The sequence below is a fragment of the Perca fluviatilis genome, chromosome 11 (assembly GCF_010015445.1).
Source record: "Perca fluviatilis chromosome 11, GENO_Pfluv_1.0, whole genome shotgun sequence".
NCBI lineage: Eukaryota > Metazoa > Chordata > Actinopteri > Perciformes > Percidae > Perca > Perca fluviatilis.
Genome location: NC_053122.1, coordinates 19835312 through 19978981, shown reverse-complemented (window position 1 = coordinate 19978981; position 143670 = coordinate 19835312). Strand labels below are relative to the sequence as shown.

The 143670-nt window shown below is 38.6% G+C and overlaps 8 protein-coding genes and 1 long non-coding RNA gene across 33 annotated transcripts in view; 6 read left to right on the top strand and 3 right to left on the bottom strand.

The window, feature by feature from the left end:
• Positions 1-7492, top strand: part of LOC120567772 — a 22232-nt gene extending 14740 nt beyond the window's left edge. For all 6 annotated transcript variants that reach the window (XM_039814786.1, XM_039814782.1, XM_039814787.1 and 3 more), the window contains 16 exons: positions 306-441; positions 1135-1285; positions 1370-1512; positions 2061-2172; positions 2683-2746; positions 2872-3075; positions 3230-3375; positions 3542-3660; positions 4233-4354; positions 4731-4828; positions 5211-5344; positions 5538-5662; positions 5790-5935; positions 6145-6247; positions 6356-6492; positions 6661-7492. In XM_039814786.1, the coding sequence (XP_039670720.1) occupies positions 306-441; positions 1135-1285; positions 1370-1512; positions 2061-2172; positions 2683-2746; positions 2872-3075; positions 3230-3375; positions 3542-3660; positions 4233-4354; positions 4731-4828; positions 5211-5344; positions 5538-5662; positions 5790-5935; positions 6145-6247; positions 6356-6492; positions 6661-6793 (2073 nt within the window). In that variant the 3' untranslated portion in view covers positions 6794-7492. The remainder of the gene's footprint in view (positions 1-305; positions 442-1134; positions 1286-1369; positions 1513-2060; positions 2173-2682; positions 2747-2871; positions 3076-3229; positions 3376-3541; positions 3661-4232; positions 4355-4730; positions 4829-5210; positions 5345-5537; positions 5663-5789; positions 5936-6144; positions 6248-6355; positions 6493-6660) is intronic.
• Positions 7493-8089: 597 nt separating this feature from the next.
• On the top strand, positions 8090-10566 carry LOC120567783 (protein THEM6-like). Its single transcript, XM_039814824.1, has 3 exons — positions 8090-8249; positions 9596-10103; positions 10181-10566. Exons 2-3 carry the CDS (start codon positions 9600-9602, stop codon positions 10286-10288), a joined length of 612 nt encoding a protein of 203 aa, XP_039670758.1. The 5' UTR covers positions 8090-8249; positions 9596-9599; the 3' UTR covers positions 10289-10566.
• An 857-nt stretch (positions 10567-11423) lies between these two features.
• On the top strand, positions 11424-15156 carry LOC120567785 (protein THEM6-like). The gene is made up of 3 exons (XM_039814825.1): positions 11424-11542; positions 12813-13317; positions 13863-15156. Exons 2-3 carry the CDS (start codon positions 12817-12819, stop codon positions 13968-13970), a joined length of 609 nt encoding a protein of 202 aa, XP_039670759.1. The 5' UTR covers positions 11424-11542; positions 12813-12816; the 3' UTR covers positions 13971-15156.
• A 1062-nt stretch (positions 15157-16218) lies between these two features.
• Positions 16219-22202, top strand: ftr67 (finTRIM family, member 67). The gene is made up of 7 exons (XM_039814816.1): positions 16219-16920; positions 17671-17766; positions 17930-18163; positions 19250-19409; positions 19509-19622; positions 20236-20334; positions 21637-22202. The coding sequence occupies exons 1-7, from the start codon at positions 16321-16323 to the stop codon at positions 21702-21704; spliced, it is 1371 nt and encodes a 456-aa protein (XP_039670750.1). The 5' UTR covers positions 16219-16320; the 3' UTR covers positions 21705-22202.
• Positions 22203-22649: 447 nt separating this feature from the next.
• Positions 22650-31742, top strand: LOC120567774 (E3 ubiquitin/ISG15 ligase TRIM25-like). Of its 2 annotated transcripts, XM_039814792.1 has the most exons (8): positions 22654-24082; positions 26696-26782; positions 26870-27103; positions 29136-29295; positions 29380-29430; positions 30412-30462; positions 30725-30784; positions 30883-31742. In XM_039814792.1, exons 1-8 carry the CDS (start codon positions 23498-23500, stop codon positions 31407-31409), a joined length of 1755 nt encoding a protein of 584 aa, XP_039670726.1. In that variant the 5' UTR covers positions 22654-23497; the 3' UTR covers positions 31410-31742. The 2 variants fall into 2 exon arrangements, with proteins under 2 accessions (XP_039670727.1, XP_039670726.1); XM_039814793.1 differs by lacking the exon at positions 30412-30462 and having other exon boundaries at positions 22650-24082.
• eef1da (eukaryotic translation elongation factor 1 delta a (guanine nucleotide exchange protein)) lies at positions 31512-57667 on the bottom strand. Of its 16 annotated transcripts, XM_039814801.1 has the most exons (11): positions 57537-57610; positions 57045-57066; positions 54110-54772; positions 52516-52630; positions 51525-51596; positions 44265-44343; positions 43213-43301; positions 42497-42697; positions 41636-41830; positions 39139-39225; positions 31512-31621 (listed from the first exon to the last, which is right to left on the bottom strand). In XM_039814801.1, exons 3-10 carry the CDS (start codon positions 54739-54741, stop codon positions 39187-39189), a joined length of 1422 nt encoding a protein of 473 aa, XP_039670735.1. In that variant the 5' UTR covers positions 54742-54772; positions 57045-57066; positions 57537-57610; the 3' UTR covers positions 31512-31621; positions 39139-39186. The 16 variants fall into 16 exon arrangements, with proteins under 16 accessions (XP_039670735.1, XP_039670742.1, XP_039670745.1 ...); XM_039814808.1 differs by lacking the exons at positions 31512-31621; positions 54110-54772 and adding an exon at positions 56034-56069 and having other exon boundaries at positions 39107-39225; positions 57537-57629; XM_039814811.1 differs by lacking the exons at positions 31512-31621; positions 51525-51596; positions 54110-54772 and adding exons at positions 46019-46075; positions 56034-56069 and having other exon boundaries at positions 39107-39225; positions 57537-57629.
• A 4451-nt stretch (positions 57668-62118) lies between these two features.
• On the top strand, positions 62119-96080 carry LOC120567779 (vasoactive intestinal polypeptide receptor 1-like). Its single transcript, XM_039814817.1, has 13 exons — positions 62119-62403; positions 63140-63248; positions 81653-81760; positions 83719-83819; positions 84864-84961; positions 85265-85397; positions 86255-86408; positions 89120-89180; positions 89330-89399; positions 90033-90127; positions 94160-94289; positions 95102-95143; positions 95410-96080. Exons 1-13 carry the CDS (start codon positions 62287-62289, stop codon positions 95554-95556), a joined length of 1365 nt encoding a protein of 454 aa, XP_039670751.1. The 5' UTR covers positions 62119-62286; the 3' UTR covers positions 95557-96080.
• A 473-nt stretch (positions 96081-96553) lies between these two features.
• LOC120567775 (pituitary adenylate cyclase-activating polypeptide type I receptor-like) lies at positions 96554-123994 on the bottom strand. Of its 4 annotated transcripts, none has more exons than XM_039814794.1 (15): positions 123480-123994; positions 120495-120644; positions 116594-116690; positions 112350-112460; positions 112135-112235; positions 111949-112046; positions 111597-111729; positions 110198-110351; positions 109183-109243; positions 108439-108508; positions 108230-108321; positions 107942-108025; positions 105477-105606; positions 104447-104488; positions 96554-101436 (listed from the first exon to the last, which is right to left on the bottom strand). In XM_039814794.1, the coding sequence occupies exons 2-15, from the start codon at positions 120534-120536 to the stop codon at positions 101212-101214; spliced, it is 1440 nt and encodes a 479-aa protein (XP_039670728.1). In that variant the 5' UTR covers positions 120537-120644; positions 123480-123994; the 3' UTR covers positions 96554-101211. The 4 variants fall into 4 exon arrangements, with proteins under 4 accessions (XP_039670728.1, XP_039670729.1, XP_039670730.1 ...); XM_039814795.1 differs by having other exon boundaries at positions 96554-101423; positions 123480-123992; XM_039814796.1 differs by lacking the exon at positions 107942-108025.
• Positions 123995-138177: 14183 nt separating this feature from the next.
• On the bottom strand, positions 138178-142168 carry LOC120567786. Its single transcript, XR_005640610.1, has 2 exons — positions 140613-142168; positions 138178-138551 (listed from the first exon to the last, which is right to left on the bottom strand). It is a non-coding gene; the product is annotated as an uncharacterized LOC120567786 (long non-coding RNA).
• Positions 142169-143670: the final 1502 nt, after the last annotated feature.

Here is a 143670-nt window from a genome sequence, read left to right as displayed (position 1 = left end):
GAGAGGGATACCGGGTTTATCTCACGAGACATCCAAAGTAGGCTAAGTTACCGTATGCAACACTTGAAATGCAACAATGCATCTGTAACTTATTCTTTTATTGTAATGAATGATATTTTTGTTGAGCAAAACCTTCATTGCGACGCTAACTCGGTAATACAGCATTGTAAAGATAAGACCTTTTACGACAGCAGATGTGTAAAAAACACTACGACTTGTGTCCAAAGCGGCCGCTAGAATCAACACAAACTGAATGTTACATATAGCCACTTTAAGTAATGATCACTTTTTCCTTATTTTGACAGAAACTGGCATCAGATCAGGAGATCTACGCACCAATCACTCTTATGTCTGAAGATGGCAGCCGCTTCTCTGAACCAGTCAGAGTACCTGGAGTGCCTGGAGCCTTTGAACGAGCATATGTTCGGCAGAAAATCAAAGGTAAAACTAAAACACCGTGACTTTTCTACACATTTTTACGTATGATGAGCTGATCGTAAAATATGTCAATAAAGAAGTAGAGGTCTTTTTTACTTTTATTGGGAAGCAGCTACAGAAAGTTCATTGGTGCTAGCTTCACATGAAAACTTTAAAAGGGTCCATGCCGCAAGGTGTGGACATCTTTCTGCCCTTTTGATGAACTGATCCATTTAGAATACTGTGAGGAACCGTAAAAAGAAGCAGCCTTGAATATAGCATAGAAGATCCCCTGCCCGTTCTCCAAAGTAGACTCCAAGTTTACTTTTGCAGGGCGATAGCTGAAGAAAAAAGCTGCCTGTAAAACCCAGCATTAGAACGTTAGAGTACCGCCTCTCCTAATTTGTGTTTTAGAACATAATCAATGTGAAACAGTAGTAAAGTAAGCTTTATTTCTCTCTGTCTACTGTACAATGACAATTCAAGAAAAACAAAACATTTGGTTTCAACGGTCTCAACTTTATTAAGTTTCTTCAGTCTTATTTCTTCATTGAAGTTTTCTCTAAAATAGTGTTAAAATCTCGTCTCGGTCTCATGAGCTGGCTGTCTCGTCAAACTGACATTTACAAAACATAAATTTTTCTTTCAGAACTGTCCTTGTTTTATTCAATTATCTGGTATTATCAGCTTCACTTCATTTTCTATCCTTTGTTTTAGATGGAGAGAAAATTCCAAATTGCACTGAAGACGTTTTGCGAGAAACATCAATACAGAGAGCCAACGACATTGAAAAGGTCTTGCTCAGCTTGCCTCCATTCATCAGAAATTATGCTCTTTGGATTCACTGTGACAGCACGGCTGGTCAGAGGTATGTATTGTCAATGTTTTACTTTTCTTAAACAAGTTTTATTTTTGGCTTTGAATTTCACTAAACTGTACAATTAAATGGCAGCTTCCAGGTAAACATGGAGAAGACCTTTGGAAGTATGGTGGAAGAATTAAAATCTCCTGACAATCAATACATCAATGTGACCCCCCCTCTACATCTGAAGGAGCTAGGACAGTGCGGGTCACGCCTTGTTCTACTGAGTGAAGGTAATCGCAACCTGGATGGGTCATTTCTGACTCTGCACATCTAGGTTTCAAATGGTGTTGTTACTTTTTTAAAGGGTAAGACTCACTGGCGGTGTATGATGCACATTAAAACATTGTGCAGCGGTTGTTTCCTATATAAGCCTGTACCCTAAGAAACAAGGATCAACCAGTGGTGGAAATGAACATTAAGTCAAGTACTGTATTACACTTTTGAAGTACTTCACTTCTGAACTCTCAACTTATGCAACTTTATACTTCTACTGAACTACATTCAGAGGGAGATATTGTACTTTTTACACCAACACATTTATTTGACAACTTTAGTTACATTTATTCTAGGTACAAAAAATACACTTATCACATATGATGCATTATTTATAGATTAAGGCCCTGCAGACTTTTTTTTTTTTTATTATGCGCTAAATTCTAAACCAGTCTGAAAGGAACTTCTCACTGGTTTCCATATTGCCTCTGATATTTAGTACCATGTTTGTGGTAAGCTTTGTAATGTAAATTATTTAATTGTGTTATTGTTTTTTTTTTGTCAGACAACATTGGCGTATGTTTGAATAAAGAAAAAGGATCCCCTGATATGATCGTAGTGCATGATTGTTTGGATGGCCAAAACAAAACCGTGGATGTGAATGAGTTGGCAGCCAGGTAAGTACCTGTTTTACAGTATCTTGTATCCACCTTGTGTTTCCCAGCATCATGCGCTCTGATGAAATATTTTTTTCTCTTAAATTCCTGTCTATTGAGGAATTGAGACTGTGAATTATTGTATCATTTACATGTTTTATAAAATAAAGGAGCAACTGTGGAAAACTTTACAAAAACAGTACAAGTTTTTGTAAGCGCTTATGTGGGTGTCTTCTATTGTTTCTGTATACACATCCTATAGTTTTTATTTTTCTTCTAGTTTCTATAGCCGTTTGAATTTTGCCTGCACAAATTGGAAAGAGAAAGTGTCACTCAACCGTTGTTGTTGTTTCAATACAGTTGCACACAATGCTTTAAGAACAAATTTAGCAGCAGTAAACTATGAATCGTGGTATGTGCAGCAAACTAATGGCCAGAGCCACAATGTTGCTGCTGATTCATTTTCTTCTATTTACTGTAACAGTCACAATACCCTTTTTCTGACTTGACGGTTTTTGACATTTAACACAGGACTGGAGACCTTAGCGATGACCGAACATTTGTCACAACCAGGACCCCAAAAGAGGCTATACTGGTAACCCTTGTCTCTCTTTTGTTTTGATAATTGAATGTAGGACTGACAAGGGAACACAGGACACACTTGGCAGCTATACTATGATTATTATTGACCTAAATTCATAAAGTGTACATTTTCATTAGGTGTTGATAGACACAAGCTCCTCCATGGAAGAAGAGTGCTATGCAAGTGCAGAAATCAAGAAGATCAATGCTGTGAAGGAGCTCTTTGACAACTTTGCAACAAGGACCATGGCTTATGATTTTTATCATGTTATCGGCCTTGTGAAGTTCGACTCCCTGGTGAAAATTCTCCACACGTTTACCGAAAATCTGGAAAGGTTCAAGGTAAAGTCAGTAAATCAGAGCTGTCTTGGATCTGTCCTTTTAGTAAAATGTGCATCTGATTGTAAAGCAATGATAAACTTAAATGTAAAGTGATTTTTTTTTTTTTTTTCCTTTTCTTTTATTATTATTTTTTTTATTTTCTTTACATTTGTAGGAACACGTACGCAACATTGAGGCCAGTGGATGTACTCTGCTGTATGACGCCCTTCGACGTGGGGCATGTGAGCTGGAAAAGGTCAAGACGAGGTTCCCAGATTGTAGACTTCGCATCATTTGTCTCACTGATGGAAATGATTCTGGGTAAATCTGTTCTAAGCAGTTTTGGTACCTTGTTCATACTTAACTGGTTAGTACATATATTGATACTGTGAGCAGTAAGAAAATGTCATGAGTAACCATGACTTTAAACTGTCAACATATTGTGATATTTTTAAGTGAGTTGACATAATCTCAATTCTTCCCATAGATCCTCAATAGAGCCAGATGTTGTTACAGCCAAACTGCTCAAATCTAACATCATTGTGGACTCTGTACTTCTTGGAAATGTGGAGAACAATATGCTTCATGGAATCAGCAATGCAACAGGTATGGCATCTTTGAAAAACTGCATCCTTATGCCCCTTTCCACCAAAATTTGCGTGTATGCTGTTTTTTTAAAACCGACAGATCTGCGTGGGAAAGGGCCCAAAATTAGCGCATCTACCGGGTGTCCTGCTCAATCACTGCCGATCACCACTGGAGCTGTTAAATACCTGTGCCTACTGCAGATCCATTTGACCCGGCAGTGAATACAGATTGTAAAAAGCCAGATGTTAGTGGGTGTACTGGAGATGGGGTTTTGGCCAGTAGGAAAGGGGTATATTCACTGTAATCATGCATCAAAATGTGTAAAAAAAATAATACTATGTACAGTATATGCCATCAAACTTTCTGCAAATTCAAGAGATCTCCTCCAACTCACTGTCTTTAGTGTTGTTGACTGTTAACTTCACCTTATCATTGTTGCACTCTTATGACCAGGTTCAAGGTATTTGACAGCAGATGGCTCAAGCATAGATCTATTGTTGTTGGTATATTTGTTTATTTATACGTTAATATGTACTCTGCAGACCATTATTCAGAAAATTGTTAATCTCTCCACCTCACATTGCTTTCAGGTGGTTGTTGTTTCAAACCACAGACAATCAAAGAGGGTCTGAAGCTCTTTGAGATTGAGACAGTTCTGTCTTTGGAGCAGAGGAAACTCAAGGAAAAACTTGACCCGTCTTCCATCAGTCAGGTTAGTTTTATAGGTAATCGTCCACCATTCTGTTGGAAGTGATATGGAGATGAGCACATTACAAAAAAGGATCAACTTTATTCTTAATTGTCACATACACATAGTACAACGTGTGTATAAAATATGACATAAAAAGTAACCGAACAACAACTGCATTTAACCCATCCACAAGTATTAGGAGCAGTGGACAGCTATACATACAGCATCCGGGGAGCAACTTGGGGTTCAGTGTCTTGCTCAGGGACACTTTGACATGTGGCCGGAGGAGCCTGGGATTGATCTGCCAACCTTGTGGTTGAGGGGCAACCACTCTACCTCCTTTTACATGTTGTGTTGATGTGCAAATTCAAATAAATTTGTTCCTGTCATTTTATAGCATAGTTTGTCCAACATCTTCATTACTCATGGGTATGACGAATGTCCAGAGACATCTTTGCCAAGCCAGTTAAACAGCAAAGTGACCGTGACGGAGAGGTGAGTGATGGAAGCAACCGTTGCATAGGAGCTGATAAGAAACTTGTTCAAGTAATGTTATTAGGACCATATCCATCTGCTGATGACCACTTCTGAATTGTAGAACGACGAACAAGTTGACAATGTAAAGGTGTCGCACATAAAAAGAGGCATTTGTTAAATTGACCTGATTACTCTATGACAATGCTTATAAAAATATTTGTTGATCAGTGTAAACTACTATGTCTACAGCCAAGCTAGCAGCTCTTAGTCTTATGATTTCAAACTGTAATAATAATTATAGTGTATTTTTTACCATACTATAATGACAAACATGTTACTTATATGTACTGCCTTAAAGTGTTTGCATTACATTTGAAGCATTAATAATCATTCTAAATAGTGCCCTGAAAAAGAAGCTTAAGGAGTCAAAGGGGTGGTTCCTGGAGAAGGACAAACGTGTCCTGGATGAGCTAAAGAGTCTGCATTGTAACCCACATCCTTTCTTCAGAGTCTTTCCATCGGAGTCAGACTTTAGTAAGTGGCACGTTTGCTCATTTTTAAAAAAGCCACATTCTTTATTGTATAGTTCTATGTACAAGATGTGTACAAGTTGTGTTTAAACACAGTATACCTTGTTTTCAGATACTTGTTTTTTTTTTTTAATTCATGCAAATGTATGTATTTTTTTAATAGCGACATGGTTTAAGTTTCTTTCTAATCTTTTCAGCATTCTGGAGGATTCTCATGCAAGGCCCTCCTGACACACCGTACAAGAAAGGAGTGTTTGAGCTGTACTGCCACTTTGGTCCTGACTACCCAGCGAAGCCTCCACTCATTCGCTTTGTCACACAAGTATCCTGCCAAAATACAAATAACTGAGAAGTTATTTAGTATATATGTAGACGCACATTGCAATTGTTAACATTATTAAGTAATGTTATCTGTTAGAGATGTATGCGTTTTCTTAACACGATGACAGGTGTACCACTGCAATGTTAACAGTGTGGGTCGCATCTGCCACAACATATTTGACCGCAACTACAATGCCCACATCACCATGAGAGAGATCCTAGAAGCTGTGTATGGACTGCTCATCATCCCTGAGCCTGCTGATCCACTGGACAGGTAAGGTGCGTGAGTGTGTGTGTGCGTTTTAAGTATTTAAAAGTACTCACATTTATTTTCTTTTTGAAGCATTGTGTGTCTCATTTTTACCAAGAGATATTTGTTATGCTGAGAATGTTTTTGACCAATTTCCGAAGTTCAGACTCTATTTTTAGACAACTTGTGTTGAAAAAATATTAAGTATTTGACTCACATTTTTCTTTTTGAAGCATTTTGGCTGAGGAATTCCTGACGAGCCGTGAGACGTATGAACTAGAAGCTGAGAAACATACAGAGGCAACTGCAGAAAAGTCCCTAGATGACATGGAGAAAGTAAATGAGCTATATATAGTGGTGGATATCATTTGTCTTGCATATAAAAATGTATTTCACGTTTTGCAATAACATACGGTTTTGTTTCTTTTCTTTCTTTATTTAAAGCAATTTGTGGAGTCTGTGCAACAGTTTATACCCCAACATCTGATCTGTCCACTCACCAAGAAGATGTTTGTTGATCCTGTAAAAACGGTGTATGGCACCGTGTATGAACGCAAGGCCATTGAGGAACATCTAAAGCAGTGAGTTTGTTTATAATAATGAGTAATCTGTATGGTTACCTAAATGACTGATACCAGTTTAGAAATCACATGGTTGCATATGAACCCTTCTTCTCATGTCTCTCAAGCACAAAAGGACTTATCAGTTCATTGCCATGTATTTTCAGTTGACCGTACACTCTTTTGCAGACACCAGTACGATCCGATGGCTGGCCCCGAACACGTGCTTGAAATGAGTAACATCAGAGCGGACCAGGACATGAAGAAAATGGTGACGGATCATCGTTCTCGTCAGATTCAGTTTGACGTTGCAGCTGAGTAGTTTTTTTTTTTTTTTTTTTAAATCAGGTTCCTGTGAAAAAGGAGATTGACCATCTACTCATAATTTTTATCGATAGAAGTTGTTCTTATTTAATTTATATTGGAACATTATTTGTTCAGTCAGTTGGGAAGTGTTAGTGCAGGTTATTTTCATTAATTTGACTCTTTTCCTGACATCACTTCTACTTTCATATGAACAGTGATGGACAATTTTTTTTTCTGTTTCGTTTGGAGTTGATTGTGCTTCTAACTTTTGAGTGTTCAATGTTCTTTTAAATGCTATCCTAGTTCCTTATTTACAGTTTTATCACTCAAATATGTTGTACATCTGTATTATGGAGTATACAGTAGTAAATAATTTCAGTTAATTACATTTGTCTTGTTAGTGATGGCAGAACAGTAAAGGATGAGCATTTTTTCTATCGTCAATTTTAAATATACGGACATGCTTATTTTCAAATAATCAATGTTGACGCTGATGTATATTGATGTGTTATAAGTCACACGCACACAAGTGGGATTTTTATGCAAGCATGCCATAGCCTGATCTTTATGTGAAAGGAGCAATTCATATTTTTCACTTTGAAGCAAGGAATGTTAAAGACCAAATATTATATTATATACCAAATAAATTGTTGATGTTAACTTTCAAATGGTTCAATTTCTCTTTACATTGTAATTAAAATTTGTATATACAATATAACGTTTGAATTGCAAAGTTTGTAAAGTATGACAATTAAAATTGTTCAGGTGGCAATATTATGTGACCCAGTCCTGGCTTATAATCAACATAGTCAAGGATAAAAACACAAAGTAAAAATTCTAAGATATTAATTTGATTTCCAAATAGGACAGATGATAGCTTACCAAGACTGAGTCTGCAGTTACTTTAGTTACTAAGATAAGCTTCAACTTTTACACACGGTTATCTCCCGTATCCACATGTGACTTTGAGTTATTATCGTTTGTTGGTAGTATCAGAGACTGTTTAAGGGAATCTTTGGTAGTATTCTTCATGGATGTATTGGTATTCTTATGTTAGCAGTCTAAAGGTATTAAAATACCTTATTACGTCCATTATATGGGACCAATAACCGTCGCCCATTCTGCCCCTACGTAAGAGAGGAAGTGAATCACGCTGGTCTTCAAATTAAATTTCCTTGAATTAAGAAAACGATATTTAATGCAGTATATGCATACACGCGATATTAGTGGGACATTTCACAACATTAAAACGGATTTCTTAAAACCGTTTCGTGTTTATACGCTTTGTTCCCGATTGATTTTCGAAAACGCCTGCGTCAGTTATGCTTTTATTTTGAAGGCTGTAGCCGAAGTATATTAAAAGGGTATCAAAACTATCTTGTTGTACAGCACGCGTTGCGTAGAGAGCTGGTGCTGGTATGCTGTCGACTCCGCAGATCTGAGTGGAATCAGGAGGAATCAGGAATCAGCAGGTGAGTTTTTCTAGATTTCTCCTAAAAGTGTAAATCATTAACGTTGGTATATTTACTGTCTACGGTTGTTTACTTTCGCCGAAAAGTTAAACTAAAAACTGTCAATACTAACGTTATACGTCTGACCTGCCAATACGACTTAACGTTTAAAATCACAAAATGTTACGGCATTATTTTTAACTCTTGTGAATGATATTTCAAGACAAAGCATTACTCTGACTGTAGCTAGTACTAACCATACTAAATGCAGTAGTTTCGTGTAATCTAGTTCTGCAGTCATGTCACTGATTTCCTTATCGTTTATTTGAATTACCATTGTATACATACAATGGTATGTTAGCTAGCAATACTCTCGGTTCGCATAGCCTTGGCAACAACTCCTTTAGTGGTTGGGGTTGTCTAGTCTTCAACCGATCACGCACTGAGAGGTTGAGTCAGCCTTGCTATCCTGCCTTTCCTGTAGAACCGGTTTACATTCACGTTTAGTTAAATCACTTCACTGGTATCCTGAAAAGTGGAAACCCTGAAACTCGATTTGAAACAGTCACGTTGAATCTCAGTTGGTCTGCTGCCTGTAGTGTAATCATAGACTGTTAATACATTCTGAGTGTAATGCAAAAAAAAGAAAAATGGAATAATTACATCCATACTGGGCCACAATTTTCATGTCAACATTACGGGGAACTCATCCTGGATTAAACCCATTTAATCACGCCAACATACTTTTTTTTTTTTTTTTTTTATTAACGTTACACTTTCCTCTCGCTTTTGTGAGAAATGTAAATAAATAATGAGAATTATTCATCATTGGCCACTATAAAACATTAAATCACTGTAGTCTAATTCACTGTCACCGTTTTACGGCATTCAAGTGAGTCTCAAGCAGATCCAGAGCCCCTGTTTGCCATTTGTGTTTTTGAGCCAATCAGAGTATTATTGAATATAACACAAATAAGTAAAAATGGAGAATCATTTAAAAAAAAAAATTGAATCTCTCATAAATACCTGCTTACTAAAAAAATCTTCCTTACCAGTCAAAACAACACATCAGTAACTGATAAACGCTACAAACATGCAGATATGTAAATTTAACATTAATAGTAGCTGATATTAAGATTGTTAGTTTGTTATATTCTTTTATGGAAGCTAGCAATATGATGAGTACAAACTATTAAAATAACATTCAAGTTCTCTTGTAAAAAAAAATTTTGTTTGTTAAATAACGAATCGAACACCATAACTATCATACATCTACCTCAGCTTGGCTGATTTAATTACATCCTGTCTACACATCACAGTAACCCCACTGCCTTCCTCTGCTTGTGTGGCATGTTTCCTTTCTCCAGAGAGATGTGGTGGGTCCTGTGGGTGCTCGCCGCCTTGCTGGTTCTCTTCTGCAGTCTGGATGTGTGGTACTTCCTCCGGGTAGCTGCTGTGATTCTCCGGGCTTGGTTCCAGCCTCCAATCTGGGATGTCACAGCAGAGCAGATCCAAACAGGCCGGGTCACTCCCCATGACATTGACATGTGCCACATGAACAATGCTCGTTACCTCCGGGAGTGTGACTTTGCCCGCTTCTCTCTCTACATACGTAATGGTGTGTTCAAGGCGTTGCGAGCACTCAAAGCTTCAATGGTAGTGGGGGCCACCACCATCCGTTACCGCAGGGCTCTGTGTATAGGTGAGGGGTACGAGCTGCGGAGTCGTATCGTCACTTGGGATGACAAAGCCTTTTTCCTGGAGCAGAGATTTGTGTCAACAAAAGATGGGTTGGTGTGTGCTGTCATGTACTGCAAGCAGAGCATCATACGCAGCAGCCCAGACAAGATCATGCAGCACCTGTGTAAGCGGAAGGTAAGGACCGAATGATTAAATACATATGCAAATTTAGATAGTTAAAGAACATTGAGTCTATGGTGTGCTCCCTGCAGGTTGAGTGCCCTGAGTTTCCAGAGGACCTTCAGCACTGGGTCAACTTCATCTCGGCCAGCAGCCAGGCCCTCCGAGCCGAGAGTGGACTAGACGAGAAGAACAAATAAGACATTGCATGGGCAGCTTTAAGACTGGCTTTTTGTAAGACCATCTCAGGATTAAAAAGGCATTGGTTTTCTGTTCACATTACTTGACTTAAACACAGTCGTGCCTACGCATCTGAAATGAGCGTTACTTAGACCCCAATACTTACCTATGTCAACACTGGAAGAACTAGCACAGCAGGCTAAAAAACCAATTACTCTTCAGTAATAATAAAGTAATATGATTGTACAAAGTCTATCTTCGTGTACTATGGCAGCAATAAAAACAAACTGATTTTGAAGTCCTGTTGATGTACTTTTATGCCCTCACTATGCATATAGGGCCTCACACACTATACACAATAAGAGTCCAAGGCAGAAGTTTTTACTGTAAGCAAATCAATCATATTGGTCACAAATCAGAAAAAAAGATGTAACGCAACTAGGCATGGGCCGGTTTGAGAGTCGGGCGGTATAACCTTCAGCAAAAAATTCCCGGTATTACAGTATTGCAGTTACAGCTATAAATGTATTATGTTTAAAATGTCTGGGTAAAGAAACGGCTTTTTTTTTTTTTTTCATTGAACACGTGTATTTTATTTTTAAACACACTGCACGCTGGCAGGGAGAGGGATTTCTAAACTTCACTTTCTGTCCTTGAAGACTCATTGAACGGTGTGACAGAAAATTGTAGTGGTTTTGCGGTATACCTTGAAACCGGTAAGCGGCCCATGCCTAACCCTTGTGTAGACTTCGGGTCACATTGAAAATATGGGACGTAGAAATACATGCTGAAAATGTGTAGAAGAAAAATGTAACAATTTAAAACGTTGGAAAAAGCAAAAACAAACTGAATAAAAGGCGTCAAAAACGTATTTTTTTTCAAGGTTGACGGGAAGACAACACAAGGGTTAAACACAATGAACAAGAATTTGACCAAGGTATTTTAACAACGAAGAAATGAAAATTTGACAAACTGTCGCATAAGTTATATTGTCTCTGACTAAAGGGGTGTGTCCAGTGTAGTGATACATATGGTATTAAATGTAAAATAAAGTAATTACACATTGGTAATTTTCCAATCGGTAAGACTTGACTAAATCCAGAAGATGGCAGTAATGCGCCACTATTAGGATACCAAGTGCCGTCAATCCTCAAAGCAGAAGAAGAGTAACGTTTCGTCACATACCAGGAAGTCATGTTCATTCATTCTACCGGTTTCTTCTTCAAGTTGTGGTCGTATCGCATCCCATGGTAACACTCTCTTTTGGACGCACGGTAAGTTGTACAGCCATAAAAAATAAGTCTGCTGGATTTGTGGTTATTTTTTTAAATTTCTACAGTGAGAAAAATTAAAACAGCGACTTTCACACGTCAAGAGAATGGTCTCTATTCTACAAGGCCATCTGCAGGTAGCTAGCAGCTAGCTAGGCTAACAGATTTGGCTGTCAGCAGGTTGCGCCCCGATCATTTGCATTGAGCTTTCAAGGTTGAAGTGAGTGATTATAGGGATATGATGCTTCCGTATTGTTTTACTGTAATATAAAGCCAATGAATGGAGAGAAAAAAATGCACTAACACCCTTTTCTACACGTCTGCACTGACATTGATGAGGTCAAAGAAGCATGTGATTAAATACTGAGTTATTTGTTAGAATTTAGAAAACAAGCATTTTTTTAAACGGAAATTGCTATCATTAACTTGTAATATGTGTCATATAATTTTCCTTTAAATTAGTTTTTTGTTTCTTGTCATTAATGTTTTATAATATATTACTATACTGTTTTAAAAAATATATTTGATATTCTATTGCATTATATCCTTTGTTATATTGCTGTAACGTCCTATATATATATTATTATTACTACCTTTCACCTTATACTATATCTCATATCCCATACTATCATAATTTATCATATACTAGAGCTGGGCAATATATTGATATATCAATATCATGTTATGAGACTAGATATCGTCTTAGATTTTGGATATTGTAATATCGTGATATTATATAAGTGTAGTCTTTTCCTGGTTTTAAAGGCTGCGTTACAGTAAAGTGATGTACTTTTCTGAACTCACCAGACTGATGTAACTGTTCTATTATTTGCCTTTACCCACTTAGTCATTATATCCACATTACTGATGATTATTTATCAAAAATCTCATTGTGTAACTATTTTGTGAAAGCACCAATAGTCAACACTACGATATCGTTGCGGTATCGATATCGAGGTATTTGGTCAAAAATATTGTGATATTTGATTTTCTCCATATCGCCCAGCCCTATATTATACTATATTATGTTAATATGTTAGATTTTGCAAACTCTAAATACCATTACTTAATCATATGTCTGCTGTCACTTTAACCACACCATGTCACTTTACCTTGCAATTTTGTCTCCAAATTCTCTTGTATAGTTTTCTATTTTAATTAGATCTGTACTATTGCTGTCCTTGTGCTGCTGCAACAACAACAACAACAACTGCATTTTCTTGCTGGGGATCAATAAAATATTTATCTTATCTTATTTGGACTGTTGTTCCAGAGAGATGTTGCTGCTGGTGCTGGGTGCCCTTCTCCTGCTCTTCTGCAGTCTGGATGTATGGTACTTCCTGCGGGGGGTCCAGGTGTTCTTCCAGGCATGGTTCCAACCCAGAATATGGGACTTGCTGGCTGAACAAACCATTGATGGCATGGTCCTTCCCCATGATTTGGACTACATGGGCCACATGAACAACTCCCGATATCTAAGGGAGTGTGACTTTGCCCGTTTCCACCATTATATGCGAAACGGGCTGTTAATGGCCTCACGGAAACTGGGAGCCAGAATGGTGGTAGGGGCCTCCACCATCCGATACCGGCGCTCCCTGGCCTTCTGTGAGGCTTTTGAGATTCGGACCAAAATAGTGGGATGGGATGAGAAGGCGTTTTACTTGGAGCAGCGGTTTGTGTCCAAGAAAGATGGTTTTGTCTCTGCTATCATGCTTTGCAGACAGAACGTGGTGCACTGCAGCCCAGAGAGCATTATCGAGTTTGTCTGCAAAAGAAAGGTGAGGAATAGCTGGAGATGAAGAAAAGTATTGGTATGACTCTTGTAGGGTTGCAAATGAAAATGATTTTATCATCAATTTATCTGCTTTAATCTGCTTTGGGTTTCCCCCAAACAACACTCAAAAACATAAAATATTATGTTTACTATTAAATAAGACAGGAAAAAAATGCATATCTGCAAGGTGGAGAAGCTGGACCTCGAAAATATTTTGCATTTTTGATTGAGAAATGACTTAAAGATACTGACCATCAAACTACAGTAGTTACTAGATTTTCTGTTGATCGACTGATTGATTGATTGATCAACTAATAATTTATATTGGTTATGTTATGTTATTTGCGACCAACAGTCCAAAATCCAAAAGATATGGAGTTTTCTTTCTCATCAAATCCTCACATTTTGGAAACTGCAGCATGGAAGTGTTTTGCCTTTTTCTATAAAACATTTGTTTTTAAATGATCAAACTTGACAATTGTCTGTCAATAGTTTCAGCTCTATACTGTGGCATTATTCTTCTTTGGCTAATTTTGTGTTTGTGTGTAGATTGAGTGCCCCGAGTTTCCTGAAGACCTCAAACACTGGATCAGCTTCATCTCAGCCAGCAGCCAGGCACTGAGAGCCGAGAGCGGACTGGAAGAGAAGAACAAGTGAAGCCCCACACCATGTATCATGAGTGTAGGCCCACATATAATTTGCATTGCACGCACATACTGTATACAGTAAACATACATGCACACAAACAGTTAAACATCGTAGAGAGTTTTTAGTTTACTTACAACATTCAATTGATCTCCGTTTTCGGTCTGCTCCTTCCTGCTGTGTATTTTTGTATGATTTGAACAGAAATACTGAACTTATTACAAAACTTGAACTGTAAGATATTCCATGTTTTAAAATGCACTATATGCATTGGGATCATATTGAAAGTTCTCTTGGAATAAAGTGACGCAAGAATGTAGCTTTATTCTTGCAGCTTATAGACTGGCGTTAGACATCTTCATCTCATTTTAGCAAAATCCTCTAAATTCAGATAAGCATGCAGACTAAAAGTTAATCTTCCACTGACATCAATGCATGTTTTTAAACAGATCCAGTCTTTTTTGTGCCTGTTTCTCTTGATTAGCCGTAGTTTACAGTTATAACTTCAGAGAATTATAACTTTTTACAAAAAAGGGTAAGTTTGATAAAATACTTGAATGGACATCATGAACATGTACTGAAAACTGTTTTAATATTCCCATCAGCATTTTGCACAACACAAACTAACCCAAGTGAGTAGACAAACTGATTTCCTGTTAACAATCTGAAAGGGAATATTTGATTTTGAGGGATCCTTTTAATCAGTACGGTATTGTTCTGTTACTCACTGTATAACACATGCTTTTAGAGGGTATGCTTCTAGATTGGAATTGCATGTCATTTTAAGAGAAAGTGCTCAAATCCAAATTAACAGGCACATTAAGCAAATTGTTAGTATGAGGTTGCTGGCAACTTTTTGAAACCCGCAATGCACGATAAACAGTGATGTTAGGATGATGCTCGGTCTTTTGAAATCTGGAACCTTCCCTTTAATGCTTCAAAGCTTTATTTTGTGACCAAAGTAATGTATTGTTCTGTATGAAGAGGAAACAAAATCAATATTTAAAGATGTATAACCTGTTATTTATGTTGTTGATACACTGAAAATCCTGCTTGATTAATTTAAGTTTGAAGAAATTCACTGTCCTTTTATTTTCCACATATATTATTTATGATGTATTTAAATGGGTTAATTACCTACTGTTATTTGTTGTGTTTAAGTATTTAAAGGCATTTTAAATAAATGCATTGGAAACCATGTTTCTGTGACTGAGCTTGCCTTTTAAGTGCTTGTTATTCAGCAATAACCTGACCTACTAATGTACTGTGGTTTGCAGTTCTATATTTATGACCTATATTTGTACCTCACTTTTTACTGCACAACATATATCTGACAGCTATAGTTACCATTTGCATATTAAGATTTGACATTAAAAATGTGATTGTTATAACTGGCCAAAATATATATAACGTACATATAACCTTAGCTGGACCTCAATCAGCTCCATTACAAATGATTCCTACGTTAATGCATCAATAATAATACAGTAAAATACATTATTAGTATCTGCTACATAATGTAAAAGTACATTTAGCTTATACGTTTGTACTTTTCCACGCAGTACTTTTAACTTGTAATGGAATACTATGTATTAAAAGAATGAGTACCACTGGCTTGGACACCAACGTTTGGTTGCCAGCAGCAACAGCAGCAATTCGACATCCGCATCCTTCAAAATAAAAGCGCCATCTCTACAAAAAGCACAAATTATAGGTCCTTATACGATCTGCACTTCATTACACTGTGTGTATATATATATATATATATATATATATATATATATATATATATATATATATATATATATATATATAGAGAGAGAGAGAGAGAGAGAGAGAGAGAGAAGAAAAAAAAAAAAAGAGAGAGAGAGAGACAGGTTGCTTGTGGATTTCACCAAGGGATCAATAAGTCTTACCCATAATTATATATATAAATGATAATGTATTTGTTTATTGTATTTTGTACTATCTAAATTTGCGAAATGTAGTGCAGTAAAAAGTGCAATATTTGCCACTGAACTGTAGTGGAGTAATGTTAGAAGTATGGGAAATTATACTCAAGTATAGTAGCCTACTTCAAAATTGTACTTAAGTACTTACAAAAACACAGATTCACAACATAGAGAGACATAAAATAAAAACTTTCATCACTTCGTTTCCATTTTTTAATTGAGTGATTACGATTGAATATTACTGTGAAATTAAGTGTTTTTTTTAAAGATTAAATTCCCTATAGCCGTTTCCGGTGACGCCTCTCTGGCCACGCCCGCTTTTTGTCACTTCCTGTAAACAAAGCAGCAGCTGTCTGTCAGATTCCTGTGTTTTCGCTCATTTTCTACGCCAACTTCAGCGTTTTTCGACGATGGCTCAAGGCGGAGTGGTCCTGGACAAGGACCAGTTCAACTGCTCGATATGTCTGGACGTGCTGAGGGACCCTGTGACCATCCCCTGCGGACACAGCTACTGCTCGGAGTGTATCCAGAACTACTGGGACCAGGACGACTACCTGGGGATCTTCGTCTGCCCGCAGTGCAGGCACAACTTCAACCCGAGGCCAGTTCTCGCCAGAAACACCATGTTAGCCGACGTGGTGGAGAAATTCAAAAAGACTGGACTCCAAGATGCAACAACGACGACTGGAAGTCAAAGTTTCGCTGAGGCCGACGACGTGGAGTGCGACGTGTGCGCCGGGAGGAAAAACAAAGCGGTGAAGTCTTGTCTGGTGTGTCTGGCCTCCTACTGCGACGTCCACCTCCAGCCTCACTACGAATCGGCTGCTTTCAAGAAGCACAGGCTGGTGTCGGCCTCCAAAAAACTCCAAGAGACGATCTGTGGTCGACACGACAAGCTACTGGAGGTGTACTGCCGCACCGACAAACAGTGCATCTGTTACCTGTGTCTGACAGATGAACACAAAGGCCACGACACGGTGCTGGCTGAGGCAGAGATACAACAGAAGCAGGTAATCAATTCAATCAAAGCATCTGATTGATTGAAGATAAGGCTGTTGATATGAGACAGTACGATCATTCCCCCCCCCCCCCCCCATATCGACCAGGGTCTGATGTGATCTACATGGTGTAAAAGCAGTGAAACTGTCCATTACGTACTTCTTTTACATATTTTATTCATGTATTTAAACAGCTATTCTCATTGAGATTAAGGTCTCTTTTTAGGAAAAGAATGAACATACCGATATAAGTATCGACAAACAGGAATCCACAACAGCACAATTTACAAGCAAAATATACATCTGTTCCACATTAAAGAAAACAAGTACAAGTGGCTAATGAAATGAAAGCTATAATGTTTTGAAAAGAATTTTTGTTTTTAATTTAAAACCATTTTTGTAATGTTTACAGTTCTCTTGTCTAATGTGCTCTGGATGGTGAAAAAATGCAGTGAAATCACTCTTTTCTTCAGTTTTACAAGTACAATAAAGTAGTCACAAATCTTAAAGGATTTAAAAAGGAGGATTTTAGAGTCTCAATGTTAATCTAGTCCTGGTTTGATAAATGTAAGTACAGTAGTTTTTTTTTTATCTAGATCTGATCTGCTGGAGAAAAAGCTATTATATGGCTTTTTCTATTTTCACAAATAATAGAAAGGTTCCACAGATCTGAAATGGGGTTTTAAACAGCATGAACATGGACACATAACACGGTGTCATATAACTATGAAGACCAGAAGTTTTCTCACTATTTTCCCACAGAGGCAGCTTGGTGACATGAAGCAGAGCTCTCAGCTGAGAATTCATCAAAGGGAAAAGGGTGTCCAGGAGATCAGACAAGCCATTTTCTCTCTCACTGTAAGTGCCAACATCCCTTTTGGTCTGATATACAAATACAGTAGATCACAACATAGGTGCTAAAATAGGTCTCACCTCATTCAGATTTCTTTAAACAGTTCCTAATTTGACAGTTGACACACAATGCCTTCTATATGTTACGTCTATATGTTTCTCCCTCCAGCGTTCTGCTCGGGCAGCAGCAGAGGAGAGCGACGCCGTCTTTACTGAACTGATTCGGTCGATCGAGCTGAAGCGTTTCGAGGTGAGAGAGCTGATTAAAGCCCAGGAAAAGAAGACGGTCAGTCAGGCCGAGCAACTGCTGGAGAAGATCCAGAAGGAGATCACTGAGCTGAAGAAGAACGAGGCTGAACTGGACAAACTTTCCCATGCTGAGGACCACGTCCATTTCCTTCAGGTAACAATGTTCAGATTGATACCACCGGTGGTGGAAGTAACTAAGTACATTTACATAAATACTGTAAAGTACAAATACCTCAATATTGTACTTGAGTATTTCTGTTGTCTGCTACTTCATACTTCTACTCCGCTACATTTCAGAGGAAATATTGCAATTTGTACTTCACTACATAAATACATGACCTCTGAAGTTATTTTCCAAAATAAGATTTTATATTCTAAACATATGATCAATTTTTAAAATATGTTGCCTTATTCGGTGCACATTTGCATATTGAGTAATTTTAGTCCTATGTCTGTTTTTTGTCAAGTAAAATATATAAAAATTTTTAAGATGTACTATTCCAAACTGTTTGAATGCAAATTAACCTGTTATTGTAAGTATTTTCTAAATAATTATAAAATATAATGTTTTGCATAATGACTACTTTGAATATTTTAAGTGTATTTTGCTAACAATACATCAGTACTGTTACTTAAATAGGATTTTGAATGCAGAACTTTTACTTGCAATGAAGTATCTTTTATAGTGTGGTATTACTACTTTTACTTTAGTAAAGGATCTGAATACTTCGTTGGGTCTGGGAACTCCCCATTGGCAGGGCTCAATCCGAGGGGCGGGATAAACGGTTGTCTTTCAAATTCCCTCTGCACGTAATAGGACAGTGCTACAGCCAGGCAGAGCAACGAAGAAGGTAGCGGAGCTAGTTGATAGATTAAACTTTTGCCGTATCCGGTCGGCAAAACTCCGAACACTTCTTCCTTTTTTTAAGAATGATTTCTGTGTCGTTCTTTGTTCTTTTCTAAAAGTAAAGCTTAACTCCAAGTCTTCCAGAAGACCGCTGTTCCCAGCAGCAGCAGCCATAAGCCCGCCCACCGACTCTATACATGATGCGATTGGCCCGGCCAGAGTTTGGTTTTTCCAGCTCGCAAGCCAACGGAGAGTGCATAGACCCCCCTGGCTGCAAAATACATTTGCTGCCGCTAGGGTGCGTCTTTCTAGGCTACCAAAAAGGGTGATTTGTTCAGATTTCCGGCACAGTAACACATCTCAAACGCTCGGTCTCTTTGTTTGTCTTTCCAGAGTTTTGAGTCTTTCCATGCTCCACCTGTGCTGTCAGCGTTGCCTACGGTCACCATTGACCCCAACCTCACCTTTGGCCCCGTGATGACAGCTGTGTCCGATTTCAAAGGACTGTTGCTGGAGGTCTGCCAGGGAGGATTTGTCAGCATCTATGAGAGAGGTAGATAGACAAAGGGTTATATCAAGTCTGTGTTTTTATCTGATACAAATGATTCGGTCAACTCTGTTTATGTGATATTCTCTTCTTCTTTTTTTTTAGTGAGAGATGTAGTGATTGTAGGTACTCCAAATCCTGCTGTACAGCTGGACACAACACAGCCCATGGGCCAGTCCAGTGATGGTGAATCAGCTGTACAAATGGAAGCAGCACTAGGTGAGAGTATAAACATTTTCATGCTCTTTAGAATATGATTTGCATTAGTCAGTCACACACTTGCAGATTTAAATACAAGTGGTAAAACACCACACAACTTTTGGTTGTCAGGGATGTGGGTGGTGATGGCGCAGTGGATATGACACATGCCTTTGGTGTGGGAGACCCAGGTTTGATTCCCACTGCGATACGTCAACCAATGTGTCCCTGAGCTAGTTGCTCCAGAGGCATGCGACCTCTGACATATATAGCAATTGTAAGTCGCTTTGGATAAAAGCATCAGCTAAATGACATGTAATGTAATCTATCAACTATTACTGGCAAAAAATGTGATATGAACACCATACATTCACGCACTTGGTAAATAAATATCATCTGTGCTTCTTTACATTGATAGTTTCCATTTAGTCTGTGATATTTAAAATGTCTTAACCCTGTTTGTGCATCCCATCCTAACCACATTATCATGCACACAAACACCTTACTCAACATGTTTGTTTATAGTAGAGTTAGCTGAATCTGCCCAAGTGGAAGGATGACAGTGCTGCAGACTCTGACAGTTTGGACAGCTGAGACTGTGCAGTCACAGTGTTTGTTCTCTTTGTGCTTTCAGTGATCCCTCCACCTGGCCTAGACCAAAGTCCTGTGAACCCTCTCAACCCTTTCCTCCCTCCTGGATCTGCTGTGCCCACCTTTGCCTTCTCACCATTTGGTAAATAGAGCTACCGTATTATCAAAAAAAAGAAATGTATATCAGCATTAAACAGCGTGCAGAGCCTATTTTACACAAGAAAACCAAATGTAAAACATATCACAAATGTTATCATTTTAGTGACAGACAGAAAGAGAGAAACACATTCAGTATAATATATAACAAAAATCCTGCAGTGGTGGAAGAAGTATTGAGATCTTTGGCTGAAATTAAAGTAACAATACCACAACATATACCACACATAAAGGTCCTGTATTTATAATTTTACCTAAATAGAAGTGCACTTAATATTTAAAGTATTAGAGTGCTATTATATTACTGGACTATAATTACGGATTACTAAGAAAGCAGCATTTTAATATTATTGCTGGTTGAGGTGGAGGTAATATTAGCGTATGCTATTGGGTGGTTTAATCTATAACAATCCATCATATTGTATAAGTCGATCATATGTATGTAAAATCTATAGCTTGCAACTATATCAGAAAAATGAAAATAAGTACAGTACTTGAGTCAATGTACTTCGTTACAATCCAACTATAATTGCCTGTAGATGATAGCTTTTTGTAGAAGTCACCTTTTAATGTCACATTTACCTTTTAGACATTTTAGTCTAGCTCTAGGAAGACCGCCTGAAGATCTCAGGCTATGGTCACGGGTGTGTGTTTAATGAATCAAAACCTCTGAGTTGAGTGTACTCTACATGGATCTGGGACTTTACAGAAACACCTGCAGATTGAGGGATTGCATCTGTCTTACCTTGTCAAAACAGCTGTCACTCAGCTGCCTCCTCTTTGCTTTCTTTTGTGTACCTGTCACATTTTTCATTGTTAATTGTACGTTCTGGATCACTTTGATCCATGCATATTGGGATTTTGTGTCAAATTATGAAAATGTGCATAGATTTATTATGACACAACAGGTAACTAACAGGTGAGTTGTAGATATTTAAATATTTGAAAATAAAATATATTTGAAATAAGTGGTAAAGGAAACTTTGTACTGTAGATTTTTTTTCATCTGAGGTAATTTAGTGTTTTTTAAAATGCAATCTTACATTGACATCTTAAGTGTATGGGGGTTTATTTGTAATAATATAATTACTGAAATTAAAATGATTTCATTGCATTGCATCTTGCTGGATAAATGGTTCTGTATGCTCGGTCGTTACTACCCACTACAGATCATGTCCAGGAATATATTATATATTTGTAAGCTCTTTCTCGAACATATCCTTCTTGTCCTAACGTTTTTGTCACCGCTGGGTGCTGTAGACTAATAATTCCTGTTCTGTCTGCTCAGGCTCTAAACTCTCCTCAGGATCCAGACAGAGGAACCTTCAGCGCCGCGCTCACCCCAGGAGGAAATAGACTTGTAGTGGACATCAAAATCAACATTTAACATGCACCCACACGGGCTGAATGTCATTATACCTCAGTGCTCTTCTCTCACAAATCTGTACCGACACTTGTAAATTGTACATTTAATAATTAATCTTTTAGTATTATTTAATTGCTGTGTTTTGACCCATCAGCTATACTTGCATCTTGCACTATACTGCAGGTGGGAAAGAGAAAAGGAAAGTATTTAGTGCCACATTAGATCACATTGACAATGCATTTACTTGAGTTATAAGCAGCCTAAAACATGACTGACTCACTACATCTTATTTCAGTATTTGAAAGGAAATGTCATTGACATTTAATGAAGTTTAAGTTCATTTTAACAATGTAATGCTTTTATAAAGATTTTTCCTTTTTTAACCAAAACAACATAACAATACGTTTGCTTTACAGACACATGTAATGATATATTGTGATTTGTGACATGCTGACATTAAAAAAAAAGCTAACACACTTGTAAAACTAGTCTTTCTCAAGTGTGCTGTTTATTTGCATGGTGTATGGTTTACATTGCATTGTACAAATATGGGCACTAGGTGTGTGATGTAAAAGTTTAATAGCAGGTTGACGGCGCACACAAACACACTGCAGTGCTTTTGTGTAAAAGGCTATGTGTCCTATAACATTCATAGGCCAGTGCATGTAATATGAACTCCCCTTATATATTGGAGAGGTGCTTCAATATGAGGTTGTTCATTGCACAGTTTGCTTTATCTGGGAGGGACATCCTATTTGCTGGTTTAGCCGGCTGTGATTGGAGGCTTCAGGGTGCAGCAGGTGAAACTAGGCCGGATCCTTTTAAGGATTCGGGTTATTCTGAGTCACTCACTAAACTGAACCGGGTTGTGCGAGTCACTTGAATCACTTGAGTCAGTATTGCTAAATCGCCAAGGAAACTCTCAGTCCTACTGCGCACACCCACTCGCCACCTCATGCAGCTGCTCACAGGAGAGCCATTAATTAGTCACGGAAAAGAAAGCATTTTGAGCCAGACTGTTTCAACGTAGATATAGAAACAGGAACGGAGAAATGCCCGTAGTGAATACATTATTATTCTTTTTTAAGGTCTGCTCGACCTAATTGCATTTCAACATAATACATTTACACCAAACCTACAGTAGGCCTAGGCCTAGCTAGGCCACGCGCAGAACATTCATTGTATGTTATTTCATAAGTGAAAGAATGGCTTTTGTTGTGGATTTGCTTTACTCTGAGCTCGAAGAGAGACTTGACTCGCTCGTCTCTGAATGAATCCGATCCACTCATGGTGACCACGTAGCCGGCTGATAAGCGGGACTGACTGACTCGCGCGAGCATCGACAACTCACGAGTCATCGAGTGGACCGCGAGCTTCCGACTCTGAGTGTGCGGGTTCTCTTCTTCCATGGTCGGATAACCTGTCTCGGACTGTCTCTCTGCTCACTCAGGCGCTTGTGGATTTGTTACCCTGTTGCCTACGAAATTGTAAGTTATAAAGCCTTTTGCAGCTAAGATGGCTAGGACTAGTAGTAGCTAATGTTGCAAGAGGTTTGTGTGTGGCGCTGTTATCATTTTAGATTGAATTGTAGGAGGACTCACCTGAACAGGGTTAAAGATACTAGAGACTCGCGTTTCGTGATTCAATTTAAAAACTCTGGTTAAAGAGCCGAGTTTATCACGACTCAAACAGGTGTAGGTGAAACCTGAGAAGCTGTAATCAGCACACCTGTTCGCTACGCCCATCTTTGTCCCTTCCCGTTTCTGTTCGGAGTGTATAGGAAATGGCTGCAGCAACTATTTCTATTGAACAAGACCAGTTTTGTTGTTCAGTGTGCCTGGAGGTTTTAAGAGACCCGGTGACGATTCCCTGTGGACACAGCTACTGCTTGGACTGCATTGAAGATTACTGGACAAAGGTCAAGCAGAAAGGCCAGTACAGCTGCCCACAGTGCAGGCAGGTGTTTAATCCCAGGCCTCTGCTGAGTAGAAACACAGTTCTGGGCGAAGTGGTGGAAAAGTTTCAGAGATCTGGATTTCAAGACGCAGCTCGACACTTGGCCAAACCCGAGGAAGCGAAATGCAGTGTTTGCACATTGAGAAAAAGCAAAGCTGTAAAATCCTGCCTTGTGTGCTCCGAGTCTTACTGTGCTGTTCACTTGAGAGTCCACGAAGAACGCTTTCATGGGAAGGTCCATAAATTGGTCCCAGCCGTGGATCAGCTGAGGGAGAAGCTGTGCCCACATCATGATAAATCCCTGAGGCTGTACTGTCGCACTGACCAGCAGTGTGTGTGTTCCCAGTGTGTCAAAGAGAAACACAAGGGCCATGATGCAGTCTCAGTGGTGGATGAGAGAGCAACACAACAGGTGAGTCAGACAGGATTTATCTGAGTGTGTATTTGATGTTTAGAGGCTACTTCTCAGCCTGTGATCCCACTGTTTTCTGTGGTTCTGGGAGAGCGTTACTACTATGACATCATCAGGGTTATTTTTAGCTGGGGTCTGTGCGGTGCTATGTGGGATTGACCGTGGTGGAAGAAGTATTCAGATATTTTACTCAAGTAATATTAGAAATATTTTTTTTAATTGAATGAATCCATTTTTGTAAAAAACTGTTACAAGTAAAAGTACAAAAGTATTAGCATCATAATTTCCTAAAGTATCCCTTAGACAGACTGGCCCGTTTTATAACGAAATATAGCCAAATTATTGTGTAAACATCGCTTTTAATGTTGCTGCTGGTAGAAGTGGAGCAATTTATTTTAATAAATACTGCTGGTTAGCTTGTAAATTCCCCCTGGGATCAATAAAGTGTTAGCTTAACTGATAAGACATCATATTTACACTTTGTATTATTAATTTGAATCTGTAAAGTAGCTAGCAACTTAAGTTATCAAATAAATGTGGTGAAATAAAAAGTACAATGTTTCCCTCTGAGATGTTGTGTAGTTGAAGTTTAAAGTAGCAGACAATGGAAATAGTCAAGTGTAGTATCTGCACAAGTATCTCAAAATTGTACTTTCCAACAATGTTTTATTAATGTTATGTTCCCATAATGCTCTGGGAGATGTTGACCGGAAGTATTGGTTGCATTAAGTTAGCTGTGGGTTATAAAAATATTATATATAATATTATTATAATTGGCACCATTAACAGTATGCCGAATTATCTTTTAGCAGTTTCAGTTTGCAATGCACCCATTGATGTAAAGACAACTATCACTGGATTACTGCGATACTGAAAACATAAAAATGTGATGAGGCAAGTTCTGGAGTTATAAGGAGCGACATTTGTTCTATGATTTCATGGACGTTTATTCGCGATGGCCACTGGACATAATGATATACCCGGAAAGATTAGGGCCTGACTCTATTGAATGCCGTTTTATTCAATATTAAATAAATGAATAAATATGCCTTTGAAATACATCATGAAATAAATAAATGAGGAAATAAAATACATAAATAATTAAATAAATGTAAATATTCATATACAAATTAATCAATTGGTTAAATATATTAAAAGGTTTTACTTTTAATTATTTCATGGTACTTTTATTTCATAAGTCCACGTTTATTTATTTCAAGAGACTTTTATTTCATAAATCCACATTTATTTATTTCCGTGGACTTTTATTTCCTAATGCCACGTTTATTGATTTCCCTCTCTATTCTTATATGCAAACCAGGGGGCGTGGCTATCTATCACATTCACAACAGAACTGTGGGCAAAAAAAGGCTGAAGTGAGAGTGCACCACGACCAGCAGCTCGCGGTGCTCTGTACCCAGCCCACAGTCACCTATTCTGGGGTAACTGAACCACCAACTACCGCTGACCTGACGTTTCTGTATTTATTGTTTATTTTATATAAAATCGTGTTTACAGGTGTGTCAACTGCGCGGCTTCGCAAGAAGGAAACGAGATGAATGAGGACCCAAACGTCCACATAAATAGTCCCAAAGATGTCCCATTCAACAATCAATGGAAATGTTCAGTTTAATGTGAATTAGAGCAGTCGTTTAGTTGGTGGTTCTGTTACCCCAGAACAGGTGACTGTGGGCTGGGTACGGAGTACAGCTCTGTTGTGAATGTGGGCTGGGTACGGAGCACGGCTCTGTTGTGAATGTGAGAGAGCCACACCCCCTGATTTGCATATAAGAACTGGAAGTAAATAGAGAGGGAAATCACTAAATGTGGCAGTAGGAAATAAAAATCCACCGAATTAAATAAATGTGGATTTATGAAATAAAAAGTCTCTTGAAATAAATAAACGTGGACTTCTGAAATAAAAGTACCATGAAATAATTAAAAGTTAAACCTTTTAATATATTTAACTAATTGATTCATTTTCTGTGAATATTTACATTTATTTAATTATTTATGTATTTATTGCCTCATTTATATATTTCATGATGCATTTTAAATGCTTATTTATTTATTCATGTATTAATTTATTAATGTATTTATTCATTTATTTAATATTGAATAAAACTGCATTCCATATGAATCTAAAAAATTTTTTTTTCTATCATGTCTGTGTGTTCAGATTTGAACACACAGGAACCGGCCTAGTAACTGAATCCGTGACCGAAACCACCATTTGACTATTTGGAAATGCTTTTAAAATTTGCTGCATATAAAAGACAGTAGTAGGGTGACTAATTGTGATTCTGTTTGCGGTTAAGAAACCTTGAGATACCTTTTTAAGAATATGTCTTTTATAGCCTGGTGTAATGGCTTCAACATTTCAAATATTAAATGGGGTTGTGAAATGTGCCTAGCTGGTCCTGCAGCAAAATCTTGGGCTCTGATCTTACTGTGTCAAAAGTTTAGGTTGATAGACCAAAGGTCTTCCATGCAATCCGACCCTTTGATTGTAAAATCAAAACTTTCCATCATGAAAGTCAACCGTGGAAAGAAAATATTTGACTGAGCAGCCCGAGGGTCTGCGCTGTGTGATACTCTTATGTATTCTCTCAGAAAAAACTCCAAGAAGCCTCTTTGAAGTCTGTGCAGAAATTGAAGGACACGGAGAAGGAACTTAGATACGTTGTCCGATACATTAAGGTGAGTGCATTTTCAATATAGGAGCTTTAAATATGCTGTTGACATGCTGCTTACACTAAAAAGTGAAAACGTTTAAATCCTCCACAGCACTCGACGGAAGCAGCAGTGGAGGAGAGCGAGAGGGTTTTCTCCAAGTTGATCCGCTCCATAGAGAAACAAAGCAGTGAGGTGAAGGAGGTGATGAGAGTCCAGGAGAGAGCAGCTGTCAGTCAGGCCGAGGAGCTGCTGGAGAAGATCCAGAGGGACGTAACCGAGCTCAGGAGGACCGGTGCTGAGCTGGAGAAGCTTTCTGGCACTGAGAACCACATCCACTTTCTTCAGGTATGGAACAAAACAAAACTCGGCCAGTGATGTCCAACCACAGCGACGGCAAGTACATTTACTCTGTAAGTACTATACTTAAGTACAATTTTGAGGTAGGCCTACATGTACCTTACCTGAGTATTTCCATTTTTTTTTTTTGCTTTTTTATACCTCTACTCCACTGCAATTCAGAGGTAAATACTGTACTTTTTACTCCACTACATTAATTTTAGAAATGAAATTACTTGTTACTTTTAAGATTCAAATGAATGATAAAAATATCATCAACAAATAAATTATACTATTACTGTATATTATTTGACTTTATCGAAACCCCAGGAAAATTCACAAGCTACCCAGCTGTGTATTGAGTATTGATGTGTATTTAAACTCAGCAAAAAAAAGAAATGCCCCTTCTCCAGGACACTGTATTTTAAAGATACTTTTGTAAAAATCAAAGTAACTTTAGAGATCTTCATTGTAAAGGGCTTAAAGTGATGGTTCGGAGTAATTCACCCTAGGGTCCTTTGCACCATGACCTCGAGCCAAACACCCCCCCCCCAGAAGCTTTTTTCACCTGGGTCTAACATTGGGAGAGTTAGCTAGAGTAGCGTTATCAGCTGAATAGCTTAGCGGAGGGGCTAATGGACCCACGTTTGTATCTTGTAAGTTACCCCACTAATAATGCCCGAAATGATACCAAACGTCTACAAGTAGTACAAATAGGTTATGCTCTCATAAAACGATGGATTGGAAAGTTTGTAAGTACACCAGAAGTTTATGAAAACTTGCCTGCTCTCTTCAGCTCTCTGTTGCTGCTGCTGCTGCTACCTGCAGTTAGACGAGTGCTTAGGGCTGTCTACAAATTACTACACCGAAAAGAGTTACAACAAAAATATTTATTAATTCAATGATTAAATAAGGTAATGTCTCCAAACTTACCTCAATTATTACTTGTCTCCTGCTAGTTATACTACAGCACTTACTTAAAAAAAAGAATTTAATTAATAAATATTTTTGTTGCATCTCTTTTCGGTGTTGTAATTTGTAGACGGCCCTAAGCACTCGTCTTACAGCAGCAACAACAACAGCAGAGAGCAGAAGCCAGCAGGCAAGTGTTATTTACATAAACTTCTGGTGTACTTACAAACTTTCCAATCCATCGTTTTATGAGAGCATAACCTATTTGTACTACTTGTAGACGTTTGGTATCATTTCGGGCATTATTAGTATTATTATTTTATTTTTATTACCTTTCAGGCTCCTTACTGTATTTCTGTATTTATCTAAAAAAAGAATAACACTTAAGAATGCTCATCATTAGTCAATTTATGAGTACTTTGCAGAATATGATCAATAAGACACCTTTATCATTTTTTAGGTGACTTACTTACAGTAAAGTGTTAAGAAAGTGATCACATGATGAAACGCACATTACGAGGATTTACCACCCATTTTTCTTTAAAAAAAAAGAAATCCTCACATTTACAGTTATTCTGCAACAATATGTGATTTTTTTAATTTTTTTTAAATTTTTTTTTAATTTTTTAAGTTAATTTTGTTTCAGTTAAATCTCCATGTTAAAAGGTCAATCTAACAACAATCAGAATTGTAATATGAATGTATTTATAAATCGGGAATATTAAATCAAATACAATAACAATCATTTATTTAACAAAGTTATGTAGTTCTTCAGAAAACTTGTCTATTGTCAAGGTGTAACATTATCAAATACCTTATCCCAAATGTCAATCGCTCTGGAGCATTATTATAGTCCACTTCATTTAATTTACCTTTTTTAAGCTTATACATTTTGATTTATTTGTTTTTAATTCTATTGCCTTGTGTGAAGCACTCTGTTTATCAAGGTTAAGATGAGTGACTAACGTTGGCTCAAGGCAAACATGCTTCCTGACAGTAAATATGATTTTTAAGTGCAGTGTGAGCTTGGTGAACATGACTCCCAGTGATTCACGCCTGTTATGTCAAGGTTTTTGCATTATCATTCAAATACGGTCCTCTAATTTGGTTGTGTTGCATGTCACCACAGAAGTGCAAGTCTCTTCATTTCCCTACAAAGACTGTGGAGATGCCCAGCACTGATGCACTTCAATATTTGATGTATAAAACCATGAGAGGAGCCCTAGCTGATCTCAAAGACAGTCTGGATGAAACACTTGAAAGAGAATTCAACAGGATCTCTGATAAAGGTATGATGTCTCTTTTACACCTGATTACCACAAACATGATTATTTTGTGAACAGTAAATACCGACTGTTTGTTTGCATTTCTAGTCATTTCACTGAAGGAGACCAGCAATCAAAGTACCTCTGAAAAGACTAAAGGTATGGAAGTTTCAGTAACCCTTTACTTGAAGGTAGCTACATAAGTGACATGACCCTGTCATGAACACATGACACAGTCATGACATATGAACCCTAACTCTAACCCTTGCGTTTTAACCCAAACCTAACCCTAACTTGTCATGACAAAAACCGAATGACACTTACTAAAAGAAGCATTATGTCATAAACGTTTGACTTGTTTATGTTTATGACACGTTCATGACAGTGTCACGTCACTCTTAATGTAGATACCTTTCAAGTAAAGTGTAACCAAAGTTTCTTTAGTGGTTAAAGCCCCTTCCAAGAACAGCAATTTTCCAATCACATTTTAGCAGGGTTGGATTATTTTAGCACAATATGTAGATATAAAGTGCACATTTAGGATCCTGTGAACAAAATTCATGTTAAATGTGGACATTTTAACTGCATGTGTGCGGTGCCAGATAGAAAAATGGCAACAGTAAAGAAGGGGGTAACTGTTTAGTGTCCGTCAATAAATGAGTTGTGAAGTTGGAGGGTCACTTGTCCAGTGCACACAGAAAATAGAGAGCTGGGTGACAGTGAGGAGATATTTCCTGAATTTGACAAAAAGTATATTGGATTAACATAATTTACTAAACCTTTAACACAGTTCTTAATCTCTTGTACTGATGATTTGACTGGGAGAGTTCAGTGCTGTTCCAAGCAGTAGGAGAGCTCCAACTGTGAGTCACGTAACAATTGTCTATGGGTAAAATGAATGGGAAATTTGACTTCCAGAATCAGGTGGCGTCCAAATTAACTCTATGGTGACACTTTACTTGAAGGTATCTATATAAGAGTGACATGACACTGTCTTGAACACATGACACTGTCATGACACATGAACCCTTACCATAACCATAACCATAACTTGTCATGACAAAAACCGAATGACACTTACTAAAAGATGATTATTTTGTGAACAGTAAATACCGACTGTTTGTTTGTTTGCATTTCTAGTCATTTCACTGAAGGAGACCAGCAATCAAAGTACCTCTGAAAAGACTAAAGGTATGGAAGTTTCGGTAACCCTTTACTTGAAGATATCTACATAAGAGTGTCATGACACATTAACCCTAACCCTAACTTGTCATGACAAAAACCGAATGACACTTACTAAAAGAAGCATTATGTCATAAACGTGTATGGCTTGTTTATAATGTTTATGACATGTTCATGACAGTGTCATGTCACTCTTATGTAGATACCTTCAAGTAAAGTGTTACCAACTCTTGTTTTGTTTATGTGGTTATCTCCTGCATCTGTCTAACAGTAAAAGACACTGAGGTACCATACAACTCAGAACCGAAGACAAGAGCTGATTATCTACAATGTGAGTACAATCATTTGATAAACCCTAACGAACATCCATCTTTATGAAATCCACTAACTAGTAGTTGGAGTCTGACAATGTGTATCTATTGTGTCCAGATTACAACGATATAACCCTGGACCTGAACACAGCCAACCCTTATCTAAGCTTCTCTGACGGTCAAAGAGAGGTGACCACACGTTCGGAGCCACAGCCATACCCGGACCATCCGCATCGCTTCACCAGCTGGGCCCAGGTGCTGTGCAGAGCTGGGATGGCTGGACGCTGCTACTGGGAGGTAGAGTGGGCTGGTAAAGGAGGGGTTTCCATCGGCGTCTGCTACAAAACCATGGGCAGGAGTGGAGCAGGGAGCGACTGTAAGCTTGGACACAACTCCAAATCCTGGAGCCTGGACTGCTCTTACTCAGTCTGTTCATTTCAGCACAATAAGGAGGGTTTGACCATCGCTGCTCCGTGCTGCAGCAGGATAGGCGTGTATCTGGACTTCAGGGGTGGGACTTTGTCTTTCTATAATGTTTCTGATACAAGGGTTTTACTCCATAAAGTCAAGACTACATTCACCCAGCCTGTATACCCAGGATTTTGGGTGGGTTTGAGCTCTACTTTGAGGCTGTGCTCTCTTTAAATGAAATGACTGCACTCCATCAACGGTTCTCAAGTAACTTTGTAAATATGGGGTTCAAAATATTAATGTTGACTGAGAATAATAATGAAACTGAGACCGAGGTTTGTGTTTAAAATGTTTATTTTAATAACCGTGCAACTTGGGAACAGCAGCAACACTTTGGTGCGGTAGGTAACAAGCTTATTGAAGGCAGCATCATCCACATCCTGGATCTGCAAAGGAAGACATTTTCATAAACTCAACGATCTATATTTGTTTGAGCACATTTATGTAATAATATAGGGATTTGTTGTGCATCAAATCCAATTGTAAATAAACAATTTGTTCATTCTGTCTCTTGTGCACTGTTTTACAGGGGTTATGTGCAATGACTCTCGGCCAAGAAATAGTCAGACACATAACTACTAGTGCTTTTTTTATCACTTTTTTTCGACATACTACACTATGACTTTATAATTTTTTTTGACATATTGCAACTTTTTACTATGACTTTTCGATATACCATACTACGACTTTTTTATCATGTTTAAGTTTTTATCTGTTTTGATAGTATTGTCTATATTGTCCTTTTATTTCCCTTGCCCAGGGACCACAGATGTAAATTAGCTGTATAGCTAACTCTGGTACAGGGCCTGAACTGTGCATGGTCCCTGACAAATAAACTAATAAAATACAAAATACTTTTTTTTTGACATGCTATACTATGACTTTTTATCACCTTTTTATATACTATACCATGAGTTTTTTTGGTTGTTATTCTTTGACACAGTATACTATGACTTTTCTTTCATGAATTTCCATTCTTTGACATAGTATACTATGGTGTTTTTGAGACATTTTTTTTGACATACTATACTATGACTTTTTCCTCGACATACTATACTGTCACTTTTTTTCGGACGTGCTATTCTATGACTTATGATTTTTTTAAGACCTACTATACTGTAACTTTTTACTATGACGTTTTTGAGACTTTTTTTTTTTCCTCGACATACTATACTGTCACTTTTTTTCGACGTGCTATTCTATGACTTATGATTTTTTTAAGACCTACTATACTGTAACTTTTTACTATGACGTTTTTGAGACTTTTTTTTTTTCTCGACATACTATACTTTCACTTTTTCAGACAAACCGCATGACTTTTTCATGATTTTTTTCAACATGCTATGCTATGACTTTTTATGACCCTTTTGTATACTAAGCTATACAATTTTTGAGCTTTTTGAGTAATGTAAATGATAAATGACATACTATACTGTGACTTTTTTTTTACATACTATACGACTTTTTTTCAACATAATATACTATGACTTTTTTGTAATTTTTTAATATGACATTTTTAAGACTTTTTGTCGCATACTATACTATGACTTTTTCGACGTACTATAATGTAACTTTTTGTATTTTGAGTAATGTTAACAATAAATACAACTCCGGACCGATGGCTTTGTGCTTCACATATAGCTCAGTGAGATAAGTTGCTAGAAATGAAAGAAGAAGGATGGAGGTTAAATTCTTACACATACTATGATTTTTTTATGATTTTTTACCATGACATGTTTAAATAAACGATAAATACAACTCCGGACAATACATTTACGTTACATGGATGGCTCAGTGAGATAAGCTGCTAGAGATGATAGATGGAGTGATTGGAGGTTAAGGGTTCAATTCTCAGATGTGCTGTCCTGTTTTTGACATAATATACTATGACTTTTTTGTGATTTTTTAATATGACGTTTTTAAGACATTTTTTTTCACACATACTATACTATGACTCTTTTTGACATACTATAGTATGACTTTTTTATGACTTTTTCTGACCTACTATACTGTGAATTTTTATGACTTTTTACACTTGGACTTTACCTATAGCTCAGTGAGATAAACTGATGGATGGAAATAAAAACTAAATAAAAGGTTGAGGGTTCAACTCTCAGACATACTATAGCTTTTTTTGACTTTCTGTGCTATGGCTGTTTTCTACATACTATACTGTGACTTTTTTTTTTTCCCCAACATGCTATACTATAACTTTTTCTCAACATAATATACTTTCACTTTTTTAGACAAACTATAGCATGACTTTTTCATGATTTTTTTCGACAAACTACACTATGACTTTTTTAATTACTTTTTTCAACATGCTATACTATGACTTTTTATGACCCTTTTGTATACTAAACTATACTTTTTTTTTGAGTAATGTAAATGATAAATACAACTCCGGACAAGTAGTTTTATGCTTCACATATAACACAGTGATAGCCTAGAAATCTAGACGTACCCTGTGGCAGCAAATTTATTTTGCAGTGTCTGGCTTGTCAGGCTAGCTCAGTTCGCCATACTATACTGTGACTTTTATTCAATGTACTATACTGTGACTTTTATCACTTTTTTTGACATACTATACTATGCTTTTTTTCGACATACGATTAAATTACTTTTTTATGACTGTTTTCGACATACTATACAGTGACTTTTTTTCGCCATACTATACTATGAGGTTTTTCCAAATATTATACTATTCTAAAAAGTCATAGTATATATGCCTTTTTCTCACATACTATACTATGAATTTTCATCACATACTATGCTATGACTTTTTTTCGACATACTATACTATTGCTTTTTTATGACTTTTTATTACATACTATACTATGACTTTTTAATGATTTTTTTGACATATTATAGTATGACTTTTTCATGACTTTTTTTTCGACATGTTATGGTAACTTTTTTTTAATTACTTTTATGACTTTTTTATTACATACTATACTATGACTTTTATGACTTTTTTCGACATACTATACTATGACGTTTGTTATGATTTTTTAAGACATACTATACTGTAACTTTTTACTATGACGTTTTTGAGACTTATTTCTGACATACTATACTATGACTTTTTCTCGACATATTATACTTTCACTTTTTTAGACAAACAGCATGACTTTTTCATGATTTTTTTCGACATACTATACTATGACTTTTTCGTGACTTTTTCAACATGCTATACTATGACTTTTTATGAACCTTTTGTATACTAAACTATAAAAAATGTTTGACTAATGTAAATGATAAATACAACTCCGGACAAGTAGTTTATGCTTCAAATATAGCACAGTGAGATAAGCTGCTGGAAATAAAAATAAAAAAAATGATTAGAGGTTGAGGGTTCAACTCTCAGACATACTATGTCTTTTTTGACTTTCTGTACTATGACTGTTTTCGACATACTATACTGTGACTTTTTTATGAATTTTTCAACATGCTATGCTATGACTTTTTATGACCTAAGTATACTAAGCTATACAATTTTTGAGCTTTTTGAGTAATGTAAATGATAAATGACATACTATACTGTGACTTTTTTTTTACATACTATACTATGACTTTTTTCGACATAATATACTATGACTTTTTTTGTAATTTTTTAATATGACATTTTTAAGACTTTTTGTTGCATACTATACTATGACTTTTTCGACATACTATAATGTAACTTTTTGTATTTTGAGTAATGTTAACAATAAATACAACTCCGGACCAATGGATTTGTGCTTCACATATAGCTCAGTGAGATAAGTTGATAAGTTGCTAGAAATGAAAGAAGAAGGATGGAGGTTAAATTCTTACACATACTATGATTTTTTAATGATTTTTTACCATGACATGTTTAAATAAACGATAAATACAACTCCGGACAATAGATTTGTGTTACATGGATGGCTCAGTGAGATAAGCTGCTAGAGATGATAGATGGAGTGATTGGAGGTTAAGGGTTCAATTCTCAGATGTGTTGTCCTGTTTTTGACATAATATACTATGACTTTTTTGTGATTTTTTAATATGACGTTTTTAAGAAAAAAAATTTCACACATACTATACTATGACTCTTTTTGACATACTATAGTATGACTTTTTTATGACTTTTTCTGACATACTATACTGACATTTTTATGACTGTTTTTGACCTACTATACTGTGAATTTTTATGACTTTTTACACTTGGACTTTACCTATAGCTCAGTGAGATAAACTGATGGATGGAAATAAAAACTAAATAAAAGGTTGAGGGTTCAACTCTCAGACATACTATAGCTTTTTTTTGACTTTCTGTGCTATGGCTGTTTTCTACATACTATACTGTGACTTTTTTTTTCCCCAACATGCTATACTATAACTTTTTCTCAACATACTATACTTTCACTTTTTTAGACAAACTATAGCATGACTTTTTCATGATTGTTTTCGACATACTACACTATGACTTTTTTAATTACTTTTTTCAAAGGTTTTTTTTTTTTTCATGCTATACTATGACTTTTTATGACCCTTTTGTATACTAAACTATACTTTTTTTTTGAGTAATGTAAATGATAAATACAACTCCGGACAAGTAGTTTTATGCTTCACATATAACACAGTGATAGCCTAGAAATCTAGACGTACCCTGTGGCAGCAAATTTATTTTGCAGTGGCTGGCTTGTCAGGCTAGCTCAGTTCGCCATACTATACTGTGACTTTTATTCAATGTACTATACTGTGACTTTTATCACTTTTTTTGACATACTATACAGTGACTTTTTTTCGCCATACTATACTATGAGGTTTTTCCAAATATTATACTATTATACTAAAAAGTCATAGTATACTATGACTTTTTCTCACATACTTTACTATGAATTTTCATCACATACTATGCTATGACTTTTTTTCGACATACTATACTATGGCTTTTTTATGACTTTTTATTACAAACTATACTACTTTTTTTCGACATGTTATGGTAACTTTTTTTTAATTACTTTTATGACTTTTTTATTACATACTATACTATGACTTTTAACGACATACTATATTATGACTTTATTACATACTATACTATGACTTTTATGATTTTTTTCAACATACTATACAATGACTTTTTCAACATGCTATACTATGACTTTTTATGACCCTTTAGTATACTAAACTATAAAAAATGTTTGAGTAATGTAAATGATTAATACAACTCTGGACAAGTAGTTTATGCTTCACATATAGCACAGGGAGATAAGCTGCTGGAAATAAAAATAAAAAAAAATTAGAGGTTGAGGGTTCAACTGTCAGACATACTATCCCTTTTTCACATAATATACTATGACTTTTTGTGATTTGTTGAGATGACATTTTTAAGACTTTTGTTTAAAAAACACTATGACCTTGTGTTTTATAGCTAATGTAAAATATAAATACACCTCTGAACTAGTGTACTTGGGTTTCCCTTATAGCTCAGTAAGCTGATGGAAATAAAAACAAGATAGGAGGTTGAGGGTTCAACTCTCAGACATACTATGTCTCTTTTGACTTTCTGTATTATGACTGTTTGACACTGATACTGTGACTTTTTTTCCCCGACATGCTATACTATGACTTTTTTTCCGACATACTATACTATGACTTTTATCCCTTTTTTTGACATACTATTCTATGACTTTTTTTTCGACATACGATTATATGACTTTTTTATGACTGTTTTTGACATACTATACAGTGACTTTTTTTCCACAAACTATACTATGACTTTTTTCAACACACTATACTAAGACTTTATTATTACTTTTTTTCGGCATACTATAGTATGACTTTCCATGACTATTCAACATGACTTACATTCGACATTCTATACTGCCTTTTTTTCCCCAACATACTATGACATTTTTTGGACATACTATTATACGACTTTTTTCAACATACTACACCATGACTTTTTTTAACATACTATACCATGACTTTGATTTCTTTGACATACTATAGTATGACTTTTTTCAACATGCTATGGTGACTATTACTTTCGACATGACTTTTTTCGACTTACTATTGTATGACAAACTATACTGTCTTTTATGACTTTTTTCAACATATATGACTTATGAGTTTTTCAACATTCTATACCGTGACCTTTTCTGACATACTATACCATGACTTTGTATGACCTTGTGACGGGGCGCATAGCTGCCGTCACGGTAGCGATGCGCTACCTGTTTTGATCTCAAAGATGGAGTGAAGAAGTTGCTTGTAGAGGTTTGTTTGACTGTCTATGTTCGGTTTGTATACTGGTTTTATATAATCTGTCATTCATCGTATTCTCCATATTAATCCCGTAGTTGTGTGCACATTTTTAACATCTAATACTGCGGTGATTTGTTATCTAGGCCTAGTTATATTCCTCTATACATTGTTTATTGTTTAAGACCGTACGGATTGTCACAAACTACACTTGTCATAATAATCAAGCGACCATGTATTTATTAACTATGTATATTTATTGAGTTTAGAAGTCTTGTGATGTATTTATGAGGACGTAAGTCTGCTGTCAAATGTTTAGCTTTATGTATTTTTGCTGTATTAAGCCATTACGGCCTACTCACCTAAGCCACCCTTGTGTTTTATAGGTTGGTATGTTCCAATTTGAGGGGTGGCGTCAGGCTATTTAGAGAGGCCGTAATATTTGCTCGGGAGAGAGCTGAAGCGCGCACTGAGGAAGTAAGACCTACGTCTGTGGTATATCCTCATTGCTGAGACTTGAATTAAGGTCCATTTTTATACAATTGTTTATCTGATTGTTTGCCCGTTATGACTTGTAAGTCAAGTTTAATTTGTTTTTCTTGAAAGTGTTAGTTACTTTCCTTAATTTTGTTAATTGTTTCCATTATCATTTTTTTTTGCCTGTGAGCCTTAATTGGGTCTTTTATAATAAAAACCCATCATTTTTCATATCACCTTTGCCTCAACCGGAGTGATTAATACCTGCTCAAGGCTACTCACCGCATCTACCTTCAACAGACCTACTATACTACGACTTTTTTTCGACATACTATATTGTGACTTTTTTTCGACATACTATACGGTGACTTTTCATGACTTTTTTCCGGCATCCAATAATAGGACTTTTTTCATACTATGACTTATTTTTGACATACTATTATATGACTTTTTTTCGACATACTATACTGCGACTTTGCCCCCCGACATACCGGTACTATACTTTGACTTTCTATGACTTTTTTCGGCATACTATAGTATGACTTTTTCCAGACATGCTATGGTGACTTTTATTACTTTTATGACTTTTTATGAAATTTTTCGACATACTATACTATGACTCATGACATACTATGACTTTTTTAAAACATTTTTATGATATACTATGACTATATTTTTGATGACTATACTATGACTTTTTAATGAAATTTTTTGGCACACTGACATTTATGAAAATGTCATGACATACTACACTGACTTTCTTAATGACATACTTCACTATACCGTGACTCAACATTTTTCATTACTTACTAAATCATTAATTGTTTTACACAATGCTACCAGGGGTTTTAAAAGTTTTGATGACAGAGTGCCAATTTTGGGCACCACCATATTATTAAAGTCCTATTAAAACAGTAGAGTTGTGCACTGCAATCGCTTACTTTAGCTAAAAGGCACCAGTATTGATGACTAGTATTAATTTCCGTGACACTCGCAAGGTGCCACTAGTTGCCAGACTACAGTACATTCACCCAGACTTTATCACCCAAGATTTTGGGTGGGTTAAGCTCTACTTTGAGACAGTGTTCCCCTAAAATGTAAAGATGACTGCACTCCATGTAAAATATTTGTTTTACAAAGAATAATAATGAAACTGAGAGAGGTTTGTGCTCAAAAATTTAATAACCGTGCAAACCGGAGCAGCAGCAACACTTTGGTTGACCAGGTAAACAGCTGATGGAGCTTAGATCTTATTGAAGGCAGCAACATCTACACTCTGGATCTGCAAAGGAAGAAAAGTAAATCAACAATAAACCATTTAAGTGATGGAGATTTAGAAAAGATCGATACCACACTCTTACACATTCTGTTAAGGCTACATCCAGCAGATGGTTAGCTTAGAACAAAGACTCTCCACCAGAAAGTGAAAGAGCATATTTCCTAAGAAGATGTTATAAAAACAAAAACAAAAAAAACTAAGTTTTTTGAACTCCACTATTTATCCCAGAGAGAAATATATGTTCTGGTTTACCCAAATCACAAAAGGCTTGCCTGTAATACTATCCAATAATGCAGATAATTTGATGTTCACTGGTAAGGGTTTAAAGTGGACATATTATACTTTTTTGTGTTTTCTGTCATATGTACAATGTTATGTCAGATTTTCATGTTAAATGTGGCCAAAACTTCAGATATTGAGGTAAATGTATTTTAGAGAAATCCCTGTGAGCTAAAAAGGTTCAGATTTCCAACTGTTCTGAACGCTCCCGTTTCAACTATTGTGGTATGTAACAGCTAAATGCTAATGCCAGTAAAAGACGTAATCTTTGCTGACAATGTTAAATTCTCCCCAGCCATGGCCAGTATGACAAAAATTGTGTTTTTCTAGTGTTTGAGGTCTGTTAAATAAACAGGGTAAAATTCAGCGTGTAAAAGCAATTCAGTGACATGGCTACAGTCGGCTTTCTTAAACATGTAATTTAGAAGTCTTGTTTCCCCATCTAAATTTCGTCTGGAGGATGCCTATTTCTTTGTCATTTATAAGAGTTTATTTTCAGCTTTTTACAATTATGCATGTGCAGGACAAAGACTTTGGACATGGAAAGTAATGTCGTGACAGCGATGAGGCTGGATGGAAACCGATCATAATGTAGCAATTAGGCCTGTCACGATAATCAATAAATCAATTAATCGCACGACAAAAAAAAAATGAGCTCGATAATTTTTCCGGCCGCGATAATTTCCATTTGCATGCTTGTTTGTTTTTCTCGTCTCTCTCTACCAAAGAGACTGGAGGACCACTCTCGGTTCCTTAGCGTTACGAGGAGTGAACCCTCTTGTCAGTCGCATGGTCTTTGTGGGGGCGGGACTCCTGGCGGAGAGAGACACAGAAAACGCTAGTTGAGAGTTGGGGCAGGGTTTCCCGCAGCACTTTGCAGTTAAGGCGCCGTCAAAAAACTAAAAAGTATATGAGCGATATCAACCGTGTTACTGGGCGTCCCGTTTTCTCCCTTTCATTTCAAACCACACAGCTGACAACCTGCAGGTGGAGGCGGTGGAGACAGGCTCGGACATACAAGCGGTTTCAGGAAAGTGGCTGCATGTGTCCGACAATGCACAGAACATTAACGGTACAAGCCTACAGCTGTCCGCGGACATGGAGTGTGGAAAGTATGTCAGAGGTGTGTGTGTGTGTGTGTGTGTGTGTGTGTGTGTGTGTGTGTGTGTGTGTGTGTCGGCGCGGCCCACCGAAGCTCCGACCTGCAGAGGAGCAGAAGCCGCACCTTCGCCAAAATTAAGACTGAAAAACAGAACTATTTTGGTACAAACATTTACTCGCCGTGTGGCAGATAGCCATATAGATAGATTTATTAATTATATATTATTTAAATTTAATATTTAGTGTTAAATAATTGTAAAATGTAATAAAGAGTCTGTAGTCTATCGCACAAACACTCGAGGAATGCAGCAAACTTTTGACAGCCAGTAGGCTATGAATTGCCTGGGAGAACATGCGTGTCACAAACGGCAATTCCACAACTGTACATCAGCGTGAAAGACGACATACTAAAGGAGATCAAAGACATATTGTCGATATTTAAAATCGCTCAACGACAATATCGTTTATCGCAATAATTTCTGGGACAATTTATCGTCCAGCAAAATTTGTTATCGTGACAGGCCTAGTAGCAATGGGCTCTTGTCTTCTAAATAATTCCATCCAAAGTTAGACTTAAACTGAAACGAACACAAAGCACAACATTTTTTTTCCACAATTGAACAAGTCAAGCACAGTCCTCTTACTACTTCTAACTACAATTAAAATAATTAAGCCATGCTTCCAAAATAACCGTAGGATAAATTTAATTACTGACTTGCTGCCTGTATACAACAATTTTACCAGGTTACTGAGGTAGCTAGACATGTTCTTAAATTAAGTCATTTCTTAAATTGACAAATTCTGGAAACCAATTTTGCTGTTAAATCTTGTATTGCAATTTTATTTAATCCTGTGAGCACCAAAAAATAAAATTTCATAACATAGTATCGGGGTGGAGGAAGAGATGTAAAACAGAGGTCTTAAAACCTTAGATGAAATCAAAGCTATCTACATGGCTAGATACAACTCAAGGTAAGAGAAAAACATGTTATTATAAGGGTGAACAAATTACATCAGAGTGGTTGTTACTTACATAGTCCTCAAACTTGGTGATCTCCTCCTCCAGAATGTCAGTGCCAACTTTGTCATCCTCAACCACGCAGTTGATCTGCAGCTTCTTGATGCCGTAGCCAACTGGCACCAGTTTGGATGCTCCCCACAGGAGCCCGTCCATCTGCACCGAGCGCACACACTCCTCCAGTTTCACCATATCAGTCTCATCATCCCACTAAGGGAACATATGGAGGAGGGGGACACACCAAACAATATTTAACCAGACAGTTATAATAAGACAGTTTGCAGCAAAACTTTAAACGTATGTTGAATGACACAGCATACTAATTTTGACTACATGCATGTTTAACTTATTTTGCTGGACAGTTGAGTTAATAAATGCACTGGATGCATTGTTTGCAATGTATTGTTTCATTCTGGCTAAATTATTAAAACATATTTAAGTAGATAAATTAAGTGGAAATTAATTTAAAAAAGGAAACCATTTGTTTTTTCGGTTACACTTCACTTGAAGGTATCTACATAAGAGTGACATGACACTTACATGAACGGGTCATAAACAAGTAATAAATGTTTATGACATAACGCTTCTTTTAGTAAGTGTCATTCGGTTTTTGTCATGACAAGTTAGGGTTAGGGTTCATGTGTCATGACAGTGTCATGTCACTTATGTAGATACCTTCTAGTAAAGGGTTACCATTTTTTTCTTCACCTTTTATACAAAACAAGAAAATCATTCAATCAAGAATCATTGTACAAACTAATCCATGGCCTGGGGAGACAGATTTTCCACAACCGTAGGTTCCCTGTATGAGAACAAAACTACAAAAGGAACTAGCATTTTAATGAGCAACATGATACAGTTTAAGAGGACACGTACGGGTTTGACGTCCAACAAGATAGATGACTTGGCGATGAGGGCAGGTTTCTTGGACTTCTTGGCTGCATAGGCATCCACGCGCTCCTGCTTAAGGCGTGCTGCCTCCTCGTCGTCCTCATCACTGCCGAACAAGTCAATGTCATCGTCATCACCGTTTTCCACCTTTAGCGGCTTTACTGGCGCAGCCTTGACTGGAGCAGACTGGTCACAACAATTGAAAAGGAGAGGACATATCTGTGAAGGTCTGCTCTTGAGAAGGCTTTTTCCAATAAAGTTGTAGCTTTCTTTCTTCATCCATTTGTTCAAACAATTAAAACATGATCCAATAAGGAGGGTCAATCCATATGTGCAGGGGAGGACGGAAGCCAAAGGGCTTATACAAAGTACTCCCCAATACAAAACAATTTAATTGAGTAATATAACAAATAAGACAAAGCAAACAACAAAAGCAGATCATCAAAACATAAGAGGAAACTTTCAATACGAGAAAAGAAAAACAAAAATACTAAACTTTTCTGCAACTGTAAATGAGAGGTTCCTTCAATTGAGTCTGAACACATGTAACATAGTAGAATACATTATATTACTTTTCAAATTGTTCCAGAGACAAGGCTGTCTTGCCTCTTTCAGACAGTAGTTCTATAAATACAGAACATATGTATCTTTAAAAAAAATAAAAAGAACAAAAAAAATTAAAAAAAACTGCAGATATCTACCTTAGCACATGGGACAGCTGTTGGGCTCTTTTCCAGCATAGCCACTCTGGACTCCAGCTTTTGCAGGGCTGCTCTCATCTCCACCACCACTAACAAGCAAACAAAATTATAAAAAAAATTAAGTATGGATACTAGGGCTGGGCGATAAATCGATTAACTCGAATGTGCAGTTAACATTGACTTGTTTAAATGAAAAATCAGCCAACGCTCCCCTCTGGGTTCAGCCCTCCCCATGCGCGTTTGCCATAGAGATACACAAACAACATGGCTGGGACTAATATTTGTTCTTTTCTTAACTAGTCGTTTCATTACTTAAGCGTAATCTCCGCCGAAATGACCGGTAGCTTGCGGTGTACACGGCTCACAGTGACCTATTCTCGGATAGATGAACCACCAACTACCGCTGACCTGACGGAGCACCATGTGGGGCACCGGAGCTGGTGTCGAGGAAATCTGTTGCAGCTCAACACATCTACTAAATGCTGCTGATACGACAGAGCTGTGACGGAGGTCTGTAGCGGCTTAACTCAACTAGCAATCGGCACTTTGTAGCACGTTTTTTTACCGATAGTTACTACGAAGGAGCTTGCTACAGGTATGTTACATTCACGAGACCATGGCACGTTACTCAGCAACAGGTGAAAATGGGGCAAGGTTGCGCGACTAAAGTTAAAATGAATTGAAGTTTCAGGCGAGGAATGAGAAGTGAATTACCTGTGTGTGTGAAAACAGCTTTATCTCACACATCCGTTTTGTTAAATATATAGCATCATTATATAATTTGTTGAATAAATAGCATAAATATTTAATTTTGTCAGGTAGGGAAATCACTCAAACCAATATATATTTCCACAAAATTGGCATGAATGATCATAATGGTATACATGCGCCATGTGTATGTGCGTGTGTGTATGAGTCAAAACAAAATAAAGTGAAAACTTGTTTTAAACAATTTTCTTTTGTCATCTGCAGATTGTGTGTGTGTGTGTGTTTAAACAGCCCTAATGGATACTGTGTAAGACGGGAAGACATGACAAAACTCATACGCATACCTTTGTGCAGAGTTTGGTTCTCCAGTTCCATGCTCTTCATGCGCGAAACCAGCTCCTGGTCTCCTGCATGCGAGGATGACTGTGGAGAGATAAACACAAATTAATTAGCAATTGTCATGTCCAGTCATAGTCTCAAATGGTGACAAAGCAACAGCAGCACTCTTATCCAGGTTGAGAGCCAATCCAAGGCTGAAGAGAAGAAGCAAGCAAAAAAAGGTGGTGAGATTTAAAAAGAAACCCACGCAAGGCTAAAATCTATTACTACGGGTGTGACGAGACGAGACACAAGAATGGGTTCACGAGATGGAGACGAGATTTTAACACTATTTTACAGAAAACTTCAATGAAGAAATAAGACTGGAAAAACAGTCCTTTATTCAACGAAATTCAGAGCACTGAAAGATTTTGCCACAAACTCAAATGACTCACTTCTCTCGTGTATAACTAACAGTTACACCGTTACTTATTCCATATGTATGGTGGAGAGAGTCTCCTCACTCAGAGAACCAAGGTTACAACATAACCAAGTGTTTTCTGGCAGTAGTTGAGACCAGTTGTTTTGTACTTGAATTTGTCATTGTACAGTAGACCGAGAGAAATAAAGCTTATTTTACTATAGTTTCACATTGATTACGTTCTAAAACACAAATTACCATCAAACACTCAACAGATGATTTTTGTGAAGACCAATGCTCTTTTCTCCTCCTCTGCATTTTATTAATTGCAGCACTAAACAAGGAGGCTACTCTAGTATCAATTTACGACTATAATAGGACAAAGAGAACATTTCTCTTTGTTTAATATCATGCCCCCCCCGCTATCGCTCTGCAAAAGTAAACTCAGAGTCAACTTTGGAGAGTGGATGGGGGATTTTCTATGCTAATTTCAAGGCTCGTTACGTCACCTTTAATCTCGTCACACCTCTATCTATTACACAACAATGATTTGGATACACCGCACACACAAACAACGCTGATTTGTTAAAATGAACTCCCTCGATCCCCAATCAAGAGAAGATTTAATGTTTACAACGACAGCATGCAGGTAAACTCTTTCATTTAAAAAGGGAATAGTGTTTCAGGGAACTTATTTGCTTTCCTGCAGAGATGAGAAGGTCCATACCAATCAAAAACAAAACATGCCACTTTAGTATTTCTATGGATTAGAGTAACAAGATAAAATGTTAGAGGACGTGCTGGCAGGTAGGTAATTTTTCTTTATATACATCTTTAGACAGAGCCAGGCTAGCGGTTTAGCTGTTTCCAGTGTTTGTGCTAAGCTAAGCTAGGACAGATAAGTAGTACTGATCTTCTGACTCTTCTAACTCTTGGCAACAATGTGAATAAAGTAATTGTATTCCCCACAATGTCAAACTAGTTTAAGTTTCATCAATTATTGATTACTTGATTCAGAATTTATATGAAAAGGCAACGGTCACTGTATATAAGAATTGAACTTTCAAGATAAAACATTTGATAATAATGATCACAATATTAAACAATCATCCAGATTATTATAATTTCCACCCCCAAATTCTGAATCCATTGTGTGGTAGTGTATGAAGCTTAAAAAAAAGAAAAGAAAAAGATGCAATATGGTAAGATGGTGTTTCAGGATTAGACATCTTAGTGCTGTGATAACAGTAGCACACTCCACACCAGGCAGCAGCAGACACAGCCAGCGCACCAGGCTGTCTGTCTCAGCCATGCAGCATTCCCAGGCCTGAGCAGCAAAACCGGATGCGGAAGACTTACATTTCTGTGCTGCCGTTTCTGCTGGCGCCCCTTGGGCTGCTGCAGAGAAGTTTTCACCTGCACCCGGCAATGTAAAATGGTGAAAGTAAGGGGGGGGGAGAAAAACTGGTTGTAGGAAGAAAATCGGATGCTACACATGCTTCAGAGTCATCAGTAATGGCATAGAAAACTGTCAATTAGGGCTGCAACTAACGATTATTAAAATAATCGATTAATCTGTCGATTATTTTTTCGATGAATCTGATAAAAAAACAAAAAGCATTAATTTACATCAACACAATACATACTTGTTTTAGTTAATAGTTGTGTAAAGGTATGTGACAGACACACCTTATTCATTAAATTATTACCATAAAAGTGCAAGTTAAGTTCATTTATACACACAAATATATTTCTCAACATAACATAAAAAAAAAAAATGAATGGGCCAAAAAAGGCGAGTGAATAAAACCGGTGTCTTTAGTCTTGCAAACTATACCACCCCTGCTTTACTACTGTTATTAACGAGCTAACGCTAGCTTGTCATGCTAATCAGCTGGACAACGAGTAAACTGCACACCAGCACCAGACGAGCTACTGGAGGGACAGTACGTTCCTCACTTCAAAACGGAACAGAAGTAGGATTGTGTAGTGACTTTACCCTGCTGTTGAACTCCCTTCCTCCTCATCAAGGACTCCAACACGTTTACGTTTTAGGTGCTGAATCATCACCGTGGTGCGCCCGTGCCATGCCGTGTCGCTTTTGTTTATCTTGCAATTAACACGTTTGATTTATTTAGTGTGAAATGCCCCCACACCTTGGATGACTTAGGTCATACTGATTTCTCTGCCTCCGCCGTGTGTTTCAGAACAACGTTACGGACCTCTCTTTTTTTTATCTCCGCGACCGAGTGGCGTAATAGTTGCGCGACACAACGAATCGATAATGAAATTAGTTGTCAACTTTTTTAATAATCGAATTTTATCGATTTCATCGATTCGTTGTTGCAGCCCTAATGTCAATATTCTGAGAAATGGGATGAAACATTTTAAAACTGCATCAATCTACTTTTTATATCACAACTAAATCCAATGACTGAGTAAAAAGTCACTAGTAGTGCCAAAATGGGAAATTTAAATCAATCTAGCAGCTCTACAGAACCATTTAAACCATTATAGCACATGTTTAAGTCTGTGAAACCACTGTGTCTTACTCTGGTTTTAGACACTTATTGACCCCTTCAATGCAGCCGTTTCCAGCAAACAAGCTCCAAGTTTGTTGTAAGCAATACAGTAGCTCTTACACTGCAGCTTACACGGGGAACACACCGCCCATGTAAGTGTCGCGTAGCGTAAATAAGTGCCTGATCGTGCACCTGGCCTTTCACACTGGACGCGTATTTCTACGTGCCGGTCACAAAGCGATCCTTCTCTCTCTCTCGCTAACCGACAGAAAGAGACACGATGAGTGGGGAAAACTGTGGTAATTGTAGCCTATATGTGGCTGTGTGTATCACTCTCTCTGTCCGTCCATCAGTCTCTCTGTGTGCCTGATTGCGTGTCTTGCTGTGAGAAGTCAAGACAGCCAAAGTTTTATAATGAAATGTGTTCATTTTGGTAAAATATCCAGCTGCAATGTGGTCTTCCTGTATGTGATTACCTGCCTGGACTGACACATACGCTTGCGTATCGCGTAAAAAATAGTCGCCGAAACTACCACTGCAGCGTGCGGGCATACGAAAATGCTACGCGGCCGGTGTGGCCGGACAGATTGGATAACATGGGCGGCGAAATAAAAATCGCTGCTATACGCGATGCTTACGCCTGCGGTGCGTTTCTTTAGAAGTGATACACTTAGTAAGGTTGACGTTTAAGGATAAGTTCACACTTTTCAAATAAATGCCGTCTTAAAGCAAATTCAATGTAGGTTATGGGGGATAAAATCAAGTGTTTTTCCCAAGTGAAAGTTACCTCTGAAGTTCAGCTGAAGCAAATATGAGTTGGCCAAATTAAGTGAGAGTTGTCCAAATAAGTAGTGATGGCCAAATGAAGCTTTGTGAACCATTTTCTCCTTTTTCTGAGCCTACAAGATGGGGCTCTCTCTTCAACAAAGGGTTGAAAACACAGTGAATTGCCATTCCTTTAACCTTTCTTTGAACAGAGAGAGCCATCTAGTGAGCTCAGAAAATGGTTCACGAAGCTTCATTTGACCATCACTAAAAATAAGTCCTTTTAGTAAAGAACTCCATGCTCGTTTCTGCCATAGAAAGCGTTTGCTTGCTGAGAAAAGGGAGAAGGTAGTAACTCAAAGAGGGAATTTGACTGTATGGACTGGAGGAACAACTACAGCTACCAATAGAGATGCACCGAATATTCACATGCTTGTCTGAAGCAACATGTCTGCAGTGTGGACGTATTTCAGTGTATCTGAGAAAGACCCACGGACAGCGATTTGCAAATCATGTAATGCCGAAATTTCAAGAGGGGGTGCATCTGCAAAGACTTTCTCCACGTCGGGTTTAATTTATCATCTTAAATCCAAACATTCCGATTGCTACGTTCAATATGAGAGGAACGCGGCACAGAAAAGGAAAACGCCAACGAGCACGCCCACTCCGTCTGTGGCGGACGTTTTTGAAAAGGCAAGGAAGTTTCCCAGTGATGGTGTCAAGGCAAAGGGCATTACACAAAAGATTATGGAATTCATTGCCTTAGATCATCAGCCAGTCTGTCGTAGAAGATGTGGGATTTCGTAGGCTGATTGAGCACATTGAGCCCCATTTTGTCATCTCGAGCAGACGATATTTCTCAGATGTGTGTTTACCTGAGCTGTTTAATGTCGTTGCAACTCACGTCCATGAGCATATAGCTGCAGATATTTCAGCAATCAGTTTCACGACAGACCTATGGAGCTCAGACGTCAGCATTACCAGTATGCTCAGTCTAACCGCACAATGGATCGACGCTGATTTCCAGCTGCAAAAGATTCTGCTCCATTCACAAGAGTTTCGAGGGTCACATACAGCAGCAGCCATTTCTGATGCATTCGCCAATATGTTCGACACCTAGCATATCGACCAATCTAAAGTGCATGTCATTGTCAGTGACAATGCAAGAAATATGACAAAAGCGATAGAAGACAGCCATCTGAAGGGAATACGGTGCATGGCCCACACACTACATCTGGCTGTGAATGAGGGAGTGTTGTCTCAACGCAGCGTAAAAGATGTACTGGCTATAGGCAGACGAATTGTTGGCCACTTTAAACATTCTCAGCTGGCCTATTCCCGCTTGCAGTCTATGGAAGATCAGTTTGGAACACCAATAAAGCGGTTCCAGCAAGACGTGAATACGCAGTGGAACAGCACTTTTTACATGTTGCAAAGCCTCTTTGCGCAAAAGCGAGTCTTGGCTGCATATAGTGCAGACCACGAGCTCCCCGCGACATTCACTTCACACCAGTGGGCCTTAATAGAGAACATTATCTCTCTTCTTGGCCCCTTTGAGCAGCTAACTAAAGAGATCAGCTCCTCTGATGCATCTGTAGCGTTATTCTTTAATTGTAGCACTAAAGCGTCTCCTAAGCAAAGAGGTTGAGACGGACCACGGAGTGAAAACAATGAAAAGTACGCTCTTAAGAGTCTGTCAGCACACGTTTCAGTGAGATCTATTCGGATCCTCTGCACTTCATCGCGACTGTACTTGATCCGCGTTATAAAGACCATTACTTGGATGCGGAAATAAAGCAGGGTGCACGAGAAATGATCCAGGCCGCAATGGATGCGGAGAACCCGCATGGAGACGGAGACAGAGCAGCGCACGGAGCAGCGCCCAGCGCAGGAGGAGATCAGAGCACAGAAAAAGACTTGTCTCTCTGCACCAGATGAGGGGCATGCACCCTCGTTGTCTGATATGTTCAGTGAAATCCTGCAAGAAAGTGCCTCAAATAGGTAATCTATTCTGTTCTTAGGCTACTATATACTGTATATGACTATCAGATTGTAGCCATATTTCTGCTAGATCTTTTTTTTATTTGATAAAAATGTGTATTTATGCAATGGCCCTATACACTCTCTCAAATGTCAGGTAGATGAAAAGCTCAACCGCTCAACAGCTGGATGGTTATCTGTCTGAAGTCCCCATCCCCAGAAGTGATAACCCTCTTGCTTACTGGAGAAGTAATCGCGGCCGCTTTCCTCACCTGGAAAAGATGGCACGCAAGTACTTGTCTGCTCCGTGCACAAGCACTGACAGCGAGAGACTGTTCAGTGCAGCAGCACATGTTCTCGATGAGAAGAGGAACAGACTTCACTGTGATAAAGCAGAGAAGCTACTCTTCATCAAGAACAACCTGCCACTTTACCTCAATAAGTATAATGGGCTTGTCTAGTGTTTAAATATTTATTATCCACTTTGCACATCTGAAATTGAGCAATTCTTGGTGCATTTGTTGTTGTTAAAGTTCTACAGTTAACATATGGGCTATGGCAGTCTTTGTTTTGATGCACTATTATGTTGAAGGCCTACAGAGAAAATCTTGTTGCATATTTAAGCAGTTGCACTTGTTCTGAATGCACTTTCTTGTAGTAGTACAGAGAAAAATTTAAAATGCACTTGACCTAAATGCACTTTTTGTTTTTATGATAGAACATTTAATTTTAAAACCTTTCTGCAGGCCAGTAGGCCTGTAGATTATTATTTAATGTACACACGAGTGGGGTCAAGTTAAACATTTAAGTTTGAATTTTATTTTATACTGTGCATTGTTGCAATGTGCAAAATAAATATTTGCATAATTTATAAATGATTTATTCTTTGAAACTTTAATATTAATTTATACAATTGCAATGCCTTGATTTTAGTAAAGTTAGTACACAGTCATAGCCATAAATGCAATGGTACTAATAATTGGCTTAATTTCTTTCGGTTTTTCGGTTTCGGTCTTGGTTTCCTCTTTTTTCGGTTTCGGCCAAGAAATTTCATTTCGGTGCATCACTAGCTACCAATAATGTTTACTATGCATAGGGGCATGCAAATATTGCTTTTTGGACACTTAAAAACATGTGAACTTATCCTTTAAATAAAAAAAAGAAAGAAAAGGTACTGATGAGAAAAAATCCAACTTTTCCTGTGAACACTTAAAAAATAATGTATAGTATAACCACACTTATACACGATAACAATATAGCATTGATGTAAAGAAACATATGCAACTTACTGACAGATTGCAATGGAGATTATAGGAGAAGCAAGCAGAGGAGAGAGGGAGAATGCGTCGAACAGTGTGTCTCTTAACAGAAAATGTAGCATGCATTAAGCACTTTTCTTGTCAAGTGCAGGCCAAATGTTTTCTGGGAAAGAAATACGGCTAAAATGTCCTTAACTTGCCATCTATATTTTAAAAAAATCACAATTTCTAAATTAAACAGATGTTTCCCTGTTTTAGGGCTGGTACACAGACATTAGTGAGTACAGTCCTGCCACTACAGGGGGTGTGCCTGAGGCTCATTTGTAGCACAGTACTCACTCCGTTTAGTGACTGAAGAATATTCTGTCGGGATTTAGCAATGTCCTGCAGGATGGCATTAACTTCTTTCCCCTCCAGGTACATGTGGGTAAAGCAGTGATGAAGCGGGAGCAGTGAAAATGACAGAAAGCAGCATGCAAAACAGACAAAAGCAGGATGGACCATACAGCAAACATTTAGGGTGACTCAATTTAATAAATTTAAGCAAGGAGCAAATAAGTGTGCGCTACATGCTAATGTTGTGCATCATGATAAAATATAAAAAGGTTACACACATTTTGGCAGGAGGCACAAGGGTAACACAAACCCAGGATGGTGCAGCTGTCATTTTCCCATGTGAACCATTTCCATTGAAACTACTTTCCACTCAAGACCCAGCAAAATAAGAACTTGACAGCATGATATGTTGATTATCCTAAGTAAACAGGACATTGTTTCTGTAAAGACATATTTCCCTCTTTGTATTTGGGCAGCAGTAAAGGAGCATCTCTGAAAAACACCGCACATAAAACCCAAACTACCTGCATTGCTTGAAATCACAAAGGGTAAGGAGAAGCCATATGGCATTCTGAGTTTTGGGTGAAACAACCCTTTAAAAAGACACAGGAAGTGGTCATTCATCACTCAAATCTACATCGTTTATGCAGAAACTCTACTGTCCTACACAGACTGGGAGGCAGTGGCAGCTGCCAAACCACGTGACCCCTCTCACAAGGACGAGCCACTTCTAAATCGAGCGACTTAACAGGCTAGTGATTGACAGGGCAGCATGAGCTGAGTATGTTTCAGCCACAAGATGAAGGAACTTCAAAAGATAGCAGCAAGAGAAGGATTGGAAATAAAAGGTGTAAAGAAAAAAAGTCATTTCTAAGAATGATCAGGTTGATGCACATTAAACAAGGTCCTGACTACAAAAAACAGCTTTACTTTTGGGCTGTATAAAAACAGACTTCAAAAAGAAGTTGAAAATTTTTTTTTTTGCTTGTTCTACCTGTGTAGAGGGTCCATTGGCTCCTTCGTAGAAGCACTTCTCCGCCTCATCGTAGCGTTGTTTGTCAAACCAGATGTTCTCTGAGGCGAGGCACTGCAATCCACTCATGTTGGTACTGAGGGGGGAAGTCAGTAAATAATTTATTTAATATAGCACCTTTTACAGAAGAAAGTCACAAGAGTAAAATGTGTTAAAAGACCAAACAATGAATAGAAATAAAAACCGTAAAATAAAAACAAACATGAGACAAAGGCCATTTTGAATAGGTAAGTTTTCAGCTGATTTCAACAGTGCCGAAGCCACCTAGGTTTATAAATAAGATACTGCAAAAAACATTGATCTGCATCCAAGAGTTTATCTACTAACCAACAGCCATGACCAGGCGTTTAGTCGTCACAGCCAACACAATCAGTAACAAGAAATGAGTGAAAGAACATTACTAGACGCTTGACAAGGACACCGTATATTACATGTTACAATATCATGCAGAGCCACAGACTGAGTTGCAGGTGAAATAGGGAGACACAAAACAAAGCGTAACGCAGACAGTTTCAACTATATACACAGTAAATGAATGGCAGAATAACAGTTTCTGTCAAATAAAAAGAAACATTAAAACAAACGTGTAAAAAAACTACTGCATATATGCTTCACCTCCCTTCTCATTCTGCTGACATGTTAGCGCAGCAGACAAGCATCTACACATTCCTCAGTCAGTGAAACACAGTTGCCTGGTCTGCAAAGTCTGGATTATAGAACAAAAGGTTGGTCGCTGACCATTCAACACCCCCCTTAGTGATAGCAGAGGTGCACTTCATTGTGCGATTATCAAAGAGACCCAGTTTACTGTAACATGTCAGTAAACGATGGCATGGTGTACACTAATACTCCGGTGACACAAGGTCAGACTTGTGTTAAAAAATGCAAGGGGCTGCATTGATGCAGGCGTAGATAAGACAAATTAAAGGCTTGTCAGATGCCATGACACTGCAGACCACTTTATAATACTCCACGACAGGACTTTGACACTGGAAAGTTATCACTGTGAAATATTTTTATCTTTAGTCACAATGATCACAAGATAAATAGTAGAAATACAGCAATAACATTACAAACAATCAACTGGCCACTGCAGCGCCTTGCGAGGATGTTTCATTGCGGCAAAAGTTGAGTGAGGTTTTGCTGAAGCCCTGTGTTGGCACCCCTGCTGAGTCAATGAATTGACCTCGTTTAAATGATAAATAAAAGATTGTGCTTTTATTTTCTCGAGTGCTTAAATTTGTCCAAATGTGGCCTAAACAAAAAAACTCCAGAAAGGCTCATCTAAAAACTTGCATTTAAAAAAATATTATACACATTGGCTCATTTACAAGCCCATCAAAGATAACAAAATAAGTGAAAGTTAAATCATTTTCTTTCATAGCTTTTACGTACTACTTTTGACCACATTTTAATAACTGATCAAAAGAAAACAAAATATAGGGGTGTCATTATTAAGCCTGGGCTACATTAGCATAACTGAAAAAGGCCACACAGAATGCATGACGAACAAAATAAACAAAAAACATAAACGTTAAATAAACCAAAAACACACATCACGTCTCTGCCATTCCCTGTGTGAGATGTGCCATACTTCTCCCATCTGGGCTTGCTTTTCGTCTCAGAGAGGCCCCTCTTCCTCTGGGTCGGCCCCTTGCTGCCCTTGCCCCCCTGCTCGGTCTCCGAGGAGGTGCGGTTGCGTCCTCTACTGTATCGACGGTGGGGGGTTCCAGAGGCCTTCACGGTGGTGACAGGGTGCCCCGGATCCTGCTGTTGAGCAAGGCTGCGTCTAGACTGGAAGGTCATGTAGCCTCTGGTGTTTGGACTCCTCGGAGAGGAGGACAGCGGCCCGTTGCCATTAGAGGCGAGCCGCTGTTGGTAGTTGCTCTCGGCCTGCTCATAGGCGCTGCGATTGTACAAGATTCCCTCTGCCTGCATGCCCTGGAGGACGGGGCTTTGACCGTAGGAGCCGCTCGCTTCCCTGGAGGTGCTCAACCACTCCTCTTCAGCCCCAAAGCTGTGGCTCTCCGACAAACGTGTGCGTCGCGGCAGCCTCCCAAATGGGACTTTATCTCCGCTGATAGTGCTTCTCTCTAGAGTGGGATTATTACCCTGCCTGAAGGTCCCCACTGGTACAGCATGCTGAGGGGCTCCTCCTTGTTGACGGTTTGACCAAGACTGATCCATTTCTCTATTAAAGGAGTCTCTTTTCTACTCACTTTAGTGTTCATGAGGAGAGAAAAGAAGCAACAGGTGGAAGCTAGAGCCATTAGTTCAGTGTGAAGTTAGCATCACAAAGAAACTTTGCTGGTTAGAAGCATCAAAGAAATCTCAAACAGCTGATGTGCGATGCCAATGTGGTCTTGCAGGCAAAGAGACTGGATTGATCAAAAAGCTTATATTTACACTATATAGCTATCCCTTTAATGTCAGAGTTCAGATTGTCATTAGCCTGTCTGAGAATAGATAAATCAGCCTGATAATGCACAAGGTTTCATTTGTATGCTTTTAGGATATGACATAATTCCCAAACAAGTAATAACAAAATAATAGTTAATTGATCAATCTCCCACTGGACTTTCAAAAACCAAAAGACAAACCAAACAATGCAAAGTGTAATGTGGCTAACACAAAACATAAAAGTGAGAATGGGCAACATTTAGGTTAGGATGCGTTTGCAGCGTTTCCTCATTATTCATTCCAAAATCAAAAAAAAAAAAAAAACCTATGAAGTACAAATATTTTTGAATTGATTTTATGATTAATAAGATATTTCAACTTAACAGTGTGAATTACATACAGATAATGACAAGTACAGGGCAAAACTAGACCAAGGCTATTCAGGGATGCACCGATTTATCGGTAGAACATCTGTATCAGCCAATATTTGCCTCGTTGAAGGCAGTCACCTATGGCAGTAGAAGATCTTTATTATTATTATGCGTTTTTTATTGCGGACAGACTCTGACAACAGTCCGCTAGCATATGCTGCTACTGCTGATTCGGAGAAGAGGCCACTGACTGGACACGACGCTGACATGACATATGGTGTAAGAGGTCAAAAGGGTTACGTGTGCTTGTGTGGTTTGTTTACAGTGTAAGAAAATGTTGCATTTACATTTAACAAAATGTTTTTGTTGGGCTATGTAGCCTAAGTACTGAAAGATTATTGTCACCGAGTAGGTAACGTTAGTCGTATAGCAGACTAAAAGGGCTTTTGAAGCGGTTATTTTACATGTGAAAGAAGGATATATTAAAAGGTTGTTTCATAAATGTGTATAATCTAATTTATGATTATTTAAAGTTTTAATAAGGTATGAATTATATAGTTGTTATTTTTTATAATGAAGAATTCTTTGTTTCCCTGTCACAAAAGGGAAAAGAAGTAGTATCTGATTAATGAGGAAACACTGTTTATGCATTAAAAACTTATTGTGAAACATCAAAATATCCAACCCGTGCAACAGTGTCTGGCTCACCTTTGTTTTGGCATGCTGGAGGATAATGTACACTACCTATTGTGGAATGGGATATTTAAATATTTCAAAGTAATTACATAAGTTTGAATTATATCTGAAAATCATAGAATACAATCCAAATGTTTCTGATAGAAGCACTACATACATCACAACCAAGACATTTACATTGTCAAGCATAAAATAAAAAAGCTAACCACATAATGAAAAGGAAAAATTAAAAACGTAACTTAAAAACAACATTACAAACATGAGCGATGCATTATTTATTAGTGCAGATATACACTCTTAGGTTGCTAGTTTTGTTAGGTACACCTAGCCTAAACTAATGCAGTAAGAGACCTATAATAAATCCTACCTTTATGTGGAACTGTGCAGTGTTTTAACCAGGTCATTTCAGAGGCAGCAGTTTTTAGCTGTTTAATTATATTGTGTTAATCTGAGAGGAGTTTGTAATATTTTCTTTTTCTTTTTTCATTAGTTGAAACAATTAGTCTATGAATCAACAACATTAATTGTTTGGGTCACTTTTCAAGCAAAAATACTTACACTACCCTATGACCTTTAAATATGTTCTGTTTTTCTCTTTTTATAACGTATAAATGAAATATATTTGGACTTTGGACTGTTGGTTGACATTGGGCTCGAAGAATTGTGAGGAGAAAAAAAAAAAAAAGAATCTACATATGTGTCAAAATAGATACAGCTTGGCCCTTATATCAACTGTAGACGAAAAATGCATAGACTGTAAAAAGATGCAATACAGTTCAACAGCACAACAAACTACACCCTCCAAAATGACCATAAAGTTGAATTAACAGCTCTCTGAAAGTTCAATTAAAACATTTTAACCTTCATAAAAACGTAGGATTTAGTACAGGCCTGCTGTATTAGACTGCATTATTTTTAGCTAGGTTGTACTAACTATCAACTCACTGCAAAATACTTCCACTAAACCATAAAACAGCAATAAACCAGTGCATGTGTTAGCGCATCAGCAACATCAACACTCACCTTTGGTAACTGGAATGGGAAGCTAATGCCCAACAAAGAAATAAGAGACGATACAAAAATGCTCATAAACTACAAACGCAACCACATGACTATTTTTTTGTTAAATGTTTGAAGAAAATGTACATAAATACAAACTATAATTATCTCAAGTCATGGAAATGGGGGGGGGACAAAAATTTTCGCAAGCAATTTGTCACTTGAGAATCATAGAAAGAAGTGAACTCATGTACAATACCGGTCACAAATCAGGCACTGTCAAAGTGATAGTAATACAGGTAGAAATTCGTATTGTACTTTATCTGTTGCTTGCTCACAGCCTCACACTGACACTTGTCTGGCAAAAGTTTTTGACAGTCCCAGCAACTTGTAGCTAGTTCCTTCGACCACGTGGCGCTTGAAAGCTCTAAATTCAAAATACTTTGTGGGTTTTTAACAAACAATACACTGTTTGTTATGTTCCAGGTTATAAAAATACAACTCCTCTGCACTTACTCTTGGCTTTATTCGACGTTTTATAGCTCAGTAACTGTCCCTTAGCGTGCTGCAGCGACTGTATCCGACGGTAGAAGAGGATTTGCATTAGCGGACCGCCTGTATTATTCAGTGACAGAGGGCGGAGGGACGTTAGCTTTTCCACTACTGTATCGATGATTTCCGCTTTTGTTTAATGTTTATGGCAAATATAATAACAAACAGGCACACACACATAAGAACAAGTAATTTTCTATGAATCCTGAAAATAAGAAGACATCCGTGTTTTCGATATAATTTATACCGTACCTTCAGGATGGTATGATCCATTTTGACCAAAACTTAATTTCCCAGAATTCAAAGCGAACCGGTCAACATCGTAGTTATGAGCTACTACGTCCTACAGTCCATGCATAGATCATTGACATATAGAAAGGCTGTTCTCTTAAACATCTATGGGCTGTATACGCAGTTAAGTAGTTATATGCTGCGTTCCGTTGTGGGGCCCAGCCATGAATCTATAATAATAATGGCCCAGTCTCATACATAAACTGTGATTGTATATGTTTAGTTCGAGCAATAACGCAATTCGCTTTTGTCATATTTCCAGTCTGACAAATGGACCTACGACCTCTGTGACGACATCTTTTAAAATAAAACTGGGCTAAATTTTGAAAATGTTAAGTTTAACTAAGATTTAAACTCATTGTGCAGCCAAATACCTTTTCCTTTCTTGTCCTGCAGGGGGCAGACTAGTCGAGCCAATATAAATAGACTATAAATCCTGATTAAAAACTATGCAAGGCTATGAATATTATTGATGATATTTTATATAGACCGGAAGACTAGATTATTTTGGTTTGTAAAGGTTATATAATTAAAATTTTACCAGAATTTGGCTAGTTTTCAGTGTGGCTTTGGTAGATTTGTTTGAGATATTATAATTATTTTCGTTATTATTAGGCTAGTAGTAATATTGCGGTAATATTAAGGCTTTTTAAGGGTGGAGGTAAAGGTATAGAATGACTGATTGAAAGACTGAATTTTACATAATTTGCAACAGGTAGCTATTGTGCCATACAAGAAATGAATGCAAAATAAACATATATGTTCAACAGAACCACTTCATAATTTGTGTAACAAGGACTAAAAAGTTCTTACAAAAAAAAGCTAAAAATACGTAATTAAAATAAATAAGATGCTATCAACTATACATAAGATTTTCCACAGTTCCACAGCATATTGACCACGAGTCAATGCATTGAAAGCAGAAACCAAGCGTGTTTGTCAGGATAGAATGACAGGTGAATTGGATTCACCAGGGGTAAGATAGGGAAGATATATATAATGTATTTTTGACCTTGTCATAGTGTTTTCAGCAATGCACATCACTGAACAGAACAACCCAAACTGAAAAGGTTACGATGATTACAATATTTTACAACTATGTGCAATGTGAAAGATAGTGTCATCAGCTCTTAAATCTCTCCTGTGAATTAGAGCTCAGTTACTTCTGGCAGCTTCAGAAATCTGATAGAAGTCAGAATGCTGGCCTCAGCTAACTTTCTGTTTCAAAGAGTATTATCATCTTGTGCAAAATGATGAGAAGGGTTTGAACCCATGAGGACATCACGTAATCAGACCTACATGTTATCACATTCAATCACTCTGGTTGACCAATAATGTACAACTTTCATCTAATCTTTTCTTTTCAAAAATCAAATAGGGCAAGTAGGAAAAGCAGCAAAAGTTAAATTGCGACAATTTCTTAAGGAGTTATTCTCACTCTTTAAAATTAAAACTGCAGCTTGTGTTTTATTGTTTGTTTATTGTTTATTTTTTTATTGTCCCCGTGGGGAAATTAGGTTGCAGCAGAAATCACATCATAAGGCATTTTAACGACATTAATCCAAAAAAAAAAAAAAAAAAAATAGGAAAGAGACAAAAAGAAAACTGTAACATGTAGATATTATTACTCATAAACCAGGGCACTTGTATGGAAGGGAAGAGGGGGGGGTTGTATGGATTAAGTATGGTTCCAGACCAGCTGGATAACGATACCAAAATAAAGGCAATGGTACACTGCAGTTCAGACAATTTATGATTGATCCTTTACAGCAGATTTATACTCTAGAAGGACAAATCTGCATTGTTAAAATTAGTAAAACATCCTTCTTTGACTTTGTTCAACAACACTTTCACTGATTGGCTGATTCATTCCTGCATCATCCAGCCTTTTCCTGCCCTAGTTTGTTATTAGTAAATACTTGTGATAGCATTTCATTTTGTTGCATTATGTGTGTCCCATTTCTTGGTGTATATGTCTGCTGGGTTCTCAGCAGAGCCACATTTTACACCTCTGACATAAAAATGTAATGGTATGCTCTGTAGCTTCAGGTTTTAGGAAACCATTTACACAAGTATTGCCTGAGCTGTGTCTCAGCCTCAGAAATAATACAGGTGATTTTTGAAATTGGGTGACATTGCTCTTTAGGCAAGGCCTTTCTGTGCGTATTTGTCTTGAAGCACTGACAAGGCCTGTGTAGGCTTCAGGGCTACGGCTAAGAAAAAACAATGGATAACAAAAACAAAAAAAACGTGTTGCAACCTGTGTTCAGGAAGAAGAGTATGAATGGCAGGGCCAACAAATCTAACTTAGTGTGTTTGCATAATGTAGTGGAATAAATGCTATAACAATGATCTTGTTTGCATTCAGAATTTCAACTTGAAGCATTACAGTCTTGATGTCTTGTTTAGGGCTGCAACTAACGATTATTTCCATTATCGATTCATCTGTTGATTGTTTAATCAATTAATCACATAATCACATAATCTATTAAATTGATGACTATACCCAAACGATCAAACTTCAATTTTGATATGCAGTATAATCAGTTGTAGCTTGTGCAAACACAAGCTTGAATAGCATCCATTAGTTCTTGTGGGGATAAAACACTCATCTGTTTTGCCTTTATACAACATCCTTCCTGTTGTTTTCCACAAAAACAAGTGATCAAACAGGCGACGCAAAGCCTTGTTTAAATGCAAAGAACCAATATGTTTGAAAAATAAGCCATTAGCAAACAGCCATTGGTGGTATCACAAAAACCTTTTGTTAACCTTTGTTTGTAAACAGGTCATGATTATCTTAATGGGAAACCCCTATGATTGGAACCTCACCTGATAACATGATATCTTTAATACCAAGAGGTTTGTTTTTAATATTTTTTTAAACTGGTGGGACACCATGTTTTACACTCATGAATCACTAAGTAGTGCCAGAGCAGTAGCTTAAGGTTGAATCCTGTGTTCTTGTTCTTGGGAACCTATTCTGTAGGGAAGGATTTGCTTTTTTAGCACTGGCCTGCTCCACATTCACACCTGCAAACTGCCTTACATGGCCCCATTTTTAAATTACTGTCCATAAACCAGCTCCAGTGAAACAAAATGGAAATATATTCTTTGTTCAAAGATACCAAGGTGGTAAGAGCATTCTAGTTTTTAACCACTGCCCTTCCAGTCATGACCCACCTATCTGCCTTTTAGATACCACATCCTCCGTGTTTTGGGGCCCCTGGGGCAGTTACTGTACCTGCTTTGCTTGGTTGGTAATCCTGTTAACAGACACCATGCATCCTAATAATCAGTAGTGGAAGAAGTATTCAGATTCTTTACTTAAGTAAAAGTACCAATACAACTAAAGTACTCCATTACAAGGGAGTCCCACATCCAAGATCCTATTAAAGTAAGAGTAGAGAAGTAATAAAATACACTTGAAGTATAAAAAGTAAAAGTAGGCTACACATTAGGCATCAGAATGGACCTTTTCAAATGGTGCGGAGCATTTTGAAGGTGTAGCTTCTTTATACACTGTTTGTTAGTTTAACACAACAACACATCCTATTTTATCAGTGGCGGAAAGTAAGTAAGTATTTACTACACTGTACTTAAGTACACATTTTGAGGTATTTCAATTTCATGGTACTTCACCACGTTTCAGAGGGAAATGTTTTTATATTGTTTATTTGATAGCTACAGAGTTAAACTAAACATATGATCAATCTACAGTATAACATATGATACTGTCCTGTAGATGAAGCTATCCAACAGTAAAGTAGTTAAAATGTGCTCCAGCTGTCGCGTGTGAGTATTTCTACAGATCTGTAATGCTACGTTTGTATTAGTAAAATATATTTCTACCACCACTGTATTTTATAAACTGTATATATATATAAATCATAATATGCAAAGTTCAGTTTGCAGAGTGGTAGTATACATACAATGCCTCTGAAATTTGGTGCAGTAGAAGTATAAAGTGGCACGATGTGGAAATACTCAAGTAAAGTAAAATTAAGTAATTTGCATATCAGGCAGTGTACAAATAAAGGTTTTGTTTGATACATAGCCTAAGAGGCATCTGGCAGTTGTAAAATTTGCAAAATACATTTTGTGACTTGAAAGTCATTGTTTTAACAGGAGTCATCACTGCTTTCTCTGGAGATATCCATTCAAGTGATCTTCTCTGAGAGAGAGAGAGAGAGAGAGAGAGAGAGAGAGAGAGAGAGAGAGAGAGAAGGCTAAGCAGATGTGAGACAGCAGCTCTTTACTCCCACAAGTTTGCAGCTTGCAGGGACAATATGGGGATTCATCTATTTTAAGGAGAAGTAGCCTACATTTTCATACCGGGGCTTTAACGAATAAGTCAGTCTTTATAAGAGGCTCCAGAGGAACAAATAACCTGGATTTGCGCTCACATCATCACCATCATCCGATGAGGGATATAAAGAAGACAGATGAGAAAATGGAAGTGTGTTGTAAGGCGCTGCCGGGACGACAGGAGACATTCGTAGTCCTCATCTTTTATCTTCATCTGTGGTACAGGCCAATTGTGAGTGCTTATTCTTTTATAAGTTATAGGCCTATTCTTTCTATCTAGGCCAAAATACTCTCATTCATGAAGTGAAGAAAAGTAACATGCAGCAGAAAGGGACATCTTCTGCTGCATTTTAACCTGCTAATTAAACGATAGCCTACTTAATTACAGCCTGATGGCATCTTTAATGCAACGCTATTACCGTTATTATCCTCTGTACTTCTCCGGCTCCTTAGAGCACACACCACACACTAGGACAGCAAATGTCCTCATTAAGCCGCGGGCACTAATTAGTGCATCCATCACCACCACCTGTCACCACCGGTATCAATCAAAGACAAAAATCAACACGGAAAACACGGATAAGATATTAAAGAAAAGAGGTCCAGATGTTGACAAGGTTTGAGCGTGCAAATACGCAAAATGTCAACGAAAAGAGCTTTAATTAGCAGGGAAATTAAAACATTTATATTTTTTACTTTAAAAAATGTGGGCATCGTCTGAGATGATTTTATAGAACATAAAAACTAATTGCTTGAAAAATAAACCTGCACGAGTGAGAAAAATAAGAAGGTATCTATCCAAAGAGGTGTCTCTACTGATTCTGTTTGTTTAAGCGAATGTTTCCATGTTTTTTCCTCCATCGCTGCACCCACCCGTTCAAGCAACAAGCAAAGAGACTTGCCATGGGGATGCACGTGTCTGCTTTCAGGCTATACTGTAGATAACTGAAGTTGTCTCGTAATTTCAGGCTGAAGCAATTCATCCGGACTGCGCCATCATCTCTCAGCACCTGAGGGCTCGGGAGGTTTGCAGCCAGACGAGGAAGAGCGAAGCGCAAAACAAGACCGACCACAGCGGTGGGTTCACGATGCTGCTCTGTGCTGCGGCTGCTTTGTGTTTCTTTAAAAGACCACTGGGAAAACACTGGCGCACTGCGAGCGGTTGTTAGACAGTAGAGTGGGCTAAACGTAAAAAGCAACAATAGTTTTGAGATGGGCTTAAAAAACACACAATATGAACACACAGGAAGTAAAATGATGTGGGTTAATCTTTCTGTAGGATGTTTTATTTAGGAGTTAATTGTTTTTCTTCTGTGGTATGATTTTTGAATGAGCAAAGTTTGCAGCTCAATTCACGTGATGACCCTCTGATGACGCTCCTGATGGGAGCAAATCCATCACCTATTATCCTTGGTGCCTCTACATCAGTGCTTGACATTTTTTTGTTGCTTTACATTTATTGACTTTACTTAAATTAACATGATGATATTTTTAATAACCTGTACACAGTTTGTACCATTGGTGTTCTTTTGGGTCCCCATGTGACCCCAGGCTGTTTTAGATAAATATTTGACACACATTTGTTTAGTTTTTTTTGTCTGATATTGAGGTCACTATCACATGTAATTGCACAATTACATGCACTTTCTTGCTTTTTTGCCCATCTGGTTAGACGCAAACTGCATTTCGTTGTCTTTGTACTTGTACTCTGCACAATGAAAATAAAGTTGAATCTAATTTAATTTAATCTAATAATCTTTAGAGCCCTTACCTGACATAACCATACATGTAGTAGTGCGAGAGCCCCTAATATTTCCCACACCGTGCAAGTGGAAAGGAAAATATGGTTTATGTGAGAACATTGATAGTTCACACAACGTAGGAGAGGGGAAAACATACCAAAGATTACCATCCAATGTGCATGGACATGGTGTTATTACACCATGTAATCTTCATAATTATGATCTAATACCCACTGACACCTGTTGTTCCTCCTGGTAAGGCTTTACCAGCTTGACGTTCTAATCTGACTTTATTGTATAATAATAAACCTGGCGTCTCCAAAAGTTGCCGCACTGCGTGTCTCATATTGAGCCGAACTCTTCTCCGGCAACTCCCCTCCAAGAGAGTGATGAACTTTAACATTTTTAGACTAATTTGATCGTAATTACCCTTGATGACTGTGAACGCCAAGGTGTCTTCCGCTGCTCATTACGCAGATAAATGTATGCTGATGAATTTGAGTAGGTATGTTTGTGCGTCCATCAGTGTAATGCCGACCATGCAGGTGACATGTAATTGTGACGAGTTGGAGAGTCATGCTGAGTTGAAATTTCACCTTTGTGAAATGATGACAGTCATCATCAGTGATTGACTCCTGGTGGTAATGGGCCCAAGCAGACATCACGTTTTACACTGCTGTGAAATGTGTTGCCATTGACTTAAAATCAGCCACTTACTGGTGTCCTGCTTCATGCATTTGGTTTAATTTAGGTTTCCAACTAACAATTATTTTCCATTGTCAGTTAGCCTGTTGATTCTGTTTTTGATTAATCCCTTGTATAAAAACAGTGAAGAATGCTTTTCAGAAGCTTTGAGAGCCCAGGGTGACAGCTTGTTAAGTCCAAAACCCAAAGATATTGCGTTTATAATGGTATAAAATAGAGAAAGGCAAAAAAGCCTCACATTTGAGGACCTTGAGCACTTTGGTCCAGACCATAGACTGTGTAAAATATAGACGCAGTCTCCGTGACGTCACCTATAGGTTTCTGAAGAGCCAAAACAAATTCTAATCGGCTAATCCAAAAATGGGCAAAGAGGTGGAGCGTGGATGGAGCTGAGGCGGGCTGAATGAAGCCTACAGTCTATGCTTGCTTCTTGTGACAGCAGTCCAACGTCACTCAAAGCGGAATGCTCTTAATTATGCAGAACTTTAAGCCTTTAAGCCTTGGTCCCGACTGGCATAACTCAGCAACTGGAGCCCAGTGAGATGAATCCTTGTGCCTTTAGGGATCCCCTGACTTTTCATCTAGTACCACCCTGAGGTTCAAATTTGTGGTTTTAAGTATCTCAACAACTATTGAATGGATTGTCATCACATTTGGTGCAGACATTCGTGGGTCAGTGTATCTTTTGGTCATTCAGTTTTCCTTTCATAAACAGGTATTAAAAAGCTAAAAACGAATGGTTGTTTGATTTTCATTTTAAAATACAAAATTAGAAAATTGAAATACAAGGCGTTTTTTCCTTTTCATGGTCAAAAGGGGATGAGAGAAATAATATGCTTTGATTTTCATTTTCTATTTCATAAAACAAAAAACAAAATCACTAGAAAACAGAAATGAAAAAGGCCTGTTGTTTTTATTTTGAGACCGGATGTTGTCGTTTCCAAGGCAACAGCGCCAGTATACCCGTGTTGCTTTGTTGCTTTCAGCACAGGCTAAAATGACTTTGGATTTCTACTCTGATGTGATTTTAGACATGGAGAAAAAAAGGTTTGTCATGTGCAGAAATCTCTGTGCGCATATCACAGGGAAGTGGGGGTGGAAGAGGATTTTCTACAGGAAATGTGAGGAGATTTTGCGCTGAAAACATGATGTGACCATGGACTGTATGGATTCATCTGACACCACGCTGAAGTTAGCTTCCGCTTCGCAGCGTCTGATTCTGCAGTTGAGGGAAACTTGTAGCCCAACTTCCTGAGCGACTGATCCTCCGTTTTTTTGCACCTCTTTACATAAATATGGCTATGAAATACATCCTGAAATGAATAAATGAGGCATATATTTATATATGCATGTTAGGGGATGGGCTACACATTATATCAGGTGAAAAACAGTCTGATATTTTGTGTATCCCCTCTGTAACTTGCTAGAAAACAGCAGACATCTCCATATTATCTTATGTTGTTCATTGTGACCTGAAAAACACAGGAAATAACACACATGATGACAGGACAGACCCTTTGCATGTTAGGAGAGGGGATACACAAAATATCAGGTGAAAAAACGGCCTGATATTTTGTGTATCCCCTCTGTAACTTATATGGTAGACAGGTGAACAAAGCGGTTAATTGAAAAGCCATATTAAACTAAATTAAATTAAAACAGGGCAGGGAGAAACGGGTTAGCAAAGATGAGGCATCCTTGTCAGACCACACCCGCAGAGAATGGACAGATGGAGGTAGCCTAGATTAAAGGAAACAATATTGTTCATAAACCTGCATGACTCACATAGATAGCCCCTATCAGTCGGCCTATGTAGCTAAGGTGCTTGGCAATATGGAACTTTAGAAAACACTGTAGATTAATCCACAATATTAAATGACGCATTAAACAATTCACACATTGCCTTAATAACAGACAAATAAACATATTTATGTAGATAAATGAGATCCTTGTTAATATGGAAAACCCTGTCGAGTCTTCCACGTCGCTATTTGTTCCATTTAAGAGGTGAATTCGAAGTCCATCCATACATCCATCTTCGTCCGCTTATCCGGTGTCGGGTCGCGGGGGGAGCAGCTCCAGCAGGGGACCCCAAACTTCCCTTTCCCGAGCAACATTAACCAGCTCCGACTGGGGGATCCCGAGGCGTTCCCAAGCCAGGTTGGAGATATAATCCCTCCACCTAGTCCTGGGTCTTCCCCGAGGCCTCCTCCCAGCTGGACGTGCCTGGAACACCTCCCTAGGGAGGCGCCCAGGGGGAATCCTTACCAGATGCCCGAACCACCTCAACTGGCTCCTTTCAACGCGAAGGAGCAGTGGCTCTACTCCGAACTCCTCACGGATGACTGAGCTTCTCACCCTATCTCTAAGGGAGACGCCAGCCACCCTCCTGAGGAAACCCATTTCGGCCGCTTGTACCCTGGATCTCGTTCTTTCGGTCATGACCCAGCCTTCATAACCATAGGTGAGAGTAGGAACGAAACTGACAGTGACAGATGCGTAGCGCTTTGTCTGGCTCAGCTCTCTTTTCCCACCCCAACAGTGCGATAAATTGAATGTAATACCGCACCCGCTGCGCCGATTCTCCGACCAATCTCCCGCTCCATTGTCCCCTCACTCGCGAACAAAACCCCAAGGTACTTGAACTCCTTCACTTGGGGTAAGGACTCATTCCCTACCTGGAGTAGGCACTCCATCGGTTTCCTGCTGAGAACCATGGCCTCAGATTTAGAGGTGCTGATCCTCATCCCAACCGCTTCACACTCGGCTGCGAACCGGAAGGTCGCAGGCCGATGATGCCATCAGGACCACATCATCTGCAAAGAGCAGCGATGAGATCCCCAGCCCACCGAACTGCAACCCCTCCCCACCCCGACTACGCCTTGATATCCTGTCCATAAATATTACAAACAGGATTGGTGACAAAGCACAGCCCTGGCGGAGGCCAACCCTCACCTGAAACGAGTCCGACTTACTGCCGAGAACCCGGACACAGCTCTCACTTTGGTCGTACAGAGATTGGATGGCCCTGAGAAGAGACCCCCTCACCCCATACTCCCGCAGCAACTCCCACAGTATCTCCCGGGGGACCCAGTCATACGCCTTTTCCAGATCCACAAAACACATGTAGACCGGTTGGGCATACTCCCAGGCTCCCTCCAGGATCCTTGCGAGAGTGAAGAGCTGGTCCGTTGTTCCACGACCAGAACGGAATCCGCATTGTTCCTCTTCAACCCGAGGTTCGACTATCACCCGAACCCTCCTTTCCAGCACCTTGGAGTAGACTTTACCAGGGAGGCTGAGAAGTGTGATACACCTGTAATTGGCACACACCCTCTGGTCCCCCTTTTTAAAAAGGGGAACCACCACCCCGGTCTGCCACTCCTTTGGCACTGTCCCAGACTTCCACGCAATGTTGAAGAGGCATGTCAACCAGGACAGCCCCTCCACACCCAGAGCCTTGAGCATTTCTGGACGGATCTCATCAATCCCAGGGGCTTTGCCACTGTGGAGTTGTTTGACTACATCAGTGATTTCAGCCTGGGAAATTGACAATGATCCCCCATCATCCTCCAGCTCTGCCTCTAACACAGTATTAGTCGGATTCAGGAGTTCCTCAAAGTGCTCCTTCCACCGCCCTATTACCTCCTCAGTTGAGGTCAACAGTGTCCCATCCTTACTGTACACAGCTTGGATGGTTCCCCGCTTCCCCCTCCTGAGGTGGCGAACGGTTTTCCAGAAGCACCTTGGTGCCGACCGAAAGTCCTTCTCCATGTCTTCTCCAAACTTCTCCCACACCCGCTGCTTTGCCTCTTTCACGGCAGAGGCTGCAGCCCTTCGGGCCCTTCGGGCCCTTCGGTACCCTGCAACTGCCTCCGGAGTCCTCTGGGATAACATATCCCGGAAAGACTCCTTCTTCCGTCGGACGGCTTCGAAGTGCAGCAGTTAAACTCCAGTTAAACTCCGCTCTGAATGCACGCGCGCTCCCGTGGCCAGGGGATACAAATCCTGGCGGGGATAAGTACCTTGGCACGACACCGGTACTAAGAGACGAAGAGTCGGAGGAAGGCAGGGAGAGGGAAATAAACAAATGTGACATTTTGAAATAAAAGTCTGCTCAAGCATCATCAGAGTAGTGTTCCAAAGCATAGACTGTGAATATTAATATTTACAGTCTATGTTCCCAAGTCACTTGCGCTGAAAGTAACACTGGTACACTGGTGCTGTTGCATTGGAAATGTCAACATCCGGTCTCTGAATATGAAAAAACAGGCCTTTTTTCGTTTCTATTTTCGAGTGATTTTATTTTAGTAAAAGTAGTATCAAATATCAGTCATATTTGGCCAACACAATGATATTCTTTCTGGCAAAAGCAAAAAACAAATGTACGCTGAAGATCAAATTTTAAATCGCATTAAAACATTAAATTCCACTGAGACGTCAACTGAATGCATCCTGCTTAATAAATGAATTGAGAAATGAAATGAAAGATGTTATCCAGTTCCTCCCTCAGCTGCACTCTGGAAGCACTCACCCTATGTCCGAAGTAATTGTGTGTATGCTGCTTTAGCTAGCTATAACTTACGGCCACAATATTTTCTTGTCATACACAATTTGTACGTCAAAAGTGACAGCGTTTCAGAAAAAAATACAAATATTACACTTTATTTTCATACATTTTTGGTGTTATTTAACATTTCATTGAAAGTTATACTAATTTAAACCATTCCCACTTTTCCAAATATTCTCACTGCTTTACTTTCGTACGCATTAAAGCCAGCAATTTAGTTTAGCTTCAGCAATTTAGCTGTTCAGTATTCACGAGCGTTTTCTGCAGGAAATCCATTTTCTAGTTTCAAATGTCATTGTTAATCCTAAATGAGGTGACAAGTCAAGTGGCTGAATGTATTGCTTTCTCTAGAGCTGTCTTTTGATAAAGGCCCAAGAATAAAGCCCTGCTCAGCGGGAGATAAAACCTTTGGGTCGATCGGAAAGGAAATGTTTGAAATTAGTCATCAACCTCTTGACATGAGTGTTAATTGTGAATTCTGACAGTTAGACACACCAGGGAATTACATTATTATGATTTTCCCCACATAATAGTTCAGAATTCCCTATGTGGTTACATAGAGTTTTACACATAATTTATAGTTTCTTGCACTGTGACAATTATTATGTGGATGATTGAGGACACATATTTCTTTAACATTGATAATTGTGCCTCGTTCTTTGTTTTAATTTTAATCTCAGGCTAAAAATGAAATCTTTTCATAATCAGCACATCACTCAAATCCAGTGATCTGAAGTTAAGTAGGCCTATCTAGAAGCAGGAACTCCCTTATCGGAATATTATTCCACCCACTTGACAGTCAGTAAAACTTTCATTCACACTTGCAAGCAATCTAATCGGTAAATCCAACACAACAAACAGCTTGCAGTAAACAACCTAGATATAACTTTTGGTTTAAACACAATGCAAAAGAGCTGACCTGTACAAAAGGATTGTGTCTGCGGCAATATTTTCCTGAAAAATATGTACACACAGTTTAACACCTTAACAATAAGAAACAAGACAAAGAGTCTACAGCCACGCTAGCAGCTCTGTGATGCTGTTAACATCAGCATGCTAACATGATCACACAATAATAATGCTAAGGGTCGGGTTAAGCTAGAGAAGTAGGTTGTACGACATGCGTATGTTGACTATGTTCGAGGGCAAAGGTGTTATTAGGAACAGCCACACTTGAAGGCAGGGTGAAAGCATCATAAGGATGGAGACACAATGTTATTTAAATAGCCTACAGTATGGGGATAACAATTTCCTGACAATCTCTCTTGGAAGACATTTTAATTGTGTACACATGAAAAATACTTGAGTAACGAATGAAAAATAAATTTAAACCCTGCTTACTTTGTCACCACTGCACTGCTGGCTAATTGAAACTTCAGAAATTGTTGGACACAGCTAACCTTGATCTAAGGTCAAAAAAGTGGAGGGCAGGATGATGTTTAGTAATAATAATGTTTACCATGTTTACCTTCTTAGTTTAGCCTGTTAGCATGCTAATATTTGCCAAATCGCATCAAACACAGTACAAATTAAAGTACAGCTGAGGCTGATGGGAATATCATTAGTTTTGAAGGTATTTAGTCATAAATCAAAGTATAGGACAAGTTAAAGTTTTTACCTGATGGTAGCTCTAGATTAAAAGTTATTACAATTTGTCCTGAGGGCAACATTAATGTTTATAGCAAATTTCATGGCAATCCATCCAATGGTTGATTTATTCTGGACCAAAGTGTTGACTAATCAACAAACCCACAAGCAAATCATATACAGTATCTTCCTCTTCCACGTGCTAAATCAGCATTTTGCTGTCATCCAGCACCAAATTAGAGGAAGTACAATACCTTCCTCATAACATAATTTTAATATCGCTAATGTCAAGTAACAAACTGGGAGTAAACCATTCAAAACTAACGGGCATAGGCTGCACTTACAAAACACCCACATCCATTATTTTCACGTGAACCCACATACGGGTTGCATTTACTGTCATCGTGTCAGGATATGCTGTCAATTACCTAAAAAGCAGCAATTTTGATCACATTTGCTTCCCAGGTTGACATCCTGACCACTTTTCCTGTATGTGTGGAACATGCTGTGTGTGTGTGTGCTACAGGTGTCAAATGATGGCAAGAAATTTTAACATCAGACCTTTTTTAATGAAGCTACAACTTTCAAACTTTTAATGAATTTAACTGCTGCTTTGCTGCTGCTAGTTGATTTTTTTTATAAAGCAACAGCTGAAGTTCAGTATTTAAATCAGGTCAACCTTCAGCTCTCCTGTCATAAAGTGCCATTAACTCTGCAGCTGGGTCTTACAAACGACACTGTTTGGTTGTTTCTTCCAACAACCAAAGTGCCCAGAAATGTGCCAACATCTCTGCCATGAAAACTGAAATACAATTTGGAAGCTGTTTACTCTATTGAATAAACGCCTTGTGTTTTTCTATTAGGATTACCGTAAACCCATCCGTGTAAACCAGAACACAATCCTCCCACATACGATATGCTTAAAAGGATGTTTCCCCTCTCACCAAATCTAAAATTTAGAGGCCAACAATTGGCATTAAGAAACCATAATGTTGGAGAATAAAATCTCTTAAGCAATATTACACGAGAGGCAGTGGTGTAGTCTACGTGATACGCAGATATACGCCATATACCCACTATGAAAGGTCAATAATTTCCATTTACCCACTTACAAAAGCACAAGGATACGTAACGTTTTGGTCATAAATTTACCACGTCTGTGTTGCGAGTCACCTAGGAACAACAACACAGTTGCTTGGTAGGCATTCTCTGTGCAAACATGAAATTAACTAATGTGAATCAAGTGTATATGAAACGAAAGCCAACTCAAACTACACTCTCATTATTTTCGTAAGCCTGCCGCTGAAGCTACTGCAGCTGAAGCTACCTCAGCTTCAGGTGACACTGCAGCAGACGGTTACATTACAGAAACTACAGAAAATAAGCCATATGAGGCTGATGCTATACGCCATAACGTTACAAAAAATGTATGGGGTTGTCGCTCTGGGACACGGGCGAGAATGAGGCTGGGAGGGGAAAAAATCACAGTATACTCACTACAAAAAACTAGACTACACCACTGAGGAGAGGGTATGCTTTAATGTCATTATTGGCAGCATTACTGAAGTTACCAACAAAATAAAGGTATATTTAAACTGTATTCATATTGTGGGGCATTTTGTTTACAAAAAATAAATAACAAACAAGAAAGAGGATTTCTAGTCCCGGCTGAGTCAACCTCAGCCAGCCAAAGTGAGCTAATCCTACGATCTCTTCTTCTCTTCCCAAACCAAAATACCGCACAAAAACAGCTCAACCGTGCTGTAACTAAAATATTTGCTGAAAAACTTATTTTTTCCATGGACAGTGAACTTGAGCAACAGAAACGATTTCTGGTTCCTGTTTGCCAACTTGAGCTAACGTTAGCTTTGGAGGGTTTGCATTTTGTTTGTTTGTATTTTCCAAACTTTTTTTCCAAATGTAGATCGTTAATTATATGTCCGCGAACTTCACAAGCTATTTCTAACATAGCGCCGTGTCACTGACTCACTGGCACAGCTAATGTGATCCAAACATTTCCAATAAATCCATGTATAATAAGATTAACTCATTGCGATGAGCATGGTGTGCTATCATGCCGATTTGAGCATGTTCTCATTAAACGGCTCTGGTTCTATATGTTTAGTTGACCAACCAATCTACTTGTTGTATGATCCTTGATACCAATTACCTCAGCACAGTCATTGTTAAAAACATAGCGCTTCCTCTACTACATCCTTTAATTTCAAGCCTGTACTTCACTGCCAGTCCTAATCGTTTTATCCACAATGGATTTCAACAAGATGCACTTGACAGGGGGGCGGTTTGAAAAGCATTGTTTTTGTGGATGTGATTAATTGTGGCTTAGTGTAGATAAAAGCCCACGAGAAAGAGGAAAAAATGCATCTTTATATTATACACACCAAGAGTTTCAAGTTAGCCCTCAAAAGATGACAGGAATCAACCTTTTCCACAGCAGATATTTTGCAGGAAAAGCATAGGTGTAGTTCAAGTAGCAAGTGAGACTTGTCCACGAACTGATCGATTACGTATGTGCTTTTACTGCTATGTCCAAATGTATTCTGTAAAAATTGTCTATTAGGGTGCAAGCTTTCTAAAGATTTATCTTTACCAAAATGTCTTTTGTGGTCCCCAAATCTGTAAATATTTTATACGTTAATTTCACACTGCTTTGGCCCCCACAGACAAATAATTGATTTACTAAGAGATGATATAGCATACATGTCGTTTTCTGAGACAAAGTGGAACAAGCAGAAATACAATTTCTCAAGTTTTTTTCTTGTGCAGACTGAAGCTAAGTTGTTTACCCCTGGCATATTTTCTGCAGGAGTCTATTAAAAAGTGGAATAGTGTTCCCTGAAGAAAATGTTTGTGAATGTTGTGCACACTGATTGACTGATGATGCTGATTGGCATAAGTTTTGGATGACTTTTCTCATCATATGGTTTTATGTGCAATGTGCTTTGTTATAAATACAATGGGACAGAATGGGCTACGCATTAGGTAATAATTAATAAATTGTACATAATGAGGTTACGTACATTTGATCGGTGAGTAATACTGAGTATTTTGACATATGTGTGGAGTTTGGAACATATACAATGGCGGAAATATAAATACAATCAATGTCTATGGGAGTGCTTTTAAAACGTAATAAGTAAAATAGTTCAATCAATAAGAACAATTAAATGCAGCCATCTGTGCAAATGATTACATTTGACATATGAATTGTCTTGGCAGCATTAAACCTGTGATGATGATATGCGTACCAGAAGTCTTTTAAAAAAAAAAAATCAGGTTTTGCAGGAATTACATCAATTTTATTTAAAAAATGCAGAATAGCATTCACTTATTGATGTGTGAACAGTAAATGTATCATAAATAGTTTTTAAGTTACAGGTGAGCCAAACACAGCACTGTTAAAAGAAGTAGCTAATGCAAGTATAACAATTAATCCTGTAAAAAAGGAGTGTAAAGTAAAATATAAAGTTGTGCCGTGTTTGGTGGTGTAGGGTCTACTTGAGCCACCTGCTGTGTTAAAGCCCCACAATTCATAGCACCACCCCTGAGACAACAATTCATTGAGCTAACACTCACTGAAAAAACAGACCTGAGATCTGAAAGTGCATTTCGACACAATGCCTCTGCCCCTCCTGGTTCCTTTCTACTTCAGGAATATCAGTCTGACTCAGCCTGACAGCAACAAAGGAGACGCTGACGTGAATCATAAAACTCCCAGGTCCTCCGTGAATAATTGCACACTATCGCTTTGTTATGTTGGAGGTGACATCATTTTTGTCCACCTGGTTGGATGCAAGTGGTTGTTTTTTGCGAGATAGGGACACAAGAGAAGGAGTGAATAATGGATTGGATATGTACAAATGACATAAGGAAAATGAAGAAGGATATTTCATCCAGACAGATTGCTGCCTGTAAATCACTGCTCTGTCTCAGATTAATGTCAGGAGCCACGGTGGATGGCTCAAATGACCTTTTAATGTCAATTCTTATGTCTTAGAACCACATTTTGTTCTTACATCTTCTCAGTGTAGCTCTATTGATGTTGCAATGTCTTTGGTTCACAACCTGCTAGTTTGGCTGCGAACTCTAGTTTTGCTATAACAGACATCTTGATGGCTAAACTTTCTTCCAGTAGATGAGTCACAGCATCTCAATTAAATGTACATCAAAAGGGGTTAAAATATGACAGCAAGTTACATTATTGGTTCATTTATGTCCCTAACTGTGCTTTCATAACATTAAACTTTCCTTTTGTTACACTACAATCAAGAAAATGTTAAATGAATAAGAATCTTAATTGTTTATGTTTTAGTCAGAAATCACTCCCGGCCCCTTGAAACACTTTTATGTTCCTTGAAACAGCTCCTGAGGAGTTAGAGATTTCTGACTGAAAATGTATTTGACATTTACTTTGGTCTCACTTCAGCCTTGGGGATAAATGAAAAAACTCCTTGTATTGCATTTTTTATTTATTTTTTAAAATTCGTCACTGCTGTTGACATTTACCCGCTGTGGATGATGACTGCAGATACAGTGCCTTGCGAAAGTATTCGGCCCCCTTGAACTTTTCGACCTTTTGCCACATTTCAGGCCTCAAACATAAAGATATAAAACTGTAATTTTTTGTGAAGAATCAACAACAAGTGGGACACAATCATGAAGTGGAACGAGATTTATTGGATATTTCAAACCTTTTAAACAAATAAAAACTGAAATATTGGGCGTGCAAAATTATTCAGCCCCCTTAAGTTAATACTTTGTAGCGCCACCTTTTGCTGCGATTACAGCTGTAAGTGGCTTGGGGGTATGTCTCTATCAGTTTTGCACATCGAGAGCGACATTTTTGCCCATTCCTCCTTGCAAAACAGCTCGAGCTCAGTGAGGTTGGATGGAGCGTTTGTGAACAGCAGTTTTCAGTTCTTTCCACAGATTCTCGATTGGATTCAGGTCTGGACTTTGACTTGGCCATTCTAACACCTGGATATGTTTATTTGTGAACCATTCCATTGTAGATTTTGCTTTATGTTTTGGATCATTGTCTTGTTGGAAGACAAATCTCCGTCCCAGTCTCAGGTCTTTTGCAGACTCCATCAGGTTTTCTTCAAGAATGGTCCTGTATTTGGCTCCATCCATCTTCCCATCAATTTTAACCATCTTCCCTGTCCCTGCTGAAGAAAAGCAGGCCCAAACCATGATGCTGCCACCACCATGTTTGACAGTGGGGATGGTGTGTTCAGGGTGATGAGCTGTGTTGCTTTTTACGCCAAACATAACGTTTTGCATTGTTGCCAAAAGGTTCGATTTTGGTTTCATCTGACCACAGCACCTTCTTCCACATGTTTGGTGTGTCTCCCAGGTGGCTTTTGGCAAACTTTAAACGACACTTTTTATGGATATCTTTAAGAAATGGCTTTCTTCTTGCCACTCTTCCATAAAGGCCAGATTTGTGCAGTATACGACTGATTGTTGTCCTATGGACAGAGTCTCCCAGCTCAGCTGTAGATCTCTGCAGTTCATCCAGAGTGATCATGGGCCTCTTGGCTGCATCTCTGATCAGTCTTCTCATTGTATGAGCTGAAAGTTTAGAGGACGGCCGGGTCTTCGTAGATTTGTAGTGGTCTGATACTCCTTCCATTTCAATATTATCGCTTGCACAGTGCTCCTTGGGATGTTTAAAGCTTGGGAAATCTTTTTGTATCCAAATCCGGCTTTAAACTTCTCCACAACAGTATCTCGGACCTGCCTGGTGTGTTCCTTGTTCTTCATGATGCTCTCTGCGCTTTACACGGACCTCTGAGACTATCACAGAGCAGGTGCATTTATACGGAGACTTGATTACACACAGCTGGATTCTATTTATCATCATTAGTCATTTAGGTCAACATTGGATCATTCAGAGATCCTCACTGAACTTCTGGAAAGAGTTTGCTGCACTGAAAGTAAAGGGGCTGAATAATTTTGCACGCCCACTTTTTCAATTTTTTATTTGTTAAAAAAGTTTGAAATAGCCAATGAATTTTGTTCCACTTCATAATTGGGACCCACTTGTTGTTGATTCTTCACAAAAAATTACAGTTTTATATCTTTATGTTTGAGGCCTGAAATGTGGCAAAAGGTCGAAACGTTCAAGGGGGCCGAATACTTTCGCAAGGCACTGTATTTGCGGCACCACACACCACATTTATCACAATCATTCATTACAGCAAGGTGTTCTTTCTGCTGGGCTTTTGGCCTGTCGCACCTCCAACGGTGCCTGTGGTGGACTATGCATGGCAGGGGTGTCCTCTTCCATGAGGCAGGCCTAAACCTGACCGCATACCGCAAGGTTTTGCTGCAGGGTCTTCAGCTGGGGACCACCGCTCATTGACGTTTCGCCCCTTAGCCCAGAACATCTCCTGGTGGCGGGGCAGTGAACAGGGACGTCTCCCTGACACCCCCTGCAGCAAAACCTACTTAGATGTTACTCCCCAAGTCTTGTCTCGTTGTTTCAGCCAGAGCCAGTGGCTTGCTTTCTCCGCTTCCTCCGAGAGCTCTTTGGTGGATCTGCTCAGTGTGGCTCCACGTAGTCCCAGGTCCTTGAGCAGACGTGATGTTGATCTGCCCACAAAGCCTCTGGCTCCCACCTCCACCGGGTACAGCCTCACACTCCATCCACTTTCTCTGCACTCCGCGACCAGATCTGCATACTTTGCCTTCTTTCTCTCGTAGGCTGCTTCCAGACCCTCCTCCCATGGCACTGTCAGCTCGATCAGTATTGCTGACTTCCCAGCTGCAGACCACAGCACCACGTCGGGTCTTAAAGTGGTGCTGCATATCTCCTGTGGGAATTGGAGCTGCTTACCCAGATCCACTTCCATCTTCCACACTGCCCCTGATGTTAATAGCTTGGCGGGTGGTCTCTTGCTGGTATGCCTTGCAGGTTCCCCCTGCCTGAGGAAGTGGATCCTGCATCGGCTCTCTGATGGTCTCTGGATGTTTGCTTCCTGCAGTCTTTTCTCCAGCACCTCTGCCAGCTTCCCAAGCACTTGGTCGTGCCGCCATCTGAGCCGACCCTGTGTCAGTGCTGTTTTACAGCCTGACAGAACATGCTGGAGTGAGGCATTGATGGTTCCGCAGAGGTCACAGGATTGCTCTGTTCCAAGCCACTGATGGAGGTTTTTAGGGCTCGGGAGGGTGTCGTACGTTGCCCTAATAAGGAAACTGAGCCGAGCCTGTGGCAGTTTCCAGAACTCTGCCCAGCTGATTGCTCGGCTCGATCCTCCTGCTCAATCCTGGTGACCTCTGCGACAACACGATCCTTCCTCTCCTTCCTGCTTGCCTTTGACCATAGGATGGGTGGATCGTTCCATCCGAGGCCTGCCCGCCCTGTCTGTACCATGCCCACGACTTGTTGATGTTTCAGTCTTCCCATCACTTTCTGCACCTCCTCCTTGGCCCTCCACTTCCTTCCAGTCTCAACTCTGGCGTTTGCATCAACCACAGCCCTGTCGGAGGAGTCCCTTAACTCCATCACCAGCCTTGCCTTCTCTTGCTTGTAGCCCAAGGTAATGGATTTCAGGGGTAGCTGGAGTGAATTCCATCCATACAGGCCAGCAGCTGAGAAGCACCGTGGTAGGCCGAGCCATCTGCGGATGAAGGAGTTGGCTTTTGCCTCCATTCGGCTTACGGGTGATGAGGTGACTTCGCACAGCTTCAGAGGCCACATCACCCTTGGGTACAAGGTGAAGTGATAACACCACACCTTATACTTTCCAGGTAGCTGGCTTGCGTCGATCTTGGACAGGCCTTCCGAAAGCTGTCGGAGGATGATTTTCCCCATATCCTTGTCGGAGAGACCAGATGTATAAAGTCTTCCCAAGCTTCGGATGGGCTGATCCACGATGCGGGGGATGTCTTCCCCACTGATGGTGAAGGTGACTCTGTCATTTCTCTCTCCCTTTCGCAATGAGAGGCTCCTTGACTTTTGTGACTTGAACTTCATCCTGGCCCAGGTGATAAGCTCATCCAGCCTCTTGAGCAGCCTGGATGTGCATGGGGCAGTTCGTAGCAGGCAGGTGATGTCGTCCATATAGCTCCTCAGGGGCGGGAGCCTCTGGCCTGCAGGCAGCCGGACCCCACCCACCACCTGCCTTGCCCCGATCAGGATGACCTCAAACGCTGCCACGAAAGGATGGGGGAAATGGAGCATCCCATTGCGATCCCTACTTCCAGTTGTTGCCAGCCAGTGATGACCTTCTTCAGTGCAAAGCACATGTGCATGTCCTGGAAGTAGTTCTTGATCATGGTCCTGATGTTGTCTGGGATGAAGAAGAATTCCAAAGCGTAGGCAATGAGCAGGTGTGGCACTGAACCATAGGCATTTGCTAGATCCAGCCATATGACATGCAGATCCTTCTTCTCCCTCTTAGTGGTCTGGATCTGTTCCCAAATCATAGAAGCATGCTCTACACAGCCAGGGAAACCTGGAATCCCGGCTTTCTGGCAGCTGGTATCTATGTAGTTGTTCTCCGTGAGGTAGGTTGTCATTCTTCTCGCCATCACAGAGAAAAAGATTTTCCCCTCCACATTCAGTAAGGCTATGCTCCTGAACTGCTCGATGGTCTTGGCGTTCTGTTGTTTGGGAATAGAGACTGCCACGGCCCTCTGCCATTCACGGCCGTATGCGCTGCTTATTCCAGGTGGTTCTCATTAGGGTCCTCGCAGTTCGCAGCTTCAGCACTCCTGGGCCGTTCTTAAGTACGCATTGCATTCCATTCCATTCGGGCCTGGTGCTGAAGCAGATCTTGTCCGCTGGATCACCTGCCTGACCTCGCTGAGCTTGGGTGGTGATGCATCGAACAGGGCTGATGGTTCTGAGGGTCTAGGCACATAGCCTGGCGAGCCTAGGGGGTTGTTCCTTTCTGGGTCACTGTACTGAGTGCGGATGTGCTCTTGCAGTTCTTACAATGATATGTATCAGAGTGGAGAGTTACTCCATCCATCCATTTGTTCAGTCCTGTCAAACCTGTCACCTCGCCTGCTGAGACCATGTCCTCATTGATATGCAAATTAGTCCATTATGTACAATACCGGTAAGCAATCCCAGGTTTATCTAGAATATGGGAAATTTAGGACAGTAGATGGAAAAACCTAAGCGATGCAAGGACTGTGGATAAGACCTGTCAGCTGATATACAGTAGATTTATTAGGCCATGCAGGTTTAATAAAAATATCTTTTTGGTTACATGAGAAGAAGTATGTAACTAGGTAATCAGGTCACCTGTATGTACTGTAGTCTCTGTAGTTGGTGTGGGTGGATTTCTGCAAATTAAGGGCCAATGTTTCAAGTCTTTTCTCATTAAATGTAACAGCAGGGAGTCTGTGATGCTGTGAGAAATTCATCATTCTTTTGCAGGACATTTTAAAACACATAGAGAGTCAGACAGGAACACTATAGGATGCTTAATGCCGTAACATTAATCATATTCGTTGTAAATCTTTACAATCATTCCCCGAAAGAACCAAGCAAGTCTGACTTGTTGCATGACCCAAATCTTCTTAAAAACTTGCCATTTTCAGCCCGTAGCTTGTTGTTTGTCATTTGTTGTTATTTCCCGAAACAGAATTTTGCAAGGCAAGGGACAGAACATCCGGCGGCGCTGATTATCAGGTATCAACAGTGTTTTTGTACTTGAGACAGGTCTTGGTCTTAGGACTGGTCTCAAGACCACTTTTTGAGGGTCTCGTCGCGGAATCAACCACATTTTTACTCGGACTTGTCTCCGTCTCAGATAAAGAGGACTCTGGATTTCATTTCTAGACCGGTCAAGACCACAACTTCAGGGATGTCACTAAATTGCCTGTGTATCGTCTGATTTATGTGTTAACATCATTACTGTGATTGGATAATGTTTTATTTAATACATTTTATTTAATATATATTTTCAAAGAGTTTATTTGCAAAACAACATCTAAAAGAAAACACAGCAGTATGTATATTCTTCCATGTAATGCTAACCGATGCAGCTGGGATGAATATTAGCTATAAAAATTAGCTAGTTGTGTATTTACTGTATCTTTAAGTTGTTTGGTCTGGTCTTGGTCTCTTGGTCTGTCAAAGTCTTGGTCTTGTCTCGGTCTCGATACACTCTGGTCTTGGTAATGACTTGGTCTCGGTTTAGGTGGTCTTGACTACAACACTGGGTATCAGGTATGTCCCTTGGGAGATATGAACGTCTGACACAATTTCCATGGCAATCCATCCAATAGTTGATGATTGAGTTGAGATTTCACTCAAAACCACTAATGTCAACCTCACCAAAGTCTTTAGGATTCATCCTCTGGGAACCACAAATGTCTGTACAAGAGTTTACAGCAATTCTTAAAATAGTTATAATATTTTTGTCAGGAATCGAAAGTGGTGGACCAACACAAACACAACATTTTAAGAAAACATTAAAGTATTTCAGACTGAATAAACTTGCCATAAGCATCACTGTCTGGGCCCTGAAGAACCGAGAAAATTAAATGAATTCTCTTGTTTTCATGTTGCCATGTTGACGTCTGAAGAAATGTGAGTGACTGCTTCAGTCCAGCAGACAGAACAGCTCAACTGATAGTAATGTGATGACACGGGACTGACAGAAAACACAAACTCTTCAGGAATTTGTTATGAAAAAAGCCAAACAGGACACAATACATTATGCAAATGCAGTAAATACATACTGTACATATACAATACATATGCCTCATTACAGCCCTGAAATGTTTTAATCCTGGTTTACTTTGTAACTTTGCTGCATAAATAAAGTTTCTCATTATTATTATTGTTTATAATTATTGACTGACCGTGCTCCTCCCTCTGTCTGTATTTGCAGGATGTAACACAGAGTGGGATGAGATTGGCTGCTGGCTGAGAGCTGAAGTTGGGCAGGTGGTCAACATATCATGCTCTGACGTCTTCCAGCATTTCTCCAGCAATCAAGGTTGGTTTCCATGTTAATCCAAAACTTAAAAAAAACACAGAAAAGAATAACTCAATTCCAGTCATGTATATCAATAGGGTAGTTAAAATACAGAAAGTAAAGGGTTAGTAGCTCCACTACTAAATAAATATCATCTGCAACACTAATGCAGGCTGGAGTCGCTGTGATAAAGGAGCACAGTTTGAATTATTCATGTTGCTTGTTGTCAAGAAGTGTTTGTTGGAAGGTTTCTGGCAGAAGAAATTACGTCAAATCTTGTCTGCAGGGTTCGCATGTCACAGACATTCATTTGGGCTGTTGACGGATTTGTGTTTCCAGAAAGATGGTGCTGATGACAGCAATATAGACATATTCTGAAGTTACAATAATATAGTCATGAGAGTAAAAGTGTTTTTAAGTTTAAAGTTTTATATTTCGAGGTAATATTCTTTTTGAAACAGTTACAGTTAAAACTAGAAGGGCACTCAGAGAGCACAGACCTCTGCCAAGGCCATGTTCTTGCAATATTAAAGAAAGTGAAAATGAATTTGTGTATCCTCCCCCCAAAAAATGGGTTCTTTCTTGGCCCATGCTACACCCTTCCACAAAGTTTCATAAAAAATGAATAGTTTTTCTGTAATCCTGCTGACAAACAAACCAAAAACATAACCTCCTAATAATGAGTGGTTATAATTATGTGTTATGTAATGACTACATTTTAAACAATTATTTATCATTTGCATCCCAAAATAGTGTTTATAGGACAGCTTATATTATTTTTTAAATATGGAAACCTTTGTCTTCCAGTCTAAATGCATAGACCAAAAAATGTGGGACTGTTTGTACTCTTTTGTCTTGATAGGATTGCCATTATAATTGTTAATTAATTAAATAATTAAAGGTGGTAAGGTCAGGATCATTAAGGAATAATTTTCTTTGCTTTCTTACCTTGATGGAAATCATGACTCATTATAATCTGAATTGCATATCACTCAAGCAGAGTCTTTGCTTTGAGCGGTGCAGTTAGCAGCTTTAATTCCTGTTTGCTTAGCTCAAATGGAATAGAGAAACAAAACCTGCTACCATGCATTTCTGTGTCTTTATTCAAACAGTCTTGCTAATTCCTGCATGCACACACACATCTATGGCACACACATTTAGATGTATAATCCCACAAACACAGCAGTGCAGGGAGCGATCCAGCTGACAACCTTCTCCCGACACCTGCTGTTTTCGAATGGACATTAACCAGAACTAAAATGTCAGTAGGCTTGAACATGAAAGAATCAAATGTTTTCTGACTGAAAGCACTAATGGAGGGAAATGGTCCAAGAGAGGAAATGTGTAGCGGTCCAAATGTGCGCAGGAATGACACTTTCCATTGCAAAGTAGCTTACATTACACCATTTAAAATATGAGATATTTTATTTTATTTCACAATACCATTTCTTACGCTCACAAACTTGAAAGTTTGAAGCAGTAAAATCAGCTTTTTTTAGGATGATCTTTCCTAGCGGCATTGCACAATGTCAGTGGCTACAGGATTCTAGGACATATACAGCTTTGATTTATGTGGCTAATTGTAACAAATGTATAAACTGCCATGTTTCTCAATCCAATCATACGTTTGTAATTATAATGGAGTAAAAGTAGCATGAAACTATATTCAAGTAAAGTACAAGTTCCTCAAAATTGTACATAGGTACAGTACTAGTGTAAAGGTACTTAGTTATTTTCTGCTACTGGTCACTTGCATTTTATACCATTCTCTGCAGCACTTCACAGCACAATTAATTTAAACTGCATGTTGAAAGAAGTTCAAGTTCAGACAAAATGAAGCCACAGAAAGTGAAGAATAACAAAATGGTTGAGCTCCTGAATAGATTATATGATGTATTGTGAAAATATTTGCAGTGGTTGAATTGCTTGAAACCAGTTTGAAGCCCATCTTGTCTCCCTGCTGTCTGCTCCCACATCAGGGTATGTTTACAGGAACTGTACGGTGGATGGCTGGTCAGAAATGTATCCACCCTACGACGAGGCCTGTGCTTTCAGTGACAACAGTGAGCCTGAATCTGAGGTAGACACAAATGTTGTTGTAATCATGTCAATCAGTTAAGCTTCTTCATGTTTCTGCTAGGGATGTTTATGATTAACCGTTTAACCGTTAACCAACAATAACAATTATGACAAAATTAAAGTTATTAAAAAACTTTTTTTAGGCTATACAATCTATTTCTTAACTGCTAGTCAACTTGCTAGTGCCAACTTTGCACTAGCAAGTTGTGTTGTTTTTTTTCTGCTCGTGGCTCTCTGCTGGATGGTGCTTACAACGGAAAGCTATGTGACACATGTCACTATATCAATGAGGACTGCTGGGTTAAATTGGCCGTTCTACACACACAGAGTATGCCAAGCAGAGACACAGCAAACAACCTCGCCGGTGGATGCGGTGGAGACAGGCTCAGACATACACGCCTCAGACCGCTGTGGACTTGTGTGGTCGCGCAAGCGGTTCCAGGAAAGTGGCTGCATGTGTCCACGACAATGCACGGAACATCGTGGGACTCTGTTGCCTGCTTGTCGGTTAACGGTTAATGATCGGTTAATGATTGGTTAACGAGGGTCGGCTATCGGTCAGAAAAAAAACTCTAACTAACTGAATTAGTATTCGCTCTCTCTTATGTTTAGTGCAAAGACAGCATGCATTTGTGATATTTTTGTTCCAAGAATACATGTATGGGTGAGGTAATTTTGTTTGATACAAAACTACAAAACAAATTACATATTTTTTAATGCTGTATTGTATTTATTAATCAGAATTTGCAAAGTAACTAGCAACTAAAATTATCAAATAAATTTAAAAAGTACAATATTTCCCTCTGAAGTGCAGTGGAGTCAAAGTATAAAGTAGGAGAAAATGGAATTACCCAAATAAAGTGCAAGTACCTCAAAATTGAACCTAAGTACTGTCCTCCGAGTAAATGTTCTTAGTTACTTTTCACCACTGCACTTCTGTCAGATCCACACTTTCAGACGTGTGACATTCCACTCATTGAGTCATTTCCCATTCATACAATTGACAGCATCACAATTTACTCACTGTCTGTTTCACTCTTTGCAGACGAGTTACCTCTCTACATTCAGACAGGTTTACACTGTGGGCTACGCCACCTCGCTCATCTCCCTCATTACAGCCATAGTGGTGTTCACAGCCTTCAGGTAAGACCAGAGCAGCACACACAGTCCCAGATACACACAAACAATAAGGGATAACAACCTAGATGCTCACTCACACAACATTTAGGTAGTCAAGATCCTAAACTGGAGTGTTTAGAGTGGTGGTGAAGAAGATTTAAAAAGCTATTTTAAGGACAAGTATATATAACTCTAACATGTTCCAACAGATATTCAGATGATCGACTGTCATACCAGTAAAGGCCCCAGTAAAGCCTTTGTTATATAGTAGTTTGGAAATCTATTAGTAATACTGGTTGAGTACATGTGAATTGGTGCTTCTTTCAGGAAGTTCCACTGCACCAGAAACTACATCCACATCAACCTGTTCTCTTCCTTCGTCCTGAGAGCCAGCGCTGTTTTCATTAAAGACACTGTTCTGTTTGCTGATGAGACCCTGGACCACTGCTCGGTGTCCACGGTGAGCACGCTTATTAGCCAATAATGTTTCCATCGTAAAGCAAATTCCCACATGTGCATGTATGATTGAATTAACAATGTAAGAAGAAAAAAAGAAAGTTAGAAGAAAGAGAGTGAAAAAGTGGAAGAAGTGATGAATAGCAGTTGTTTCTCAGTGAAATCCCTTCATTCGACAAGATTGGTGAATTCTTTCAGCAACAAAATAGTTTAAACACAAAGAACTGAGTGTTTTTTAAGTGGATAGTGTTAGCAATGACGTCAAAAACACAAATATATGGAATACATAATGAATCCAATATTTTGCACTGTGGTGAAAACTGCTTCAATCAATAACCAACCGAGGAATTCCGCCAGGATGTCGCTTCAATTATATTTTCTCTTAAGAGTAGATCTGACAGTGCTTTGTTGAAGGATATTTTATTATCGAATTATGTAATTGTATGAAGAATACATGCAATAATGGCCTGGACTTTGAAGGCTTTGCTTTTAAGTTGGTTAAAACTCCCTGAAAGGACCAGAGATGATAATGGAAACAGTGAATCAAAACAGGCAGATTAAGCGTCATCCTTTTCTGCAGAATGTGTAGAGTTGAGTCGTAGTAGTAGTTGTTGTAGTACTTCTATGAAAGCTGATGATGCAGCAAAATATTTGAGCTCTTATACAAAGGAATTTGTTTGTCACTGATACATTAGCTTTCTGATTTTTTCTTAACAACAATCACACATTTTTGCCACAACTTGTACACTGACTAAACGGTTACACATGTCAAAGTGCCTAGTGTATTCTACTGTACTGCCTCGTGTTACAAAATGACACATCCAGACCAGTACTAACTTTACTTCGCTGTGCCCTCTCTAGACAGCGTGCAAGTCAGCCGTGGCTTTCTTCCAGTTCAGCATCCTGGCCAATTACTTCTGGTTGCTGGTGGAGGGCATGTATCTACAGACCCTGCTGGCCCTATCCTTCGTCTCTCAGAGGAAATACTTCTGGTGGTACATCCTGATTGGATGGGGTGAGTAGAGATGACTGAAGAGGTAGTCTGAGGATGTGCAAGCCCATGACAGACTAACAATCAAGTGATGGTTGGATATCTACATACACATAATATTCACATATATACAGTAGGCGATTTGTTTGCAAAACATGAATGACTCTTTTGGTTCGACCCCCTAACCCCCCAAATAGTTGAGAGAACATTATACTGTAGAGACAAAAATGAAGGGCCTCAGAGAAAATTGCAATTACAAATCTGTGCTACTTCAGCACAACTGTGCCATGGATTTATCCATACACAGCATAGTTAGGCCACTGATATTTCACTGCCATGGTCGGGCCATAGATTCTAACTTGCACAATCACAGTCAGATAAAGTATTAATGAGTCAGGCAGACCAGACTAACATCTAAACAACCCCTCTGTCCCTGCACTATCCCTGCTTTTGTGGCTGACACAAAAGAGAAACCTGCTTCACAAAGGTGTGTGATTGTGACAGGCAGTAGTAATCTTCACTGCATGCTGATGGACAGAGGTTATAATCAGCTTAAATGCACAGCAGAAATGATGAGACGGGCTACTGAAATCAATGAGTAAGCAGGAGGTGCACTCCACAATCACTGAGCCCATGAACCACGATACGTCATGAACATGATCAGATCAATCATGTTACACACATTATTGACAGCTCCGTTTTTCTAGGCTCACATCTTTTTGGAGGGAGCTAAGCCGCCCTGGCTCCCTGACACTATGTAGGCTGTGTTAGTTACACACTCTGAAAACACCACGACAAGGCCCTATGCACAGCATTGATGATGTAAAGAAGATTCTGATAGTTCATTAGCTAGCTTTGCCGAGTCGTTTTTTTCACTATGCTTCTTTGTAACCAAACCATCTGGTTGGCTAGTTTAGTTTCGACACTTTCACACTCATCCTAATAAATAACAAAAACAAGATGATATATTATCCAGTACAACAGTCCTTTGTGAAGCTTAACATAGACACTTGAGACTGTGTCAGAGAGGAGAAAGGGATTCAGCTGGTCATTGCAGAGCCCGTTGTTTGTGGTGTTGTATAACAGCATATTGAGTGATACTGGAAGGTTTTCTTGTTGTCTTTGTCCTGTTATTTCACAATATATTCACATTTGTGTTGTTGGAAATCTATTTCCAGACAGTAATTCAGTTCCACAAACCTGGCAACATTTTAATTACACAATAGCTGTTCCTGTGTTTCCTTGGCTCTCCCTTTGTTTTCTCCCTTATCTTTTGCTGCACTGCACTGAGCTCTCTACCGATGTTTTGAGTGCTTTCGCTTTGTGTTATCGTGTATCCTCAGTCAACGGATTTCCATGGTTTTCCCATTTCCCTATTTAAGCTGGTACTCTCAACTGCTGACGTTCCACAGCCTGTATCATTTCGGTTACAATAGAATTGAGCGACTACCGGCTGTGTTTAGTTAGGCATTGAAGGCATAGCTGTTAATATGTTGTGGAGACAGAAGCTGGTTTTCTTTAGTGAGGAGCCAGAGTTTCTTAAACTTTAGCCAACAGAACCAACAATTCAAAACAAAATTTCTCCAGGTCATGCTGGGCTTTTTGTACTCCAATCTGCTTATTGTAAGAGTCAGTGGTTATAGTTATGATGATACATGATATATTCTCCATTCAACCATATGAACCTAACGAAACACATTCAAACCTGATTCAAACATGAAACTATGCACTTGATGCTAAGGGAAATATGGACCTAAATACCTTTTTCCCCAGTATTTGTGGTTTTACAAGCTGACAAGGAACCCAGGGTGTGTGTTTGATGTGGTGCTCACTCAGTATTCAGAGTGGCTCTGATGTGTTTTATCAGCTTCTTTCCGGTTTGTACCATCTTGCTCTCTCTCCTACTCCTGCTTTTATCCTGTGTCTGTTTCTTCTTCTGGCATGAAAATGCAAGTGGGAGATGGATACATTTAATTCTAACACTTGCAAAAGCCTTAAATAAAGTCTAATACATCCAAAACTCTGCTGCCCGTCTCTTCACCGACACCCGTTCCTGTGATCACATCACTCTCGTCCTTCAGAACCTCCACTGGCTCCCTGTTTCCCAACGCATCCAGTTTAAAGTCCTCCTCCTCACCCACAAAGCCCTCCACAACCAGGCTCCTTTCTACCTCATAGACCTACTCCACCGCCACAATCCCCCCCGTAACCTCCGCTCCTCTGACGCTAACCTCCTCTCCCCACCACTCAGGACCAACCACCGTACCTGGGGCGACAGAGCTTTCACCATTGCATCCCCCTCCCTCTGGAACTCCCTACCCATACACATCCGTGACTGTACTGACCTAGACACATTCAAAACACTAATCAAAACACACCTCTTCAGATTAGCTTTCCACACAAATAGTCTTACATTTCTCACCTGATAGTTACTGGTTTCATTGTTTTTTTTAAATTGCTTCTAATATGCTTGTTTTATGTGTTGGTTTCATTGCTTATCAGTTTTTAATGTGATATATGTGCTGGTTTTTACTGTAAACTGTCTTTGAGTACCATGAAAAGTGCTCTATAAATAAAATGTATTATTATTATTATTATTAACTCACAATTTTTTATATGCCTCACATCATTTTCATTACAAATACATGTCAGTTGGGGCTTGAGTGTCGTTCAGATGAATTTTACTTGACACATACACAATGTATTAATAATTAATCTCTGCTTTTACGTTGCAGGGCTCCCGTCAACAGCTCTTATACTTTGGGTGTTGACCAGATTCTTCTATGATGACAGAGGGTACGAGTTAACACATAACTATACAGTATTTTCTCATAATTCACTGCTATGATGACATTGTACCAATGCATGTTAAACAGTAGTAGTAATTATTGCAGTGTCTGATTTAAGTGTAACATGATTTCAATTAATTGAATTTTTAATTGCAGTTGCTGGGATGACACAGACAATGTTCCTATTTGGTGGATTATCAAAGGACCAATAACAGCCACGCTGCTGGTAAGTGAAACTGTAGCTCTACTAAATCATGGTCTGCTAAGCTCCGCTCCTCTCAGTTACAGTTGCTACGTCTGTCGAACTCTCCATTCTCGTGTTCATGCAGTTTACAATGATAAGAGTGTTGAAGAAGAGTGGAATGTCCACAACATCCAAATACGTTTAAAGGCTTTACTTAACTGTTTGGCATGACATATTTACAAGTTACTCTCACATGTCTCCAGCTAGCATTATTCCCTTTTTCGGTCTGACGCAGTGTTAGCATCCTGTATGCTGAACATACTCTCTCTCTCTGAACAAGTAGCACATCCTACTGAAATGTTCATTATTAACAGCTACATTCTACTTGAGTCTTAAACAAGGTATGGAAATGTAACATTATTTGTAATCGGTAAGTATTAACAATATATTATACTTTATTATTATTTGTCTTTCTAGTAAGTCATTATAGCTAGGATACCACAAGAGTAGGTCAAATTAAGTCATTTTTAAAACAAAGGTTACTTCATTCAGTTGACTGTCGGCAGATTTTCGCAGCTGTAGTAGCACTGAAATATTGGGTGATTTTTTTCTCTCACTCACTGTGGATTTTGTTATTTGGATAATTGTGCATACATGTGCATGTGTTTTTATCAGGTCAACATAGTCATCTTCATCAACGTGATCCGGATCCTGGTTCAAAAGCTTAAATCTTCAGCGATGGCCGGGAACAATGACACCAGACACTTTATGTGAGTCACAACTTACTAACACAACTGGACCAAGACTTTAAAAACTGTCCCTCTTAAAAAAGTAAACTATATTCAGAATTCCTCCAGAGACACTCACACATGGAAATAAAATTTTAACATGGTTACACAGCTAGGTTTGGTGGAAAAGTCACTCTCAAAGATCCGAGCAGCAACAAGGACTCTGCTGGGAGAACTTATTCCCTCTTAACCAACACACGATGAATATTATATCTCAGTAAAGCAATAACAAATGCTTCAACACAATAGAAAGGTAAGAAGAGTTTGGGGTGACGGAGGGAGCTGCAACAGTGTTGACAAGAGCAGAGCAACTAGTTAGACTTGTCAGGCTATAAAGGCTGCCTTGTACACCTAATAATGACATTGGCTGCATGCTGGGAGGTAACATCCAAACAGCTGATTGCAATGAATGAATGAAAGAAGCAGCTGATACCAATCAGCTAACGCAGGCTTGACTTCAGAGCTCCCTGAATTTAACAAAATGCTTCATATGTGACGTTCCATTTTAATTTGCCTCCAGTTCTCTCTGGCATTTAACTATTTAGGGAGTAAGATGATTTTAATATCTGACCTGATCAGAAATGATGAATTTTAACAAAAAAAAGATAGATAACAGTTTCTATATTCAAGAATTAAATTATGTGTGGAATTTACAATAATTTACAATAGTGGTGGTTTGTATTGCATAATGCCGCTAACTGATGAATCACACATTACAATATGTTATCCTGTTTTTTCTTTTTATAAGATATAAGAGTTTTATGAGATGCTTATTGATTATGGCAGCATTTTGTAAGTAAGGCTCTTTTTTTCTTCATTTTTTTTTTTGAAACTAATTATAATAATCTGTAAAGTTCAGTTACAGTACAGTTTTTAACTGTAAAAAACAAAGTGAACAAAAGTGAAAGATTAAATATTCTAGTTAAAATATGTTGGAAAAGCTTCGCATTCATAACTCTGATGCAATTTTTTATTTCGGGTTATATCAAAATTAAATGGGATTACGTAACTGCATGGCTTTCACCTTATTTTTTTTATGTCTGCCTGCGAGCCAGCACCTCGCAAGAATAGATGTAAATATTGAAACCAAGTCCTCACAGACAAAATATTCAGTAATATTCCAAAATAATTGTGTTCTTCCAAAAATGTAGGAATGAATGTGATCCTTTGACCTTAGAGGACTTTTTCTTTAGCGCCACCATGAGGTTAATATTTGTGGTTTAAAGTGAAATGTAAGTTTGAATGTCACAGTTGGAAAAGCACAGGTGTAAATAATAAAATTAATTTAAAAACATAAAAGAAAATGAATGATGGCTGAATTCCATTAGCTGCTACAGTTTCAGGGTCCTGTTATTTTACATGCTGGCTCACTGTTAACTGTTATGGCTTACAGGGACACTTGAATAAAACAAAGCCATCATTATTGTTATTAGTAGCATCTGTGCTTTTTCTGCTATGACAAATTAGTTTGCTATGATCAAGTCTATTGGCTGGATTTCCATGTGATACTGTACAGGCACTTAATTCCACCTCAGGGGTGTCAGACTGGGGGTGTAAAGGGGACTGAGTACCCAGGGCCCTTATGTGATGAGGGCGCAAAAAGATGCTAGAATGAATAGCTGTGGATGTGGGGTAGGGCCCATAGAGAATTACTTTCTACAGGGCCCAGAATTTTGTGCTACGCCCCTGTTTGTAATTACTTTGATGATCCCCTGACTTTCCATCTAGCAACACCACTGGGTCAATACTCCATACATAAAAAATATGGAGATACAAGTATTTAATTTCAAATCCAGCTTCCAGTCGCTAGAGTCCTTCATTAGAGTGATTGACTTTTTCAGACCCTCCTTTTCTCCACACAATGCATTTTGAGACAAAGTTAAGTTTTCTACAGTAAGTGCTTCTTTTAAACTATGAAGCAATTGTTCAGTGTTGAGGTAAAACTGCTACATGAGAAACTTTGAAGGGGTTAGTATGGAGAAGGACAGGAGAGTGAATCGATGAAACCCTTGATAAAATGCTAAAGTCTTCCTCACAGTTCAGGAGAAAAAATGCTGCCTCTATGAATCTACTCTTGGAGCCCAGAAATGGTGCTTTACTGGAGTGAATCCTATCTTGCTTTTAAAATTTGGTTGTTTCAGATTCCAGCTCAGCTGAATTTATTTACAATGAGAGCAGCACATAGAAATAGAACCAGATACCAGAAATAGATGTCTGCTGCATCGCAGGGCGACAGGAATGTTCCACCAGTTCAATGAATGTTTTACACTTTCATCTCTCTTACAAACTTGAATCTGATCCAGACGGATCCCAGGTGTGACAAAAGACAAACACAATCCTATTAAAGTCCTGAGCCTAATCCAACCTTTTTTTTGTAAGTCTTTAATCTTCCAGCAGCCAAAGCGGTGATGTTATTTCTGATCGGAGAGATTATTTTTGTTATTAAGAGCATTCAAATAACTATTGTCACGTCTTTGTAACAGCTTTTAGTATAATATAATCACCAGAGAACAAGACCATTTGCAGACATCTCTATTGGGGTTAAATTAACTGATTGATCTGTGAGACTAGATCAGTAGATATGTGCCAGCTGCCTAGCTAGTTTTATCATATTTGTGACATGAAAGAATAAACACGAGAAAAACAGGATTAAGAGAATAAGACAGGGGTACTAATCAGGGGTAGTTGTGATTTTGTAATTGTTGTGGGATGTATAGTGCAGAGGTGGTGCTATAATCTTATTTCACCACAATTAAAGAACAACATTTACACAATATTCAGTCATCACTAATCTGATCTGAACTTTGAGCACAATGCATCAGGGTTTTGTATTTTGACATTTTAATCCATTCCACTGATGATGGTGTTGTTTTAAAGGTCAGTTTGTTTAGTGAGGATTTGATATTTGTAAAATCCGGTCTACCTTTGATGAAACTTGGCGTAATAATGCATTCTGGCATTTAAAACTGAAACACTGATTAGACTGACACTGGTAAAGGTGCAACAAACTGTGAAAAGCCATTATTAGTACATATTCAGATTTTTGTTGTTGAGATGATCATCTTACTTTGAAGGCACCTGAAAACTTTCAAATTTTCTCTTTAACATTAAGAACAGACTTGTATAGTCCAGGTGCCAGAAAGTAAAAATCCTGCCATGTTTTTGGATCTGCCTCTACATCTAGAACAGGTGTTTTCACTAACGAGCTCATCTACCTGGTAGAGGAGCTGGTTTAGTGATGGTTGGGACAGCTGCTGGACAGGATTTCTACTTTCTGGCACCTGGACTATACACCTCTGATTAAGAAGCAACAATTGAAGTCAAAGTGAAAGGAGTCTAAGACTGAAACACTCAGCTAATTTGCTTTAGCATCTGAGTTGATTGACAATGGCAAGGCGACATTTATTTAACCTTTATTTATCCAGGTAAATAGATTGAGAACAATTTCTCATTTGCAACAACAACCTGTCACATTCACACAGTTCCACATTCCTACGTGGAAGCTGCCCAGTACAACCACAGTCTGATCTGCTGGCCACTGTGCAGCTCCACTGGTGCAGTTGGGGTTAAAGGCCTTGCTCAAGGGAACCTCAGTGGTGGTGATGAGGGAGGGACAAGCGCTGCTCTTTCGCTTTCCCATCCAGATTTTATTCTGTCGGTGGGGAGTGAAATGGCAACCTCCCGGTCCCAAGCTCGCTTCTTTCACCACTAGGCCACCACTCCACACATTAGCAAACAAATCTAGGAAAATCGATCATAGTGGCTTCATCCTGATTGATCCTTCATAAGAATAAAAAGTACAAAGATGAAACAAAACAAAAATACAGAAATCTCTAATGTGAAACAGCCAGAAGATTATGTGTTTATGAAAGACCCATCGCTCAGATGAAGAAGCCGATTAAGAAAATGTGTTTTCAGGGCCTTTAACACGGATTAGCCTGAGGTTGTGCCTTTACATTACCTGGACTGATGTCTTTCTTCTTTCTTTCACTCCTCTTGATTTGTTTCTCTCAGGAGGCTGGCTAAATCCACCCTGTTCCTCATCCCTCTGTTTGGGATGCACTACACAGTATTCGCCTTCCTGCCTGAGAACACTGGAGTAGCAGCCAGACTCTACATCGAGCTGGGGCTGGGATCCTTTCAGGTATAAAACAATAGAGAGGGAGCAGAACACAAAGACCAGACTTAAAGACTAAATTAGGACAAATCACAAAGAAGTTAGCAACGATAAACTGCTTGCAGTAGGATGCTCTCAAAGACAGTCTTTATTCACAGCAGATATTTGACTTGTGATAGAAGGAAAAGCACAGGTGTTTCTAATAACGCCATTTCCTGGAATTCAATCTCTTTTGTTAACATAATCTTTAACACTTTACCTTTAATTTGGTTCATTTTTATGCCTTTATTAAGATGTGACAGTCAAGAGATGACAGGAAGAATTTGGAAGTAATATGGCTGGTAATATTTCTGTATTCATGACTCATCGCGATGATGATTCATTTGTATAAGAGAAAGGTCATATCTTGATCTCTGCTCATTGACTAAAATTGGCTATTAAGTGTGGGCTGGCAATTCTAATAGCCAGACATACTATATAAAAATGTATGCAACTAAAAGATTAACCAAAAATATTAATCTGTGAAATGTAGTGATGTAGTGAAACTTACATTTTAAAACTTTCAAATGTTTTATTTGTCACTTGAAGTGTGTAAAATGAAGGAACATCTTATGACCTGAACAGTTTTGTTGAAGCTTCAAATCTGTCCAAATCTGAGACTGATTTTCCAAAATCACATTATCTGAGATATTTACACCCAAAAGCTATACCTTTTTTCTCTTATATTTGAGGCTGACTATACATACTATCAGCACTAACTATAGTGATTTAAGTGGAGTGTGTATATATGATTGTAGTGTTATGCTTTGAAAACAGTCACCATTTCTCTTGTGTTGCAGGGTTTTGTGGTGGCACTGCTTTACTGTTTCATGAATGGAGAGGTAAGTGAATGTAGATGACAATGTTGTCGTACAAAAGTCCTGCAAACATACATCATAGACAGACAGACAGAAAGAGACAATAACAAACTACATAAAGCTGTAACATCTGTGCCTTTCTGCAAGTTGGTAATGCTACATTATCTGCTGCAGTACTGTATATACTGCCACTTGGCTCAATTGTACATTGTACACAGAATTGCTTTAACAAAACTAGTTAGACTATTTCTTCCTACAGTACAGCTCCACATGCATGCGTTTGTCTACAGGTCCAAACTGAACTGCGGCGATGGCTGTGGAAGTGTCACAATCAAAATCATCTCACCCCAGCCAAGCAAAGTATCACTCAGATCACAGTTCGAGCCCGCGGGGGGCTCGGGCGGCCTCCTTCTAGTGGCAACATCTCTTCAGTATGATTTTTAAGAGAACATCCATGAGATACAATTTGTTGTGAAATGTGAGAATGTCAAAGAAACTATCAGAGGCAAAGCTCAATCTGCTGATGGCATTAATTCAACAACGCCTCTGTGAGAGGAGTGTAATAAACACTGGTGAGTGATTGAGAAAATATATATCAGTGTCAGCAGCAGCAACGACCATGATAGCACACATCACACACTGGTTCTTGATTTGTGAGGATACCATGGTGACACTGTGGAAAGACAACAGTAGAGACAGAGGTGGCCCAGAGCTTTCAGGAGGATGATTTTACATGGTTCTGTTTACATTTTGGAGTACAAAAATGAGCAAATGTTGAGGGATTATGTAGAGATGGCTGTGGAAACAATGAGTGTTTGAACTTTGCTTAATTATGTAAAATGAGGTTAACTTGTTCAATTGTTTTGTGCTGCACTGAACATAAGCAGTGTCATTATTTCGTTGCAGGCTGAAAATATGTGCAGGACTGATATGGACTGAATTTAAATAGCTCATTACTGTATTGTGTTACATGTGCCATTTTCTTTTGCAGGGTGCAAATGTTCCACCAAAACAAGTTCCTTTCTGAGGCCATTTTGCAGAGCCACTGTCGCTGTGTCCAGAGCTTAGCAGACGCTTGTGATTGGTTTAAAGAAATGCAAACAACCCAAAGCATTTTTTTCTCCTATCCCAGAATGAATGTGTGGTGTAGCCAGACCTTACTCCAAAGTGCTGTGGAGATAGGTCTGCCACTGCAAGACTATATGTACCTTGATTTGGAAAACAAAATAGGAAAGAGAAGCAGCAAATTGGTCTGTCTTACGCTTCTCCTTACATTAAATTAATTGGTTTTAAACAAGGATCTTATTCAGCCAAAAGATAATTTCCTCTTATGATAAAAAGTAACAACGTACCCATAAATCTGCTGCCAAATCTGTACACTGTCCATTTTAATGGATGGTATAGCTAATCGAAATAAAGCAAATCTTCACAAAATAACAATTTACCACAGATTTATTTTGCAGTCAAATTTACACAACCTGGGACATGAATTTTGGACACCAGAAGGCATGTTACACATGACACACTGTCACAGGTAGAACATAATATAGATGAGGTCTTATATATATTCTTTTGACATTTAAGTTACATATATCGTCATTAATGCTTGTCATTACATACACATGCGTACAGAATACACTCTCTCCAACTTTCAAACATACTCACATACTCACTCTAAAAACGGTTACATTAACATAAATGTACAAAACACGGTCACAAACATTACAGGTCTTCATCAAGAGGTCCACCGACCTATGTGCCAAAAATATACATCTACAGTGTACTGTATATATAATCAAGAAAAGACATCATTTGTACACCATGGCAAATTGATAGCAGGCGACATTTAAGAGCAGCTGAGCAACATCTGTACATTCAAAAATTCATTGGCAATCAATAGATCACACACACACACACACACACACACACACACACACACACACACACACACACACACACACACACACACACACACACACACACAACACACACACACACACACAGAATAGTTACCTTTAAAGGAATAGTTTGACAATTTTGGAAATACAAGAAATGTTCGCTTTCTTGCTGAGAGTAAGATCTAGGGGGGACAGTTAGCTAGTGATAATCTAGATATAATGTAGCTATTAGTTAGCCAATATATACTAGCTAAGATTAAACAGCTAGCTAGTAGATATCAGCTTGTGGATGTACACTAATAGACAAGTTAGGCCTAGGCCTACATCTTGTTTGTTTAATCTGCACAACAGAAGAGTAGAAATACATGTTGTGAGTTTACAGGAAGTTAAGTGGGGTGTTTCCTTTCAACAGGGCCAGCTAGCTGTTTCCCCCCGCTTCCAGTCTTTGTGCTAAGCTAACTGGCTGCTGGCTGTAGCCTTATATTTAGCTTACACACATGAAAGTGGTATTAATCTTTTCACCTAACCTTCAGCAGGAAAGTGAATGAACATATTTCCTAAATTGTTAGACTATTGCTTTGAGAAAACTTGTCAAGTGCTTTTCTTTGACACATAAAGATTAGTGTGTTACCGTAATACTAAACTAACCATAAGGAGAGGTGCATGGGTGGAGAGAGGTGTGGTCAGCTTTAGCAAAAATTACATTACACAGCTTGCATTTATTATAGCAGTTAAAGGTGCCCCCAATTTTCAGTTATTACTCACATCTCAGTAAGTTTTGAAATTAGTTCACAGTTTGTTTTGAAATCAAAGAGAGAAGAAAGAAAATTCTAGGATAAAGATGGGGCATCAGTGCAGATTTAGAAAATTCCAATTTGTAGGCTTGTTTGTTGATTTGTGTAAAGAAAAATCACAAAACTTAGATTTGAACGATGTTAAGCATGTGGCATTCAAGTGCCTCAATGCCCCACACTACCCCTATTTCATCCAAAATCCAAAGTACAGGGCTCAAAAGCAAATCAATGCCAGTCAAACTTCCCCCTCTCTATAAAACTGTCAAACAAAAAGATTTAAGACTATGCTGCCACCTTGTGGTAAACAAATATACAGCACATACATAGTAAAGTAGGGAGTTGTCTACTCTTCTTTTACAGACAGTAACAGCTTTTAGACATGGTCGTTTCCATCTGAGCCGATTTAGACTCAGAGTGACGGCTGGTGATAGAACACGTAAGCAGCAGCAGAGTGGTTTTTATCACACCCTCATACACACTTTGTGTTTTATCTGTTCTTCCACTTCCTAATTAAACCTCTGGCTCTAGTTCACTCGATAGTATCTTGTCACACGTTGTTTTGTCCAAAAGCAGCCAAGCAGATGCATAAAACTGATGCATATCCTCAGTGGTGTTTATGTTTTAGCTCGCTTTTTAGAGTTTTTATATTTGTTTTATTTCTCACAACCTCTGCAGCTTTTGGACAGCAATTTCCTGTGAGTTCCTGTGTTTTTTTTGTTTTCTTTAAAATCAGAAATGAGACATTATGCCACACATCTCACCAGTTGTCACTACATTTATGGCACTTTGACCAAGAGAGTCAATATAAATCAATGTAATGAAATCATACATCAGGCATATAACTAAATGACACATAAGTGTACTATGCATTGAGTCATTTCACATGGAACCAGTTTATGGTAAATAAATATACATACATCCTCTTCTGTTGAACAATATTCAATATATTGTTTAAAGATACTACATTCTTTTCATCAGCTCAGATGACAGTCAAAAAATAAATATCTTGAGTAAATATTGTGAATAAATCCTTCTGTACACATCGTACACATCACATTTCATCTTATTAAATGATTTCCTCAACTCAACAGTTATTGTTTGTTTGTTAGCTTAGTTTGTACAAAAACAAAAAAGACAGAAAGAGAAAATGGGCAACACTCTGCGATTGTCAAGAGCTGTCACATTAAAGCATTTTGTGTTGACCGTTACAACATGTAATGTTTTGAAGCTGTTTATGTGTTTGACGTTGGTGCTGAATTGAAATGGACTATCTTGAATAGATGATAGCAGTTATGTGGAGCTATTACACAACTCTTGTCAAACTCATCATGATTAAAAATAAATAAATAACAAAGCAGGACTCTTTTCAGTTGAAGAATTGCACCACAATCCACAATAAAAACACACCACTCTGTACATTCTCTGCAGGATATGACTCATACTACAACTTTAGATAGATATCTGTTTAATGTACTGGAAATAAAAGTGATAACTATTTGAGACTGACTATAGGCACTTTGGAATATGAGTGTAGGAGATGATTCATTACTTTCTTTTTTAAATGAAGAGCAATTTATTATGGCACGATGGGCTGAAGCTTAGAGAAAAGAGGACAAAGACAAAGAGTCCTGTTATTGTTTAAGAGTATGTTGAGGGTTTGATTTTTGCTGCCTACAATACAATGCTGTACATATAAACTCATGGCACTATGAGGAGCTTTGGGTAAAAGTATCCACTAAATGGCACATGTTATGTTCACAGTCTGCAAGAAGTCTGTGAGAGGGAAATCAACTGGAGGAAATTACTGACACTAGCTGTGAGGATAAATCATAAATCCCACTGTTCTTGACAAGACACGACCTGCGTAGCAGCTGAGTGGTTAGTCAAGATGGTTGAGGGTAGGCATTGACCTCGAGTGTTTAGGGTCAGGATAGCCCAGTTTGTTTGGGGACAGGGAGCATGAACGCCTGGCCGATCTTGCTACCCAGGTCGTGTCTTGCCAAGATGGGTGTGGTCCGAGCAAGGGCACCAGAATCTTTTTTTTTTTTTTTTTACCTTTATTTATCCAGGTAAACTGTTTGAGAACAACTTATCATTTACAAACATGACCTGGCAGAATCAGGGGGATAGAAAGTAGGGAAGTGGCCATTGCCCCCCCAATTTACACCCCTGTCCTGATTTGGATTCGCGGCTGGTGTGATCCCATCACCAGATGGTCTATAGTTTGTCTTGTGATCATTTAAAACAATTCAAAGTCAACTCACGACCCCCTCACAAAATTCACACATTTTTACGAGCTGTGAGCACTTCAAGCTAAGCCTGATTTTCCTTTCTCAGATGCTTTTTTCTTTTTTTCTTTTTTGTTAGAAGCCTGAAGACATCAAAGTATCTGGTTTTACACGAAAAAAGCTAAAATAAACACAATTTAATGGCGAAAAATGTTGGTTTTCATTTCACAACCCCTCAGATTAATCTTGTGAACCTTCAGGTTGGAAACCACTGCCCTACAGTGCTCATTCATTGGCATTATGCCCTTTCATATACTGTGTGTATTTTCATTTAATATAAAAAAATTTGGTCAGAATATAAGGGGCAGGATCTTCTGGGTCCTCAGGATGTGTGATGAAATCTACAGATTTGGGCTCCAGTTCCTTTTGTGTGAAAAGGTCATTACAATACTGCGTTATGTAAAAGAAAGAAAATCTGATCGTAACACCAACAGTAACTATTTACAACAGTAACTATGGGTGCTCCGCCACCCATTTATTTTTTGACATACTCGTACTTACGGCTGATTGTAGAAAAATGTTTAAATTTAAGATGAAACATTTAAACAATGTGCATTTGTACAAGCAAGGCGAACACGGTTGTTATTTAACTTTGGACTGTAAAGAGATCGGATCCAGTCAGGCAACCTGTATGGCACTTTAAAGCACATTTACTTTACACACGAACAGCCAAATATGACCCTAAAATTCAATGTCTAACTACTGTTTTCTTTTTTTACAGTTGGTACTGTTTTTGGCAACAACTCCACAATAATATTATTAAAATAATTTAAAATAGAAAACATTGGTAGAAAGGGAATTTCTAGTATGTCTCTGTTTTAATCTATGTAGTGGAATTTGTCAGTTAAGATATCAAGTACATCATTAATCAGGAAAGATTGCAATCAGAGTCGACTAAAATACTCAAAAAAATGATATTGTATATTCAAATGAAGTTATAAAGTATGAAAGTCAGCTATGCACCTCTAATCTCCAGTAAATGCTTTCAGAAATATCTAATTTTCAGAAGGCCTAACTATAGAATGTAAGAGTTATGAGGGGCCACTTTGGTCTGCTCTGGTTGGTCTGGATGTACATAAGTGGAACGGCACCTTGAAGTTGACTCCTGCCAATCAGACGCTCAGGTTGGGAGGCTGATGTTGACATTCTCCGCCAGTGGGCTGGACATGCGAATCTGGGAGCTGCTCTTGCTGAGGATCGACAGCTGAGTCCCGCCGTTCACTCCACTGCTGGCCAACGAAGGGTGCCTTTGCTGCTTCAGGTCCACAGCAAAGTACCTGTTCACTGTCCAGCTGCGCCATTTCCTCTTGATCTCCGACTGCACCTTCAGGGAGAAACTTCACAAGGTCATTTTTTTAATGTACTTTAAGCTGTACCAGCTCCAGTGGGTGATAGTTTAAGACATCAGGTGTGTATTAATGTATTTGTCAACACTTATCATTCCTGTGAAGCATTTGTAACAGTTAGTAAAGTTTATATAATATAAACTATATTATAAAAGTCTTCATATTTTACATCAGAGGTTAGCAATTAGGTTAGACTGTGCTGCATGTTTTCAATATGTTTTGTTTTATTTATTTGAATTTGAGAGCAAATGTAAGAGTCTTGCAGTTATTTTGTGAAAAATAATGTAAAAGTTTTGATATAAAGTTTTCATCAGGAGGACAGATTTAGCCCACAGGTTCTTATTAACTATCACTAATTAATATTTATTTTCTATGTGTATTATATATACAGTACTGTGCAAAAGTTTTAGGCAGGTATGAAAAAATGCTGTAAACTAAGAATGCTTTAAAAAATGGAAGTGTTAATAGTTTATTTTCATCAATTAACAAAATGCAGTGAATAAACAGAGAAATCTAAATCAAATCAATATTTGGTGTGACCACCCTTTGCCTTCAAGACAGCATCAATTCTTCTAGGTACACTTGAACAAAGTTTTTGAAGGAACTCGGCTGGTAGGTTGTTCCAAACATCTTGGAGAACTAACCACATATCTTCTGTGGATGTAGGCTTCCTCAAATCCTTCTGTCTCTTCATGTTATCCCAGACAGAATCGATGATGCTGAGATCAGGGCTCTGTGGGGGCCATGCCATCACTTCCAGGACTTCTTGTTCTTCTTTACGCTGAAGATAGTTCTTAATGACCTTGGTTGTATGTTTGGGGTCGTTGTCCTGCTGCAGAATAAATTTGGGGCCAATCATACACCTCCCTGATGGTATTGCATGATGGATAAGTATCTGCCTGTATTTCTCAGCATTGAGGACACCATTAATCCTGACCAAATCTCCAACTCCATTTGCAGAAATGCAGCCCCAAACTTGCAAGGAACCTCCACCATGCTTCACTGTTGCCTGCAGACACTCATTATTGTACCGCTCTACAGCCCTTCAGCGAACAACCTGCCTTCTGCTACAGTCATATATTTCACCTGCTGCCATTTTTCTGCACCCCAGTTCCTATGTTTTCATGTATAGTTGAGTTACTTGGCCTTGTTTCAATGTCGGAGGTATGGCTTTTTGGTTGCAACTCTTCCATGAAGACTACTTCTGGCCAGACTTCTCCAGACAGTAGATGGATGTACCTGGGTCCCAATGGTTTCTGACAGTTCTGAGCTGATGGTACTGCTGGACATCTTTAGATTTCAAAGGGAAATAAGCTTGATGTGTTTTTCATCTGCTGCACTAAGTTTCCTTGGCCGACCACTGTGTCTACGATCCTCAACGTTCCCTGACTTTTTGCAAGTGTACCTATAAGAATTGATGCTGGTTTGAAGGCAAAGCATAGTAACACCAAATATTTGCATTCTCTTTGCATTCACTTTGCATTTTGTAAATTGATAAAATTAAACAATTTATATTTTTGAAAGCATTCTTAGTTTACAGCATTGTTTCCACACCTGCCTTTGCACAGTACTGTATGTATATATAATGTAAATTCTAACTGTGTTAAAACTAGTTAATGTTATTAGTAATTATATTGGTAACACTTTTAAGGTACACAAAAACGTAGTTAGTTACTGAGGAACAAATGAGGAAAGAATGAGGAATGACTGGTTAGTTAATGAGAAGTTTCTGAATGACTGGGACTCAAGCACTAATGATTAGTTACTGATAAACAGACTCGTAGTATCTGTATTAAAAAGTAGGTTAATGAGAAGTTACTGAGTATATCAGCACTAATGAGTAGTTAACCGATCAACAGAGTGTGAGTTACTGTATTAATTGAATCATTAGTAAATAATAAGTTCATGAGAAGTTACTGAGTAACTGTATTTCAGCACTACTGATCTGTTACTGATAAACAGACTGGGCGTTACTGTCTTAATGAATCAATAGTTAACAGTAAGTTAATGAGAAGTTACTGAGGAACAAATGAGGAACGACTTGTTAGTTAATGAGAAGTTTCTGAATGACTGGGACTCAAGCACTAATGATCAGTTACTGATGAACAGACTGGGAGTATCTGTAATAATGAATCAATAGTTAACAGTAAGCAAATGAGAAGTTACTGAATGACTGGGACACTAGTGAAGCATTGTGCGTACCTGCACATAAAGTAATGCATCATACTGAGTGGTAAATCATTAATGAATGATTACTTACTTAACCATTAACTACCATTAGTGAAGCATTGTGTGTACCTGCAAATAAAGTAATGCATCATACTGCGTGGTTAATCATTAACGAATGATTACCTAACCATTAACTACTCGTCGTTCCACATTTGTTCCTCAGTAACCACCTACATTTTTGTGTACCTTATTGTAAAGTATTTCCACAAAGGAGCAAACTCCATTAACTGATGAAGGCCACAAGTTGTGACTAAAAGCACTAATAAAAGATCTAAGTGGACCTTGAGTTAGGAAGTTTTTGACATATTACTCTTTACAGGGCCAAGAGTCTTCATGAGTTTTGAAAACATTAATAAAAAGTTTTAAACCCACTCGTGAATAATTTTGTAAATTAATAAATGTTTTTTAACATGCTGTAAGAATGTTATAATTTGTTTTAACTATATATCGTTAAATGTGATTATGGCTATGTTATAGTGTTTTATCAATCATTCATTAACGCCAGTTACATTTGCTTTATACGAGTTGTTGGCTAATTGTTGACAAATCACTAATTAAACACCTGAAAAATCCCTAAATTCGCTTACATCTAAATTATAGTGTGTTATAAATAATTACGAGTTTTTATATTATACATTTAGAAATAGAGGGCTTTTTGGGTAATAATCAGTCCACATATTTAGATACATTATCCTAAAATTTGCTGATGTGCTATGTGCATAAAAAATAGCATTAAAAGCATTTCTGTTTATGAAAAGGGACCAAAGCTTACCTCTCCATTGAGGAAACAGTAGAGGACAGCTACAACAAAGCCCTGAGGAGGAGAAAAGAGACAAAAAATAAGAGAAATACAGATTAAGATTCATAGAAAAACCACTGCATCATTGTGAGGAAGGACACACTTTCAAATGTTCAGTCATCTCTATTAAAAGCTATACTACAAAATAGTGTGTGCTGACAGCTCTGAAGATGTGTCTCTTTGAAAAACTTCAACTTCAGTATCCAGTGATTGTAAAGTGTCATCAGTAAACTGCACATCATGTCGACCAGTCTGTAACATTTTCTATAAAAGGAATATGGAGCTGCTGTTCAGGAGGTAGAGTGTATTTCCCTCTAAAGATTTGTTTGCCATTTTCTATACTTGCAGAAGAGTCGACACCCGGAGGGGTGTTACAGCCTTTGACTCCTTTCCTGCTATTGCTGTGAGCTGGCAGAACTTAACGTAATCTCTGAGATTATTCCTTCACAGCGCTGCAGCATTCACAGTATGTAAATGTAGTTACTTTTGCCATGTGATTGCAGTAGACATACAAAAAAAAAAAAAAAAAATCGATTTTTGGAATTCTATGAATCAATTTTGAATCGGTAGAGCTTGAATTGCGATCCGAACGTGAAATGATGATTTTGCGCACCCCTACAAGACACAATGTCCCTTAACAGCGGATCTATACTTTTGTTAATCCAGTTGTTGCCATACTAATCATTTTTACAATGTTTTAACTTGTTTGTGATATCTCATCTTCTTTTGATTTGTAATCACTATCACTGAATTTATTGTCTAAAGTTTTCTTCATAGTTTTACAACTGCTTCTAGGAAAAACTTCAAAGGACAACTGTTGTCCTTCAACTTTTATTAGAAGTGTGTTTAGCTTGCTGCATAGCTGTGGATATTGAATGACTAGGTTTAAATATCACCATCACTCTCCTGAAGAGCCTCTTTTTCTTTTGTATACTCAGATGATTTATTATCATCATTATGTTTTCTCCTTCATCATCTGATATTTCGAGCTGTTAAAGCGTACCTGGAAGGATCCCAGTCCTAGCTCAAAGACCAGTCTCTCTCTCTTGCTGACAACTTCAGGTGAGAAGGCGAACACAGTGTAGTGAATACCAAACAGGGGGATGAGCAGGAGGGTGGAGCGCGCCAGACGCCTACACAAAAACAGTTTAATGAAATATAAGTCAAATACAAATCAAAGTCATTTGTCACTAGTGCTGGTCAGCTGGATGTGATGCAAGAACAGAGCTACTAATGCAATTATGACACATTTTCTGACTACTGTTGTATAGTAAACTAGTCATTTACACACAGGTTTCAATTTTTAGTCAAGCCACAAATTAAAGAAATAAATGAATCCATGTTAATCTTCAAGTTCAGTCAAGGCATCAATGTATTAAAATGCAGTAGTTACAATCATATGATTATGTTTAGTGTTTTACATCATAGACTGTATACAGTCTATGGTTTACATTTAAAGGGGCGCTATGCCGTTTTGGCTTTTTGCTCGCAGGTTTCTCTATAGAGCTCCCCCTACAGCTTCGGAATAGATATTTGGCAACACTGTAAAAACTCGCTCGGTCAGTCTGCAGTTTCCTCTTTCTCTCCTTGCTTTCTGCTCTTTTGTTGCTGGCTCAGCCATGACGATAGTGTGAAAAACTCCATCGCTATCTTGTTCTTGCTAGCCGGTTCCTGGATGGGGGCGTGTATGTGTGCAGTGCCGTGAAGCAATTCGTTACATTGTGAGACCTGATATCACGTGATACTTCTTTACGCTGAGGCCGGCGGCTAAAAGTTGCAACGGTGTTTTTTCCGCTCACAGGTGCTAGGGGGAAGCGAGACGACCACCATTCAACCCGAAAAAAGTCCAATAATCATTTCAATGACTCCGAAGCTGTTCAGTTAAGGTAAATTAAGCTAAAAAAAACTGCATAGTTTCCCTTTAAATATAAGGCACAATATATTTTATTTTTCTTATTGTCAAGAAATCCCATGAAAAGACCAAAACCAACAATGATTAAATCCTACAAACAAGTATTGCCTTAGTAACCAAAGCCTGATATCTTATTCTACTACTACTGCAATAAAGCACCATTGTTGTCCAAAAACTATTAAAAACACATTAATGAGCTACACTGTTGCAATGGGGGCAACTGTCAGCCACTGAAAATAGTTCCCAACAAATGCACCATTTACTCCTGTTTGTTTACAGTGCCCAGCTTTTTTTAGAACATTATATAGCGTTTTCTTTTTCTTTTCTTTTTTAATTTAAACTATGCATTTGTTACCCATTTTTAAACAACTAATGTACATGGGGATGTTGTAGGGAAGTCAGAAAGTATAGAGTGATTGATTGTTGTTGGTTTTGGTCTTTTATGTGATTTGTTTACAATAAGAACAATATAGAATATCACCAGCATTATCTTTATTCTTTAAATCTGAAGTTAGATTTAGTGAACTAATCACAAAATTGAGACTGAGACAAGAAACATATAACTGTTGACATGTACAATCTATCCTTGTAGTCATATAGACAGTAGGCGATTTGTTAGCAAAATGACCAAAACGCATGCCCTTTGTTAACCACACAGAGAGATTTTTTTTAGGTCTGCCTCATTGATCTGACTGAGGTTTGTGCAAGTTGGAATTTATGGCCCCGACCATGGCTTTGGAATATCAGTGGCCTAACTTTGTTGTGAATTGATTCATGAATGGTTCTGTCCATGGTGCTGAAGCAGCAGAAAGGTTTGTAATTGCGAGTCTCCTCTCGTCAGTTTTGTCTTGGATTTTGGGTAGGGTTATTAAAAAGGAATTATTTATTGGGTCATTCCGTCCCCACCCATTAAAAATAGAAATCGCCTACTGCATATAGAGTATTATTTGCATCCGTATCTTATTTGTGTCCGTATAATACAGTAAAACATAGTGTCTGACATACACATAACGAATGGAAAAACACAGAAGTACACGACAAATGACACAATAAAATAACTGAAGGCACAAATGTGCAACACAGTGGTTTTTACAGTGCAGTCCAGTGACCGCCAGCTGTTTTTGAGGAGCAGAAAAAAGCCAATTATACTCAGAACCAAATCTAAAAGATTTCACATTTTCAAGCAGATTAATTAAATTATATGTGAATGTGTAATCTTGTGTGTATATCTTTGTGAGGACCAGTTTGAGTTTTTGTAAGGACAATTTGGCTGCCTCACTTTGGGCTGGACCTTTAAAGGCCTGTTTGAGGGTTAGTTTTAAGGTTCAGATTAGAGAAAGGTTTAGGTTTTTGGTAAATGGTAGCTGTGATGATTATAGGGGCTATAGAGGATGCATTTTGTCAATGAGGGTCCTCACAAGTACAGAATACAAATGTGTGTGTGTGTGTGAGAGAGTATGCATTTGAGAGTCCAGATCATTAAATCATTAAAAAAACACAGATACACACATGCAGTCGACACAAGACACAACACACACACTCACACACACACTTACAGTGTGATGGTGGATAACTCTGACATCCTGCACGAATGTTGAACAGCCTGTGTGGGCTCACTGAAGCATTTCTGAGCACAGCTGCTACACAGCACAAAGACAACACAACAATACAACAAAGACAACATCTTTAGGGACACATCACACACACATCACACACACACACACACACACACACACACACACACACACACACACACACACACACACACACACACACACACACACACACACCACTTTTAATTTTACATAACATCGGAGTTAGTGAATTTGCTTATTGTAACTTACAGATAAATGCTTGATTCGTTTCCTCCTATGTCAGGGGACTGAAGCTTCTGCACGAGGATGATGATTATTCCAACAAAGAGGACAAAGTTGATCTGTGAAAAACCAACAGAAAACCAAAATTACATTACATTTCAGCCAGTTAAGCAATGGATATGTGAAGAAAATAAGAAAAAAGAAAATTGGAATGAACAAATTAGCATCCGTCATACCATAATGGAGGCCACAACAGGTCCTTTGATCACCCACCAGAGGGCAGTGTTTTCATTTGTATCCCAGCATCTGGAGGAGGAGGAGAAAGAGGAGAACAGTGCATTTCAATAAACATTAACTTTTCTCTCAACATTTAGTACAATATGTCAAGCAAGTGGCTATTTGCAAAATAAGAAGGGTGGAGGCGAGTGTCAGAGGGGAGTAGACGACTTAAAATGGAAGCAGGCCTAAAATGATAATTAAACCTTCTTAGAAAAATTGTCCAATAATTCTGAATGCTGTTTGTTTGCTTACACTCACTAGTATTATAATGTATTTTGCACAAGAAATGATAAAAGATAAAGATGAGCTGAACACAAGCTTGTTAAATGGCTACGGGAAGGTTTAATTTGCATACCAAAAAACACATCAGTTAACAATTTTATTAAATTTGTTCAATGATTTTATAAACATTGTCAGCATAAACAAATTATCTGTGGTGAAGGGAGTTATTTCCCTTATCTGTTCAGCTAAATTCCTGAAATTGCAAATCCCCATCTTAAATTGTATAGTTGCCAAGATGAAGAGGAAATTGAGTTATCTTAATACAAAATGTGATCTTCTGTGTCTTAGCAACCCAAAGGCTTCTGCCTCTTTTCTGAGTAGGTTATAGTGCCTTATACGATATGAACAACATGGCTAACAGTGAACGTGCATTTCTTCCCTTTCAAATAGTGAATCTAAAGTTGGAAGAGGAGTTATACCCAGTGTCATGAAAGTGGAGCCTCAGAACTGCCCAGACAGTGACACAGATGGTGGGAGTTCCTGAAATAACAGTAATCATATACATTGAGGAAAAAAATGCAGTACATTTGAAATAATAATCACAGTACTTCTCATTTGTTTAAACATACTTTTGGGAAATACCAACATTCAACAATTATATATCATATTTTTTGTGGTTGTGACCCTGTATATTCAGTCGGGTATTCATCAATCACAGCAAAGATTACTATAGCAAGCTGTTTTCATAATCAGGAGAGGAAGAATGTTAAATTGTTTGGTTACAGTACCACCCAGACCTTTCAGGTCATTTGAGTCAGAACTAAACATGGAGAAGCAGCGTTCAGTTTTTATTCACCACATATCTGGAACAAACTCCCAGAAAACTGCAGGTCTGCTGCAGCTCTCAGTTCTTTTAAATCAAGGCTTAAGATCTTTCTTTTTTATGCTGCCTTTCTTTAAAAACTTGTTCAATTCTTATACTGCACTGTAAGTTTTATTCTTGTATTTCATATCTATCTTATTCTAGTTTAGCTGTTTTTAAAAATATATATTTTTAACACTTAGTACTTTGAAATGCCTTGTTGCTGAAATGTGCTATACAAAATAAAGCTGCCTTGCCTCGCCTTACCTCAGCTGTATTTTACTATGTTATTTGAATAAACAGTTATTGGCAAGTTTGGCCGAAATCTAAAAGGTCTTGGCAAATACATTAGTAAAAAGAGACCTCCAGGACGAAGACAAACTGTATATGATGAGAATCCAAAATATACTGTACTGTATGTTTTGTTCAAAATACAATAGCATTTACCATTGTTCTATAATTTCCTATTCCTTTCCCTATTCCTCTAAACATAACAAATTTGAATAAAAATCTAATTCACACAAAAAACGTACAAGTAAATTAAATTTTGAAAATTGAAATTGTGGCATAAATGATTTAATTCACATTAAGAACAGAATGAGAAGTTGCTACTTTCCACCATAACTACTCACCCCATCCTATAATAGTGTACCAGTAGAAGTAGCGTCTTTCAGGAAAGAAAGTCTCCACCAGCAGAGTGAAGAGATAAAGACCTTCAATAAACAGCCAGAAATAGTTGGACATGACACAGTAATGAAAGAAAATCATCACTGCTTTACACGCCACCTGCACGGGGAAACACAAGGGAGGTGTGTTAGTAGAGCAAAGGCAGAGGGACATGTTATTGGTGTAGGTGGGAAATAGGCTTTCTTGGTTGTTTTATCTTCTGTAAAAGCTTTTTGTTCAAAATGTAAAATCCATGTTTAATTATCAGCCTCTCTTTTAAAAGCTCAAGACAATATTTGTCAGAGTGACATACGTCCTCAATTCCTGTAAATCAACATGTAAACAGAAATCGTTGTCACTGCAGTGATGGGGTCCCAGCACACTGCAACTACCCTCAAAATGTGCATTTAGCATTTAGCATCTATATGTGGATTAAAATGTTTTCACAGCCAACAGTAGAGACCCACCTACATGTCAGGTGGACTTAATGACATCATGTTAATGAAAGAGTCCATATTCTAACAGGGGTCAACCAATTACAGAACTGTACCACGGTGCCACAATGGTGACCTATGATTGCCAAAGCGACTTAGGTTAAAGCAGCTGGGTTGAAAAAAAGGGCAACGTAACCATTGATATGTTAATGAGCCTCTAGTAGAAGATTTCCACTGGCCTTGCTGAAGCCATTAGCGTACCTAATTAGGTTTATTTATCATGTCTGCTTAACAACACTGAGCAATGTGTTGTTACCAGACAAAGGCTAAGAGCTTGTTCTGCATTTGTAATCAGGGAGTATTAGTCATCTAATAGCGTGTTTGCTTTTTGTAAACATTTGCATGTGATTGAAGTTCCTTCAAAGGTGCATATCAAACAGGAAAGACAGGAGTGGAAGTGTTTCAAGTCCTCTGTCTATAAACTTCTCTTTATATCTCAAACAGAATACGCTTGATCACATTTTATACGCATGCTTTCCTTTATATAATGAGTGGCTGCACATTGATGAAATCCTTTAATAATGCTCTCTGGAACCGATTAACCAATATGTAATTAATAATATATATCTTGAAAACATTTTGCAGCTGCCAAAACTCTGCAAACATCTTATACAGACTTCAAATCTGCAGCAGGGACCATTTAGAATAATAAAGGCCTCATTTTGCAATTATCTGCTTCAAATTTAAATTAATTAAATAATTAGCCTTGTGTATTGAAAACATTTTTTTTTCATTAATAACCAAACAAGCAGCAGTCACGGTCTTTCTTGTTGATGGAAAACATGAGGAAGTAATTTATCAGCCACAGATAAATATGTGTGTGTATTATGGCTTCTGAGTGACCACACAGTATATGAAAAAGATTACTAACTGTGTGTTCGAAGCAGTGGTCACTGTCTTCCTGAGCGTACAGCACCCCATCCTTGATGAAGACTGAGATGGCTCTCAGGATGAAGGACACAAACAGGTTCATGTGAATGAAGTTCCTGGTGCAGTGGAGCTTCCTGGAGAGAAGAAAGACAAAATATATAAAAATCGTATCTTGTTTTCATTCTTAAAAGCTCCGACAAATAAATTAAATAATGCAGATGTAAAAAAAACTGTAAATGTAAAAACAAAAAGCAAATATTTATGGATTTTGTCACTCCCACTGTTTTTTTTCTTATTCCCACTCGGAACAAGCCATGTACCAATAATGATAAACCTGACTTTGTGATGCTCACCTGAATCTGCAGAGAATGACCATGGCTGTAGTCAGAGACACCAGCGATGTGCTGTAGCCAACTGTGTACAGGGCCTTGACTGAGGGGTAGTACGTGCCCTAATGTTGGAGACAGAGGGTTAGTCATGTGTGTGTGTGTGTGTGATAAATGTAATATTAAATTTAGACATGGTTAAGGAGGTCGTACAGGATCAGCGATGTTGTCATAGAAGAAGCAGACATCCTCATAGTGAGGGAAAGGTTCAGACCAGCCGTCCTCGGTGCAGTTACGACTGACCTTCCCCAACTCTGAAAATTAAAAATATACCTCAGGCTGAATTGAACTGAATGGAATTAATAATTTAAAATACAAATTAGATCAAATCTAATGAGAGACACAGCTGATCTCTTGGTTCTTCTCACCATCCACAGGGTCTATGAAGTCATGGAAGAGCTCCTGACAGTTGAACACCACAACTTCGCCAACATTGGCCGCCTGCCAGCAGGTCAGGTTATCCCACATCCACGGACACACTGAGGAGACAAGAAAAACACAAACAGACTGAAGTCAGTGTAAAGCTCTATCAGCATTTCTGTTGTTATAAAAGTGATGAAATGTTACCGACACTAATTTAATTGAATTCAACTGAATTAATTGGAATTTAAGTAAATTGAATTAGGAGATAATAAAGTTTAATTTCCAAAGATACATAATTTTTAAGACAACCACATGGACAAAACTGTTGCGAGCATGACGGCAACTCTCAAATCGTATTACCTCTCTTGAGGTAATAAGATAACGCAGCCTCTGGTATAGCCTGAAAAAGAAAACACTGTGCTAAAAAAATGCTCAATTAGCTCGTATTTCTGAGTGTACAGTAATAATTGAAGATGACTCAGATGAGTGTATCAACCTTTTAATCAACTCAGATCCTCTCACCTCTTGATTTTGGCAGCTGGACAGTAAGAGGACAATGTTCACTAAGGTTTTATGATAAAAATCAACCTGAAACTATTAAAAGTGAGGGGGGACATATTACAGCCTCACTTAACTTGAACCGACCACCTGCTCAGATATAAGACAGATATAAGACTTTAAACAATGCAAAATAATATACAATTACTACTGACACACAGTTTGTCCGAGGACACATACTAGTTGTCAGTATCACTGATTGAGCACCAGATCTAGCCCAATACAGTATTAATAGGCAGAACAACAGAAAAAGAAATCATACTGTACACACAGTAGGATTGCACCCAGTGCCTCACTGAGCAGTGCATCACTGAGCTCATCAAAAGCCCTGCTCCACATCTCATCCATCCAGATCTTCAGCCAACTCTCTTCATCTCTTCACCACACCACCAACAGTGTCAAGACTCCATCAGGGGAATATTCCTGTACTACTCAGTGAATCACTACCCCACCAAAAAGGATGACGTGGGGGTATGGGGTCTAATCACCAAAGACTCTTCACTTTTCTAATGTGATTGATAAACTAAAACATTAATTGAAACAGACTGTTTTCATGTAAGAAAAAAGAGAATTCAAGGCAAATGTCCTTGTTATATATGGCAACTAACAATGATCAGTTCATGTCTGCATATTACTAAGTGTGTGCTGCGTTTTTTAGCAAACTGTTTAACCTCCTTGTTACTAATTCACTTTCAACACTAACACAGCTTCCAACAGAATATCACCTCCAACCAGTAGGCGACTTGCTCATTTTAACTGGGGGGACAGAAATCCGTCTGCAACTTCAGCACCGTGGACAGCACCGTGGATTTATCAGTCAGGCATCTTATATTTTACAGTAGAGCCATGGTCGGGGCCATAGATTCTAACTTGCACAAACCTCAGTCAAATAAAAGACCAGTGAGTCAGGAAGACTAGACTAACATATCCCACTAAACAACCTCTCTGCCCCTGCACTCTCTCTGCTACTAGGAGATAAAGAGGGGGGATGGCAGGTTAACAAGAGGCATGCATTTTGGTCATTTTGCTAACAAGGGAGATGGCATCCCCTCGCAAATTGCCTACTGCCTCCAGAACTCGAAAGGCGGCACAACAATTAGTAAATTATGTTAATAATCATGGTGAGGTTAAATGGCAGAGCAATGTAAGATAAGATATGTAATATAGAGACAACATGAATTAGCTGAGAATGGTTAAGTAGTACAGTATTTGCAAAGATTTTGGTTTACTCTAGCTGAAAAAAGAGGAAAATGTATACAGAGTTGCCAGTTTATTACAACTAGCTACAGTTAATGCAGCCCTACAGTTTAGAGTTGATTCAACTTTATGGTCATTTTGGAAGCTCCAGTTTGTGGTGCTGTTGAATTGTATGAATGGGTAAAAAAACATAATCTTCATGAAGGTAGGATTTATTGCAGGGCTGTTGTGTTAGACTGCATTAGGTTTAGCTAGGTGTAGCTATTAATAAACTGGCAACTAAAGGTATATAATTTAAAGTACCCAAATGCACATAAGCAGACACATTATTTGTCAATTTCATGTGATACTATCCAAACTGAATGTGATTGTTTCCACCTATCCGGTATCTTCTAGTCATCTGCTTTGGTCATTACCTGACTCATGCTTATGCTGTTATAGATATCGCATCCTGTATTTTTAGAACTGCTTCTCACAGCTTTGTTTTCTCCGTCTTTCTTTCTTTCTGCTGTGTGTGTGTGTGTGTGTGTGTGTGTGTGTGTGTGTGTGTTCATGTAGACCTTTCTCTATATTCTGCTTGGCTCTCTAATCTGTTTTGGTTCTGTCTGGTGAGCCGGACACAAAGCCAATTACCTTTTAAAGGGCAAATCTGAGCCAAATGAGCTGCACTGAGCTACATAACTGGTAACTGGCTTCATAAAGCACTCTGTATGCATCACTGGCTATCTCACACAAGATCCCACCGTACGGTGAATCTTCACTGGGCTGCAAACATACAGCATGGTATCCACACACATTCTGAAAATGCATAGTGTACACAAACATAGGCCTACAGACATTTATTTTTTTCTCATTATAGCTGATCTTATTGGACGACTGAACAAGATATGTTTTTGTATTCTGAGTCACAAGGTCTAACAGTAGCAGAATACCGATCAGAGCTAATTTCTCCTCATTCATTCATTCATTCATTCATATCACTGGTCTGAAAGAAAAGATGTGTAATGAAGCTCTTAGAAAGATTTGCATGTGGATGTGATCCTTTGTCATTGTGAGAATCTGACAAGTGGCAAAAAAAAGTAGAGAACTATTTATTTTTAATTTTGCACTGTGCTAAATTCAGTTGGATGGTGATTACAGCACCAGACAGCAAATCATTATATAGCAATTTCACAAGGCCTGCAGACTAATCTGGGGCCAGAGTACCTCAATTAAAAATATAATAACAAATAAATCATGAAATATGCTTTTTGAAGTGGATCTTGATAAATCAGAAAAAATATCATCTGACCTGGCTAAAAACAGAGCACCACCTACAGTATCTCTTTTTCTTTTCTGTTATTTATAGTTAACCTGTTCTCATCTTTTTCTCAAGTCCGATTTCTGCAAACCAGGCCTTTTTATTTCCTCTCCAACAATTTGCTGTCAGCTGAAACACAGAATGGTTACTTTTAAAGAGACAGGAGGAAACCAGGATCAGCGAAAGGGTCGAGGCAGGCCAACATGTGTGACTATACAGTTTGAAAATGGCAACACATTAATACAACAAACTGCAGGCGTTGCAGAGGAATAAGGGAATACATAGCAAGTGCCTGACTTCAGTGTGAACTAACTTTTATTTACTAAATATTTATAAATGAAACCTGTTCTCTAACCTTCCTCATGAAAAATTGCAAAAATAATTTTTAAATACAACAAAACACAGATAAAAACATAATAACTAGTGTGTGGCGCACAGGAAGACTGCAAGATCTACAGATGTAAAATGAGTTGAACTTACAACTCTTCTCCTCTTCTAACTTGTTATCTTACACTCAAAATCTTTTATGTTCCATGTTTTTATTCCCTGCTTTTCAAGGAGCCCCATTGGCTGTCAGTGAGTCACAATGCAGTCTGGGAGATGCAGTCTGTTGGGCAACTTTGGAGCAGCAGGAAGCCTGCAGCAGTTGCTAATGAAAACCAGAATCCATAGCCAAGAAAATAATTGCTTCCAGGAATCACAGACCAAGTTTCCTGTGTTTTTGGAAAAAGGGATGTGAGAAATGTGAAAGCAGCTCAGCGTGACATTACAGGCAGACATTTGGTTTGTGAACTGTGTATCACCAGATGGTTGCCTGTCCTGTATAGCCGCCTGTCAAGGTGATGTATTTGTAATGTGAACTTGATAGAAAACTGCACTCATCTTTCATCCTTACATGTCCCTCTATGACTTTTTAAAAAACGGATTGGATAAACAGAAAAATGCCAGATTGTTAAGTATAAACATAAAGGCTGTACTTTTTATTTGTTCCTGGAAAGTTTGACTTTTAGGAGATGCATGACTTTTATCAGCAGCTCTGTATTTTCTGAGCAACCCAAGACGTAAAGAATTTAATCACAGCAGCAGAGCAATGAAAACCACTGACTTCATCCCAAATTATGCACACAGAAGGAAGCGAGAACAAACACACACACACACACACACACACACACACACACACACACACACACTTACTTGATTCAAGGTCATCGCTGGGGTTGTGCAGCATGATCTTCTTCATGCATTTCTCATATTCATGCTTGATTATGCAGTGCTCGGACTCTGAGGCCACCTGGGGAAAATAAACAAAAATATACATAGTGCCAAAATAAATATTAACTATACTGATAACAGTGTTGTAGTTGAGTCACCAACTGTCAAGTCCGAGTTGAGTCTCGAGTCCGAGTCCTAGTCCGAGTCACCAAAGAAGAGTCAGAGTCGAGTCACCATTACTCCGAGTCGAGTCTCAAGTCCCCAGTGTTCGAGTCCAAGTCGACTCATCAAGGTTGAATCTGTGTTGAATTCCAAGACTGCCTACATTTCTCCACTCTGGCAAGTTTAAAAGGTCCTATGACATGCTGCTTTTTGGATGCTTTTATATAGGCCTTAATGGTCCCCTAATACTGTATCTGAAGTCTCTTTCCCAAAATTCAACCTTGGTGCAGAATTACAGCAACTACGAGCCAGTCCCACAATGAGCTTTCCTTAGGACGTGCCATTTCTGTGTCTGTAGCTTTAAATGCTATTGAGGAGGAGAGAGGCGGGGCAAGGTGGAGGATGGGGGTGTGGCCTTGACCAGCTTGCGGGCACGGTTGTAGCTCTATTTCCTCATGGGCGGGCCAAATTCTCTGGGCGGCTGTGGGTGGCGGGCAAAGCAGAGAAATAGGAGGTAACCTTTCCCCTTATGACGACATATAGGGAAGATTCCAGATTGGTCCATCTGAGCTTTCATTTTCTCAAAGGCAGAGCAGGATACCCCGGGCTCAGTTTACATCTATCGCCCTATTCTAGCCACTGGGGGACCATAGGCAGGCTGGCGGAACGCATGTTAATGTTAAAAAACCTCAAGTGAAATTTTAATGCCATGGGACCTTTAAAGAGCTGATATACTAATAAAAGAGGGTCTAAATTAAACAAAAATGACACCACTGTCACGATTACAAAGATTACAAAGTTTATTTACTGACTTTTTTATAAACAACATTTAGTGGTGCTCTTTCCAGCATTGGATGTAAAAGCCGTGTAGGCGAACTTCTCTCTAGCCTTGTGAGACCGTCCTGATCTCGCGAGCTCCAGTTTTACACTCGCAGATCAGTCTGGTTTTGAGGCGGGTTTAGGTGTGACGCAACGAGAAGCGACTGTTCAGTCTAAACAACGTCGCGGCTTCCACGGATGAGATGACCGTAGCTATGGCGCAAGTTTTATCCGAATTAGAAAGTATTCCTTCATTGAAAGAAGAGCAAAAAATGGCACTGGAGGCTTTAGTATTTTTAGTACACACTGGAGTATTAAGTATTTAATAATAGAGGAGAGATAAGAGTGAGATGTTAGAGGTGCTTTAAAGCTGCACTATTCAATATTTTCAATCTAATAATTGATACAATGGGTATGTGTAATGTGAAAGGGGTCACACACTATTACCTGACTCTGCAGTTCCCCTCAGGAGTTTTTGTGTTTTTCAGCTTATTGTTTTGGTATTATATTCATCAAGTGGACAGAAATATGACTAGAAATAAGTGCTAATGTATCTGCTGGATGAGTAAATTGGCGACTTTATAAGGCCAAATGTCAATGTGCTGCCACAATTAGGCAAACAAACTCCATTAAAGCATGGAAAAAACTTATTGTGTCCCTGCATTAATAGACAGATGTCTATATGTGGGTATAATGTCAAGTAATTGTATTTATATTCGTAGTGGATAGCAGAGTGATCATGGGTCTGTGTTTTTCATTATATTGGCAGACCCTTTGCTGAAAATTTTAAATAAATAAATAATAATTGTATCTTTTGTGTTGTTTGACTCCTGATTTAACAAGCTGGTGGATGAGGGAGTTGTAAATCGAGGCTCCAAATTGTTGTTCTCCAGAGATTCGCTAATTCACATCCACTTTTGAGTGATAAAATTAAATTCCTGCACTTGGAAATACAGTGGCGTAACTTAGGTGTAGTGAGGGAAACTTTTTACCCAGAGGTAGTACCTGCAGTAGTTACTGCATGTCTATCAACTACTCTATAACTCTTCCTCTCGCTCTATTAAAGCCAATCTCTGTTTTGCACCCTAAGCTTTCATGCAACCCCCTCCTTCACTCTCACAGTGAACCGATAGGTGTAATATGTCCCAGCCCTCTGAGCCATGGCTGACTCATCACTCTCTCTCTCTCTCTCTGCCCTCCAATATGAATTCACTCCTGTCCTTGCTGCCTAGATAAGATAGGGCATCACCCGACTGTGAAGATGTCCCAGGATTCACTACCTTTATCACGCTGCATGTGGGCAGAATTTTAACACACGCTGCATGAATTATTTGAAACATTATCACAGCCATCTTTTATCTAGTTTCGATTCCATTTCCAGACACTGAAACACTTGTCAAATACACAAATAAGAAAAAATTAGATGCAGATGACTATTATCTGTTTGGCAGGAGTGCAGACAGGCCTATAAGATGAAGTTGTTAAATGTGTTATGCATTCATTTATTTGTAAAGAATCCTGGGTAGCAGATTATGTGTGCTGTTTTAGTTATGTATTTTGTTTTGATCTTAATATAATTACAAACAGAAAACACAGACATGGATGCATTTCCACCTCCATCTACCATGCACGCACCGCACGCACGCACGCTCGCACGCACGCACGCACGCACGCACGCACGCACGCAAGCAAGCTCACACACATTTCTGAAGAGTAAGCAGCTCAAGCTGCTGCTGACATTCTCCCGGCTGTAGCTTCATATTTAAGGCAACAGAGATATGAGAGTGGTATCAATCTTCTAATCTAATTCTCCACCAGAAAGCAAATAAGCTTTAGTAAATCACTAGTTTGAATCTAGTAGAAATTGGGAAGAATTTTACACACAAACTTGGATTTACCAAGAGCTGGTGAACGCCAATCCAACTTAAATGAGGACTACTATAACCATCACATTGCGTACGACAAAAGACAGACCGTTTTTTATTTTAGTGTGCTTCTCATTCTCCTTTCCCAGTCACTCCTCTCCCTTGAACAGATGTCTGTCCAGATAAACCGACCATTTGGAAGCTGCACAGCCCCGTTTCCCTGCCCAAGGCAATTTTCAAGGGCCAGATAACTCAGTAGCTCCCACGGCACTGCACAGCACAGCACAGATAATAAAACTTCAATTGGCCGTTGCAGACCACTGGCACACCGTCCAGACCCATTTGACACACAATAAGTACATCACAACAGACATATTGTATGTGCCACATCAGCCACTGAAGGTCAGTTTGAGAGTGCACTGTGCAAAGATGTCAGCTGGAGGAACCCGTCACACATGTTTACTAAAGGTTAGAAAAGATGTTTGGGACTGCAAGGTCGCATTGTGGATTCAATTTTAGTTTCCCTAGTAACCATCCTTAGACTGGAACTATTATTAAAAAGGATAAAGACATCATCATCAAATTCATAGATTAAGGATACCAGTCACATAATGTTACATTTATTTTAACTAGGGAAACTGCTGATGTGCTACCACAGTGTGCATACATGTTGCACAACCTTTCCATTCTGCTTTTTTATTTTAATGAGACCGCTAATAAAAGTGAGCTCTACGGTCAGTCGGGCCATCTGTTATTGTTCTGATAGGCAGCCAGTCGTCTTAGCACAGAGCTGATCCAGAACCTGTAACGTATGCTGATGTGCTGATATGGTGATTTCCACGCCTCCATCGCCTGTCACTAACACACACCCGCAAGAGTGTACGTACGTACTAAAAAAGAGTGGGCTGATGATGGAGACATGAACAAACTCACTCCCTTATACATGGATATGGTTACACATTCCTTTATGCTCCTGAACACCCCCACACACCTACATATGTGCACAGTACATGGATGCATGCACACAAACTACTCACCAAGGGCAGCAGAAAGATTGCAGTCAGCAGGTAGCCTCTCATTGTCTCTTGTGAAGTGGTTGCATCCAAAAGGCTCCACGTGTGTGTGTGTTCACAGGGATGCACTGAGATTGCTCCCCTCAGCGCTACCACACTTCAGCTACAAGGGCTCTGAAAAACAACACAGAGGAAAAAAGGCTCTGTAAGACAACAAACAACAACGTAACAAGGGAGCAACGTGTTACACTGCATCACTAATCACATACTAAAAAAAAGCCTTATGCAGATATTTGTGTTATAGGCTAGTTTAATACTATGATGTATAACATTTTGGACACCCAAGGACACCCAAAATGGTTCTTCACACTTTGCAACTCTATAGCTCTCAATCGTCTGTAGGACAAGATGATACATTAACCTGTAGCTTTATATTTTGTCATATTAAACCTTTGACATAGAGTTAATTGGCTTCTAAGGATCAAACTAAACTAGTTATATGGAAAAGAGTAGATTGCTGCTTTACTGCAGGCTGAAAAAACTACTAATATGTAGTTGAAATATGGTACACTTTTTTATACTTTCAAGTAACCGTTTTTCCAAATCTTCAACTGGTAAAACTGGTGATATTGAAGCCACAGTCAGTTTAATAAACTATTTTAATATGATTTGCTGCTTTTCATTGTCTTATGTGAGAGTAAAATGAGTATATTTAGGTTTGGGGGTGTTAGTCGGGCAAAATAGGCAATTTGATGACATAACTTGTGAAATTGAAAATAGTGATGAGCATTTTAAACTATTTTCTGACGTTTTCTAGACAAAACAATCAATCAATTAATCAAGGAAATAATCAGAAGATTGAATGATAATGAAAATAATTTTAAGTTGAAGCCAAATGTTTTCAATGCATTGTCTTCAACTCACACACATAAGCAAACACACCTCTTCAGTGGGTAAGCATCACTTCATATCTTATCCCAACAGAGTCCTACACTCATAAAACCCCCTCTATCAAATCACAGAGGAGTACGGTAATTTGTTGTTTTTCACTGAGGTTATATACAACCACAAAAGCTATGTCATCACTCACACTAAATTAAAGCAGAATCTTGAACAAAAGCATGGATTTATGAAGTACAAGTTGATTTCCAAAGGCAAGAAATTTGGAAGGATCGCATAAATTTCCTTTGAGATAATAAAATTGATATGCCTCGGGTCAGACTTTTAACCCCTCCTCCAACACCCCTCTTTTTATGTCTTACTCATCCACACAGCTTCCTGAAAACACGATGATTCACTGTAAAACACAAAACACACACACACACAGCATGCACACACAAAGACATTCCTCTCTGTGTCCCTTCCCCAGTACCGAATCCAATTACCTCTAAAGCATCTCTCGGATGCTTTATCAAGTAAGAGGACAGACCGTGCTCAGAGGAAAAACCCCGAGATATAGAGGACGTGTCAAGTAGGGCTAAAATCCGACTGTTGGAATGCATGTTTAAACAGAAAAACACACAGAAACAGACATTAGGAAGACAGACAGAAAGACGGAGAGGAACCTGTCAGACCATTAGCTCAATTTCTCTCCATCTCTTTAACCCAAAATGTCACAGCAGCCATGGTGCTGAAGGCTCCAATTGAAGTAAAAACAAACAAACAGTCCTTGGTATTTAGAACTAATCCATATGGCTTTGGTATTGAGGAAACACTGGTACAGGAAAAAAAGAAGGGGCTAAACATCAAAACTATCCTGAGGGCAAGAAAGCAAGAGAGTCTTTGCTTTGCTCAGCACAGGGTACATGTGTAAGAATCTGTGAAGCTTTAAAGTGAAGGGGATTTAGAGAAATATCCAAATGGTGTTCAGTCCCTACCTATGAAAATAAAGGAAACAAAGCACTAAATGTGTGTGTTTTTACAGAATGACTGAATGATTGTATTGTTTATTTTATCCAGTAGTACTTAATACGAGACACATGGATATAATATGTGGATTTCCAATCATAAATAATGGCTTAACCAACTGAACTGAAAGACACTGAACCTTACCACACACTGACAAGGAACACCCCAAAACAGACTCTTAAACTTGATGGGAAGATTGGGCAACCGCATAATCGGCACAGGGATCACTTGGTTGTGTAAGTGTGTGTATGCACAAGCTCTGTGTGTCTACAGATGCTGACAGAGACAAACAAGAGAGAAAAAGCTATCCTTAATGATTTATCTCTGTTGAAAAGGGATTCTTTTGTAAGATCTGTCTCAACACATCAGCTACCTCCTCATGTGTGTTGAGCTCCTCTGAACATCGTGATGTATTAATAATTCATTTTCAGCTGAAAACGATCCCAGTAAGACAGGAGAACGCCTCCAATTAACCCAAATGTAACTCTGTTAATGCCTGTAAAAGGGGATTGCATGTTTGTCAGTGTGCAATCACGCAGCCCATGGAAATTATTAGTTCTTGGCAGCTTTGTGAATATGTTCAGTTAATGTTTGTCTGTGCCATTATCATACAAGCCATATATACAGTAGGATGTATTACAGGAATATCAGTTTATCTCTACAGCTAAATAATCATTTAAATTACACCTTGCAACATATCAAACGTTTTGTGAGAGAAAAATGCAACAGTCTTAATTACAATCAATCAGTGACAAATGATTGTCCCCTTGATGGTACAGAATAAATAAGCTAATTTTGCAAGGTCTTTTTATCCTTTATTCCCGCATTGGTAAACGTTTAATTCATCAGTGCATGTGGGTGACCTTCGCTTTGCACATGGAAAAGCAAGAAAAGCATTTATACTGAACACTCTCACTCGGAATTAATCTCCAGCTTGCATTTTGTCATTTAAAAAGGAATATAGGATATATTTCTTTTTCTTTTTAACATATAGCCTAGGGTTCAGTGAAAGCCTTCTTAATTGATCAGCCGCAGCGAAAGCCAAAGATGTGATTATAAGCGCGCAGCACTCGGCGTGGAAAACAAGTCAAAGGAACTTACCGATGCGTAATTTTCAGAGACAATATCTACACATGAAGCCATCGGTATTCACGGATCCCCGGAGAATGCGTTTTACTCCTAAAACGGTTATCAGCTCGTCCAGAAAACGACAGGTGCGTTGCTGCTGCTGCTGCTGCTGCTGCTGTTGTCGTTGCTGCTGCTGCTGCAGGACGCACTCACCGCGTTGGCTGCTGCTGCACCAAGAAGATGTGGAGGAGGAGGTGGAAGAAGAGGAGGAGGAAGTCAATTCCTTCGGGATTCGCACCTCGTCAGACACAGAGACAACAAAGTGAGACGTAACAGTTTAGTCTACAAATGCAGCTGGAGGAGGAGAGATGTTTTTAAAACGAGTCTGAAAACTGGGTTGTTGAACTGAAAGGGAAAAAAAGCATCGTACATGTTTTCGCATGACATGCGTGGGACTTTGTTCTAGAAAAGGAACTATTCATAAAACTGACATTTGTTCCTGCGCCTCTCAGACGTTCCAGAAGGCACAATGTCCGGTTCCCTGCTGGGTGCAATTTGTGAGGCCACTGTGAGTCGGCCCCATGATGTAAGTGACTCACATTCAGTCAAAAGTTTAACATCTAAATTCCCGCATGTGTTTCCGAGTAATCCAAAAATGCTGGTAAGACAAGCCGCATTGTGGCATTTTAGTCCAAAATGCAACGATCTTCCTATGAAATTGATTTTAAGTGGCCTGTTTGGCTTCTGGTAATCCTGTTTACTTTCAGCACCACGGACAGCGACTAAACAATCGCCTCAGGGCACCAATGGGCTCAAAGTAAAAGTCCATTACAACATTTTATTTGCGAATAAATAACAGTCTGAATACTAAAAGCTGCTTTAATTAAATCTCAACAGAATTGATATATGAGACCAGAGTCTATGTAACATTTCATTTCAAACAGATGCGAAACAACCACAACAATGCAAAATGAACACAAATAGATACAAAACAACCACAAACAGTATAGGAGGGGTGGGGGGCCTTTTACGTTTTTGTGTCCAGAGGCCCATTGTTTCATAATCTGTCCATGGCTGTAGACTTTTTGGAGTTACAACCACAGCTATTTATTGATATTACTTCCCATTAGAATGTTTAAAGTTATTCATTTTGTCACATTTATTACACTGAATAAACAATGGATCAGCTGATAATTTACAGCTAATTATTAAGCCAGGGCTTTAAATGTGAGTTTTCAACACATTTTATTCATTTTCCAAACGTACCCTCCATCTTTAAAATTGTGCCCCAGTCTGGCCCCCCTATTCAGTTTCTAAACCCGCCCCTGGATCCAGGCACAATTTCCAGTGGCAGCTATATGCAGGATAGTGTTTTGAGTAAAGGGTTGATTGATCACCCAGTTAGGGCCTTCTGATGGGTTGGCCATAAATCAATGAGGCAAAAAAAGTATTAAACCCTGTCATGATGTGGACATTCTCAGAGAACAAAACAGAAAACAGGACGGACCACAATAATTGACTAGAAGACACTGGCCCTATCAAAATGTATTAAATGTTTTTTTTTTCATCCAAGAAAACGCCTGATTGGATGAAGGGTATGACGCATATCTCCTGCTGTTCCCGGAACATTTTAACACTATTACTGGCCTCAAGGACATCCATGGAAATGCTCCCATTGAGAGAAATTCAAAAATTCTCTGCTATTGCAGACAGCAATCTGTGGGCTATTTTTGTATAGCATAATAGCAGGTAAGACAAAGATATGAGGCTTGTTTCCATGGGAAACACTCAGCTTCATCTTTCAGTGGCTTTAAGTGTTTTGGCTTTGCAATTGAATTTTAGACGAGGCAGCTATCGTCAACACTGCTCTGATAATTACAACTGTGTGTGAGCCGAACAGAGAAAGAAAAACAAAACATTTAAATCTCTCTGTTTTTGGGGATTTGGATTGTTTTCCTCAATAGCTTCACAGAGAGTGTCTTCTTTGTGGTCACAACACAAAATAATCGATTAAAGCTTTTTAGGCATTAACTCAAGGACCCTGGCTGCATGTCCCTTATTTGATAGCTCCTCAACTCCTCGGTCCTCGGCTGAACCGGAAGTTGTTCTGTCCCTCCTCGGTGAAGGCCGTCTGAAAGCTCTTATTTCTGCCCCGAGGACCGAGGAGTGAGCATCGACAAGGGATCATTGAGGAGCTATAGGCGAAGATACACGAGAGCAGCCTTCCCGGAAGCCGTGCAGCTGAAGGAGTTGCTTACTTCACCCATACAGCTGACGAATTAATGTGACGTTTCTGAGGAAAGGACGTCTCATCCCACATTTCACATTTCCTCATTGTCTCTCTCCTCCGACGATTTCTCCCATTTCTCCTCAGTGGAAAGGACTAAGACGCGAGGAAGTGAGGCAAGTGGAGGAGTCGATGAGGAAATTTAAGCGACATGAGAAGCACCTCCGGTGACATTTATGGTGAGTACCATAATTGAAATGTCTGTCAGGGTCAAGGGTCAAACCAGCATTAAATGAAATGGCCTCTCGACCCTGAGAACAGAATACTATAGATAACTATAGGTGATTTCACATATTCAAATGAATGAAGTTGGCTTAGAATAGTGGGTTGTTGGGTAGAGGAGGATTGTTATTGATATATCTTTTTTTATTGTATATGGACTAATAACTGGATAACATGTTTTTTGTGTTCTGTTCACACTGTAACCTTGACAGTACTCCCCCTTTGTGGATGTCACGGTTTGAGAGTTCAAAAGGAGGACCCAAAAGCAGTCGGGTAGGTTGGCAGAGCAAAATACGAGGTTTAATAAACCTAAGGCTGAAAACAAAAAACAAGGTCACTAGAAACACTTCACACTAGAAAATACACTGAGAGCCAGGAACAAACGCAGACAATTCGACACTGAAACAAGAGAACACTATACACAACGAAAGGTGGGTGGTAACGAGGGACAGGTGAAACACATCAGGGTGGGGCAGACAATCATAAAAGGCGGGAAAACACACAAGGCAGGAAGTAAAACAACACATGACAGAAAAACATATAAAATAAAATGCAAATAAAACAAAACACAGGGTCATTACAGTGGATTCCCTTTGCCAAGACAAATGTCCTTGCTAGAAAAGATTTAAAACGTTATGATAAAGGATAAAGAATAATTGAGTTGTCAATCTTTCTGTGTCTTTGGAAAGCATTTGTTAAAATCATGCTTTTGCCGAGATAATAAATTAAAAAAATTCAATAAAATAAAATAATCAAGTCGCCTAAATTGGATCTGTGAAATTCAGACCAAAAGTCAAAATTAAAAATTTTAACTTGAACATGAACATAAAAGCCACCACAGATAAGCAATCGAGCCTGAATGGAGTTGATCTGAACCATCAGGTTATGTTCTGTTGATCCAAGAAAGAGACGAAGAAGAAAAAAGTGTTTGCAATTGTTTAATGAAATTAAAATCTCATAAATTCAGATAGAGGGTTTTCACAGTAAAACATTTTAGTGCTGTAAATTCTCTGGTGATTAATTTTCAGCATTAAGAAATCAGTTATTAAATGTCATAATGAGATGTGCAGTTACTTACCAAGTTCAAATAATTATGCCTTTTCTTTGCCTCTATAAAATAACACATTTTAAGGCATCAGTTGTGGTTCTAGGGGGGTCCAAGGGTGGCCATTGCCCTTGTAATATTAAATCTCGACCCCCCCTCTGGCCTCCCTAACTGTGGCAAATATTTTCATACATTTTGAACCCCATCTTTATCCCCAAACAGGGGACACTATTCATGTGCAGTGATAAATAAAATGTAGGTTAACACTGAATGAGTATTCTTGTGTTTATTGTTATATGTGTATTGTTAGTCTTTTTTTTTTTAAGATCAACTTTTTATTATTTTTATATTTTTTTGAACATACAAAAGAACAGACAAATACAACTGAACAAGAACAACAAGCCTCTCCCACCCCCCACCCTCTGCGGTATCGTTAGTCTTTTGTAAAACCAAACCAATGTAGGGTTGGTGGTATGTTGTACACTTGTGCTTAATCTATTTGGTAAACCCTAAAATTGCATGTGGCCCCAGCCTGGCCCCTCCATCTGAAATGGTCTAAAACCACCACTATAGGGGATCACTTGTAAGTTTCAGGTATATCATCTTGTGAAAAGGTTCCCTAATACACTTATAGTCCAAAGAATGAAATGGTAAACCTCTGTCAAACAAATAATACACGGGCATGTCCAGCTGTACTACTGTTTTATTAAGAAGCCCTTAAATTACCGTAAGTAATGATCAGTTGGTTTCCCCCCAGCCTGCTATTCCCTTGATTTGTCAGCTCCCAGTGTGAAATTTTGTAATGTTCTATGCAGTTCTATATATACTTAGTCAATAGATTTGAGAAGTTTCCCACAAACAAATGAGAAAAGTTAGTTTTTTGTTTGTTGCTTTATTGATACAAATCAGCTTCTTGAAGGTGTTTATGCTCCATTGCCCCTCCACTCAATGAGGCTCTCCACAGGACATATCTCCTTCTCTCTGTCCGTCTCTTTTTTGCCATTACACACCAATCATACTGTTGGATTGCCATGGCAACTCGTCTTCGACAGAATGTCGGATGGGAAGCATCAAGTGGTTGAGTGCTAAGCCCACCTACCCACCTCATCTCAAAGAGGACGCTGTGGGGAACCAGGCAAGACCTCACGCTAACCCCCATCCTCTCTTCATTCTCCTCCCACATATCTGTCTCCCACTGAGTGCCCCACTTGTAGGGAATTAATCAATCGGCTATGCGTATGAGAAAAGGCCGAGGAGGGGGACAGAGGACTTTGTCTGTAGAAGATACCAAAAAAAGTTGCGTTACATAGGACCATTCAAATCCAAAACAGTTTTTACCTTTTTATTTAATTTTATGACCTTTTTTATTGATTCATTCAACAGGGAGAGTGTCCTTATTGGATGACTGAAACCACAGGTGCTTGATGATGATGATGATGATGTGTATCAGTCAGAAGATTTTCCCCACAAACCAGGATTGCTAGAAAACAAAAGTAGCAGAAAAATTGACAAAAAGTTAACAATGGTTATCAAATTAACATGCAAAATCTGTGTGTACATAAAAATATTGTTGCAACAGGCTTTAAAATACAGAAGGTAGATGGATTTACCTATTCAAAATTCTTAATAATGAATCGTTACTTCTTTCTTTTAGTTCTTCTTTGAAATGTTGAGGTGGTGTTTTCTCCAGTTTTGAACCCTGATTAAGACCTGCAAAGGCAAAGGCTTTTTTATTTCAAAGGTAGCCTGTGATGTTTTTGACCACTAGTAGTGCTATGGAGCAGTGCGAGTGCTCAAACGAGTGGGTTACTGTTTTTGTACGTGCGTGAACATGCAGGTAATAAAATGCACCTGTTTCACGCTATTCTGCTGATCAACAGTTGCATGCAAATAAATGTAGCAATTCATCGTCAAAGGCAGTGAAGGTGAGGGACTGCTAGCTAGTAGGTTTAAAAATGCAGACAATGCAGGATTTCGAATATACATCTAGAAGATATAAATTGCTCCTGCTACTATGTGTAAAGTTCGCTTTGTTGTTTAAAGAAAAGGGCATGTTTTCAAGTAAAATGAATTGCCATACTGGCATTAGCCTCTGCAGTTTACAGTACATAGGCTTTTTTGGCTGAGACAGCAACATTTTTCTCACACTAGTTTCCCCCAGTTGTGATGATAAATTATGATATTGGCCTAAAATATAGCGATTGGACTTCTTGCAACTGTGAGTGAAGATATTTGCATGGCGAGGTAGTGATCTCTTGTCAATTTTGGTCAAGTTTGCCCTCACTACCCTCCATCATTCTGCTTGTATTTGGTTTTGACCTGTTTTACAAGACATTCTGCGTTCAGCATCATTGGTGTTTTTAAATATTTAAGGTCTTGTGTTTAACATTTTAACATTAACAAATCCCTACCAACATTAATTTTGATGAATTAACATAATTACCACAAACAAAGAGTTCACCGCCAAGACGATTGGCAGAGTCAACCGGCCTTTCCTCTACATTTTGTGCTATACTCGGTTAAAATTTCACAGGAGGTCTGCTGGATTGCTTTATGGCACAAACAAATAAGGCGGAAGAAGCAGAGGAGGGCTGCTGATCTTCCAGCACAGAAGGAGCTAATGTTTTCTCGCAATGGCAGATGGTGAGATGAGCAAAAATGCGGATGGAAAATTCTCAAGTCTCAGTTACGAGTTCTCACCCATTTTTTGCTCTTAAAAACAAATGCATGTGGAGAAATGCCAGTCAGTTGAAGGGATGCAGCATGGTTTGTGGGAAATGTGTCCTTGATTTTGTGAGACACGAGCACCAACCAACTGAATATCACTACCATGTGAGATGAGTTGCTTTGAATATAATCTCATTTAGTCACTTTCTTTGAAACAAAACATCGGGCAAAATAGTACAGTATATTTCTTCCATTTGCAAATACACTGGTGACTGGTCATGCTAACCAGATTACTGTAAATTCTTTACATTAATTTGAGAATGTTATACAGTATTGGGGTTAATATGTAACACATAGAGACTTTAATGATGTTTAAAGGGTCTTTCAGAGGTTTTCTTCTGAAGCCATCAGTATCAGTATGACAGGATAGGGCCTGAACCTCCACTTTGTTCCTGACAAGTCTGTTCAAAAGCTTTTGACTGCTTTTAATGTGCAGCTGGCAGTGTGACTTATCAGAGCATGCTGATATAATTGCAGGTTGTCAGAGAAAAGAGAAGAGCAGCTCAACAAAATGTTCTGTAATGGATGACACATGTCGTCACAAGGTCTTTTCACCAGTGTGGGAGAGAAGAATGACAAATCACGCTTCAGAAAACTCAGGGGAGATTTGAATGTGTATGAGAAGAGTGTTTACTGTATTTATTGTTAGTTTCCATGTTTGAGCATTTTCACTGTTGGCAGTCTAAGCAACAGTGGTGCATAAAGACAGATAAAGGAGAACCAATGTTTACTTGTCAGTTATAATTTGTGTAACTACTAAACGAAGATATACAAATTGTCACTTATTGAGACATTATGCACAGTACTACACAGGACTACTTATTTTCTTAGACTTTAGTCTAGTTCCCAACCGTTTTAGCTTGTGACCTCTTAAAACTGGTTGCATATGTCTACCAGTTAGGAATCAGAATCAGAATCAACATTTGGCCTAGTAAGTGTATATACAAACAAGGAACTTGACTCCGTTTTTTTGTTACTCTGAATGTACTTTCAAAGAAATAGACATAACAGCAAAAAATAAGGACAACAAACCTGAACAAGGTAAACATGAACATTTGACTATTATGTACAGATATACAGTAGATATGTGTCAAAAAGTATCTATGTACATAACACACAACAACACAATGCCTTTTGTAGACAAAACAATAGTACAATGGTGCAGAGTGCAAAGGGTGCTGGAATAAATTTGAGATTATTAATGTAACAGGTTGTTATATATACATGAAGTAGTTGGATTTGGCAGTATATACACTGTGCTTGTATTCATATTGACAGTAATGATATTTACATGTTAAAAAACAATGTGTTTAACTGTACAAATATATAATTTACAGGTAGGCCTAGTGAAGTACAATGGATGTTTGGTGTTACAGTTGTGACCAGTTTTCCTGTTTTGTTTGAATATTTTTTTAACGTGAAAATGCTTAAAATTATCCAGTGATTAACAACAAAAAAGCAGAGGATTAGAGAAAAGTCTAAACAAATCATCACTTGGTGTAGCAGAAACGTTTTTTTTCCCTATCCTGCTAATAATCTCAACCTGTGACCACCTGCGAGGGTCCCAATAGACTACACTGGTAAATCTCAAACAAAAGTTAGCCTATTTGGGCTGTTAAAGTGCATGAAAGAGGGTCAGTACCTTACATGGCTCTTTAACATTCATTTTGAAACCACTCACCATCAGCTTTTAAATTTCACCACATTAATCTTTCGTTAGAAAAGCTCTTTGTTTTTTCAAGTTGATTAAAAACATAGATCTGTAGCTTTTACAAGCCAAAATACATAAACTACAACATGAGGCACTAATTGGCTCTAGGTTCTGCTTCTCTACACTGTTGTTATTATAAACATTTCGTGGACCATCAAAGAGATCAGTGGGGTTATGGTTGATTCTTTCACTGATAGTCCACGAAATACTGATGTGGGAACACACACAAGTTCAGCACATAAGACACACTTGTTTGTTTTATATCATTGTTTTCTCTGTTGTGGTTTATGTGTAGGTTTTAGGTTGAAGAACACTTGAGAGTGTTAAAGAGAAAAAATATAATAAATCCTATTTTCAGCAAACAAAAAGAGACAAACGCAAAAGCAGGACACTGATATGCAAATGGTTGTAACATCAAGAATCAGAACAATATTCAGCAGACATTAAAACTGGATATCAAACCCATTACATAGCTCTAATTTTATATTCAGCATGGCTCTGTTTATTCTTAAACAGGGTGGCATTGATGTCTTTGCTTTCACCACTATGACTTTTATTTCTTAGTTATTGCCTCGCTAATGAGGGCAGGCAATAGCATTATAAACTCTTCCAAATGGCTTTTCACAGGTTGTGTCTAAACGTAATGGTTTGTTTGGCACATTGTGCATCTCCTGCACACATTAAAGTTGAGGGAGGGACAATTACGGGGAAGTCCCACCTCAAGTCACTAAATAATTTTGCTACAGTAAATGCACATTTACCTAGATGACATTCGCTGTGAGTAAATCTGAACCATATTCCTGCTGCAAGGTGTGGTAATTCATCATTTGATTAACTTAAAGTGATGGTTCGGAGTAATTTCACCCTAGGGTCCTTTGCACCATGATCTCGAGCCAAACACCCCCCCAGAAGCTTTTTTCACCTGGGTCGAACATTGGGAGCGTTAGCGTAGCGTAGCGTTATCAGCTGAATAGCTTAGCGCAGAGGCTAATGGATCCGAAGTGTCTCTTAACATTACCCCACTAATAATGCCCGAAATGATACCAAACGTCTACAGTAGTACAAATAGGTTATGCACTCATAAAACGATGGATTGTAAAATTTGTAAGTACACCAGAAGTTTATGTAAATAACACTTGCCTGCTGGCTTCTGCTCTCTGCTGCTGCTGCTGCTGTTACTACCAGGCAGTAAGAGTGCTTAGGGACATCTACAAATTACAACACCGAAAAGAGATGCAACAAAAATATTTATTAATTTAATGATTAAATAAGGTAATGTCTCCAAACTTACCTCAATTATTACTTGTCTCCTGCTAGTTATATTACAGCACTTAACTTTAAAAATAAGTTAAATTAAAAAATATTTTTGTTGCATCTCTTTTCGGTTTTGTAATTTGTAGATGTCCCAGCACTCGCTCTTACAGCAACAACAACAGCAACGAAGGCAGAAGCCAGCAGGCAAGTGTTAATTTACATAAACTTCTGGTGTACGTACAAACTTTACAATCCATCGTCTTTATGAGTGCATAACCTATATATACTAGTATTGAACCTTTGTTATCATTTCGGTGATAATTATGGGTAAGATACCTTCGAATCCGTTAGCCTTGCTATCAGCGACTAACGCCTACGCTAACGATTTCTTAATGTTAGACCCAATTTAAGCTTCGTGAAAGTGTTGTTTTCGGAGGTCATGGTGCAAAGGACCCTAGGGTGAAATTACTCCGAACCATCACTTTAATTACCACTGGCAATTCTAAACATTTTGTCATAATATCTTCAGACTTCAGTCAAACAGAAGTATGTATGAACAAAGATCTTCCACAGTGATCACTATACAGTTGCTCGGTAAGTTGCCATGTGCGACATACTTGTAGTAATCACTGTCATTTGGCTTTAGACAACTAATTATAAGGCGAGTGGAAGCCAGCTGCATGACCTCAGGGATTTGTTCAAGCAGCTGGAGCTTTCAATACGCTACAATAACCGTTTGGTCTTTTTCTGTTGACTGAGATCTGATGAATCTCCTGAGACTTCATCACAGAATTATAACTTAATGCTACTAGTAGGTGATCCCAAAATGGATGCATCTGGTGACCCACTGTCTTTGTTTCTTTTAATGTTACCATGAGGCTAACATTTGTAGTTTGGTGTAAAATATCTTAAATGGACTGCCGGATGAAATGTAACTACTTTGATGATCTCTTAACTTTTCATCTTATGCCATCATTAGCTCAAAAATGTAATTTACCCAATAGTCTGGTTTATGACCAAATACCTGCAAAACTAATGACATTCCCATCCGCCTCAGCTGCACTTTGTGTTTAGTGCTAATTAGCAAATGCATGCTAACACGCTTAACTAAGGTGGTAAACGTTATCTGCTAAACATCAGAATGCTAGCATTTTCATTGTGAGCATTTTAGCACACTGACGTGAGCATAGGCGCCGATACCGTGGGAGCTCGAGCACCCACGGAAAATACTGAGCACCCTTGTGTGCCAGACTGCCAGTAGGCTACATTCATTTAAAATTAAACATTGCAGTTGGTGCTAAGTGGAGCGTCTGTCATAGTGTGATTGGTGTTGCTGTCATTCCCCTGCTCCATATCCTATCCACCAATCACAGTGTCTCTTTGATTCTTAATTTCCCATGAAACTGATTGCGGTTACGTGTCAGTTTAACTTTTCATCTCCAATCCTATCTGTATTTGTGAGAAGTGGCGCTGTCCTGAGTTGAAAGATAGCCTACTTTATGGCTTTATTATCTAGTTAACAGGCGTGTGTGTTAGTGTCGGCCGCTGTCCTTTTCCTAAGGTTCTGATATGCAAAACATTTTAATACTTTTTGAGTATTTGGTTTAAAAAATACTGCTGTGGGGGGTGGCCTCTAGCTCACCCAGTAAGAGTGTGCGCCCCACGTAGGCTGAGTCCTGTGCAGCGGCGCGGGTTCGAATCTGACCTTTTGCCCTTTGCTGCGTGTCCTCCTCCATCTCTCTGCCACTTTCCTGTCTATCCACTGTCACTATCTAATAAAGGGAAAAGCCCCAAAAAATATTCTTAAAAAAAAAAAAATACTGCTGTGCTTAATGCCTCATTTCCACTGCATATAGACCCTACGGCACGGCACAGCTCGACTCACCTGGAACCGGTTGTGAAAAGTACCTGGGAGCTGGTACTTTTATTGGAAGCATTGAAGTTCTAAGCAAGCTATGCTGATACTAAAAGTGATTAGTCACTGGAATCATCACTTGCTTGACACAGGACATTGTGCACAAACCCTCTATTTTTAGAGCTACCAATAATAGAAACTGCAATTTTTATATTCACATTTTAAAAGATGGCAGCCTGCAAAACTCGTCTGTGGCCAACTGATGTAGTGAGTGAGATTAGTATGTACCAAAAAGCACATTAAAGATCAGCCAATTTCGTCAATAAGCAAAGCAGAAGTCAGTTTTCTGGGTGGGTTATGGCATGAGCATCTTTGGAAATCTAATGAGAGAAAGGTTGGATATTGAGTGATGTGCAGGGTAAAAGGCACCGCATTATTAAACTGCATCTACTCAGTAACCATAATTATGTTGGTGGCAGCAGGTAGGAATGTTGAAAGATTGTTTGTTTGATTTATTTAAAGCAAACACTGCTGGTTACTTTGTGGGTGTAGCTGACAAAATGTGACTTTCAATGTGACACCATTATGGGTTTCTCTCAAAACGCATTCAACATGCACACTGTGCTAAAGTGATGACATTTGTAGTGCATGTCCATGTGTATTTGGTTTTATTTATGCAGGAATGACACAATGCCCCCAAATGCAGAGGGTCTACTAAGAGAAGAGGTCAAATACATTATTTTTCAACATGAAAAATTCTGTAACTGGCTGTTTAGAGTCAAATGGTGTACTGCTTTATTGTGTGTTTGTGATGCACTTTGTTAAAAAGGATTTTACAAAGTATGGTAACACTTTACAGTACAAAACAAATGTGAGTAGTTACTAAGGAACAACCTGATAGTCAATGAATTGTTAATGAGTAGTCCCTGAATAATAATAATAATAATAATAATAATAATAATAAGTGATACAAGGAATATTCAGTTGAGTTACAAGAGAACACCTGACAACATAAAAAATACTAGTTTTTTTGCTTTCTTTTGCTGAGTATGAGAAATTCCAGAATGTGTTGTGTGATGTTGACCGATAGTAGCAGAGTCTTATACGCTGTAACCACGCTAGCATGAAAGAGAACAGATGTGCTGCTGTAAAACAGAGAAAAGGTAATTTTAACACAATACAGTCAGTATCAAAGGCTACACATCGCTATGGACGCTATTGTTTGTTTAGATTCTTGTTCTCAGAAGTCAGTCCCTTGCGCGCAATTATGGAACCCACTGCAGTTCTAGGCAAGGCCTGCCCTTCGAAGCAACCCGATTGGTTGAGGTTAGGCATTGACCTTGAGTAGTTAAGTTTAGGATAGCCAATTGGTCAGGGGATAGGACCTGAGCGAGCATGGATGCCTGGCTAATCGTAGCGCGCAGATGCTATTGAAGGGCGGGTCTTGCCTAGAACTGCAGTGGGTTCCATAATAACCAAACCTCGCGCCACAAACACCATAATTAAGTGGTTAGTTCAGACACAAACACATTAGATTGGAGCCTGACAAGATGGATTTTTGTGATATGTGATGAATTAAGCTGCCGTGCAAGGTAAACTGTGACAAACTACTGTCTAGTCTTAGTAATTAGCATTACTAATGATTAAGTAAGTCATTAATGACTCATTGATTATCAAGTCGTTCCTCAGCAACTTCTCATTTTTGTTAACTGTATTGCAAGTGTTACCCAAAGTATAAATTGAGTTATCATTTTAAATAATGTATTTAGTCTTGCATCCACAATGCTTGTCGCTTGCATGTCTGTCTTAGATAAATTCACAAATCTTTGAGAATAACAGCAGTTTTAAATAGCACAGGATCTGGCTCCCACACATCAGAGAAATCAAGGAATAAAACATCCCTGTTGTCATGGAGACCAAAAGAGTCTAGAGTGCTTTCTGTGGAGAATTGAGATGTCAGTTTCTTCTTTTTAGGTCTGACAGGAAACGAGAAATGTTTAAATACTCTGTAAGCACGAAGCAGAAGTTGTTGTCTCGCATTGACACATCCAACATCCAGAGGAAATTAGGTTTTAGGAAGAAAAGAATTCACATTAACACGTTGGGAACTAAAACTGAGAAATTTCGCTCCATTCAAATGTGCAGGAAAACAAACATAAAGGAGTGTGATGTAGACAAACATGACAAATACTTTGCAGTTTTATTCTAATCACTGGCAATAAATCTCTGATGCCTGGGAGTTTTCAGAGGTAAAAAATGTCAAATTTTTTCCCCACATGCGTAAGATACTGTGTGTGATGGTATGAAATGACTATTAAGGTGCAAGGAAAATAAATTAGCTTGAGGTTGCACAGCCTATTACTGCAAGTGTGTTTTCTGTAGAAAGCACACAAGGGAATTAAGGTACTGATGTCAAGTCAGCTGCCCTCCAGACTGTGGCAAAAAATAAAAACGAGCCATAGATCACTTCTGTGGTTTTCACTGCAGTGATAGATATTAGGAGAAAAAACAAAAAGGTTACCAAGCTGATTTACTTCAAACAAAGGCCCCAGTATTAGTGCTAATAAGTGATAACGTCACCAGTGAGCTTGATGAAATCAGAAAATGGTTTTATTTTCTGTGTTTGTGACGACTTCTCGCTGAACTGCTCAAAACAAAAGGTATGCAGAAAGGGTTGAACAGATAACCTACTCCACAAATGGCATACAGGGACACACAGCTTCTTAACTAAACTGTTAAAGGTTGAAGACAGCAGTTTAGTTGTAGGACAAAACATTCAATCAAATCAGAAGAACATGAAACCATAAAAAAGAGTTAGACCAAAGGTGTTGTAAATAGTCTAATTAGCCAAGGCAAACCATTACTGCCTACACATAACTGGGTTATATTAGTTGAATTAAAGTTAAACATTAGAGCAAGTATAATCCAGTTAACCTAAACTACAGAACTTCAATCTAAAGATACTGTGGCATGTAAAACACATTTTGATAATTATGCACATCAGAGTGCAACAGTTAGTGACAGCAAAGTGAAAATGTTTTCAGTTATTTCACACTTTTTTGTTAAGTACATAATTCCATATGTGTTCATTCATAGTTTTGATGCCTTCAGTGAGAATCTACAACGTAAATAGTCATGAAAATAAAGGAAACGCATTGAATGAGAAGGTGTGTCCAAACTTTTGGCCTGTACTGTATGTCTCTTGTGTTTTATATGTTATGTCACTAATGACATGTTTTCTGGTTTCTATCATACATCCCTTTGGAAATACACCAAATAAACTGGTGTTGGGGAAATCAAGTTGCTGTGAACCTTGTGAACACTTTCATCAAATTATTGCATTTTTTTCTGTTTAATTCACAGTGATTGGGGCGTTACTTTAATCAAGCTACTCAATCTTGTAATTTACACTAACTGGGCTAAACGTTAAATTCATGTAACGTGGACAGCACAGGAGAAGCAGCTATTATGGACTGGATTTTTGTATAGAGTCTATGCTAAAAACTAAGTATTACCAAGCTTACCAATCATTTCTGTATTAATCACAATATTTGCAGGCACTGGTGCATACTGGCAAATATAAATGCACACACATCCAAACATTTACTGAATTTAAAATTTTCTCTGTAGTTGCTGCTGGAAAAAGTTGTTTATTTGGCACATAGCTACAACAAACAGTTACATAATTTATCAGCCTATTTCACAAACAAAAGCCATTAGACTATTACACAGCACACATGAGAAGTTCCTTACATACACGCAAATACACACACACACACACACACACACAAACACACACACCCACACACACACACACACACGCACGCACGCACGCACGCACGCACGCACGCACGCACACACAAACACACAAACACACACACACACACACACACACACACACGTTTGTTTTGGATTGTTGAAGAGAAGACATGCATGCCGTGCAACTCCAAAGCTTATGATGCGAACAAGCATGAAATGTTAACAGCCTGCGACGGGCACCGAGTCTGGTGAGTTGAGACAGAGAACAAGTTTAAAAAAACAACAACAACAGGGTTCTGGTTTATACAGCATGTAAAAGAGAGGTCAAGAGCAGAAAGAAAATGCTGACTCTGTAAGGTATCAATACTGTAATGTGTGTGTTTCTTTGAAGAGCACATACAGTAATAATATTTCTAGAGGGAAACAGCATTTTCAAATACTATACAGTATGTCCACAGAGGATTCAAAGAGTCCTGGACTTACAGTATCTGCTTAATCATGTTAATCTAAATCCTTGACAGGAAGTTAGGTAGACAGTGAAATAAAGTCACAAAGGTAGTGAAAATATAAATAAGTCCTGTAAAAATATAAATGTTAAATTCAGGGTAAACAAGTAAAAAATTAGTGAACAAGGGAGTGATTTTGGACAGCCTACATTACAGTACTAGTCATTGTTACTTCTACAGCCCAATATCACACATTTGCCTCAAGGGGCTTATGGCATGCATGGGCTACAAAAATTAAGGTTATGTATCCTTATGTTATGTTATGTTTATGTATCCTTCACCCATGTATGTGTTATGTGACATCTAATATTTAATCTACACCAAGTGATATCAGAGATGACTTTGGGTTACATCTCTAGGCACCTGATTATATATTGTAAATGCATATTTTATTAGCTCCCTGGGTACAGTTATTGTCACGTTTCGCTTGTATCTGTGCATATATGTATGATCAGAGAAAATATTTCCTTTACTTACATGTAGCACATAAACCATGCAGTGAGTCTGGTATTGTTACTATTTATGTACAGAAGTGTATGTGGGTATGTCTAACTGTCAATACGAAACAGATACTGCATTTAAAAAAAAAAGAAGAAAAAAAAGAGTTTAATCTGAACAGAGGTGTGTTGGTGAACTCTGTTGTTCCCAGTTTACTTTACATGTATTTTCACAGCATACATGTACTTCATTAAATCTTAAACTTGGACCTAATGAACCCATGCTGTGCTCACAATGTGGTGCTTCTATTTTAGTAACAGACAGGGCACTTGGGAACATATCATTAGGTCACAATATCTCCTTGCAGTGAGTTCTTATAAGCAGGGGTGTTGGACTGGGGGGGGGGGAGGGGACTGAGTACCCAGGGGCCTCATGTGATGCTAGAATGAATAGCCGTGGATGTGGGAAGGGGCCCATAGAGAATACCTTTTTACAGGGCCCAGAATTTTGTGCTAAGCCCCTGAATCTATAAAATATAATTTACAAAACATGTTTAATTTGCAGTCAAAATATGTATTTTCTTGCAAATGTTAATGAGTAAATGGAGCATCCCTCCAAAGGTATTTTACTTTCAAATGATGGGGAAAGGTTTTGTATAATTTCCTAAATGTGGTTTAGTTTTGTGAATAAATAGGTACATCATGGTGCACCTCTGTTATTTCCACACATGGACAAACATCAAAAGAATTTTTCACATTGCTGTTCTGTAACTTAACACCATGTAAATATGTATTGTTGTGGCCTGATTTTAGTAAATGGGCCAATATTTAGGGGTAAACACTGTGTAAGTGGGCTTTGTGCAGCACTGCAGCTTCTCCATGTGTGTGTGAAGATACAGCACTTTGATGAGGACTTGTTAAATGAATGCTGGCATTGCTGACTGCAGATAGACAGAGATATAGCATCACAAACAATACAGCCATGTAGTACATCTCAAAGGGTTTCTCCTTCATCATGAAATAATACAGATAAAGAACAGTGATTTCAATTATGTGAATTGGTTTTTAAAAAACAATTCAAACACTTGTATTCTTTAACTTCTAGTCAGTTAGTTTTGCTCCTTCAACATGTTACTATTGATTACTATCCTGAATAAACCTTTTGCATTGTAGACAATTTAGCTGTCTCTTGATTTCGTACTACATACAATTTGTATACAGTGCGTATTAAAGTCTAATTGTAATAGTATACCATTTCTGCAGTTGGTATACATAAAATAATCACACTTTACAATTTTGTACGAACAGGAAATGAACGGCATTAATACCAAATTAAACATATTTCTAATTAATGAATACTTACTTTTTGTTTTCTATGATTTTTCTGTAGCTGTCTCATCACCATCCACAATTTATTTGAATATTTTGCAGGTGTGAGCAACTCCTTCTTTTCCTTTGTCTATTAAACAATCAAACAAAACAGGTCTTTGTATATAACTTTTCTGAGTATGCTTAAATGTAAAGGAAACTTGATTTCCATCTGTATGTAGATTTAAACAATTATGACAAATTATCTACCTCAAAACCGCACACAACAACACATCCATGAGTCCTCGGCTTCTATGGCAATACACAAATATGGCACAAGGAAATTCACGCTGCACACAAATATTACCTATAGCACCTATAGCAATTGACAGATGATAGAGGCTGATAAATACGGGCTATCAGTTGAGGCTGACAGATACAGACTCAAGCTGTAAAGAGTATTTACAACTACAGAATGTACAAAAGAAGTGGACGTAGCCACCGTGACACAACAGGACGCCACCCTTTGGTTTGTGGACTACCGTTTGGATGCTTTGAGTTTGGCATTTTGGCCTTCGCCAACTTGTTGTTTTGGAAGCAGAAGTGACCATATTTGTACAAGAGGGTGCAGCTACTGCTAAGCTAAACGCTGGGTTACCAGCAAATGCTAGCACTAGCTAGCTAACTTGGTAAGCATAGTGCATCCAATGCTGAATAAGACATTTTTGTCACCCAAAAACAAGTTCACACAGCTATTTAAATGTACACAGTGCCATGAATATGCATTGCATAATTGTATTTTCCTGAAATTACTTCAGCTCAGCTCACCAGAAATGATAATAACTGCAGCAGGTCTGTGAGGTGAAAGGCAAAATCAATGTCTATGCAGCACACTGTGGCAATCAAAGCACATTTCTACCTCAGCCATTCAATCATAACTCCTTATCGTCAGATTGCCATGGCAACTTGAAGCTCTGTGTGTTTGTGCGCGCGGGTGTGAGTGTGAGGGACAGAAAAAGGCCAGAAATATCCGACACGACTGGCCTTCATCATTTCAGCAGGCCAGGCTTTCAGTGACACAGAGTAGTGGAGAGCCAGAAGAAAATATAACTTCTTTGTATTTTCCTCTTTGCACAGAGATGCATTTATTACAAAAATGAAAAACAAAGTTAATTTTATTCAAAGATTGTTACTTTGGAGAGTTGAGGTTTTGATCTAGAGCCACAGCCATTCCTGTCTTAACCATCTGCTGTGCTCTGAGGGCCGGGCTGCTGTCATCACAATGTGCCCCTGCTGCCCTCCTGTCCCTCCTGCATGCACGTACGTACGCACGCACGCACGCACGCACGCACGCACGCACGCACGCACGCACGCACGCACGCGCACACACACTTTTCTTATTTCCTAGCTTTTCCTCTCCTCTTGTTGTCTATCCAGCTGGTGGTTTTCAGTGAACGTTGTCAGATGCTAAGCTCCCTGGTGCGGAGGCGAGGAGTGAGAAGTGAGGAGAAGAGGATGAATGGATGAATAAAAGATGACAGACTAGCTGCACTATCACCCTATTCTGTTTTCCAATGAAATAAAAAATATTGTGACGCAGATGCACATGAAATGAAGGGTTCTGAAAGAGAGATAGAGTCAAAGGATATATATATATATATATATATATATATATACACAGTATATATATACACAGTATATATGTATGTGCATATATGTAGGTGAAGTTAAACATAAAAATACTTCAAAAGATTCTTTAAAAGGACCCTTGGAGCAGGGGAGCATAAAAACTGTAATTACTTTTTTGTTGGATTTTGGCATCTTTGGTGCTTAGTGGCCATTGTGTGGCTTTTGTGATTTTTTTTTTTCAAATAAATAAATAGAGTTTGTAGCTCCTTCAGTTCAAGTCCAAAGAAATAATACTCTACTGTATGTGTCACATTGCTTTTTATGCTCATCATCACCCAGTTCTTCTTTGTTTTATTCCTAACAAACAACTGTTGGTTGGAGCTTAAAACTTTCCCTGGAAAGACCTCTACAACAACAAATGTGATTTTATGAATTACTGACAATTTGATAGGTTTGCATTTTCATCTACAGATAAATACATAATTTTACTTTCGTTAAGACTTCTAATTTTTCTCAGTTACCAGCGGCGGCTTGTCATTGGCCAGCTCAGTAGCTGTCTTCAGCAAAGGATATAGCGTCGCTGACTTCTCAGTAGTCTTAATTTGACCCTTACCCTGCATCATACATGAAAACACTAGATGAAAACTTAAGGATCCCCAAAGTTACCGCGTCCTGAGGGGGGCATGAATGTGTGTACTAAATTTCATAGCAATCCATCCGAAAGCTGTCAATACATTTCCCCTCAAAACCATAAATGTGATGCTCATGGTTGCGTTAGAGGAAAAGTCAGGGGATCACCTGTATTAGGATACATCCTCTGGGGATCATGAATGTGTGAACTAAATTTCCAAGCAATCTATCCAATTGTTGTCAAGATATTTCAGTCTAGACCAAAGTGGTGACAAATCATTTGCCACAAGTAATTAAATCTTCTGCTTAAACTCCAAAACCTTCTGTTCACATGCATGCATCCTCTTCTCTGGCAATCACACAAATTGCACAGAAGTTTTGGAGGCCATCTTTGTGTAAACACCACGTCCTCCCCACATGTACCTGAGGTCCACCACATTTCATCCCCATAGTTCAACATGGAGCGCACTGTTGTAATTAGCAGGGTTAATATCCTGGGCAGCATCTCTAAATTAAATCTCTAACTCCATGGCGATGAGGCTGAGTGATGCACCTGTTCGTGGTAATTACAGATGCAGCCTGGGAGTGTGCTGGTAATGAGTTAGGAGAGTCAAGGTTGAATCACTTTAAAGGCACATCCCACCACTCTGCAACTAATGTTTTTTTTTTCCGTCTACATGGAAATTGAAGTTACCTACTGGGAAATTAAGCCTGGAACAGACCCACTGGATGTTTTCAAAAGCTACAATAATGACAACAGTTGTCCTAAAGCTGCAGAACGACGTCCAGGCTAGTATTGGGTTTGTAGGGGCAGCAATGCCAGTCAGTTGGTCAGTCAGTCCACTTTGGTCCAG

What these genes read in the sequence shown, in the direction of transcription:
- LOC120567779 (XM_039814817.1), top strand. Translation starts at nt 62,287, where the DNA reads ATGAGGGATATAAAGAAGACAGATGAGAAAATGGAAGTGTGTTGTAAG. An exon ending in AAACAAGACCGACCACAGCG is followed by an intron (nt 63,249 to 81,652) that starts GTGGGTTCACGA and finishes CTGTATTTGCAG; the next exon opens with GATGTAACACAGAGTGGGAT. An exon ending in GTGGTGTTCACAGCCTTCAG is followed by an intron (nt 84,962 to 85,264) that starts GTAAGACCAGAG and finishes TGCTTCTTTCAG; the next exon opens with GAAGTTCCACTGCACCAGAA.
- LOC120567783 (XM_039814824.1), top strand. Translation starts at nt 9,600, where the DNA reads ATGTGGTGGGTCCTGTGGGTGCTCGCCGCCTTGCTGGTTCTCTTCTGC. An exon ending in AGCACCTGTGTAAGCGGAAG is followed by an intron (nt 10,104 to 10,180) that starts GTAAGGACCGAA and finishes TGCTCCCTGCAG; the next exon opens with GTTGAGTGCCCTGAGTTTCC.
- ftr67 (XM_039814816.1), top strand. Translation starts at nt 16,321, where the DNA reads ATGGCTCAAGGCGGAGTGGTCCTGGACAAGGACCAGTTCAACTGCTCG. An exon ending in ACCACGTCCATTTCCTTCAG is followed by an intron (nt 18,164 to 19,249) that starts GTAACAATGTTC and finishes TTGTCTTTCCAG; the next exon opens with AGTTTTGAGTCTTTCCATGC. An exon ending in TGTCAGCATCTATGAGAGAG is followed by an intron (nt 19,410 to 19,508) that starts GTAGATAGACAA and finishes CTTTTTTTTTAG; the next exon opens with TGAGAGATGTAGTGATTGTA.
- LOC120567774 (XM_039814792.1), top strand. Translation starts at nt 23,498, where the DNA reads ATGGCTGCAGCAACTATTTCTATTGAACAAGACCAGTTTTGTTGTTCA. An exon ending in ATGAGAGAGCAACACAACAG is followed by an intron (nt 24,083 to 26,695) that starts GTGAGTCAGACA and finishes GTATTCTCTCAG; the next exon opens with AAAAAACTCCAAGAAGCCTC. An exon ending in TACCTCTGAAAAGACTAAAG is followed by an intron (nt 30,463 to 30,724) that starts GTATGGAAGTTT and finishes TCTGTCTAACAG; the next exon opens with TAAAAGACACTGAGGTACCA.
- eef1da (XM_039814801.1), bottom strand. Translation starts at nt 54,741, where the DNA reads ATGGATCAGTCTTGGTCAAACCGTCAACAAGGAGGAGCCCCTCAGCAT. An exon ending in CCAATGGACCCTCTACACAG is followed by an intron (nt 51,597 to 52,515) that starts GTAGAACAAGCA and finishes ATGTACCTGGAG; the next exon opens with GGGAAAGAAGTTAATGCCAT. An exon ending in TCTTGTTGGACGTCAAACCC is followed by an intron (nt 41,831 to 42,496) that starts GTACGTGTCCTC and finishes ATGTTCCCTTAG; the next exon opens with TGGGATGATGAGACTGATAT.
- LOC120567775 (XM_039814794.1), bottom strand. Translation starts at nt 120,536, where the DNA reads ATGAGAGGCTACCTGCTGACTGCAATCTTTCTGCTGCCCTTG. An exon ending in CAATCTTTCTGCTGCCCTTG is followed by an intron (nt 116,691 to 120,494) that starts GTGAGTAGTTTG and finishes TATTTTCCCCAG; the next exon opens with GTGGCCTCAGAGTCCGAGCA. An exon ending in CAGCGATGACCTTGAATCAA is followed by an intron (nt 112,461 to 116,593) that starts GTAAGTGTGTGT and finishes TTGTCTCCTCAG; the next exon opens with TGTGTCCGTGGATGTGGGAT.
- LOC120567785 (XM_039814825.1), top strand. Translation starts at nt 12,817, where the DNA reads ATGTTGCTGCTGGTGCTGGGTGCCCTTCTCCTGCTCTTCTGCAGTCTG. An exon ending in AGTTTGTCTGCAAAAGAAAG is followed by an intron (nt 13,318 to 13,862) that starts GTGAGGAATAGC and finishes GTTTGTGTGTAG; the next exon opens with ATTGAGTGCCCCGAGTTTCC.